At 39.9% G+C, this 144,179-nt stretch overlaps 2 protein-coding genes across 2 annotated transcripts; one reads left to right on the top strand and one right to left on the bottom strand.

The window, feature by feature from the left end:
* The first annotated feature begins 71,379 nt into the window (after positions 1-71,379).
* On the top strand, positions 71,380-111,713 carry Zdhhc9 (zinc finger DHHC-type palmitoyltransferase 9). Its single transcript, XM_003462236.5, has 9 exons — positions 71,380-71,615; positions 84,267-84,427; positions 88,781-88,939; positions 102,673-102,810; positions 103,687-103,735; positions 104,489-104,591; positions 105,898-106,001; positions 106,599-106,695; positions 110,081-111,713. The coding sequence occupies exons 1-9, from the start codon at positions 71,449-71,451 to the stop codon at positions 110,195-110,197; spliced, it is 1,095 nt and encodes a 364-aa protein (XP_003462284.1). The 5' UTR covers positions 71,380-71,448; the 3' UTR covers positions 110,198-111,713.
* Positions 111,714-121,069: 9,356 nt separating this feature from the next.
* Sash3 (SAM and SH3 domain containing 3) lies at positions 121,070-135,224 on the bottom strand. The gene is made up of 8 exons (XM_003462237.5): positions 134,965-135,224; positions 127,407-127,502; positions 126,890-127,036; positions 124,890-125,031; positions 123,641-123,789; positions 123,293-123,502; positions 123,013-123,163; positions 121,070-122,479 (listed from the first exon to the last, which is right to left on the bottom strand). The coding sequence occupies exons 1-8, from the start codon at positions 135,019-135,021 to the stop codon at positions 122,289-122,291; spliced, it is 1,143 nt and encodes a 380-aa protein (XP_003462285.1). The 5' UTR covers positions 135,022-135,224; the 3' UTR covers positions 121,070-122,288.
* Positions 135,225-144,179: the final 8,955 nt, after the last annotated feature.

The raw sequence follows: 144,179 nt of genomic DNA, 5'->3' as shown, positions 1-144,179 counted from the left end.
CATTTGACAAAGCGGTGAAACATGTTCACTGGAAGAAGGATAGCCTCTTCAATAAATGGTGTTGGAAAAATTGGCTCTCCACATGCTGAAGACTGAATCTCGATCCATGCCTATCACCATGCACCAAACTAGAGTCTAAATGGATCAAAAACATAAATATTAATATAGAAACATTAACTCTACTGGAAGACAAGGTAGGTAGAAGTCGAGGAAACATAGGATGTCGGCAGAGAATTCATGAGCAAAATGCAATGTGCTTGGGAAACTCTTCAAAGAATCAACAGCTGGGATCTCATATTATTAAAAAGTTTCTGCACTTCAAAAGAAATCACCAATAGAGTGAAAAGAAAATCCACAGAATGGGAAAGAATATTAGCCAGCCACCCCTCAGACAAAGCACTTATATGCTAAACATATAAAGGATTGAAAAACATCAAGCCCTCCAAATTCAAAGACCCTATTCAAAAATGGGCATCTGAGATGAAAACAAAGTTCTCAAATGAAGATATACAAATGGAAAATAAATACATGAAGAAATGTTCACCATCACTGCTCATTTGAGAAATGCAAATTAAAACAGCATTAAGATTTCATCTCACTCCGGAAAAAATAGCTCCCATCAAGAAATCAACTGATAACAAATGGTGGTGAGGCTGCGGGAAAAAGGAACACTGCTGTACTGTTGGTGGGAATGTAGACTGGTGCAACCACTGTGGAAATCAGTATGGAGAATTCTCAGACTAGGATTGGAAGTTCCATTCAATCCAGCTATTCCTCTCCTGGTTATTTTCCCAGAAATACTGAAAAGGCCATTTCACAGTGATATATGTGTACCCATGTTCATAGTAGCACAATTTATAATAGCTAAAATCTTGGAAACAACCAAAATGCTCATCAATCACAGAGTGGATGAAAAAGATGTGGTATTTTTATTCAATGGAATATTGCTTATCTATTAAAAGGATGATTTTGAGGCTTTCATAGGTAAATGGAGACAACTTGAGACTATCCTCATTAGTGAAATAAAAAAGAATCATTTATAAATCTCATATTGTGTCTCTAGTGTAAACATTAATAAGAAAAGTAGGAGTAATAAAACCCAAAATGTGTAATTGCTATTGTAAGAAAGAGAGGAAAAGAAGGTGCTCTAAAAATAAAACTGAGTGTATATTTAAGTGTGTAGAATTGAGAATCATATTACTAAGTTTTTGTTGAATTGTTGAGCAGAACTCTGAAATCTCGCTGTTTGAATGTTCACTTTGTATGCTTTACGTTTGGAACTTGAACATCTATTTCTAAGAGGACAATATGTAATTTATCAACTAGTGATTTCTCACTGTTTGTTGTTAGAAATTAAGTATTATTTCTACCATTGCTCTGTTCCATTTTTTGGTCTTTATATAACTTTTTTAAAAAATGTGAACTCTGCAAGAAGATGAAAATATTGATTAGCATGGATGTTGTATGTTAACCATTAAGAACTTCCATTTTTCTGAGGGAGCATAGGATGTATCTGTTTAGTCAAATTTGTGTGAGATATATAGATCATTTCACAGCTCAAAAAGATTTCAAGCCATTTCTTGAAGCAACAGTGTTGACAAATGCTAAGTAGGCTGCGAGTGGAAGATACTCTAACTGGTACCTACAATGTTTCAAAGCATCATGTTGTGTAGGCTAAGTATGTTGCATTTTACTTGTCAACTATACCTCAATCAAACTGGAAAAATGTTCATCGCTATGCAATACATTGGAAAAAGAAGCTATCTCTTTCCCCTCAATTGCTACCATCTCACCCTGAGTTCCTCTAAATCAGCCAATTGCTTGGACTGGGTGGCAGTGATGCTTCTCTGGTCTCCCAGCCCACACAGCTCTCTGGCCATCTCACAGGAAGTTGTGGTTCAGCCTCCTCTTCTTCTGTCTCTTCTTCCTCTTCTTCTTCTTAGTGGAGATCAAACTCATGACCTCACACTTGCAAGGCAGGTACTTGTGCCTCTAAGATATGTCCTCAGCTTTTTAAAAAACACCTTGAAATATGATTCACATGCCTTACAATTCACTCATTTAAAATGTGCAATTTGAAAGGGTTTTGTGTAATCACAAACTGCATTGCTGTCATCAGAGTCAATGTTAGGACATTTTCATCATCTCCACCAGATGAAATGCTAGACATATTAGCTATCTCTTCCATTTCCTCATTCTCTTTCCCCAAACTCATGACAGTTTGAAGCAAAATTTAAATTACTGGGGCTGGGGATTTAGCTCAGCAGCATAAGCGCCTGCCTTGCAAGCAGGCAGTCATGAGTTCGATCCCCAGTACCGATAAAAAAAAAATTTAAATTACTCTGTCTCTATGGATTCACTATTCTGCATATATATGAAGGTAAGTATATATGTGGTCTTTTGTGACTGGTTTTTTCACATAGCATGTTTTATTCAAGGCTTGTTCATGTGGCAGTATTTATCGGCGTTTCACTTCTTTTGAGGACCGAATAATATTGTGTGGTTTGGATATAATACAATTAAGGATTTTGGTCTTTTTGAGACAAGGTCTCACTATGCAGTTTGGGCTGGACTAAAACTCACTTTGTAGCCTAGGCTGGTGTCAAACTCACAACAATCCTCCTGCCTCAGCTTCCCGAGTGCGGGAATTACAGGCATTCACTACCATGTTCAGTTCCACAATTAATTTTTCTATGCATCGATGGAAGTTTTGGATTGTTTCTACCTTTTGGACATTATGAATAATAGTGATGAGACCATTTATGTACGAGCATATTTTTTAGTTTTTTCAAATGTTTTCAGTATTGCTGGGCCATAAGGTCATCCTTTTGAGGACCTGCCAGACTGTTTTCCAAAGAAGCTTTACCATTTTATATTCTCACCAGCAGTGTTGAAAAGTTATGATTGCCTTTGTTTTGCAATATTTTCTCAAAAGGAAGAATTCTGCATTGATCTTTTCTCCAACAACTTGAAATTATAATCCATCAACTTTGACATCTACAGCTTTTATTTTATTGTGACAAAATATGCAAAATTTCCCATATTACATATTTTTGGATGTACAGTTCTGTGGCATTAAGAAATATCACCATTGTCCTCAGAACTGTTTCATTTTCTAAAATTCAATGATTTGTATAGTTCCTTTTGAGAGTGCCTATTATATGCAAGATGTCTTTTTTCTCTTAACATTTTAAAACTTTTCTCTTTATTCTTGGTATTCAGTAATTTGACTCCAGTGCACCTAAGCATTTTCTGTTCTGATGCAATTTCATTAATTTTTTTTGAGACAGGAATTCACCATGTTTATGCTTCACTTCCGCAGCCCAGGCTTCCTCTGAACTCATGGTGATCCTCTTGCCTCAACCTCCCAAGTGCTGGGATTGCAGGCATACACCAGAATGCCTGGCCAGTTTCGTTACTTCTTGACACTTAAATTTCACCAAATTTGGGAACTCATTTCCCTTTCTATTTTTTAAATTATCTACTCCATTGATTCTATTGAATTGGATTTAGAACTTTGTTGAATATCAATTACTCACAAAAGTATGGGTCTATTTGTGTACTTTTCATTTCCACTATTTGTTCATTATTACCACGTAACTATGCTGAATATTTTTTAGCAACAGCAAACAACTATGTTGTTTTGATATGTTTATATTTGTACCTTACACTAGATTTAGAAACCAGGTAGTGTATGTTCTTCAATTTTCTTTTTATTTTTCAAAAATTATTCTGGCTATTATAGGTAAATTTCTGCTCCACATAAATGTTAGAAACATGCTGTCAATTTCTTTTTCTTTTCTTTTCTATACTTTTCTATATTTTTCTTTCTTTCTTTCTTTTTCTCTCTATGTTTTTCTGTTCTCATATAGGGTCTTGTTATGCATTTTAGTTCAGACTTGTTTTGAACTCACTATGTATCTCAAAGTGGACTCAAACTCATGAAAACCCTCCTTCCTTAGCTTTCCAAGCACTGGGATTACAGGCGTGACCCACCCTGTCCAACTCAGCACTTTTTGTTTTTAGTTTTTTTGTTTTTGTTTTGTTTTTGTTTTTGTTTTTGTTTTTGTTTTTGCCACAGTGTATCCATATGTAGTTCTGGCTGGGCTTGAGCTCCCTGTGTAGTCTAGCCGGCCTTGAAGTTGTGGTAATCCTTCTACCCTCAGCCTCCTGAGTGCTGAGATTATAGGTGTATACCACCACCTCAGCTATCTGCTCTATTTTTGAGCAATTAAACATGCACAGTTTATTGAATGTTAGCTATACCTCAAGGAAGCTGTGATTTACTTATCTCGCTACCAGGAATCAAAATTATACCCTTGTGCTTACCAAGAGGGGCTGCATCACTGCCTATATCCCCAGTTCGGAGCCCATGGTTCTCTCTGCAGTAGGACGCAGCCCTGGGCAGACTGAACTGCCCAAATCCAGAGCGTTTGTCCAACTGCTGTCCAACAGCAGGCCAACCAACACCCACCAGTAATGAACCCATACCCAACCAATGCCCAACCAATGCCCAATCAATGCCCAATCAATAATGAACCAATCCCCACCCTCTGCAATACCAATGCCTAAGCAATGCTCAACTGTCCTTCAACCAGTAGCCAACTACACCCAATACCTGCCCAACCAACATCCAACCGTCACCCAACCATCCACTATTCCACGGCCTAACCACAGCAAAAACAATGCCAAAACCACCACCCACCACTGCCTGTCTATTCATCCACCACACACCCGCAGCCCAACCACCATCCAACCAAAACACAACCGTAGGCTCATCTGCAACCCAGCTGCAGCCCACATACTACCCAACGGCCACCCAAATGCCACCCAACTGCCACTCAACCCACTCCCAACTGCTACCCTAATGCCACTGAACCCAGGCCAAATCAGTGCCCAACTGCTGCTTAATCATTGCGCCTAGCCAATACCCAATTGCAGCCTAACCAATGCCCAACCGCTGCCCAAACACCATCTGTGTGCCTTGATGCTCTGTCCAGCCCTGTGTACACTGCCGCACTAAAAAATTTTTTTTCAGAGAGGAAAAAAAGTGCTCTAAAGAATATATCTGCAAGTGTGTTTAGCTGTGTTAAGATAGATGACCATATTAATCAATTGTTGTTGGGTCACTGAACACAACTGTTTGTAGTCTCACTGTTTGAATGTCCACTTTATATGCTTTAATCCTGTAACTTGAAAAATTATTTCTAAGATGACAATATGTAATCAATTAACTAGTGATTTCTTACTGTTTTGTTGAAATTCTGTACTACTTGTACCCTTATACTGTTTTTTCTCCTTTAAATAAAACTTAAAAAATTTTTTTCACTTCAGTCTGATTTATTTCAAAAAATAATATTTAGAAGAAAGGGGGTACATAATTTAATAGAAAAAATAGTACTAAAAATGGTATTATACTAAAGTAATATACTGAAAACCATTTTATATATACTGTCTGGGTTATTTGGTTATTTCAGGTAGGAACACAAATTCAGCGCTTTTTAATAATTTTTTTCCAGAAGGATAAACTATCATTTGATGAATTTTCTAGATATCTTCTTGCTTCAAATTTAATTCTATCATGTTATTAGAGAACATATTCGGTAATATTTTAAGTCTTGTAATTTTATTGCCGTGTTTTATGGCCCAGAATATTGTCTATATTGATTAATGTTCCATGTGTTCTAGAAACGAGTGTGTAATTTTCATTTGTTTGGTACAACAGTCTACAGCATGTCAATTAGGTCATATTAGTTGATATTATTGTACAAATTTTCCATATCTTTGCTGATTTTTGTTTGTATTTGTATGAAAACTGAGAGAAGGTTGTTAAAATCTCTGCCAATGATTTTATATTCATTTATCTCACTTGAAATTTTGCTCATGTATTTTAAACTTTGTAGTTAAGTTTGTGTTTGGATGTCCCTGCAAAGCTTCATGCAGTCATGGAGGCAGCTGAATCTAGTGTTTATGGTTTATTGATTGTTTAGTGCTGGTATTGGTGGTGTGAGTGCTGCACCCACCCAGGGGTGAGTAGCTGGCGTACTATATGAGAGGGAGAGCGGCTTGTTCCTTCCTTTTGTACTTATTGCTCTTGCTGCATTTGGTATCTACTACAGCCACAATGAATAACTGCCCCTCAGCCATGCCACCATGCCTTGGACCCAGCCGAGTATAGACCAAAACCTCCAAAAACCATAAGTTAAATAAACCTTTCCTCCTTCATTTTGGGTGTCACGTATTTTGTCTCAGCAGCAAGACAAAAGTAACCAAGACAATTTAATACTTTGAATTGTTGTCATTGTCTTCTTTTTCTTTCTTTCTCCTTTCGACTTCCTCTTCTTTTCCTTCTTCATTTTCCTCTTCCTCTTCCCTTTCTCCTTTACCTTCTCATTCTTTGTCTTTTTGAGACAGGGTGTCTCACTTTGTACCCCAGGCTGGTCTTGAACTTACAGCAACTCTCCTACCTCAGCCTCTCGAATGCAGGAATGTTGTTTCCTTGATAAGCTGACTCTTTCATCATTATGACATGATCCTCTTTATTTCTGGTCTAAGTAATACTCCTCATCCCGAAGTGCATTGTGCGCACGTCTTAAACTAATGTGGTTTATCATATTTGATATGCTTAAAGTTTACATGGAGTATAGTTTTACTCTTTTGCTTTCAACTTACATCTTTATTTTTATTTTGTATTTTGTGAGTCAATGTTTCACTGTGTAGTTCAGGCTGACCTTAAACTCACTATGTAACTCAATCTGGCTTTGTACTTGTGGCATTCTACCTGCCTCAACCTCCCAAGTGCTGGAATTACAGGTGTGTGCCACTAGGCCTAGTTTCTGTTTTTATATTTAAAGCATATTTTGGTGGTTGGTGTTGGGGACTGAACCCAACTAAGACCTTGTGCATGATAGACAAGTGCTCTACCACTGAACTACATCACTGCAGTCCTCAAACCTATCGCTTGTAAGCATGGTATACTTGAGCCTTATCTTTTTAATACAGCCATACAGTCTTAGCTTTTTTGGGGGGGGGTACTGGGTATTGAACTCGTGATCTTTTACTTACCAGGCAAGCTCTTAAGCCACTGAGATGAACCCCCACCCTCAGTCTTTGCGTTTTAATTGGTATTTATGTCAATTTAATTGTCAATATAGTTGGTTATGAGTTGGCCATCTCATTGTAGCTCAGGCTGGCCTTGAACTCACTACATAACCTAGGCTAGCCTCAAACTTGTGGAAATCCTCTGTCTTCAGCCTCCTGAATGCTGGAATTAGAGGCACGTTGCTTCATGGCCGACTCAGTTTCAATTCTTTACATCACATTTTTAGCAGCATTTATAGAGATTATATAGATATTCTTAATTTATCACACTTTACTAGAATTACAGTTACATAGTTTCATGTGTTACGTAGGAACATTATAACTGAATAGTTCTATTTCCACTCCTCCTAGTTCTTTGTGCTATTGTCATACATATTTATTTCTATATCATAAACCCCACCTCTCATGTTGTTTTGTTTTATGACTGGGTCTTGCTATGCATGCTAGGTTGGCTTTGTAAGTTCAAACTTCCTGCCTCAGCCTCTCAATTACAGGCACATGCCACCATCTCTGGTGCAATTTATAGTATTATTTTTGCTTTAAATACTCAATAGACTTTTAATTAATTATTGTATGGACGAAATAGGTTTTTAATGTTTACCTCTTTTCATTTTCATTATTCTTTTTTGCTTGCAGATTTGAATTTCATTTAGCATTTCTCATGCTGTGGATCTGTTTCTGACAAAGTTACTCAGGTGAAAATGAGTGATCTGAAAGTGGCTTTATTTTAGTATTTGTTTTCTTCTACTAGACATGTTGTGTGCCTCTTCTCTACCTACTTTTTTTTTCTTAATCTAGTTGTTTTCGAGGAATCAAGCTGTGTACAGGGATAAACTGATAGTAGTTATTGAAATTTTTGTCTCGATTTCCTCCCCAAAGCCTCATGCAGTTTTCAGTATGGCTTTTTTGAGGTGGCCGAATGTAGAGTGTGTGATTGATTCATAGTGCAATGTTAGGATTATTAAGGGTGCTGGGGTCAAGGGTGGGTGATTTCCAGATAACTGGCATTGCCCTACTCCCTACAGATTGGACATAATAAAAGGGATAGAAAAGGCTATCTTCCTCTCTCCTGTTTTTGCTGTGCTACCTTCTGAATACCATGAACTGGTTCGTTCTTGTTGCTTTTGCTGTCTCTGCCACCATGAATGGTGGCCCGTCTGCCATGTGCCATCCTAACTTGGAGCCAGCAGATTATGGGCTGACATTTCTATGACTGTAAGACAAATAAACCTTTCCTTCTTTTACTTTGGGTGTCAAGTAAGTCCCTAAAATAGAGGGGTACAGTAGATAAATAGGGCCAGTAGTAAAACTCGCTCCAACTAACTGTAACAACTTTGTGAGAATGGCAAGAGTGTGGGTGACCCCTTCCTGCACACAGAAAACATCAGGCAGGCTGAGGAGTATGCCAACAAGGACTCCCCTAACTTGGAGAAAATGAAAAGACCTTATGAGACACATGGTCACACAATAGTGTGACCTCAGCTGACACAAACACTATAGACAGGGAGATTTGGTGACCTGGAATAGCTTAAGATAGAGAAATAGCTGAAACTAAAAGGTGACGTACATAAATACCCCTAGCCTTGTGAACCCAGTAAGAATATAAGACTCACCCAACAGGCCCTGCAGGGGAAGTCACGTGACTGACCCACCTATTCATTGGGGGACCTAGAAATTGGACAAACATCAACCTTACATTAGGACCCCAAGATACATACTACACACAGTTGACACTAGTGGGGTTGAAGGAACAAATATCAGCTCTAAAGGGAAAATGGCAAATCAAAAAAAGCAAAATGCAATCTCAAGCATCTAGTTCAACAAGAGCAAGTACAGGAGACTTTGAAAGAGAGGACTTCACCAGTAACATACCAGAAATCTCTGAAAAGATAGCGAGTTAAATAAAAAAAAAATACAAATCCATTATGCTCTGGAGGAAATCAAATTAGAAGTACTCTCCCATGTAAAGACAGAAATAACAACCTTAGTAAAGGAGTTACTGTGCACAGTTAAAGAGAAAATAGAAAAAAATACATGAGTATGGGAAACTGATTGAAACTTAGAATGAACAATATAGAAAACAAGCAGAATTCATGAAACAAACTAAAAGAGACATTCAGAAAACAAAAAAAATTCTATCCAAAGCTGGCAAAACCAGTTAAATAAGCTTAGCACAGAATTTTGGACCTTATGGACAGTATTTCAATTAGTGAACATCAAAGGATAGAATGTTTAAAAATAAACAAAGGAGCATGAAATGACAATCCTGCAGCTTCAAGATGACACCAAGAGTACAACATAAGATCAATAAGCATGAGTGAAGATGCAGGAGTAAATGCAAATGACATAATAAAAATATTCACAGAAGTAGTAGTGGAAAATTTCCCAAAAATGGAGAAAAATCTGATATGCAGATAAGTGTGGAATACAGAATCCCAAACAGTCACAACCAACATATATCTACACCCAGACATATCATAATTAAGATCTCAGACATACTGCATAAAAACACAAAACTAAAAGCTGTTAGAGAAAAGACATAACTCACATAGCAAGGAAAGTCCATTAGAATCACAGAAGACATTTCAGCACAAACCCTCAAGTCAAGACAAGCTTGCAGTGAAGTATTTCAAGCCCTGAAAACTTGAACCCAAAGAAAACTTTGAACCCAGATTGATTTACCCAGAAAAACCTTCATTCAAATTTAATGGAGAAACAAGATATTTCCATGACAAAGACAAACTGAAGAAATTCACATCTACCAAACCAACCCTAGAAAGAGTACTGAAAGACATTCTAGATAGAGATAAAAATGACCACAATCCTCAGAACAACAACACAAAGAAACCACCAGGTAGGACAAGCAATTAAACAAGGAGAAAAAGCAGAAAGCAAACAACTGGAACATAACATGGCAAAGTTGAGCCAGTACATACCAGTGATATCCATAAATTTAAAGGTCCTCAATTCACCTATCAAAGAAATAGGTTGACAGAATGGATCAAGAAACAGGATCCCACAATATGCTGTATACAAGAAACATATATGACCCAAAAGGAAACTCAGAGATTAAAAGTTAAAGGATGGAAAATAGTACTCTATGCAACAGGAACCCAGAAAAAGGCAGGGGTAATTTTCTATTTGCAGGCAATGTGAACTTAAAACATAAAATGATTGAAAGAGATAAACAAGGTTGCTACGTACTCATTAGTGGATAAATTCAAGAGGAAGGAAAACAATTACAAATATGTATGCACCAAATAAAGGATCACCCAACTGTATAAGATAGATGTTAATGGACATGAAACACCAAATACACAAGAAAACAATTATAGCAAGGACCTTAACAGCCCATTGTCACAAAGAGGTAGATCAACTAGACAGAAAGACAGTGAAAAAATAATAGAACTAAATCTTACCTGTGAGCAATTGCAGTTAGTATACGTTTACAGAGTGTTTTACCCAACCACATCAGAATACACATTCTTCTCAGCTATGCATGGGACATTATCCAAAGTAGACCATATATTATTCCATAAAATAGTCTTAAGTTACTGCAAAGCTATTGAAATTATCCCATGCATAATATCTGACCATAGCGCATTGAAATTGGAAATTAATGACAAAAAATAACAACCTTTTTAACAACCAGTGGGCTCCAGATGAAATCAAAGAAAAAATAAAATAATACATACAATTCAATGAAAATGTGGAAACAACATACTGTAATGTGTAGGATGCAATGAAAGCCGTACTAAGACTGAAATATTGAAAGGGTTTTGGCCCAGACCGGACACTGTAGCCAGAAAAAGCCTCAGCCATAAACAGGGAGCTCCTACCTCCCCCGCCCCTAGAGATTTACCTGTAACTCTATCTCCCCCCCACCCTTCGGAATCTGCCCCTGGCGCCAAATGTCTGCCAATAAAATACCTGTACATCCCTACTGGCCCTAGGACACTACCCTAAGCTTAGGCTACTTATATACCTGCCACGGCACTTGTCTGCTGGAGAGATCACCAGACTCCAGCAGCCAGGGATGTGGTCGGTTATCTTTCTCCCTGTTCTCAGAATAAAGGCCTCTTTTGTTTCATACTTCATATCTTTTGGAAATAATCCTATCAAATATGAAGCAATAAAATGTCATATCAAGAAAACAAAATGAATAAACAACCTAATCCTTCATCTCAAAATTCTAGAACAAGAAGAGCAAGTTAAACTCAAAGCCACAGAAGAAAGGAAATTTGAATGATTAGAGCAGAAATCAATGCAATTAAAACACAAAGAATTAATGAATAAAAAACTTTTAAGAGAATAAACAAAATTGAGAAACCTTTAGCTAATCTTATAAAGTAAAAGAAAGAAAAACCCCAAATTTATGCAATCAGGACTGAAAAGGGAGAAATTACTACAGATCCCATGGAAATTGAAAGCATCATGAATACCTATTTCAAAAATCTCTACTCACATAGAGTGGAAAAAACAGAGGAAATGGACAATTTTCAAGAAACATATGAACTACCAAAACTCAGCCAAGAAGATATACCAATTTTGAATACCCTAATATCAGATATACCTGTGAGCACTTGCAGTTAGTAGACGTTTACAGAGTGTTTTACCAATATATACCAATTTTGAATAACCTTTAAATATACCAATTTTGAATAACCTTTAAATTGAAAATGTAATTAAAAACTTACCAACAAAGAAAATCCCAGGTTCGTATGTATTTATGGCTCAATTGTTCAGAAATTTAGAGATTTGATGCCAATAATCCTTACACCCTTCAATGAACTTGAAAAGGAATCAATCCTCCCTAAATCATTCCTGGAGGTAAGTATGACTTTCACATCATCACCAGAGAAAGACCCAACCATGAAAGAGAAATATAGGCTAATCTCACTAATGAAGAATGATGCAAAGTTTCCCCATAAAATATTAGCAAATGGAATGCAGCAAATCATCAAGAAGATTATACATCATGAACAAGTGGGATTCATTCTGGGAGTGCAGGGATGGTTTAACACATGCAAATCAATAAATGTAATACACCACATCAAAGGGGCCCAAAACAGATGCACATGGCTATCTCAATAGATGCAGAAAAAGCTTTCAATAAAGTCTAACACATATTCCTGATAAAAACCCTTCAGAAACTTGGAATAAACTGTGTCTACCTCAATCTCATAAGGGCCATCTATGACAAACCAGCAGCCAACCTTATACTAAATGTACAAATACTGAAAACTCTCATTTTAAAATCATAAATGAGACAAGGATGTCTACTATCACCACTCCTATTCGATATAGTTCTGGAAACACTACCCAGAGCAATCAGACAAGAGATAAAAATAAAAGAAATATAGATAGGAGAGGAAAAAGTTCAAATATCCCTATTTGTAGATTGCATGACACTCTATATTGAAGACACAAAAACCTTCATTCAAAGACTATTAGAGGTAGTAAATAGAGCAGTGTAGCTTGATACAAAGTCAGTGCACAAAAATTAATAGAATTCCTGTAAACAAATAAAATCTCATTGAGGGAGAAGTTATGAAAATACCACCCTTAACAATAGCATCTAAAAAACTGAAATACTCAGAGGTTAACGTAACTAATAATATAAAGACCTATATGCCAAAAATTATGCTATGCAAAAAAGGAGATTGAAGAGGATATTTTTAAAAGGAAGGACATTCCCTTCTCTTGGCTAGGGACAACCCACATTATGAAAATAGTCATACTCCCAAAACTGTTATAGAGATTTAATGCAATCCCAATCAAGATAACATTAACATACCCCATACACCTAGAAAAAACATTCCTAAACTTCATTTGGAAACAGAAGTAACCTAGAATAGCAAGGCAATTTTGGGGAACAAAGGCAAGGCAGGAGGCATCTCAATTCCTGACTTTAAACTATATTACAAAACCACAGTGGTAAAATCAGCATGGCACTGGCAAAGAAATAGACCTGAGGATCAATGGAACAGATTAGAAGTTACAAGCACAACTACAAAGACACTCAGCCACCTGATATTTGACAAAGGGGTTAAACACGTTCACTGGAAGAAGGATACCCTCTTTAATAAATGGTGTTGGAAAAATTGGCTCTCCACACACTGAAGACTGAAACTAGATACATGGCTATCACCATGCAAAAAACTAAAGTCTAAATGGATCAAAGACCTAAATATTAAAACAGAAACACTAAATCTACTGGAAGACAAGTAGGTAGAGTCTGGGAGACATAGGGGTAGGCAGAGAATTCATGAACAAAATGCAAACTGCATGGAAACACTTCAAAGAATCATCAACTGGGATCTCATATTATTGAAAAGTTTCTGCAGTTCAAAAGAAATCACCAACAGAGTAAAAAGAATGGGAAAGAATTTTTATCCAGCAACCCCTCAGACAACGCACTTATGTCCTAAATATACAAAATGCTGAAAAACAACAAGACCTCAAAATTCAAAAACCTTATCCAAAAATGGGCATCTGAGATGCAAACACAGTTCTCAGATGATGATATATGAATGGCAAATAAATACTGTCGGGCGCAGGCGCTCAACATACTCCGCCCAGGACCAAGAGCCATGTCAGCTTCCGCAATGTGTTATGTCCCTCTCCAAATAAACTTCTCCGCGGCAACTAGTGATGTTTACTCCACGGCAGCTTGTGATTGGCCACAGTCAGATAGGCAGCTTGTGATTGGCCACAGTCAGATAGGCAGCTTGTGATTGGCCACAGTCAGATATATAAGCCAGAACCTGCCTCAATAAAGCGGCAGTTACCTGTTACCCACAAGAGCATCCTCTGTCTCATTGGGGGGCTGCGCCGGTCAACTGGTGGCCCGTACGGGGACCCTCTCTCTCTCTCCGACGGAACAGAGACGTTAACAGGTAAAACCGTCAAGCGCCGATAGCAGGGGCTACGCGGCGGGCGGGGGCTGACAGGTTAAACTGCTCAACGTTGGTAGCGGGGGCTACGCAACAGACAGCTGGTGCTGCCGAGCCGTATAGCGGGGGCTATCGGGCAACCTTGGGTGGACGCGTCGCAAGGGTCGAGGAACTCATAAAGAGAGTTCCGGGGGCCCTAAAGAGGCCGGTTTTGGGGGCACCGTAAAGGGGCACGGGGACTAAGCTGTCCCTGTTACAAAAAAAAAAAAAAAAGGAAACAAAAAGAAATAAAAAGAAACTCTTGAATTCCCGTTAACATGGGTAACACCGCTACTCAGCTGCTGTCAGTCGCTTTAAGCGACTTACTGAGAGAAAAGGGATTACAAATGAAACAAAAACAAATTCAAAACTTCCTCGATCAGGTCGATAAGGTAGCACTTTGGTTTGGTCCCACGGGGTCCATTACCATCCCCAGCTGGGATAAATTAGGGAGAGATCTTGATTTTACAGCAAAAAATGGCCTCCTGGAGCCAGGAGTCAGACTCCTTGGAGCAGTAGTGAGGAGCTGCCTCGCAGACGCCTCTTGTCGTGACCATATAAGGGCTGGCGCCATGGCGCTTGGTTACCATCAGGCAGAATCCTCCCGCGAGCAATCTCGTGAGCCCAGTGTCACAGGCGAGGTGACCGCACCCAACCCAGAAACAAAGGACTCGTCAGATAATGAGGGGGAGGAAGAAGAAGTATACAAAATGGCGGATGCAGACACCACCGAAAGAGGGGAAGTCACACACACGCAGTCGAGAGGGCCTTACTCTGAGGCCATAAATGAGCTGCAACGCATGATTTCTCAGACTAAATGGGTCAATGAAAGTGAGTACGGGATCCCAGGGCCGCCCCGTATAAGACCTACGGCTCTACCTCCCGACCCGCCAGATTATCATGCTTACCCGAAACCCTGCCATCAGCTATGTAGCTGCCCGCAACGGGTCCAGACATCCCCTGGGACATTCCAGGAAGACCTTTGGCATCAAGTCAAAAGAGAGGACCCAGGAGACCTGGGCCGTATTCTCCAGGATTTTCCGGTTGCTGTAGATGCTCAGGGAAACACAGCCCACCTGCCTATAGATATAAAGGCAATAAAGCACCTTAAGGAGGCCAGCACCATATACGGTGTTAACGGGGCGTATACCCTGTCCCTAGTAGAAGCCCTGGCAGGAAACGCCATGACACCTGCTGATTGGGCCAGTTTGTGCAAGGCGGTGCTCAGCCCAGGCCAATATCTTGATTGGAAAGCCTGGAATGTTGAACTTTGCCACAGAACAGGCCCAAGCTAATGCCAGGAACAATCAGGCCGCCTGGAATGCGGATATGTTATTAGGACAAGGGCAGTATCTCAATAACCAGCTGATATTTCCATAAGAGGTGTATGCACAGATAAATAGAATAGCCATACAAACATGGAAATGGGTCTTGGCTAGGGGAGAAGTCTCAGGCCACTTGACAAAAATTTTGCAGGGCCCGAGCGAGCCTTTTTCAGATTTTGTGGCCCGCATGATGGAGTCGGCAGGGAGAATTTTTGGGGACGCTGAGACAGCCATGCCGCTCATTAAGCAGCTCATTTTTGAGCAATGTACTAAAGAATGTTGCTCTGCCATTAGTCCATACAAAAATAGGCCTCTTGAGGCATGGATGAAACTCTGTCGGGAGATCGGGGGGCCATTAACCAACTCAGGTTTGGTGGCCATGTTAATGAAGCTAACTAAAGAAGGTCAGGGAGGCAGAGCGGTGCCACAAAATGGCGCCCGCCCGAAAGAAGGCTGCTTCAAATGCGGCAGACAGGGACACATAAAAAGAGACTGCCCATCTTGGGGACCCGGAAGAGAACAACCCCCCCCTCCTGAAGACCGAAAGTGCCCCAGATGTAAAAAGGGAAATCACTCCACCGCGGATTGCCGCTCCACTTTTGATGTAAATGGGCTGCCCCTCACGGGTAAGGGCCGTAACCCAGAGAGGCCAAAAAACGGGATTGGGGGGCCTCCCCGGGGGGTGGGCCCCCACTTCTACCCAGCCAGAGAATATATGGTAGACTAGACACTGCCAATGACGCCAACATGGGCAGGTCAGAACCGAGGAGAGCCTCTCCGGGTTCAGGGGGACTTGACCTCTGTGCCACCACTGGACTCGTATTAACCCTGAAAATGGGGATACAGGCCATAGAGACAGATATGTCTGGCCCCTTACCGGAAGGCACAGTATGGTTGATAATTGGTCAATCATCCCTCTCCATGAAAGGAATACAGGTCTTACCGGGTGTTGTAGATTCTGATTACACAGGAAAAATAAAGGTGATGATGCAGGCTCCTAAAGGCCCAGTAGCCTTAGGGGCAGGAGACCGCATCACTCAGATGCTAGTTTTACCCAGCCGTCATGGGGACTATCCATCATTGTCTGGTATTAGAGGAGACGGAGGATTTGGATCATCAGACCCAGCCTTTGCTGCCCTCGTTCTTAGATTGGATGAGCGCCCCATGCTAACGTTGTCACTCAATGGGCGAAAAATATCCGGACTGCTAGACACAGGAGCAGACCGCTCTATTACAGCTGAAAAGGACTGGCCACTAACCTGGCCGACCCAGACGGCACAACAAACACTGCAAGGCTTGGGATCAGTTCATGCACCGAAAATTAGTAGTCAGATAATTAAATGGGAAGACAATGAGGGACACTCAGGAGAATTCATACCCTATGTTCTCCAGCTTCCAGTTACCCTATGGGGGAGAGAAGTGCTCTCTGCCCTAGACTTGACCTTGTGCAATGACCCTCGAAGGCTTAGTTCCCGGTAGCGAGGCCTCAGACTCTCAAAATAATATTTCAGAAAGTAACCCTGCTCGGAGGCCCTGGGGATCCTTCTGCACCCCTATCTGGGTAAGGGTCCTCCAGTTTACCGCCTGTGACCCCCTGAATGGATACTCCCAGGAGATATTATAGGGATTCTCCCTGGCCACCATAAACACCACAAATATGACTTTTCTAAATTGCTCCACCGCAACCTGTTATATGTTACAATGTTGGGATAACAGTACACTTTCAGCTGTCATTATGCAGGTACCGCAGTTCGCACCGGTTCCAGTTATGGCGGACCCAGACGAGTTTCCTGTGATCCAGCTCATGCGCAATAAAAGAAATAGGCAGGAATAGGGGCTCTGGCTGCCATGGCTACACTTGTCGCATTCGGCAGTCTACTTCTGCTCTGTCGGATTCGCAGACAAAGGAATAGGGACAAAGTATCAAACAAGCATTGCTGGCCGTGGAATCTGATCAAAGCCCGGCAGCATGGCTCACCATGCTGTGACTCAGGTGTGGAGCAAAGCATCGCAGGGGGTGTCGTCCTTGGCCAGGAGACACCCCGGTCTCCAAGTCGATGAGCATGCGAGTTGGGCTCATAAAACAATACTCCCGCCCCCTCCAAAAGAGTACCAACGAGTAGTGAGGCACTGTCATGACTGCAGCGTGACACCTCACGAGGGGCACCGACCCCTGGAGACCCTGCGTCAGTTATAAAGAAAGGGGGAGATGTCGGGCGCAGGAGCTCAACATACTCCGCCCAGGACCAAGAGCCACGTCAGCTTCCGCAATGCGTATGTCCCTCTCCAAATAAACTTCTCCGCGGCAACTAGTGATGTTTACTCCATGGCAGCTTGTGATTGGCCACAGTCAGATAGGCAGCTTGTGATTGGCCACAGTCAGATAGGCAGCTTGTGATTGGCCACAGTCAGATAGGCAGCTTGTGATTGGCCACAGTCAGATATATAAGCCAGAACCCGCCTCAATAAAGCGGCAGTTACCTGTTACCCACAAGAACGTCCTCTGTCTCATTGGGGGGCTGCGCCGGTCAAAATACAAAAAGAAACGTTCACCATCCCTGCTCATTTGAGAAATGCAAAGTAAATAGCACAGAGATTTCATCTCACTCGGAAAAATAGGGGCCATTGAGAAATCAACAATAACAAATATTGGCAGGCCTGCAGCAGAAAGGAACACTGCTCTACTGTTGGTGGGAGTGTAGACTGCTGCAAACACTATGGAAATCAGTATGGAGAATTTTCAGACTAGGATTGGAAGTTCCATTCAATTCAGCTATTCCCCTCCTGGGTATTTTCCCAGAAAAACTGAAAAGGTCATTTCACAGTGATATATGTGTACCCATATTCATAACAGCACTATTTTTAATAGCTAAATCTTGCAAACAATCAAAATGCTCATTAACTGCAGAGTGGATGAAAGAGATGTTGTATTTTTATACAATGGACTATTACTCAGCTATAAAAACATGATCTAGAGGCTCTCATAGGTAAATGGAGACAACTTGAGACTATCATCAGTGAAATAAATAAGAATCATATTTATAAATATCACATTGTATTTTTAGGAGTAATAAAACCGAAAATGTGTAATTACTATTGTAAAAAAGAGAGGAAGGAAAGTGCTTTAAAGGATATAAATAGGTGTATAGTTAAGTGTGTAGGACTGATAACCATATTACTAAGTTTTTGTTGGATCTTTGAACAGAACTTTTCGCAGTCTTGCTGTTTGAATGTTTAATTTGTATGTTTTATTTTGTAAATTGAACAACAGTTTCTAAGACGACAATATGTAATTCAGCAACTAGTGATTTCTTACCATTTTTTAAAATATGTATTATTTCTATCCTTTACCTACTTTGTTTTTTTCTCCTGAAGTAAATTTTTTTAAAAAATGGTAACTCTGTGAGGAGATGCAGACATTGATTGGCTTAAATGGTGTAAGTTAACCATGATGAACTTCCATTTTTCTCAGGGAGCATAGGATGTATCTGTTTAGGCAAATATGTGTGAGTTACATAGATCATTTCACAGCACAAAAAGCCTTCAAAGGCATTTCTTGAAGCAACGGTTTTGGCAAACGCTAAGTGGCTGGCAGTGAGAGATGCTGTAGCTGGTACATACAATGTTTGAAAACATCACGTTGTGTAAGTTAAGTATGTTGCATTTTGCTTGTCAATTATATCTCAATAAAACTGGACAAAAATGTTCAACCTTATGCAATACATTGAAAAAAAGCTATTGCTTTCACCTCAGTTGCTATCATCTCACCCTGAGTTCCTCTAAATCACCAGTTGCCTGGTCTGTGTGAGGGAGATGCTTCTCTGGTCTCCCAGCCCATGCAGCACCGGCTGTCTCACGGGAAGGTGTGGTTTAGCCTCCTCTTCTTCTTTTGTTTCTAATTCCTCCTCTTCTTCTTAATGGAGATCAAACTCATGACATCACACTTGCCAGGCAGGTACTTGTGGCTCTAAGCTATATCCTCAGCTTTTTAATAAACAGCTTGAAATGTGATTCACATGCCTTATAATTCACTCATTTAAAATGTACAATTAGAAAGGGTTTTGTGTAATCACAAACTGCATAGCTATCATCACAGTCAATGTTAGAACATTTTCAGCATCTCTTCCAGATGAAATCCTAGACACATTAGCCATCTCTGCCATTTGCTCATTCCCTGTCCCCAAACTCATGACAGTTTGAAGCAAAATTTAATTTACTTTGTCTCTATAGGTTTCCCTTTTCTGAATATATACTAGTGAAATTATATACGTGGTCTTTTGTGACTTGTTTATTTCGGTTAGCGTGTTGTATTCAAGGCTTGTCCATGTGGCAGGAGGTATCGGAACTACACTTCTTTTTAACACCAAATAATACTCTGTGGTTTGGATATACCAGAACTAATTTTTTTTGTCTTTATGAGACAGGGTCTCACTATGCAGTTTGTGCTGGACTAAAACTCACTTTGTAGCCTAGGCTAGTGTCAAACTCACAACAATCCTCCTGCCTCAGCTTCCTGAGTGCTGGGATTACAGGCCTCCACTACCATGCCCAGCTCTACAATTAATTTTTCTATGCATTGATGAAAGTTTTGGATTGTTTCCACCTTTTGGACATTATGAATAATAGTGATAAGAACATTTATGCATGAGCATCTTTTTTAGTCTTTTCAAATACTTTGAGTATTGCTGGGTCATAGCATTATTCATTTGAGGTCCTGCCAGACTGTTTTCCAAACCAGCTTTCCATTTTATATTCTCACCAGCAGTGTTGGAAAGTTATTATTGCCTTTATTTTGCAATATTTTCTCAAGAGGAAGAATTCCAAACTGATCTTATATTCTTCAACACGTGAAATTATACTCCACCATCTTTGACATCCATATCTTTTATTTTATTGTGACAAAATATGCAAAATTTACCATTTCACCTATTTTTGGATGTACAATTCTGTAGCATTAAGAAATATCACCATTGTCTTCAGAACTTTGTCATTTTATAAAATTCAATGATTTGTATAATTTCTTTTGAGAACTCTTATATGGAAGATGTCATTTTTCTCTTGATATTTTAAAAATTTTCTCTTTATTGTTGGTATTCAGTAATTTGACTCCAGTGTACCTAAGCATTTTGTGTTCTGGTGCAGATTGAATACTTGTTTCTTTAGATAGGAACTCACTATATATAGCAGGCTTGACTTCAACACAGTTATATATCCCAGGCTTCCTTTGAACATATGGTGATCCTCCTGCCTCAGCCTCCCTAGTGCTGGGTTTGCAGGCAGGCCCCACAAATGCCTGGCCAGGTTTGTTACTTCTTGACCTTTGTCTTTCACCAAATTTGGGAAATCATTTCCCATTCTTTTTTAAAAATTATATCTGCTCCATCAATTCCATTAAAGTGGCTTTAGATCGTTGTTGAACATCAATTAAGCACAAATGTATGGGTCTCTTTGTGTACTTTTCATTTTCAGTATTTGTTCATTATTCACATAACTATGTTGAAAATTTTTTTAGCAACAGGAAACAACTATGCTGTTTTAATATCTTTGTATTTGTAGCTTATAACTAGACATTGAAATAAGATAGTGTATGTTTGTAAATTATTTTTTATTTTTGAAAAATTATTCTGGCCATTATACATAAAATTCTGCTCCACATAAATGTTAGAACCATGCTGTGAATTTCTTTTTCTTTTCTTTTTTTTTTTCCTTCTTCCTTGCTTGCTTGCTTTCCTTTTCTCTCTCTGTTTTTGTGTTTTCAGATAGGGTCTTATGCATTTTAGTTCAGACTTGTTTTGAAATCATTATGTAGCTCAAAGTGGCCTCAAACTCATGAAAATCTTCCTTCCTTAGCCTCCCAAGCACTGGGATTACAGGCGTGCCCCACCCTGGCCGACTCTCCACGTTTTATTTTGGTTTTGGTTTTTTGGGGGACAAGGTATTGACATGCAGTTCAGGCTGGCCTTAAACTCCCTTTGTAGTCTAGTCTGGCCTTGAAGTTGTGGTAATCCTTCTGCGTTCAGCCTCCTGAGTGCTGGGATTACTGATGTATACCACCACCTCAGGTATCTGTTCTATTTTTGAACCATTAGACATGCACAGTTTATTGAGTGTCAGGTATACCTCCAGGAAGCTGTGATTTACTTATCTGTCTACTAGGAATCAAAATTATACCCTTGTGCTTACCAGGAGGGGCTGCGTCACTGAGCTATATCCCCACTTAGGAGCCCACGGTTCTCTCTGCTGTAGGATGCAGCCCTGCGCAGACCGAACTGCTCAAATCCAAACCATTTGCCCAACTGCTGCCCAACAGCAGCCCAACCAACACGCAGCCAATGCCCAACCGATGCCCAATCCATAACCAACCAGTAACCAACCACTACAAAGCCGACGCCCAACCAGTGCTCAACTGTCACTCAACCAATAGCCAACTACACCCAATACGCGCCCAACCAACATCCAAGCACCGCCCAACCATCCGCTAAACCACCGCCCAACCGCAGCCCAACTGCCACCCATCCCCCGCCCAACTGCCTGCTCATCCACTGCACAGCTGGCTAAGTGTCTCCCATTGGCCGCCCAACTGCCTGCTCATCAACTGCCCAACCACAGCCCAGCCACCATCCAACCAAAGCTCAACCGCCTGCTCATCCACTGCCCAACTGCAGCCCAACTGCCTGCCAAGGGCCACCCAACTGCCACTCAACCCACGCCCAACAGCCCCAACTGACAATCAACCCATGCTCAGTCTCCACCCAACTGCCACCCAACCGCCACCCAATCGCCATGCAACCCGTGCCCAACCGCTGCCCAACTGCTGATTAACTGTTGCACCTAGCCAATAGCCAATTGCAGCATACCCAACTGACAACCGCTGCCCAACCGCCACCTGTGTGCCTTGCTGCCCTGTCCAGCCCTGCCCCCATTGCTGCATTAAAAACAACTTTTTTCACACAGGAGTCTGACTTACTTCGTAAAATAATATTTAGAAGAAAAGAGGTACAAAATTTTATAGAAAAATTAGTATTAAACTAAAGTAATATACTGCAAAGATAATAGATATATCTAAAATTCTGTTTTCCTGATTCTGGACATTTTTATTGCACAAAAACTCAACACTACTTTAATGTTCTTGTAGGAACCAAAGGAAAAGTGCCTTATTATGAAAGACTTTTTTGGTAGCAGAAACTGAACTCAGAGCCTTGTGTTTGCCAGGCAGGCTCTGCACTACTAAGCTACATCCCCAGCCAGATTTGCTCCAGATTTGGTCTTGAATTTCAACAGCTGTGCTGAAATATAATTCACATACTATACAATACACTAGGCTTCCCATTAAGGACAGTTCATAAGAATGGAAAAGAAGAAGGGTATTTTTGTGACTGATTTTTTTCAGTTAGTTTAATGTTTTCAGGTTCATCTATCTTGTAGCATGGATCATTACTGAATATAGGTTTAATTCAGCCTAATGTTCTACTGTATAGCTATACTACATTGTGTTTATCTACTATTAGAGGATTTGTGTTGTTTCCACTTTTTTACTATATACATGCATTATGCTTTAATGGTATTCTTTTTGATATGCATAATGAACATATATGTATGTATATAATGAACATTTTTGTACAAATTTTGGGTGGTTGATTATTGTTTTTTGTTTTTCAGGAACAGTCTTGTAGTTCAGATTGGCCTCAAACTCACTATGCCATTCAGGCTGATGTTGAATTTGTGGGGAATCTTCTTGCATCAGCCTCCTGGGTGCTGGGATTACAGGTGTGTGACGGCATATCAGGCACTACTAGTACTATTAAGGAAAGGTTAATTGAACATTTTCCATCCAAGTTCACAGAATCACTAGATCTACTGGTAGACCCCTGCTGGGTGTCCTGTACCCCATGGTAAAGCTTCCTGGTCCAGCCCTCCTGAGTCCCTACTCCATTCTTCGATGTTCTTTCACTTGCTAACCCTGCCCCAGTCTCATGGAGGTGCCTCTGTGAACCTAAGACAGGGTTTTCATCATTGTTGTCTCTTTGGCCTGCGATGTGCTTTCAGCCCTTTACCTGGTCTCTCAACCTTCATGTCTCAGTCCACTTCCCCTGAGTAGCCTTCCCTGTATCCTGGGCTCAATGTGATTTTGCTTGTTTTTCTTGCTAAGAACTTAGTGCTTTGTTTTGGTGCTACTCATTAAAATCTATACCTGGATATCCAATGTATAAACGCACAAATTAATATCTATTCATCCATGAAGACTAGATCCATACGTGTAGTACCATATCTGGTTTGCTTTTTGCTATGAACCCAGAGCTGCCAATATCAGTTACCTAGTAGAGACCAGTACATGGTTGTGGAATAGGCAAAGAATAAGGGAAAGGTTGAAGCATTATCTAATTCATCACTGTAGCTTCAGTGCTTCGCCACATGCTTGACATATGATAGGTGTTCTTTAATGATAGCCGAATCTATTAGAATTTGCCACCTGGACAGATATTTTAAGGTTGGAGATGAGCAATCACAGATTTGCCAATACCTAGACTTTGCCAAGACAGTGCCCAGCTCTTAGCCTGCCTTCCTGGACCCAACTGTTAGATTTGCTTTAAGATCCTTGAGTTCTAATTGTATTTCTTTTCTGATTCTGGTTTGAAAGTGGCTGGTTCTGAGGATAAGTTTTAAGCACTCTGCCAGTTGCTATAGGACATCTGTTAACCCATTATGTCTTCAAACATTATTTTTTATGTTGCCTATCCTTTCTCAGACTCCTGTTACACATGTGTGGTACATTTGATGTTGTCTCACCGATTTTTAAGAGTTTTTTATTTCTCCTTCATTTCTTTTTGGGGTTTTTGACACTGGGAATGGAACGCAGGACCAACCCTCCTCCTTTTTCTTTTTTAGAGAGAGCTTTCACTATATAGTTCAGGCTGGACATGAAATCACCTTGTAGCTGAGGCTGGCCTCGACTTACAGCAGTCCTCCTGCCTCAGCCCCCCATGTGCTGGGATTATAAGCATGCACCACTATGTCTGGATCTTCTCTATTTTTCATTTTGTTGTTTGTTGAGACAGGATCTTGACTGAACACCATGTGTAGTCCAAGCTAGCCTGGAACTCGAGGATTTCTCTTGCCTCAGCCTCCCAAGTAGTTGAATGCCACACTGTGTTTGATCATGACTGGCTCTGCTCCATTTTTTAACACTTAGATGTGCACATTTTATTGAATATTAATTATAACTCAGTAAAAAAGTTTTAAGCCCATAATCTAAGGCTGGGCTCTTCCAGATTTCTCGTGAGAAGTAAGAATACTCGTAGCAATAGCCCTGAGCTTCTAACTATCCACATATGTGATAGGAACTTCCTGTCCTTTCATATCACCACTAGTCTTGGGGCAGATCAGATAAAGGGTTCCCCTATTTCTTCAAGTTTCCTTCATAGGAAATAATGTTACCATTACAAAAAAAATTGCAAAAGCCCAATGTGATCCTTTTTTATGACACAGTCCCAGATGAAACCTCTATAGAAAAGTGGTCCCAGGCCACCAGGATACTAGTTCAGGGATCAGGTTGGCTTCAACCAATTCAGACTTCACGTTCCAGAAGGGTTAAGTTCCCATTTGCACCTGTACCTGATATATCTTGGTTATTTTTTTTCCTATTCCCCTTCCCTCCCTCCAACCCCTCTTCCTCTCCTTACTTACGAAAGCTTATTTCCATATTTTCTATTATGATATCTCTTTTTCCTGTCTCTTCTTTGCCCCCCCCCACTTGCTTCCCTTCTCATTTGATCATTTTCTTCCAATTTACCAAAATCTAGTATGCAATTTGGTTCTTATTATTACTTTTGGTTTTCCACACTAGAGAATGCAGTATTTAAACAAGTGTTTACTAATTATTTCACTTAAGAGTATGTTCCCAATTTGCAGTAGTGCTGAAACTGTTAGGAATTTGGGAACTCTTAGAGAAGGACTAAATGCTTTTGCATAAGGGAATGCATGTGATTATTTGGGGGGGCCTAGGTGAAATGTTACAGTTTGTCTAGATGTCCACTCTAGGCTCACATAGTCTTGGGTGGCAGGCTTTTCAGAGATGGCTAAATCTAGAGTTTGTGCCTGACTCATGGTCTTATTCTAGGACAAAGTGTATGAGTGTTGCATCTGTCCTACGTTGGGTGGTAGCCTACATGTAATGTAAGTGACAGCAAGAGGCTTGCTCTTTCTGTCTCTCTCTGTCTCTGTCTCCCTCTCTCTCTGTCTCTTGGTCTCTGTGTCTATCTCTGTCTCTTTCTCTCTATCTCTCTCTGTCTCTCTCTAACTCTCTGTCTCTCTCTGTCTCAGTCTCTCTCTGTCTGTCTCTCTGTCTCTCTGTCTCTCTCTCTCTCTCTCTCTCTCTCTCTCTCTCTCTCTCTCTTGCTGCTTTTGCTGTCTTCTTCCACCCATTCTCCATGAAATGTTGCCCCTTTGCTATGTGCCACCCTGCTTTGGAGCCAGTCAATTATGGACTGAAACATTTAGAAACTGTCCCATAAATAAACTTTTGTCAAGGTACAGTAATTTATCTTAAAAAAAAAACCTCAAGCCTATCCTTCTTTAAGGCAGAGTAATACTGTACTGCAAAAAAATCCACATCTTGGTTATCCATTCACTGGTTGATGGGCATTTGAGCTGTTTCCAAGATGTAGTTATTACAGACTTAGTTACTATAACATGGGTGTGGATATACTGCTGTGGTATGATGCTTTTAATGTTTTCATGAATCAAAGATACCTGCCGAGGAGTACCTCGGTAGAATGGACTCTCTAGTCTTAGCTTATTGAGGATTTTCCACACTAATTTCCTCAGTGGTTGCATCACTCAACATTTCCACCAACAGTGGAGAAGAGTTGCTTTTTCCTTATAGCTCTATCAGAATTATATGGATTGATTTCTTGATAGTAGCCATTCTTTCTGGAGTGAACTAGAGTCTCAGGCTTGGTTTCATTTGCATCTCTTGAGTGATCAGTGATGTTGAGCATTTTTTGATGTATTTATTTACTGTTTATGCTTCTTCATCTGACAAATGGCTATTCATTTCACATGTCTCCTTTTTCACTAATTCTTTAATTTTGAGGAATCTAACCTGGGCAACGTGATCTGTGCTTGTAATCTCAGCACTAGAAAACCTGAGAGAGGAGGATCGCTTTGAGGTTGAAGCCATTTTGGATTAGTGAGCCTGAACTACACAGTGAGAACCTGACTCAAAACAAAACAAAACAAAAACAAATTCAAAACTCAAAAGACAAAACACTAAATTTTTTGAGTTCTTTATATATTCTGGATACCAAGCCTTTGTCATTTTTGTTTATTTGTTTGACTTTTTGAGACAGGGTTTCACTATGCAATTCACACTGGTCTTGAATTCACTTTGTAGCATTAGTTGGGCCTCAAACTCACAGTGATCCTCCTGCATCAGCCTCCCAAACACTGGGATTATAAGCATGCACCATCACACTTTGCTGCCTTCTTTGTCTAAGAAATAGCTGTCAAAATAGTTTGACCACACTGTAGGTTGTCTCTTCACTCTACTGGTTTCTTTTCTGTGAAAACCTTTCTAATAAGATGAGATCTTAGTTTTGTGATAGTCCTGTGTGATAAGGGTTTTTTCATAAATTCTTTCCATATACCTTTGTCTTCAGAAATTCTATTTGTTCTATTTTCCAACAGATTTAGTGTTTTTGTTTTAATGTTTATATACTTCATCAATTTCAATTTTAGTTTAGTGCATGGTGAAGGATATGGGGCTAGTTATAATCTTCACCCTATGGAAAACCAGCTTTTCCAGCACCAGTTATTAAAGAGGTTATCTTTTCTAGTGACGTCATTTAGCTGTTTTGTCAAAGATAATGTGGCTGAGTGTGTTTAGAGTTGTTTCTGTACTTTTTAATATGTTCCATTGATCCTCTGCTAGTACTATGCTATTTTTGTAAGAATAGCTTTTCGGTACTGAAAGGATAATAGATATATCTAAAATTCTGCTTTCGTGATTCTGGAAATTATCATTGCTCAAGAACTCAATACTACTTTAATGTTCTTGTAGGGACCTAAGGAAAAGTGCCTTACTATGAAAGTCTCTTTTGGTACGAGAAACTGAAACTCAGAGCCTTGTGTTTGCCAGGCAGGCTCCACACTACTAAGCTACATGCCCAGCCAGATTTGCTCTGCAATTGTCTTGAATATTAACAGCTGTGTTGAAATATAATTCACATACTACACAATACACTAGGCTTCCCATTAAGGACAGTCCACAAGAATGGAACATGAGAAGTGGTACTTTTGTGACTGATTTTTTTCAGTCAGTTTAATGTTTTCAGGTTCATCTATGTTGTAGCATGTACCAGTACTGAATATAGGTTTTATTTCAGCATAAAGTTCTATTTTACAGCTATACCACATTGTATTTATCTATTATTAGAAGATTTGTGTTGCTTCCACTTTTTTACTATTATACATGTCCTATACTGTAGTGCTATACTTTTAGGAATACATAATGAACATATATGTATCTATATAATAAACATTTATGTATATATATATATATATATAATAAACATTTGTGTACAAATTTTGGGTGGGTTTATTGTTATTTTTTGTTTGTTTTTTCAGGAACAGTCTTGCTATGGAATTCATTTTGGCTTCAAACTCACTATGCCATTGAGGCTGGCATTGAGTTTGTGGGGATCTTCTTACATCAGCCTCCTGAGTGCTGGGATTACAGGTGGGTGATGTCATGTTCGACTGTGTATGGAATCATAACTGTGTCTTCTCTAGACAGCATTTTTTAATTTTATAATTTAATTTTATTTTTTCAAATCCATATTATTCAAGGATAAAAAGGAAGGAAGGAAGGAAGGAAGGCGAACAAGAAGAGGAAGAAGAATAAATAGAAGAAGAGGAAGAAGAAGAAATGAAGAAGAAGAAGAAGAAGAAGAAGAAGAAGAAGAAGAAGAAGAAGAAGAAGAAAAAGAAGAAGAAAAAGAAGAAGAAGAAGAAGAAACTACAACAAAGTTTCAAATCACACCATTCAGGGGGCCACAATGTTGTTTTTTTTTAAAACTGAGTGTGATAATCCCTTACTTAATTCATTTACACTTAATATAGATTGTTATATAAGTATTTATTACTGTCATTTTTCTACTTGTTTTGTATATGTCTCATATAATACTTTGTTTCCCCTTTCCTGCCTATTCACTAAATAGATATTTTCACACTAAAGGGAGAAAAGGTGCTCTAAATAGTATAACTGTATGTTTGTTTAACTGTGCAAAATAAATAACCATACTACAAAGTTTTTATTAGTTCATCAAACAGAATAGTTTGTAGTCATTTATTGTCCATTTTTTGTGCTTTGATTTTGTAACTTGAACAACTACTTCTAAGATAGCAATACATAATTTATCAACTAGTGATTTCTCACTGTTATTTTTTTGACGAGTAATTTCTTACTGTTATTTTTTGAAATTCTGCATTATTTCTACCCTTTTTTCTGTTTTGCTTTTTTTCCTCTAAATAAAAAAATAGATATTTTCTAGAATACTATTTAAATTGTATTCTAAAAATCATTTTCTTAGTGGTTGCTCTGGTATTATATATGTGTGTGTGTATATATATTAAACAATTTACTTGACATTTATACTCATGCTGACTTATTTCTATGGTCTGCAAGAACTATGCTATAATATAGCTCCATTTTGTTTAATCTCTATGCACTATTGTCATTTAAATCTGTTTCTGGTGTATTCTAATCCTGAAAATATTTTAATAATTATTGTTTCCTCAGACATCTTTAAAATCAGTCATGAGAAAATTATTTTACCAGATTACTTTTCTGAGTGCTTGGGAAGATACCAACGGGTTTGAGCATGCAACATATGTTAGATGAGAGCTATACCACTGAGCTATATACACAGCCTTTATAAAAATTTCATTTTAAGATAGAGTCTCACAGATTTGTCCTTGAGCTGCTTCAGTCTTTCCAGTAGGTGGCATTACAGATGTGCATCGCATCTGGTTACTGCCTTCTTGGCTCCATTGTTTTGCATGAAAATCAATGATCTGTTCTCAAAGACTTGCTTTCTTCTGATGTTTTCAAGATTTTCTCTTTTGAGTTTGATTTTCAGCAGTTTGATTGTGACTTGTTTGGGTTTAAATATCTCAAAGTTTCTTCTACTGTAAGTTCATTGAGATTCTTGGATGTGTATATCAATATTTTTCATCAAATTTCAGATGTTTTAACCCATTCTTTTTCAACAAAGAAAATGAAATGTGTTGGAATATAATTTTCAACATTCTAAAATATAAGATAGCAATAGATGTATTCTCTATTAATACATCATAACAGTTGGTCTGATGGGCATTATCGCTTCAAATTAGTGTTCAGTGTGCATATCTCCTGCAACTGCTACAGTATGCAAACATCCATGGCATCTCTGTTACTTTGTCATCGCTGGGACACAATAGCTGACACAACTCAAAGGAGATGAGATTTATTTTCCTCACATTTTTGGCCAATAATCAGTCATGGCTCCAAGGCAGGAGCAGCATGGTAGAAGGGGCTGCACATAAGAAATCTTTCCAGGCCTTGGTGGACAGGAAACAGAAAGAGGGTAGGAGCCAGGCATGGAGACCTGCTTCTAAGCAGGCTTCACCTCCTAACAGCAAGTCAGCTCTAGCACCCCATGATGCAATCAGCTTCCAACAGCTCTACCTCCTAACTCAGAGGCTTTGGGTGCACATTCCAGAGCTAAACCATGCATTCGATTTTATATGGATGACAAAGGCATAGGCTCTACTAATACTATTAAGGAAGTATTGAATTTCAGTTAAAGTTCAGTTGAACACAAGAGTGCTTTTTCCATCCAAGTTCACAGAATCACTAGATCTACTGGTAGACCCCTGCTGGGTGTCCTGTACCCCACCATAAGCATCCTGGTCCAGCCCTCCTGAGTCCCTACTCCATCCTTCACTGTTCTTTCACATGCTAACCCTGCCCCAGTCTTCTGGCCTTCTGGCGGTGCCTCCTTGATTCTAAGACAGGGTTTTCATCATCGTTGTCTCTTTGACCTGTGATGTGCTTTCAACCCTTCTCCTGTTCTCTCAGCCTTCACATCTCAGTCCACTTCCCCTAAGTAGCCTTCCCTGTATCCTGGGCTCCATGTGATTTTGCTTGTTTTTCTTGCTAAGAGTATAGTGCTTGTTTTTGGTCTTGCTCATTATAATTTATCCCTGATTATCCAATGTATGAACACACAGATTAGTATGTATTCATCCATGAAGACCAGATCCATGTGTGGAGTACTATATCTGGTTTGCTTTTTGCTATAAACCCAGAGCTGCCAATGTCAGTTACCTAGTAGAGACCAGTACATGCTTGTGGAATAGGCAAATGACTAAGTGAAAGGTTGAAGCATTATCTAATTCACCACTGTAGCTTCAGTGCTTCGCCACATGCTTGACCTATGATAGGTGTTCTATTTTTTATTTAAAAAATTTTTAAAAAGAAGCAGATTAGGATAATGAAGACATAACAACATAACAACACAGGTCAGAACAGAACAATTTAAGCAACATAGTGTTTCACCACAAGATAACCTGACATAAGTGTAGTTACCATAATGTCTCTTTCCTTGAAATATTTGAGTATAACTTCATATACTATAGCATGAAACGTAACATGAGAGTGTGAAACCGTTCAAGAGAATGAAAGTATTACAGGGTATTTAGAATCAACTAACAGAAAATGAACAATGGTTTCTATATTATCTCCTTGTCTATAAAACATTTTGTTTATACTATCACATATAATAAAGTCCAATAAGATGCAGCATGATAAACCAGTGGAAACAGAAGAACAAAAGCTTGATGGGACTTCAAAACAAGATGATATTAAATCAGCACTAATATTATATTGTCTTGTTTTCTTCAAAATAACTATTCATACCATCACGGACAATAAAATCAAACAACCATTCCAGCTATAAAACCATTCCAATTATATGGTTTTTTTGTTTGCTTCTGTTTACGTAATGTATTATTTTTATTGACGTACATTGAACCATCCTTGTATCCTTGGAATGAAGTCTAATTAGTTGTAGTGGATGATATTTTTCATGATTTGTTTCACTTTATATACCATCTTTTTTCCTTCTTTCTAACTACATTTTTTGTACAGTTCTTTCTGACTTTGCGTCTCTTTTTGTACAGTCTTTACAGCAGTTTGTACTGACAGTTGCCTTTTAGTCCCTGTAGCCCCCTCTCCATGTCTCCTTCTTTCCTCTCACTCCCTCCTCTTGCTTCCTTCCTTCATCCATCACACACCAGTTTTCTTATGCGTCTACGTACATTTTTTCTTTCTCTTTTCCAGACCTGATACTCTTCTCTAATCTTTCCTTCTTTATGATCCTGTCATCTTCTTTATTTTTCTGACTGTTTAAAAATTATTTCCTCTACTTCGAAAGTCTTTGTCTATCTGCTCACATATCTACCTCTCTATCAAGTACCTCTTTTTCTATTTGTTATGCTTTTGTCCACTAATTTCTTTTTGTATCCCTCTGCCTTTTTCCCATATTGTATTTGATTTTTTTTCACTGGCTCCTTTTCAATTGCTTCTCTTGGGGCTGGGAGTATAGCTTAGCAGTACAGTGCCTGTCTGGCAAGTGCAAGGTCCTAAGTTAAATTTTTGGTACCAAAAATTCAAACCAAACCAAAACAAACCATAACAAAACTGTTATCCTTATCTCTTTTTTCCCTCCTTTCCATCCCCTCCTTTCATTGTCTTTGTTTCCTTTATTTTCTACTTACTTATAACATTTAAACTTCTTTGCTTTGTCTCCTCTCTTGATTCTCTTTCTTTCATACTATTTCTTGCAGCATTCCTTACTTACATGTCTACCTGCATCCCATTCTTTCTTCCATGCTTATTTTACATTGTTTTGACAAGCTTCCATTTTCATTTTCTCCTTTTAAGCCTATCATTTTCTAAATATGTTTAGTGAAAGACTTTTTTGTGTCTGATGTCTTCTGTTTATTTTTGTTTTTCTTTTGTAATCATGTCTACCCTCTAAGTTTCCTTTACCTCTACACTTGCACTTGGTTTTTATACTGTGCCATCTTTTCAAGCTCCTCTCTCACTCAAAAATTCTCATATTTTATCTTAACTTAGTGATTCATCCTATGTTTAAAAATCATTTTGGATTTGTTTTAAATTTAAGTTTATAGGCACAATTTAGGTATAAATAATGCTCACATTCACTATAGGGAATTTGTACCTATATATGATATATCTTGAATCCCTTTTTTTCCTCCTTCCCATCCCCTCTATTGTAATCCCAAATATCGAGTTCAGTTGTCCAAGTATGATAATCCTCTTCTTAGTTTTCCCCACATCTTTCCATTTCTTGTTTTATAGCTCCAGTAGGGCTAATTGTGGTTGTATGGCCGGCCTCTAGTCATCTTTGGGTAGTGGATCCTCTATGGCAGGCTTTAAAGAGAAAAATTATAAAGAATAAAATGAATACACCAATTCCAATATAAAACCAAAAGTGAGCCTTGAGTTATGTAAATGGATTTAACTTTTTCTATGGCATCAGCAAACTTATCTCAATCCTTAATTTGGGTATCAAACGTAGCTGTCTACTGTGACATGGCCCTCACTAGTCTCTGAAGAGTGTCTGTATCCATAGTAATAGTGTGATGAATCGTTCCTTATATATGCTTTTTGATCATTTCCCAAGGATGTAGGCTTTTGTTATATGGCAATGGGGTGATATAAAAATGTGTCATATTATAATGATGCTTTAAGCCTAGATGTAACTGTAAGCTTTTAATCTGACTTCCCATCTATAGGACCAAAGTCTCTAGAATGCTCACTTGGGTTTTATATCAAATTTTTAAAATTGTGTTTAGCTCTCATCAGCAGTTTCTGTCTAATCATCTACAAAGTGAGCAGTTTGTATTGAATGTGCTGCTGTAGAGCCAATAGCTGCACTGGCTATCAAAAGAACTAGTAAATTAATCCCTTCAATAATCAATCCAAGCATCCTCTTGGTTTCATTGTTAAATCTTTTGATCAAGGTTTCTACCAAGAGGGTAGTAGGTGAGTGATACCAAGGCTCTATTAGATTGACTGAAAGCCAAACTCCAGGTATCCTGCCCATGATTATTATCATAGAGTCCTTAGAAAGAAACTCAGGTATAAAACAATGGGTTAGATAACAATTAGTACATGAGAATGTATTTTGTTGTCACTCTACTTTTCCTATCAACAGTACATAGGGATAATAAATACCTATGTTTATTCTTTTATATCTATCACTCTGTAATACTAATTTGACCTTTCCTCCATTAACTGACTACAGATGTCCAGTCTGCAGCTGTCCTGCATGAAAAGGCAGGGCTAGCTTCCATAAAGTATGCTGTATGGGTCCAGCCCTGTCATTGATAATAAGTCTAGGAATAGCAGAATTGAGGACTCTACCTGATCATGTAATATTAGAGCAGGCTTCTAAGGTCACTGTATTGTTAGGAGAGCCTGAAAAGGAAATCTCATGCCAATCCTGACTTTTTCCAATAAGTAAACCTCTGGGACACCAGTCTATAATGGAATAACTGAATTTGCGTATAATCTACCCATGGTATGGATCTCTGCAAGATTGTCAAGGGCCCAAATCACCTTCCTCAAAATGAGGGGCCATGAACTACTGGAATACAGATAAGAATTTTAGGTTTGAATTCCCTAACAGGGTTACCATTTGAGGGTGTAGAAGTCAAGGTCAGTAAGGCAAGGCATTTTTTTGACAGCTGTATCTTCCAAACCTGATTTACAGCATACACACAAGGGTTAGAGTCTTGCTGTCATTGAGTTACACATAAGGGAGGATGTACAAAATTAGAGGTAATATTTACTTTAGTTTGTTCTTATAAATATATGAATATATGAGGGCCTGGCAGAACAGTAAATGCAGGATTTTTGCTTTCTACAGAATGGAAGATTTCTGGTGGCTTGGCCATCCAAGTTAACGGTCTGAGCAGAGGTGGATTAGGTATGTAAGCCAAATACTCTTCTCCCTGAACCATAGAAAAACATACTGTAGCTGCTAGGAGAGCAAGCATTGCAAGAAAAAGATTCTCAGGAGATCGAACCAAACCCTGCTGTTCACTAAACCGCAAGCCTCACGGACTGTCCATTATAGGCCTTCCCAGGATAATGGGTGATGCATGGTCATGTTGTACACTTGAAGTCTTGGTAGAGGATTTGATGTGCTATACATGTGGGTTGGACTCTCTTCATGGTGTTGTCTTAACAGGTGATGGCAAGTCTTCCTCTTCCTCCTCTGTCAAGTGAGAGGAGGACTCTTGATGTTTAGACACTGAAAGGCTCAAATTAGAGGGTTGGAAACTCTCTGTGACCTGGAGTGGTGCTGAGGGTTTTTTGTGGAGGTGGTCGGTCCATGGACATATGCATCAGAATGGAATCCATATGGTGTTTTTAGTTTCTATGAAAATAGAAGCATGTCCTCTTCTCCAAGTTGAGTGATGTCATTTTAAACACCTGCCATGCTATAGGGGGCAGGGATTTAGGGGAATGGTCTGATTCTTCTCCTCAGTGTAACATGGCCGGTGGTAAATCAGAATCAGGTACTGGGTTTTGAAAATTTAGAACATAGGTAGCAAAATTTAAATACATGTAAGGTAAATTTTGACTCTGTATTTTGTTTTGTTTTTGTCTGAGCAGTTGATTTTTTTAGACTAAGATGAATGCGCTCAATTATTGTTTGACCTTGTGGATTATAGAGTATCCCAGTATTATATTGTATATTCCAACCTTTAAGAAAGCTTTGAAAGAATTTGCTAGTATAAGCAGGGCCATTATCAGTTTTTATCTTTCGTGGGACTCCTAGTGTAGCAAAGGCCAATATACAATGTTGCATGACATGTCGACTCTATTCACCTGAATGGCCAAGTGGCGTGGATCATGTGTGAGAAAGTATCTATGGAGACATGAATATACTTAAGTCTACTAAAGGAGGCCATATGGGTAATACCCATCGGCCATAATTGATTAGTTTTAAGACCTCTGGGATTATATCCCTGTTGAGGAATGGGTCTAGGAATGAGCTGACAAGAAGGACATGATAGCACGATTTGTCTAGCTTGTGCTCTGGAAATGTTTAATTCCCTTTTTAAAGATTTAGAATTTTGATGAAAGAATTCATGGGATTGTCTTGCCTTATCAAAAATGGAAATTACACTGCCTAGAGGATCTGTGTTAGAATTTCCTAATGATAATGGACCTGGGAGATGGGAGTGGGCTCTGATATGATAAGTAAAGAATGGAGCAGTTCTGCTTATAGTAACTTTTTGTAGTTTTACAAATACCTACAATAAAGTGGGTTTAACGTGGAGCGAATAGAGGCAGTCTCAATCTTTTGAGTAAGATAAACTGCATAAGAAGAGTCACTCAGTATATTAAGGGGTTGATTTGTAAACTGTTTTAAGACATATAGGGTAGCCTTAATTTCTGAGCAATGTGTTGATTCTCCCTGTTTGGAGAAGGAATGTTGGAAGGAGAAGCTCTAGATCACTGCTTTTCCTTCTGAAGAGCCATCCAAAAGTAAGAAGGAGCTCAAGCTAAAGGTTTTACTTGAGTAAACTTTGGGAGTATAACGGAAGTGTGTAGGACGAATTGTAAGAGAGGGTCACTCGGGAAATGAGCAAATGTGACCTACCAGAATAAGGCTGTTCGAATTAAGGCCTGTCTTTGTTGAATATCTAAAGGAACCACAATAATATCTGTCCAAGGAGCTGGCATGCTCTGTTTCTCCCTTTAGTCACAATTCTAGCTATTTATTTTACATACACCTGGAGAGATTTTATTAGGTGATTGGATAAAAACACCCACTCCGTGGGTGAAAGATTTTTATTATCCCACTGACCTAGCATTCCTGTGGGAGAATGAGGAGTTTGTAGTACAAACAGATAAAGAGGCAAGTTGATGTCAATTTTAAAACACTGCCTAGAATGAAAAAAATTTTAAACTAACTTTAATTCCTGTTTACCTTTGTCAGTAGTTGGGGAGAATTTAAATCTGTATAACCTTGAAGAACACTATATAAATTTTGTAACTGATAAGTTGCAATGCCTAACTTAGGTCTGAGCCAATTAATATCTCCTAGCAGTTTTTGAAAGTCATTTAAAGTTTGTAGTTTGTCCGATCTTATTTGAATCTTTTGTGGTTTAATTGCTCTTTTAGAAATAATAATGTCCAAATAATTGTAAGGACTTATCATTTATACTTTGTCAGGAGCTAGCTGGAGGCCAAAAACAGTTAAATCTTTTTTGACTTCCTTAAAGATGTAAGCAGGTTAGACTTAGAGGACATAGAAATTAAAATGTTGTCCATATATTTGACTATATATGCTTGAGGAAAGTGAGTCCTATATCTTTTGAAGTCTTGTGCTACAATAACTGGCATAGGGTAGCACTATTTGCCATTCTTTGAGGAAGTCCTATCCACTGAAAACATCTCTCTGGCTCTCGAAAATTAATATTAGGTACTGAAAACATGAAAAAAGGGTCTATCCTGAGGGAGAGGGGAATATTAAAGAAACAGTCTTTCAGATCAATAATGATCATGGGCCAATCTTATGCGATAGCAGTATCACTAGGTAGACGGGTTGTAGTGCCCCCATTGGCAGCATGCAAGCATTTACAGTTCTTAAGTCCAATATTAGTCTCCATTTGCCTGATTGTTTTGGAATGAAAAACATTGGGATATTCCATGGGCTAACAGAGGGTTTGAGGTGTCCTAGCAGTATCTATTCTTCTAACACTGTTAAGATTCTTAACTTCTCCTGTATCAGGGGCCATTAAGAAACCCATTTTGGTTCTGTTGTTTTCCATTGAATTGGGAGAGCTAAAATAGTAGGAGAACAATTAATGGCCCCTACTATAAATTTGAATCATATCTAATCCTTGATTTATCTAGTTTTACTAAGGGCTCCATTGGAAGAATGTGGCCTTGTAGGTTTTTACCAAGCCCTTTGTCTTTTTGGTACCTCATTTTAGCCATTATTTTGTTGGTGGACGACATATACTTCTGAGAAGTAGAAGTAATTAAAACAGTATCCCACCTTATAGGTCTCTCCCCCATAAATTGACTGGAACGGGTCCAATAAAAGGTATTATGATGCCGGTCTGTCTATCAGGGCCAACGTATGGAAGTGGCAGTGCACTCTGTGAGACAGATTGAGGAGAGCCTAGGCCTCTTAGGGCTGTGGAGGGCAGGCTTAGTTGGCCAAGCAGATGGCCAGAATTGGCTACTGACTATTGTGACATCATAGTCTGTGTCCAACAAACTGGCAAAAGGTATTCCTTTCCATTTAACGGTATAGGTAGGTCTACTAGCTGAGATACTTTGAGAAAAGTAAATTTTCTTACTCAGTGGCTTTTCTAAATCAGGCTTAGGTAAAGGGTAGAGAGCATATGACAGCTGGATAGCTGGGAAGAGTTGGAACTAAGGTAAGACTTTTAGAAATTAAGCTTTATTTTCCTGTAATAAGCCCCACAAATCCTTCTGGTAGAGGCCTATATATGCCTGGGGGAATTAAGGTAGGATTTTGCTCCCTAATAAATGAATGTGAGAGGCTGCTGGCAAATCTAATCCTGCACTCTGGTTGGTTTTTCATATGAGGGAAGTAATGTTTCGCTGTGCACCCATCCTGGTGATGGGGGAGTTGTCATCTGTCTGGACTGGATACAGTTGGTTTAACTGTGTCTGGGACAGTAGGACACTGCTTGATTCTTTCCCCTGTGTTTGTGCCTGGCCCCAGGGATGGGCCGATTCTATTTCCCTGAAATAAGGGTGTCCCATGTTTATGAAATTTAGACTTACAATCTTTTGCCCAATGAAGTCCTTTCATAAAATGTGGACATGGGGTATGTGGTAAATCAGGGTTTGGTTTATGACTGGCCTGTGTATCTGTGGGTGCTACTGTCTTTAGAATCTCAAGGCAATGCCTGTGGGTATGACCCTGTTTGCCACAATTAAAACATATAATAACATTTAATCTATCAGGGAGATGTTGGGATATAGCCTGTGCTATAAGCACTGAAGTATGAGTGGAAGATCCAACATTTTGGCATGTTTGAATATAAGTGGGCAAGTCTTTAGTGTGTAGGACTGATGCCAATGCTCTCTTACAGTCTTCATTAGCATTGTCATATGCTAATTGATGAAAAATAACTTTAGCGGCCTGTCTTTGTTACTTTTTACTTGTTGCTGAGACAAAATACCTGAACCCCAAGTTGGGAAACGAAAGGTTTATTTCTTACAGTTTTTGGAGGTTTCAGTCCACACTCAGTTGGCTCCAAGGCAGGTGGGCATGGCTGGTCTGCAATTCATGGCAGCTGCAAACAGCAAACAGGAACCAGCTAAGAGCAAGACACACCTTCTTCCTGCCATTACATCACATCCTGGCTCCACCCCTTTGTGGGTGGAGCACTGACACCATCAATACAAGCACTAGACAATGAACGAATAACAAAGGCACAATTCAAAGGCCTGGAGGACACAGACATAAACCATGACAAGGCCTCTTCATGAGAGACTTGTCTATGCATTGTTTCTTGAGGTCTAGCTACAAACTGTGTGTAAATTTCTGTAGGGCCTTGCAAAATCTGGGTAAATGATTTATTAGGCATACCATTCTCTGGGATGGAAATCCATGTGTGATATAGCAGTTCTTTACACTGCATGAAAAGAAGAGCTGGGGCACGCGCTTGAGCCTTTACATCAGCATATTTGCCTATACCAGACAGCATTTCTAGTGTTATAGCCTGAACTTTTTCATCTTCACTATTTTGGTTACTTTCTACTTGTTCTGAAATCAGTGTCCTTAATTGTAATTTGAAATGTAGAAATTGTGCGGGTGAAAGACATGTGCAAGCTAGGTGGGTCATGTCACCTGGCACCATTTGAAAACCTTGTATTATGTTGACTAAACAACCTAAAGTATAAGGACCTTGAACCCCATTATTGAAGACACTCTGTCTGAGTTCTTTGAGGAGCAGGAAATTAAAAGCAGTGTGTGTCCCACATTTTCTTGTGTGATTATCTGGATCATTTTCCTCAGATACTGGGAAACACAACCAGAACACAGGTCATGCCAGGGTACCTGAGTTGTTTTGTTGAGTGGGGAAGCGGGAGGTGTGCTGTGATGTGTCTGTGGTAAGGGAGGGGGTGGAGCCGTAGGAACCACAGTGGCAGCCCCTGAGTTGGGTGTGGCGAGTGAAGTCACATATGCAAATACATTGGAAAGATTTTGTATTTCTTGATGAATATCTTTATGAATATCTTGTAACAATGAACTCACTTGATTCACTGCATTTTAAAAATGGGCTTCATTTATTTCTCTCAACTCATTTGGAGGGATATTACTGTTATTTGCTGTTGTTTCTTTAGGGCTATTTTCTAATTTAATCACCTTAGCCATTAGTTTGTCTTTTGTAGTGGAAATTTGATGGTGGTCTGTGTCTTTTTTTAAGTTAATTTGTAAGTACCTGAGAGCTACTTTTACTAAATTAAAGGTAGCTATAGTTTCAGGGTGGAGTTGTTTATTTATTGTTTTTGTGGCTTCTTGAAAGGTTTTATCTGTGTTATCTCAAACTCTCATATCAAGTGTACCAGCTTGGGGAAGGAAGGGTAGAATATAGGTATTTGTTGGAGCAGTCTAAAAACTTTTTTAGGTGGTATTGTAATGTTTGCATCTTTCAATAAGTTTATAATCAGTAAACTGAAGTCTTTTTCTTCTGTAGATAATATTTTTGGCCCATAGTTACCATTGGCGATTTAAATTACTACTTGCATCTGAGCAATATAATTAGGAAAATGCTCTGCTTACCTTAAAATTCATCATGCAAGGTCTAGTGGGTTGTCTCCTGAATGATGGTCAGTTTTTGTGCTGTGAAGGTTGTGTGTTCATCCCATTTGGGGCATCAAATATTGTAATCCCAAATAACTGAGTTCAGTTGTCCAAGTATGATAATCTTCTTTTTAGTTTTCCTCACAATCCAAAAAGTTATATTTATAATCCCATTGAGACATTATTGGGATACCGGCAAGGTAATTTTAATCTACTGCCACCAATGCAATCCACGGCAAGTGTAAAGGTACCAAGACATGTTTCAAGTTAAGGGCAGCCAAGGGGTCCTAAATTCAATCCCCATGAGGACATGTGGACAAAGGCCTTGATCCTAGGCCTCGCCCAAAATTTATTATCTTATAAAGAAGGTGGGTGGTGGCTCAGGGATGATTGACAGGATGGCTGGAACTACATGAATAACTTGAGCTGGCTGGCCAGGTGGAAAAAAAGCATCTCTATAAATTGCAGAGATAAAGATATGTAGAAGGATCAATTCACATAATCTAATTAAGGAAGCAACTGAATTGTTTTGGGAGGCTGTCCCTTTGGTTTTTGATATGTAAACTCTTGTGCTCTGGGGGAGTCATAGCTTCTTTATTTTGAGGCTCCTACCCAGTTGACATTCCCAGAGCTATTAGCTCTAACATCCTGCTGTGTTCACATCCTTTACATGGAGAACACTATGCGACTGTCTGTTGGTTTGAGAGATTACATACCACCACCTTGGCTAGCCTTAATTACAATACTTAGAGCCAATTAAAGAGAAAAAATACCATAGCCAGATCTCCACATATCAGTATAATAAAATAAGTCTCCAAATAATCAGAGGTACAGTAATTGTTTTGCATTCAAGGGGAGTCACTAGAGTTGTCTCCCACACCCTCCTTTCAAACTCCCTTCTCTCATGTTGATATACGTGAATGGTGAATCTTGCCATCCTTTTCCTACTTGGCCTGGTCAGTTAATTTTATCTACCCTATTACCAGGATTTGGGGTGCTAAAGTCTCCTTCTATAGATGGTTTCTAGGTTCTTTCTGCCCTGAATAAAGAACTTGTGAAAACAAGTGCAAACTGTAGCAAGGTTTTACATTTATTAAAGATAGGAAAAGAGGCATTCTCTGCAGAGAGAGTTTGGGCCCAGTAAAAATAAGAAAAAAGTACACTCTATAGAGTGAGAGTAGACTGCAGTGAAAGAACACAGTAGCAGAGAGCTCAGTGTCCTTTTTGTCCCCCACACCTCAGGCTGTCACGTCTAGGCCATCTTATTGAAAACCTGTTTGAGTTCCTGAGAGAAGTCCACACTGAAGGACTTTGGGAACTGTTCTGTGCATGTGTCCTGGGATTTTGTAATTAACAGGTCACAACTACTTCTCCAGCCAGTTTTACCATGTCCTAGTCTCCCACCCCACATCCTGAGGGTATGCTTACTCCAGCCACTCTGTTTCCATGTTCCTCAGTTTGCTCCAAGTCACAGCTTTCTCTGCCTAGCTTTAGGACCTCTGAGTTTGTAAGGGTCCCCCCACCCCAGCTCCTCTCAGAGGTCTCTCTCTCCATACAACGCAGACTGTGGTAACCATCCCTGATCACATAGGTGGCTGGGGAAAACAAACAGACCAGTGGACTCTGTGTTGAATGTAGGCATCAGGATCAGGTAGGGAAAGGGATCAAGCAGTCTGCTGGACTTGACTTTCAAACTCAGCCTCCTCCTAAAGCTGCCCATGACCAACCAGGCTGGCTGTCAATTCAGAAGTCAGGATCCCATGTCCTTCCTAGCCTTATCTTAAACTTCTAAAGGAATCTGTGTCTAGCCCAGGTTCTCTCTGCAACTGTCTCTTGTGGCCTTCTCCCTATCACTATGATAGGGAAACAGTTAATGTTATACTAAGTAAGCTTCTGGTTTTATGAAAATCAAAGAATAAAGTGTGAACCAAATGTAGGAAGTTAAGAGAATTTTTATTGGAAGAGAAGAAAAAAAGCTCCTAGTTTCTTCAGGAGAGGAACCTGAAAAGTGGAACTTCCATATAACTTGCCCATCTAGAACCTTTTTATGGATAAGCAGAGCACAGGAAGTGCTCAGTTGTCTAGGGGCCACCAATCACATGTGGCTGTGACTTCAATATAACTGTTTGAAACTCAGTCTCTCTAACCCAATTACTTAGCCCGTAACATTTTTTAAAAAACTGAGATTTTAAAGAAAAATTGGTTATTTTGCATTTTAAGTTCGTGGAAACTCAGAAAATTAGTGGGGAGTAGCTGCTACTTCTTTTAGTATGGACTAGCTGCAGCCTCCTTTAGTAGAGAGGGATATGCATTCCATATTGCCCGAGGACTTCATTCTTTGTCAGAAGTCCTAGTTCACTGTCCATTCTTGTTTTTCTTATCAATATGACTGATCACCCAACTTTATCTTAGTACCTTTCTCTAGCTAGCTGTCTTACTCATAAGATAACTAAATAAACGTTTTTTATTTAGATTCACCTTAGGAGTCCTGGAGTGAATTTGTTCTGTTAGCTTAGTCTTAAACAATAACCCCTTGCCAAAATGGCTCCTGTTTATTCATTTTTATTTTTTATTTTTTGTCTTTTTTTTGAGACAGGTTCTCACTATGCAATTCAGGCTGGCCTTGAGCTCGCATTGTAACCCAGGCTGGTCTCAACCTCACAGTGATCCTCCCACCTCAACCTCTAGAGTGCTGGGACTAGAGGCATGCACCACCATGCCTGGCTTGATGGCTCCTGTTTAAACACTCTCAAATACCGTAGGCATTGCACAGACTTTTTTTCTGAATCTATCTGACATGGTGAAGGAGTCACTTTCAGAGTGAAATATCACACTGTTTTTTATAGTTACAATAATCATGGGCTTCCCTTGGGCATGATGATGTATACCTGTAGTCCCAGTACTTGAGAAACTGAGGCAGGAGGATCCCTGTCAGTTTGAAGCCAGCTTGTCCTACATAGTGAATTCAAGATCAGCCTGAACTACATAGTGAGACTTCGTCTCAAAACAAAATCAGAAGCAAAATACCATGGGCTTTTCTTGGGGCTAGTGCTACTGGCCCAGTTCCATAGCTTTTCCTTGGAGCTCCTGCACCTCTCTGGGCTTACCTTGTATCTGTGCAGACAGGTCCCCAGGAACTACTCCATCTTTTTTTCTGTGTTGTGATCCATTTCTTTGTTTTGCGTGTATGTGTATGTTTAGACAGGGTTTCACAGTGTAGTTCAGGCTGGTTTCGAACGCACTATTTAGTCCAGGCTGATCTCAAATTCATAGTGGTCCTCCTACCTCAGCACTGAGATTACAGGCGTGTGCCATCATGTCTGGCCAGTTTTTCTGGCTTCTCTGTAGTTGCTAGTTTTTCTGTTAGTTCCCTCCTAATTCCAGGTCTACTTTTTATTTTCTTCACCAATTTTTTTCTCAATTCTAGATCCCAGAGAAGCTGATTTTGCTGCCTGTCTTATTCTGTCATATGCTTAATCTGAACCTCATGTTTTAAAAACCCCACAACACATTTAAAAACTCCTTAAAACAATCTCAATCCTATAGGAGAGTTCTAAATACAGCACGAAAATCTTTTGTCCAAAAACCCTTTGTGAATAAGTCACTGCTGTGGTGTCTTATTGAGGTAGGAGATTATGGTGTGACAAACCAACTGAGCAAGAGGAAATGACTTGTTAGTAATGGAAATTCAGGAAATATGAGGAAAACAGTTCCCAAAGCCCTGCACCTGGGACCAATCAGTGAATGATTTCTTTAGTTCTCCTGAGAACTCAAACAGGTTTTCTATAGAACGGCCTAGATCTGACATCAGCTGGAGGAGAGAGAGATAGCAAAGATGGCCACCGTTAAGCTCTTGACCACTGCACTCTTTCACACTGGTTTGCTCTCATCCTGTGGAATGTACTTCTGTTTCTGCTTTTAATTGGTCTATGCTCGCTCTGTAGAGCATGTTTCTTTTCATACCTTTAGGATATGTAAGATCTTGCTACCTTTTTGTGCCTGTTTTATCCTGTCCTTTGTTCAGGACAAGAAGAACCTAGAGACAATCTCTAGAAATCCCTAGAGTCATAAAACCTGGTAACACTATCATTTTTGGATATTTCTTGCATATTTTTAAGAAATGGGTGTTAACTTACAAAATTATGATATAACCATCAACAACAAACTTTGACACATTGCTACTACCCAATTCTCATATCCCATTCAAATTTTGCCTATTTTCAGTAATGCCCTTTGTAGCCAAAGAATTCATTTCAGAACCAAGTATGCTTGGTTTGTCATGTCTATTTAGTGTCTTGTTTACAATTGTTCCCTGTCTTTCTTTGGCTTCCATAAGTTCCACACTTGAAGATTACAGTCAAATAATTTTGTAAAATGTCTCACAAGTTTGGTTAATCTGATAGCCTATCATGATTATATTCAGGTTTTAATTTCTGACAGGAACCCAAAAGAAGTGATGCTTGGTTCTTTCATTGCATCTCAGTAGGAAACACATGATTTGATATGTTTTATTTTGATGATTTTTTTCTTTTGATTTAGGTGATATCTTCATGACTTTCTCATTATAAAGTTATCCTTTATCTGATTAGGCATGGTGGCACATGACTATAATCTCAGCTCTTTGGGAAGCTGAGGCAGAAAAATCACAAGTTTAAGGCCAGTCTGGGCAACTTGGCAAATTTTTATTTTAGGATAAAAACAAAAAAGTCGAGTCGTAGCTCAGTGGTAGAGCACTACTGTGTTCAATCCCTTGTAACTATACATACACAAAAAAGGGCAAATAAATTAGCAGTTAAAAGCCATGCAGAGCTGGGCATGGTGGCATATGCCTGTAGTCCCAAGTACTTGGGAAGCTTAGGCAAGAGGATCTCAAGTTCAAGGCAGCTTAGGCAACCTAGGGAGACCCTATCTCAAACTAAAAAATAAGAAGGGCCGAGGTATAGCTCAGAGCTCACTGGTTCAATTTCTAGCAATGAAAATCAGTGTCTTGTGGAGGGAAAGTTTGAAATTTGACAAGGAAATGTGTATATATTTCCCTTAGAGACATTAGGCTTCTCATATTTATCAACTTTCTCATTCAAGTGCTTATATCGCTATTGACTTCTGCTTCCTACTTTATTCAGTGGGTTTAAATCTGTTATTTTGATGCTTGCATTTAGCCAGCAGGAGTCTCTTTAAGGTGGTTTTTGTGTCTTTTTGTCATTTTTCTCATCATTCTTTGAGCATTTATGTATTTGTAAGGAAAAAAACAAGCTTCAAGCTCATCTTATTCCTTCTTTATTCCAGTCCTTGGAAACAGCCTTTTCTTCTCTGTTCAGCTTCTTAGACCCCAAACCACTGTTTCTTGTGTTGTTGTTGTTGTTGTTGTTGTTGTGTGTGTGTGTGTGTGTGTGTGTGTGTTTAAGATGAGGTCTCACCTATGTAGTGCAGGCTGGCCTTGAATTCATTATGTAGCCCAGGCTGGGCTTAAACTCACAGAGATCCTACTGCCTCAGCCTACCAAATACTGGGACTACAGGCATACCTCTAAGCCTAGTTCTAAGGCACTGTTTTGCACACATTTTCTGCATAGATTCATAATGATTCAAACACAAATTTCAACTTTGCAAGTTCCTTAAAAGCAAAAATGCAATTAGGTGTCTGGCTCCCTTCTCTCTCTCTCTCTCTCTCTCTCTCTCTCTCTCTCTCTCTCTCTCTCTCTTCTTTCTCTCCCCCTCCCTCCTTCCATCCTTCCCTACTTTCCACACTCTTTTTCTCGATTTCCCTTCTTTCCTTTCTTTCTTGACCTCTCAATTCTTTGTTACCTTAGTAGCCTTCCAATGTGTTGCTCAGGTTTTAGTTGTTTTCTGTGGGATGGTTAATTTGAAACTACCCTACTATCGATACAAGATATTGGTTTAAAACCCAAAAGATTACTCTGACCTGGGCTTAGTGGCACATATCTGTAATTGCAACCCTGAAGGAGGACGAGTCAGAAGGGCAGCTTAATCAGACATGTCCCAAAAACTAAAACAATGATAGGGCTTGAGGATGGAGCTAAGTGATAGAGTGCCCACTACCAAAAACAAAACAAACAAACAAACAAAAGATTATTACTCTGGCTATTACATGTACAGTTAATGTAAAGCAGTGACAGGGAAACTTTTAGAGCTTTCAGTGACATTTGTGGCACGTGTACCATAGGTTTGCCACCACTGCTGTAGAGGGACAAGATGGGAGTAGAGACGAGCTGGGATGTTTGTTGAAATGGTGTCTCAGACGAGGATGAAAATAGAGATATGGAGGAATCAATATATGCTGAAATGTAGGGGTGAGGAAAAGTAGAGGAAACATACAACACTAGTGATTTCATTGTGCAAAATAAGCAATTAAAGGAGAGTATCTAGGGTTGATCAGACAGAAAATATTATTTAAAGTGAAAAACATAAATATTTGAAGAAATAAAAAATGTCATTAACTATTGGAAAGGACAGATAGGACCTGGTAGTGCTGGAAGTCAGCTTAATCATCTCTCATGGCATGATCATCATTATTATCACTATGATTATTATTATTAGCAATACTGGGAGATTGAGCTCAGAGTCTTCCCAATGAACTCAAGAGTCTTGCTAAGTCACTATCTATATATATCTATATCTATCTGTATCTATTCTATATCTAAATTTATATCTGTATCTACATCTTCTCTAGGGAACTTTGTATAACCTTGACTAATACAAATGCTAAATTAAGTTTTAATTGTATGTAAAACATTGTGATGACAGAGATGTATATTTACACAGAAATTGGCACAGACTGGGCTGGCACTTGTGATTCTCTGGCCTCAGCTTCCCAAAGTATGAGGTTTACAGGCTTAATGGCATAATTTAATACATAATATTTTAAAAGAAATATAGCAGAGGTGACAAATTCAAGGAACATTTTAGAAGGTAAGATGTTCAGGACTTGATTGATTTAACATAGTGAATAAGGCAGGGAGGAGATAGAGGTGATTTGCAGGTTTCTAGCTTGAGTGATTGTGTTATATGGTATCACAATTGAAGTAAAGAATATGAAATAGTACCCGTTTCAAAAGGAAAGGTGACATTATGGTCAATTTTATATGTGTGTCAACTTGACTGGGACATGGGGGTGCCAAGATATTGTGATAAACATTATTCTGGGTGCACCTTATGGTTTATATCTTGTTATATCCCCCTAAAGCCTCATGGGATCATTGGGACCTTTGGAAGGTGATCACGTGTAGAGGCATTCTAGCTGATTCACTGGGAGGAGGTGGGATATGTTTGGAAGAAACCAGGCACTGTTGCTCTTCACAAGAATGTTACGGCTCTCTTCCAAGCTACTTCCTTGCCTCTCCCCCTTCCTGTCTGCCACCCTGTGAGTAGTTCTCCTCTGCCATTCTCCTGTGCCATGTGGTCCTCTCTTGGAGCCAACCAACTAAGGACTGAAATGTGAAACAAAATAAACCTCTCCTCCTTTAAACTGTAGCTGTTGGGTATTGTGCCTCAGCAGTGAGGAAAGTGACTAAGACGGTGTTTTTGTGAAGATGTTCCCAGATGAGAACAGTTGATTTAGTAAAATAGATTGTGCTCAGTGAAGATGGGTCTCTTTCAAGCTATTTGAAGCCTTAATAGAAGAAAAGGCAATGTATAGGAGAATTCATTTTCTGTGCTTTTTTCAAGCTAAGACATTGATTTTCTTCTGCATTTGGACTGAAATTTACACTACTGGCTCCATTGGTTCTCAACCTTTGGACACTGACTGGAAATAGAGGTGTTGGATTTCTTGGGTCTCAAGCTTGAAGATAGATTATGATGGAATGGATCAGTCTCCATAATCATGTGAACCAATTCCTTATAATGAGTTTTAAAGTTTCAGATACCTATATGTATTTACATATATCTATATCTGTAATTATATGTATCTATATCTGTATTTATACTTATTATGTCAGTATCAATATGTATCTATACCTGTATCTATATATAGCTATATCTGTATCTATATGTAGCTATATCTATACCTACATCTGTATCTACATGTTTCTATATTCATATCTATATGTCTTTGTATGTGCATGTATATCTGTGTCTATAAGTAGTTATATTTGTATATTTATGTAGCTATATATATCTATTCCTGTATCTATATGTAGCTATACCGGTATATTTATGTGGCTATGCATATGTATCTGTATTTATATCTACATTACCTATAGCTGTATCTACATATATCTCTATCTGTATGTTTATGTATCTAGATGAATATCTACATATATATATATATCTGTATGTTTATGTAGGTATATGTATCTATTTTGCATCTATGTGTATCCATACGTGTACCTACATTTATCTATATCTCTATCTACATGTGTCTATACCTATATCTACATATATCTCTACCTGTATGTATATGTATCTATACCTGTGTCTATATGTGTTGGTTCCTGTATCTATGTGTATCTATATCTCTATCTATATGTATCTGTATCTATAGTTATATGTATCTATGTCTGTATCTATCTCTATCTATTTGTGTCTATATCTGTAGTTATATGTATCTCTAGCTGTATCTACATGTATCTATGCTTGTATCTACATGTATCTATATATGTGTCTGTATCTATATCTGTATCTATATCTCTATGTATCTGTATGTGTGTCTGTGTGTATGTAGATCTCTGTATGTAGAATACAGGTATGTATTCATACCTGTATGGACATATATCTATATCTGTTTCTATATGTATGTATATATATATATATATATATATAATATATATAATATATATATAATATATAACCTGTATATATCTATGCTGTATCTATATATCTATACCTGTATCTACATGTATCTATACTTGTATCTATATGCTTCTATATGTATCTACATGCTTCTATATGTATCTACATGTATGTATATCTGTATCTATATGTATTTATAGTTGTATATATGTGCCTATACCTATATCGACATTTTTGTGCCTATATATAGATATATCTCTATGTATCTACTTGTATCTAAATGTATCTATATATATATATCCATGTGTATTTATCTCTGTATCTATATGTATCTATAACTATATCTACATGTATCTATATCTGTACCTGTATGTATGTATACATACCTGTATTGATAGATATCTACAGGTGTACTTATGTATATCTATTCCTGTATCTATATGTACCTATATCTATATCTATATCTATATATATATATATAGCTATCTCTGTATCTATATGTAGTTATCTCTGCATCTATATCTGTATCTTTATGCGTCTATATCCTATATTCAAGTATCTGTATCTATATCTGTATCAGTATGTAGCTATGTATGTTTATGTCTGTATCTATATTATCTATATCTGCCATAATATGTAGCTGCATGCATATATGTGTCTGGTATACGTATCTGTATAATATGTAGCTATATGTATCTATATCTGTATCTATATGTAGCTATCTCTATATGTATATCTGTATCTATATTTATCTATACCTGTATCTACATTTATCTATAACTATCTATATGTATCTCAAACTGTATCTATCTGTATCTATATCTGTATCTATATGTAGCTGTAAATAGCTGCATATGTATCTATTCCTGTATCTATATATAGCTATTTCTGTATCTATATCTGTATCTTTATGCATCTATATCTGTATATTCAGGTATCTACATCTGTATCTACATGTAGCTATATATGTCTATATCTGTATCTATACTTATCTATATCTGTCTCTATATGTAGATGCATGCATCTATGTGTCTGGTATATGTATTTGTGCCTTTATCTATCTGTATCTATCTATATTTGTATCTGTATCTATATGTAGCTATGTTTGTATGTATACCTGTATCTACATGTACCTATATCTGCATCTATATGTATCTCAGACTCTATCTACCTGTATCTAAGTGTAGCTGTATGTAGCTATATATGTATCTATCTATGTATATACCTGTATGTACATGGATCTATATCTTTATCTATATGTATCTACATATATCTATAACTCTATATATGTATCCATTCTATTATCTATATGTATCTATACCTGTATCTATATTTGTATGTACATGTATCTATACTTCTATCTATATGTATACATACCTGTATTGATACGTATCTATACCTGTATTCATGTGTATCTATACCTGTGTCTACATGTGTGTATCTCTGCATATACATGTATCTATATATATTGGTATCTGTGTCTGTGTATCTAGATCTGTATATGTATCTATACTTGTATCTATGTGTATCTATATCTATATCTGTATATAGCTATATTTGTGTCTATTTTATCTATATATGTATCTATATGTGTCTACTTGTATCTATGTGTATCTATATCTGTACCTATGTGTATCTATACCTGTATCTACATGGATCTATATCTGCATCTATATGTATCTCAAACTGTATATATATCTGTAGCTCTATTTAGCTATATATGTATCTATATCTATATAGATACCTGTATGTACATGTATCTATCTTTTTCTATATGTATCTATACCTGTATCTACATGTATCTATACTTGTGTGCATTTATTCTTGTATCTACATGTGTTTATATCTATATCTATATGCATCTATATCTGAATATATATGTATCTATATCTGTATATCTTCTCTAAGATACTTTGTAGAATCTTGACTAATACAAGATCATAAATTCAGTTTTAATTTTATGTAAAACACTGTGAGGACAGTTGTGTCCATATAGAAAGTACCTACACAGAAGTAGGCAATGTTCTGATGTTGAAATACATATTCAGGAAAGTTCTACATATGGGTGATAGTTGAAATCAGGCAAGTGATAAAGTTTTCTAGGATTCTCATGCATTCTAATAGGAGGAAAAGCAGAAAGAATAGGCACAGATACTTATAGCTCCATTAATTTCATGGTTGGAATTTGGACTTAATGGTTGATGTGTTAAGTGTGTGTATTGTATTCACTGATGATACAAATCAGTTGTTCAGGACTGTGCTCAGCCCATGTTATGGTTCAGTCACTCTTAACTAATATTTAAAACTGTTCTAAAGTTCCGAGTTGAAAGAACCCATGATGGTGGTATACATAAATATTTTTACTTGGTAGGAAAATGTTTAGTAACAACAGCCAGGACTCTGGTGTACAGAGTGGGTAGGTGAACTCTAAGCTTTTTCTGGTGCTGTATGAATAAAGCCTATATTTGTCTGGCAGTGCCATGCCTTTTTCTTCCCATATTGCATTTATCTGAAACCCTCAGCAACAACTGCCTCCCACAATACCTTGATATAAATTGCCTTCATACTCTAATAGAACATGGGAATGTTGATATGTTCAAAGTATGGTATCTTGATGTTTCCATAGTAACTAATGCACACCAAAGGGGAAAAGATGGAGAATGAATGAGAATAGCATTTTAACAAGATAAGTGAGGGGCAAAGAGGCTTTAGACATGTGATTACCTCTTGTTTAGGAATATGAAGATATTCATCTCCTTAATAATGGGGTTATAAAAGTTGTTACAATGAAACTTGTCAGAAGCCTTTATATTCCACTTTTCCCTATAATCACCATCATCAAAAGCGTTTAAATTGTTCTCTGCCAATAACACTGTAGAGAGTGAGTTAAATGGACATGGTTGCCATTCCTTATGAGCCTATGATCAGAATAGGACAGGTTAAGCAATGATCATATTCCAGTCTGTCAGACAGTTTTGACCCAGTGGATACTGGGAAAAGTGGGGAGTCAAAGCCTACTTAATCCTGTGACATTTATTTGCTTTGGCATGAAACCACACTAGCATCTCACCACTACCTTGATTAAAAACTGCAAGTACAGGAATGCTATTGCTCTGCTCGCTCTTTATGTGTCCCTCTTTATGAGTTCCTCTATTCCTTTCTAACATCCTTCATCCTTCTTCCCCAAATGCATTCTCTGTACCTTCCAGTTGAGCAACCTGCTTGCTTCTCCTCTTGGTCAGTTCTAAATTTTTGCATATATGTAGATAGATACATGCTCTTCACATATATCTCACATAACCTGCTAATTTAGTAAAAACAAAGTTCTGTTTTCCTGTTAACTCAGCTGTTGTGGATGAATTGTACTACCACAGTCATAATATTTAAATCCTAACTCCCAGTGTGATTATATTTGGAGATACAGTGTATAAAGAGGTAACAAAGGTTAAGTGAAGTAATAAAGCTGGGATCCTCATTGGTCAGGACTCTGGAAACAGCAAGAAACTCCAGAGATCTCTCTCTTTCAGTGTACCATAACTGAGATGTTATTAGCCACTTAGGTCTAATTCTCAGATTCCTCAGATTCCTTTGCTCACAACTGACCAAACCAAAAGAGGCTACTTATTTATCTTTGTGAGACAGAGTTTCATTATGCAGTTTAGACTGGCCTTGAACTCACTTTGTAGCTCAGACTGGCCTTGACAGTGCAGCACTCCTCCTGCCTCAGCCTTCTCAGTGCTGTAATCACAGTCATGCATCACCATACCCAGATACAAAAGGCCACTTTTTTGATGAAAAAGAAAGAATTTATTCAAAGCTAGGTCCAAAGAAGTGGAGAGGCTTCAGCACCCGAATCACCATCTCCTATGTCCAGGTGTGCATGGGTGTTATATAGTAAGGAACAGAGAATAGAAGGAATACTAGGAGATAATAAACAATTTCAAGGTCACTTTGTCTCTCCTCCAGCCTCTTTCTTCTCTTTCCCTTCCCCATGGAAAAGAAATTTGACTTTTATATCTTGGAGCCAGAATCTCTATAGCCTGTCCATTCATCTGGGCAGAGGAGAAAGAGTCATGGTAGTTTGTATCCTAGGCCTGAGGAGGCTTGGACAAGCAGCTTCTCTGTAAAGGAAGAAATTCTAACTTAAATAATAATTTCATTTTGTTGTGCTTGTTAAAGAAAGACCATGTGAGGACTCAGCAAGTAGGCGGCTATCTTCAAGTTGGCAAGGGAGCTCCCACTAGGAACTAAAGTGGCCAGAGCCTTGGCCTGGGAGTCTACCCTCTAAAACTATGACAAAATAAATTCTGGTTGTTTAAATTCCCTGGTATATGCTATTTTATTATATGACAGCCTGAATTAACTCATATACCAGTGTGCATGCACAATCAACTGCACTTGTTATCAGAGAGGAATAGACTTCATATGGGTGAAGAAATAATTCTTAAATATTAGAATAATGGAGATTGAATTTCCAAAGATAAATATGATGACTGTTAGAATATTTATTTAATCTAGAACAGAAACAGAGAGCAGAGGGAAATAGAGGATACTGAATAGCCCCACTAAATAGATGGCTTTGCTGGGATTTGGCTTGGCCAGATTCTTCAACCATTTACAAGACAGGCCTTAAGAAACAGACTTTTGAAAAAGTATATCATCTTTGAAAATTAATCTTTATCTTAGCTTCTGTGCAAACGAATTCAGATATTAGGAGCAAGATGTGGGCTAGGCACATTGGCACACACCAGTAATCCCTGGTACTCAGAAAAGGCTTATGCAAGATTATGAGGTTTTGTTTTTGTATTTGTTTTTGGTACTGGGGATCAAACTCACAACCTCACGCTTGCCAGGCAGGCACTTAAGTCACTGAGCTAGGGCCCCGGCCCTAGGATTATGAGTTTGAGGCCAGACTGGACTCTCTAGTGAGACCCTGTTCCCCACCACCCCAAGGTGCTATGAATGTAGCTCAGTTATGGAGTGTTTTCCTAACATACATGAGTCCTAAATTCAACCCCAGTACTGAGTGAATGATGAATGAACAAATGAGTGAAAGAATGAATGAAAGCAAGATGTGATGGGAGGTGCCAGTAGGGTGAACCTCATCTCTTCAATGGGAATGAAAGTCAACTTCTGGGGACACCTGGAGAATATACAGCAAAATGACAACCATTTCCCTTGATTGGACAAAGGTTTGGTAGACATCTTGAAATTTAGGAAGGCCTGAGAGGTCAGATGAAAAAGGAGTATATCTTCATATTAAAGGCTCTGTTTAGATAAGGGAAACTTGAATTTACAAAATGTGACATTTAGTATTATAGTCACTGGGAAAGGTGGAAATGTTGAGGAAGAGGAATTATATTTTTAAAATAAATTAAATTTATTTTAACTGATTCAAAACAAAATTGTGCATATTAACAGGGTAACATGTAATATTACAGTGCATATATACACTGTCTAATGTTTAAATCAAGTTGAACATATCTATGTCCTCAAACACTTATGATTGCTTTATGGTAAAATTTCCAAAAAGTTTCTTCTAAAGTTTTGGAGTATGAAGTTCATTATTTCTTAATAAAGCATTCTTTTGCCTCAAGGGATTTAGTCCCTATCATTATTTGTCCAAATTTAAAAAGGCAGAGAGATATTTATTCCTGGATAGATGATTTTGAGAGTTAAAACTTCTGTTCAATCAGTTATATATTGTGCATTAAAATGTAATTAAATTTTTGTCATCGCATTTTTTCAGACCTCCCATTATCCTTAAATTTGACACTTTAGTGATGTATGTGGACATTATAATTTAGGCCACTTTACTTCTGCCTATTTCCATGCTGTTTAACAAAAGTCTTAACAACAAGGAGCATATCATTGTGGATATTAATTTCCTTTAAATGTTTTCTCGATTTGGGTTTCAGAGTCTAACAGACTATCAAATTGTATACTTAATACCTTTTATAAGGAATATTTTATACAGAAATGAATGTGTATATATGTATATGTAGATAGATAGATAGATAGATAGATAGATAGATAGATAGATAGATATGAAGGGGAGGGAGAAGGCGAGAGAGAGAGAGAGAGAGAGAGAGAGAGAGAGAGAGAGAGAGAGAGAGAGAAAATATCCTGCTGTATTGCCCAGGCTGGCCTCAAAATTGTGGGCTCCAAGAATCTTCTTGCTTCAGCCTCTCAAATAGCTGGGCCTACTGGCTTGAGCAGTTGGATAGAGATTTGCTTCAAGACACCAATGTATCGTTTTGTACAGTATGATGATATAAAAATCATTATTTTTGTGTAGTTAATATATGCACATGGAGCAAAATCTTAAAGTTACAAAAAGATACACGCTGAAAATCAGGTTTGTCTTTCTCCTTCCACTCTCAGGTCTCCAGTTTCTTCCTCTGAATCTGACCACTGTTACCAAGTTATGTGTTTCCTTCTTCACATATTTCATGGTGTACTATTCTGGCAGGGTGTATTTTCTCTTCCCTAGCAAGGTCCCAGTATCTGGCAGCACAACAATGTTGCCCTTTGAGGTGAAAACTAATATTCTGAGTAGTAGTGTGGAACAGTGACTGCCCTTCTTCTTTTGCTCCCCACCTCCTGGAAACCGCATTCCCAGATCAAATCACTAGATATTTGTCTCAAGTACTTCTAGTTGGACAAAACTGTAACACAGACACATATATCATGAGCACACAGCAGTCAGCGCACTTAACAGATCTGGAGGTTTAGTAATTTCTTAGTGTGTAGGTAAAAAAAAATTAATGCTACTCGTAGGTCACTGAATAAAGGAGAGGGTCATGTTTTATGCAAGATGGAACTGGTGAAAATTGTTTACTCTTTTCTGAGGAATCGGAGAGATTTCATCAGAGAGGTACTGTATAGGTTAGATAAGAGTATGAACTTTGACTCAGAAATGCGGAGAACACATTCCAGCATGAGTTGTGATCTGGGAGTTTTGTGGTTGGGGTTTAAAATAAAGAAAAGAAGGTAGTGTTCGATGTTGATTTATGAGAGGGGGTGAATTAGATCAGTTGAAAGAGGCAGTGAAATGAGTGAGGCAATATGGGGTGAATGGCTCATTGCATTTGTGGGTAGTGAAGGTTTGTATAAGGATCAGAAGCTAGTAGGTCTCGCTACATTTAATATGGCTCCTACAGTCCTAGTCCTACCACTGAAACTATCACTCAGTTCAGGACTTTTCTGTAACCTCAAAGAATGGATTGTGGGGTAGAATGGTTTTCTACATTATGTTTGTAGCATAGGTTGACCCTATTTACCATTTGTTTCCTTAATATTTTTCCTTAACTTATGGATCTATCATCTACATTTTTATATAAAACAAAGTTCCTCAATGTTACCCTTATTGACATTCTGAACTAAATAATTCTCTGTTTCAAGGAGCTGTCCTGTATCATGTAAGATGTTTACCAGTGTCACTGGTGTCAATATCACACCCTCACAATTGTGTCAACCAAAAATGATTTTAGACATTGGCAAATATCTCCTAGAAGGATGAAAAACTCCATTCATGGAGATCCATTAATATAAAACTTCACAAACTCATCTTTTTGTTGTTGTTCTGTAAAACATTTTTAAAAATTTACATTAGAACTCTGCCATGGTAGCACACACCTAAAATTCCAGAATTCAGAAGGCTGAGGTGGGAGGATCCTAGTGAATTTGAGACCAGTCTGGGTTGCATAGTGAACTCAAGGCCAGACTAAATTGCAGAATTAGACCCTGTCTCAAAAAACAAACAAGCAATCCCCCAAAATTAACATTAAAATGTTGATCAAAAAGATGCATTCATGTAGATAAAACTTAAACAGCGCCAAATGGCTTACAATGAAAAGCAGCTATTTCTTGCCCTATCCCTATTTACCTATAGTCCATTCTGTCTTGGATTTTTCAAATAGTTCCTGCTATATCTCACTTGTGTTGAGGTTTGGATGTAGTTTGTTCCCCAAAGTTTCACGTGCTAGGAGCTTTTTCCCCAATGTGGTGATGTTGAGGTGGCAGAAACTTTAAGACATGGGGCCTAGCAGAAGGTGACTTGATCACTGGGGGCAGTACACTAGAAAGAGGTTAAGTAGGAGCTGGCAAGGTAGCTCAGTGGTAGAGGGCTTGACTTGCATGTGTGAAACCTTGGGTTTGATTCCAAGCACTGAATGGTGGGGGAGAGAAAGAGGGGAGAAGAGAAAGGGAGAGACAGAGACAGAGACAGAGACAGACAGAGCTCAGCAGACTCTAGTTAGTTCCAACAAGAGTGTGTTGTTATAAAAAGAGTAAGTCTGACACCTGAAGCTTCTTGTCTTGCCATGTGATCCTGCTCTTACTTGTGCTCCTATTATGCTACATTGTGATGTAGCCAGAAGGTCCCCACTAGAGCCAAGTAGGGGCCAGTACCACGCAGTTGAATCTCCAGAATTGTGAGCTGAATTAACCTTTTTCTGTGTAAAGGACCCAACTTCAGGTGTTCTGTTACAGCAACTAATAATCAGCTGATATAACCTGTTTATTCATTCATTCAAACAAAATACTTATTGAACACTGTTTTTCTTTTTTGCTAAGACTGTCATAACAAAAAACACAGACTAGGTGGCATAAATAACAGAAATATAGTTTCTCATAGTTCTGGAGATCCAAGACTAAGGTGCCAGCAGGGTGATTTCCTCTGAAGGCCATCAGGATACCTGTTTCAGGCCTCTGTCCTTGACTTGCAGATAGCTGCTCTCTTGCTGCCTCTTTATATGGCTGGCTCTCTATGTGGTGCATTCCTGGTATCTCCTGGTGCTTTTCTAAGGACAGCAGTTATTCTGGACTATGGATTCACCTCAGTGGCCTCATAGTAATTTAGTCATCACAGTAATGACATCTCCAAACACAGTTACATTCTCAGGTATGGGCAGCTAGAACTTTAACATATGGATTTTTAGCTCATTAGAAGTAACAACTGTGTTCCAGTCATTGGTCCAAGCACTGGGAACAGAGTGGTGAACCAAACAGCAAAACCCATCTTACTGAGTTTATCTTCCATCAGGGAAGAGCAACAATAAACATGATAAGTAATTGAAATATGCAGCACATTAAAACACAGTAAGTGCTATGGGGAGAACTAATGCTGGAATAGAAGACAGGGAGTTCTTGATCAATGGATTACAATTTCAAGCAGGGTAGCCAGGGAAAACCTCTCTAAAAATAGACAATTCTAGGCAGGAAGAATAATTCTTACTAAGCCCCTGAAGTGGGAACTTTCCAGCCTGTTCAGACAACAGCAAGGAGCTATGGGCCTGGGACAGAATAGCAGGAGATGCAGGGGCCAGGATGGTGAGGCAGATGACTGTAGGCCTAGTAAGTCATTATAATGATTTTAGCTTTTCTTTTTTTCAGAAAAGATCTTGCTATGTATTCCAGGTTGGCCTTGAACTTGTCATCTTTCTGTCTCAGCCTGCTAACTGCTAGGATCACAGGAGTGCACCATAAACGTCCATCTGACTTTAGCTTTTGTTCCAAGAAACAGAAAGCCATTGGCCAAACCTGGGTGACAAAGTCTGAGTTAAGGTTTAAAAGAATCTCTCTGCTGTGATAACAATAGATAGAAAGGGGACAAGGGTAGAAGGAAGAAAGAAATTAAGAGGCATATTGCAATAATCCATTCTATCTGAATCTTTCTTTGGTTTATCAGCTCTAGATATTATCTATCAGCTTCTCTTCCTGCTGCCTGTCTTCCTCCAATACATCACTATTTTAGTTTTTCTGTTTAGCTCCCCTCCTCATAGACATCTGTTCTAATGTGCATTTTTTTTCTTTGTATGTCTTTTTGGTTATTTTCATGCCTTTACATAAAACACATAAACCTCTATTTCTTGTTCATTTATGTATAATACCTCTGGATTCCAAAATTCCTCAAAGTATTAGTGTATGTATACATCCTTCCCCTCGTCTATTTTCTGACTTCTACAAGCTACACTTTTACATTTGTTAACATTTACCTTATGCTTTATAATTATAATTAAATTTCCTGTGATTATTCTCTAGGTTGGATTTCAAAAGTTGGGAACCAATAAAAATAGTATTTACATCATTATGATTATAAAAACATTTTCAAGTATTAAGCCAAAGATTTGTGCCCTGATTACATTTTCTTTATAGTTCTAATGCCACAACCTCTATCAATTGCTCTATATCATTCTGTGTTCTAGCTGCCTTCATTATTGGAAAATGGCACTTTGGGACAGTTTGGTATATTTTTAAAATCTCTAATTGCCTTCTTTATTTGCTAGGTAGACAAAATTTATGCCTTCATTACCATATCTCTGCTATATCCCAGATTTTCTTCCATTTTATTTATTGCCCAGAATAAATTCTGTTCTTAAAGCCCACTTCCCTTGTTAACTTGATGTAATTAACATATGATCTATGAACTTCTTGTAAATGTTTGTTTTTCCTCTTATTTCTATATTGCCGTCTTTTTTGTTTGTTTCTTATATTTTGTGCTTTTATTGTTTCTTTAGTATTCCTGGCTTATAATCATACCGTTTGTTTTGCTGACATGCTTTCTTCCTGGAGTTCTCCTTCTATGTTTTCTATAGAGGTGTTTTTGGACTGGTTAACTCCAAAATCTGCCTTAGTCCCTAAATAGCCTGTGGTACCCTTCCATCCAGTTTGTATATATTGTCATTTGTTATCAATCTTTTCTTCTTTGTTCTTTTTAATATCCATCTTATAATTCTCATAGCATCTCAGAAGTGAGGAGATAAATGGATATAGTTATTCTTCCATAATGAATGAAAGGTATACAATCATAAAAGCTTTATCAAGTCCTACAACTAATATACACCACTTGTAAATAATTCAGACATTAAAAAGTACCTGTGGGTATGGTTTAGTGGTGAAGTGTTTATCTAGGCATGTGGGCCTTGGTTCTATCCACAGGATGGGAAAAAATCCTGGCATAATCCATGCCTGTAATCTTAGCACTCCAGGAGGTTGAGGCAGGAGGATCACAAGTTTGAGCCAAGCCTGGTAACTTAGTGACTTAGCAAGAACCTGTCTCAAAATAAAAAATAAAAAAGGACTAGGAATTTCACTCAGTATGAAGACTCTGGCTTTAAACCCCAGTACTGAAAAAAAAAAAGCATATAAACTGAAACAAAGGTTTTCCTCTATCTCTTTCTCCATTCTCCAGAGGTAGCCCTTTTTGGTAAACATCCTTCCAGACTCTTAAAATATACATATATAAAAATTATATGCACAGAGAAAAATTGTTATTTTTTATTTTAGTACAGTTGGATTTTATAAATATTTAGATAATTTTTAAACTTAGTTCATGTTGGAAATAATTGCACATTAGCACACAGATATTCAACTTTTAAAGAAAACAGTTTTAATGTAAAATCTTTTTTGAAATTTATTTTGAAAAGAATAAAACCAATTGAGACAAAACAAAATTGGGTCAGTCAAAACAAAAGGATGGACATAGTTCATGACTTAAAACCAAAATACAAGGTGATCAACAATGGTTACTGTAATGTCTCTTGTTATCTTCAACAGAATTGCTCATATCTTCGTACATAATAAAATTGAACATAATAGTACAGAACAAAATCAATAAAAACAAAACATTGGAGACATTATAAGACTTCAAAAGAAGATAATAATCAAACCAGAATGGGTATCATAGTGAATCTTATTGTCTTCAAGGTAGTTGCCTATACCCTTAAGCTTGATACTATCAAACAAAACAGATGTGAATAAAAGCAGTCAAAACATGACAGTGATCAAATAAAACAGATTCAAATAAAATCAGTCAAAACAAGACAGTGAAAGCAATACAGGGTTTCAAATTACATTAACAGGAAATAAAAAATGGTTATCATAGTATATCCTGCTATCTTTGGAATAGCTGTCCATGCCATCAAATCTAGTACAAGTAGACAAACTGGAACAGAATATAACCAAACTAAACAGAGCAATGAAAACAATATAGATTTCAAATCATTATACAAGATTAACAATGGTCACTGCCTTCCCTTTTTAGACAATTTCTCCCCTTTCACTTTCACAGGATGCATTGTACGTTTTGTATCCCACTAACTCCTTTAGTTATTAGATTAGGGAGACAATCCACTATTTACCTAAGTGATTCTGAACCTTATTACCCCTGAAAATGATCTCAAATTGTATCCATTTACCTACAAGAGCCTCACAGTTTTCCTTCCTTATAGCTGAGCAGTTCTCCATTGTATAAAAGTGTTATGTCTTTCCAACCAATCTGCAGCTGATGAGCCAGCTACGCCTACTTTTTTCTGCTTCCCTGTCACATAGAGGATTATTTTCTCATCTTTGACTTTCAGTCCATAAACCCTCTTTCAGGTTAATTATATTTCTTATATAGAGCATCTTGATGGACCCTATCTCCTGACCCACTCTACTTGTGTTTCTTTTTATGTGTATTGAGGCCATCTATGTTAGTGATTATGGCCAGCCTTCTCTGCCTCATGCCTGTCATGCTATTTTTCTGCCATTGGTTGTCTACTTTTCCCCTTTACTCCACTGTCTTCCCCAGTCAGTGAGCCCCCTCTGCCACTATTCCTGAAACCATGGTCTTTTTTTTCCTCTGTCTAGAATGCCCTTCAGAATTTTTTTGTAGGGTTGGATTGGTGGTCACAAACTCCTACTGTTCCTCTTTGTCATGGAAGCATCTTGTTTCTCCATTAATTTTGAGAGATAATTTTGCAGGAGACATCAATCTGGGTTGGAGGTTATTTTCTTTCAGGGCTTGGAATACTTCACTCCCAGCTCTTCTTTGATTTGATCCTTGGTTTGTGTTGAGAAGTCTGTCATGATTCTGATGTGTTTTCCTTTATAGGTGATTTTTTTTGTTTTCTCTGGCAGGTTTTAATATTCTGTTTTTGTGTTGAATTTCTGGGATCTTGATTATTATATGTCTGGGTATAGATCTGTTTTGTTTATAGCTGGCTGAAGTTCTGTATGCCTCATATATCTGAATATCATTTTCTTTTCCTATGCTTGGGAAGTTTTCTTTAATTAGTTTTGTAAATAGCCTTTGCATTTCATTTGTGTTTACCCCTGCTTCTTCACTCACATTTTTATTCTTAAGTTATAGATCCTCTTGTCATCTTCTAGCCTTTGTATTGTTACTTCCTGGTTCCTTGTTATTTTTAAGAGATCTTTTCTTTCACAATCACAAGTTGCAAACCTGTCTTCAAGGTTTGATAGTCTATCTTTAGTTTCTGTCAAGCAGTTTTTCCAGCTTTCAATGGAGTTTTTAATTTCCTGGTAATCTCTTTGAATCTGTTTCATGTGTTCTAAATTTTTGTATATTCTTCATTGAAGGTTTCCCTCCTTTTTCTATGCTCCTCTATTCTTCCATCTGTGTCTTCTTGAGAGATCCTTAGCATTTCTTGTTATTTTTCTTATATCTTCCTTTATTTGTATTAATATTTCTGTTTTAAATTCTTTTATGTTTCATGAAGCTGTTTCTTATGTCAGGTGCTCTGGCTTCAGAAACTGCAGGTGTGTGACTCCTGATCTCTTTTGTGTTTACCTCTTCTGGGCCAGCACTGCTTGAGTTGGAGGCTGGAGACTGCCTTTTGTTTTTTTGTCTTGTCATGCTCCTGGCTTCTTCCCAAAATGTGGGTAGTGGGGTTGCCAGCACTGCCTGTGTTAGTTATAATTACTCTGAAGTGTGCTGGCTAGGGATTGCTGCTTTCCCCAATCTGCTAGTGACTACTGGAGTATAATCAGGGGAAGGGCAGGCTGGCCCCTCCCTTCTGAGCTGGTTAACCACAGGGAGTTTTCGCCACGTTAGTGTGTGCAGTGTTGGTGTGGTTGTTTAGGGATAGCTTCGGGGAAACCTCAGCCTTGGATATTGGATCATGCACAAGGGTGGGATTCAGTCCAAGAAATTTTCACCAATCTGTTCTGCATTAGGAGTGGCTGAATGAAGCCAGCTGCAGTTTTGGTTCTGGGTTTATCCTACCCAACTCCAAAATGGCACCCAGCCAATCGCCATCTTCCCTCAGGAAGACTGAGTCCCCCACACTCACTGTGAGCCAGTGCAGTTATCCAGTCTACTGCTCCCCTTTGTGATTGTGTCTTCCCACCAAGGCCTTCAGTGTAACCATGAGTCTCGGGATTCCAGTGGCACTTCACACACAGTGGGACCTGCTCCAGTGAAAGCACATCTGGCTACTGCCTTCTGTTTAACTTTTTCTTTTCTTTTCTTTTTTTCTTCACTTTAGTTTCTTCCTGGGTTGAGAGGATCAATTTCTTTCTTTCTGGTCTTCTCCAGAATGCTATATTCCAGCACCTGGGATTTTTTTTTCAGAGAGAATTTTTACTTTGCTGTTTACTGTTTCTTCATCTCCCCAGGATCCATTCTAATGTAAAAACTTATTGGAATATATAAACATATAAAAAAGTGATGGGGCTGGGGATATAGCTCAGTAATACAGCACCTGCCTGGCAAGCACAAGGTCCTGAGTTCAATTCCCTGTTAAAAAAAAAAAGTGATGGTCTACTCTTTTCTATATGTATGTTATCACATTACTAGAATCATCAATATTATTTTGTAGCTATGCAGATTAACATAGATTGCACTGAACTGTACCCTGACTCATTTTTATTTTTCTTTTGAGATGGTCTGCTAAATTGCTAAGTTGTCCAGGCTAGGTTTGAACTTGTGATCCTCCTGATTCAGCCTCCTGGAGTGCTAGAATTACTGGTGTACACTGCCATCATTATTTTTAAGTTAACATCTTGCTAAATTGTGCAGGCTGACTTTGAACTTGTGATCCTCTTGCCTCAGCATTCGAATAGCTGGATAATCTCATTATTTTTAATAGCTACACAGTATTCCACAATATGGATGTGCAATAGTTAATGGACTTACTGTTTTTTGATTTTTTGGACTTGCAGACAATGAAATAGTGACCATCTTTAAGCATATGTATTTGAACATTTGTGTATTTCTAGATAAAAGATTGTTGGGTCAATGGTTATGTAATATAAAAATATTTAGGGATATAGCCAAATGGACCTGCTAATAGATTTTTAAAAAAACAAATGCATTCTTCTACCAACAGTACTTGGGAGGGTAGAAGTATTTTTTTTTATTTGCAATGCTGAGGATCAAACCCAGGGCCTCATGCATAGTGGGAAAGCTAAATACATCTGTAGGCTAAGAGGATGTAACTTTTTGAGGTAAGCTCTCCTTAAGGGGTTGGAGACTTTGCTATGTGGAGTTGAGAATTTGGCTCCACACTGTTTTGTATTTATCTTTAATGACTGCAAAGGTGCTACTCTTTTCTCCCTTAGACTATTTAAAATTCTTTGGAGACTGAGATCAAGTCATATACTTCTTTGGTATTTCCTATAGTACCTAGTAAATGCGGAACAAACCATGGGTGCTGAATACATACTTGATAATTGACAGATAAACCTGTTTGTATTTTTGGGCTACAGGATGTTTTGAGTTCAGCTTCTGGAATGAGAGGCCTGGGGTGAGTCACAGACTACGGATGTGCCAAGTCAGTATCAGATGGTCTCACTTGGACATCAAGTTTAGACTATAATCTGGGAACCCTACCTGTAAAAAGCATCTAGCACAGTTCTTGGCTCAGAGGATGTCCTCAAAAAATGGTGTCAGCTATTAGTATTATTCTTGTTTAATGAGAGAATGGTGTTAGGGCTAGTATTGAAAGTTCAAGAATAACACCCAAAACCATTCCTTATAAAGTCAGAAATTCACAGTCCAGAGATGAAATCAAACCCAGAAGCAGTAGGAGCAGCCAGGCATTAGAGGCAGAAGTGGGGGTCTGTGTTATGAAACCTGAAGCAGAGGGGCAATTTTATTGTGATGAATACTTTCCCTACCACTCCAGGAAGTTTATTGAGTTTTCATATGCTGAAATTTCACCCTAGGATGTTCCCAATGTGCTGCTTAGTCCAGAGAGAGCGCCAACAATCCTAACATTGTGCTATGAACACAGAAGGTGCTTAATAAAAGCAGTTCTACTTATCTCTCACACGTTGAAACAATGTGACAGAAATGTTGAAGGTTCACTTAGTGCGAAAGAACTTTTACTTAGAACAAGATTACTGCTTGAGATTTCCCCAGTCAGGGGATGAAGTAAGGGATGGGGAAACCAAGGAGTCAGTCAAGTAAGGGTTAAATTCAGGGGTGAATTTAGATGCCACAAAAACGCAGTGACACATGCATGGTGTGGGCTCTACAAAGTACAGAATGGGTCTTATTCTACCTCTTTAGTCCATTCTGTGTTCTAGAGTGGTCTGAAGGAGGATGTTGCTATTGTAAGATTTGGCATTGATTGTGTTCTTCTTACTTAACATACATTTAATACATATTATGTCTAACCTCTTTTATAACTATATGAAGTAGATATAATTGTCCCTCAATATATGCAGGAGATTGGACCCAGGACTCCCTTGGATACAACAGATCGTGGAATGTTCAAGTCATTTATATACAGTGACATAAATACAGTGACAAAGCATTTTCATGTTACCTACGTAATCTTTCCATATACTTTAAATCATCTCTAGATGATTTACAATTACAAATACAACATAAATAGTTGTTATGTTATATTGTTTGGAGAGTGATGGTAAGAAGAAATAGTCTATATATGTCCAGCACAGGTGCAAGTTTTCCTTGAGTACTTTTAATCCAAAATTAGTCACTATTGAGGGCTGTCTGTATTTTAAAAATAAGAAAATAGGCTTAGAAAGAGTAAACTGGGGCCAGGGATATAGTTCATCAACACAGGGCCTGCCTGGTAAGTGCAAGGTCCTGAGTTCCATTCCAGGTACAAAAAACAAAACAAACAAACAAACAAAAAAACTGAAGAAGTTCAAGGCCATCCTGACCTGCATAGTGAAACCTTGTCTCAAAAAGACAAATAAAACTAGAGGTGGGGGGGGACTCTTTAAAAAAAGAAAGAATAAAATGTTTCCAAAAGATTAGATGAGTAGCAGAGCCAGGATTCAAACCTCGGTCTGTCTGGTGTAGGATTTTTGGTCTTTCTTTATTACATACCACCTTATCTATGTCAGAAATAGCATCCCTGGCCTCAGAGAAACAGTTGTTGCTTAAGAATGCTAGCTGGCCACGTGTGGTCTGGCATTCTGTGGTTCTAAGTTCTGTTACTCATCAATTAATTCTACAGATATATACTTTATTTACAGTTGAAAAGTAGGGAAAGGAGGTGCGTCAAGCAGGTGGGGTGGGAAGGGGAACACAGTATATGGAAGAATTGAGATAAAGAGAGACAAGAGTAGTAGCTATCATCAGCTCAAACACATGAGAACTGATTTTGTGTCTATTGTTGGCTGTGGCGCTGCACAGTCTCTGAGGCAACACTAATAGGCAAGTTCCAAACCTGTGGTGGCACTGCTGATATGGGGCCCTTTAATACCATCTTGTACCTAAACACCACACACACACACATACGCACACACGCACATACACACACACACCATAAATTTGGCGACAGATTTTAAACAAGCACATCAGAATGTATTCCACTACCCCAGGAGCTATCTTATTTTCATAAGAAAGGCTATACCTTGATTCTAGAGGTCTTTCTAGTGTTTCTCACATGACGACAACTACCCTTCAAAAAAAAAAAAAAAAACTATCGCTGTTGGGTATGTTGGGACATGCCTATAATCTCAGAAATCTTGGAGGCTGAGACAGGAGGATCACAAGGTCCAGCCCAGCCTGAGTAACTTAGTGAGTTAGTGAGACCCTGAGTCAACATAAAAAATTTTTTAAAAAGTTGGAAATGAGCTCAGTATGAAGGCCCTGGGTTCGATTCTCAGAACAACAAACAAAACAAAACAGATGGACACACAGACACAAACACACACACACACACACACACACACACTCACACACACGTTGATTTGGGTATATACAGTGGGAAGTTTGTTGAAAACAGAAAGGAGCTGGCTGTGGTGCACACCTGTGGTTCCTGCACTTGGGAGGATGAGGCAGAAGAACTGAGTTTGAGACATGAGTTTGAGACCAGCCTGGGTTACATAAAAGAGTTTAAGGCAAGCCTGTATTACATAGCAAGGATCTGCCTAAACAAAGAAAAGAGAAAAATCTCAGGTTTATAGTTACAATACAGTTATGTGTCTATTAAGACTTGAAGAGGCTACAAAAATGATGTAATTATACCTAAGGAAGTGCTATGGAATGTTTGTCCATATAAAATTTCCTCAATTTTCTTTTTTTAGTGAGCACAATTGATACTAAATTGGAATAAAATAAGCCCAACTTACACAGTCCCAAAGAGAATGTGTTAATCCCAAAGAGAATGTGTTCCAGAGCAGGGAGCGGCAATGCTCAGCAATGCATTGCTGTGATACATCAACCACAGGACTTCCCAGGCTCTACCTGCACCTGAGCTATGGACAAAGTATGTTTGGGTGCTGTGGAGGCTTATTTTTGATGACTCCTCTATCAGAAGGATGGCAGCTGGCCTGACCATGCTCTTTCTAAGGCCATCTGATATACACAGGCTTGGGAATCCAGAGAGTTGATGGGGCTAAGGGAAGTTCTTCTCTTACATACAAGTGTGCAAATACCAGCGCCCTCCAGAATTCAATGGGGATGGAATTGGAGGCAATAAAACCAATCACACACTTCATAAGGAATACACCAATGATTATAATCAGCATGAGTGCTCAGGAACATTAGAAGCTTTATAAAGACATACTATTCTCTACAAATCAATTCTAACACATCTCTCTTGTAAAAGAATTATCCAGTGAGTTTTAAATTCTTTCAAATTTTTGCTTGAAAGGTGCCATGACACTGTCAAATAGTTACTGTTCTGCGGCTTTTTGGTTATGTATTTTGTAGGACCCAAATACTGCAGAGGAAAAATAGTTCTTGAACATGTGTCTTGGTTACCTTTTTCTCATTGCTGAGACAAAATATCCAACACCTAAAATTAAGGAAGGAAAGGTTTATTTAGCTTACAGTATGTAGACATTTCAGTTTATGGCTCCAAGGCAGGGTGCCATGGCAAGGGCAACCCTTCAAAGCAGCAGAGGGCAGCACAAACAGCCAGAGCAAAAGTCGGTAGAGCAAGCCTCTTTTCCTCCCTTATATTATAAGTGAGCTACCCCCTCCTCCAGGGCAGATGTACAATTCACACCATCTCCCTGCCTTCCTCTTGCACAGGATGAAAGGATGTTTACAAAGTGAGGACCCTAGTCCCTTGCTGAGTAGCTTAGTTTAGAAGTTTACTTCTAAACTTCTCAAGTTAACACAGTGTATCAACCATTACATCCTGTGTGATCCTTCACTAAAACTAACAAAAGATAGCCTCAAAAAGACTTTGGCAGTCTCTTCTGTACTATTCCCAAATACCTTCACCTTAAAGAAGCGTTTGTCAAGCTCAGGAAAACCTAGGCTGGTAATGTAGGCATTCTCTCCCAACAGTGCCCAGAGTTCACTTTCAATCTTTTTTGTATTTCCTTTTACATTTGGAGGGCAAGAGTCATCCTGGTGGAAGCAGACTTAGTGCCTTCACCCTGTGATATATACCATGGTTCTTAAGTGTGTTCTACACTCCAACTTCAGACTCCAAAATGATGTGACTCACGAGAGTTGGTAGCAACGCCTCAAGGCAGTAACTCCAAAGAAGGGTGGCAGAATCAAAAAATCAGTCTGGTTGGTGGGCAGAAATTCTGCCTTGAATCTGCCTTTAATTACTATAAGCTTTCCAAATCTAGTAGAAATTTACAATCTTTTTGGCAATCTTTATTTCATTGTCTATCTGGAAGAATTTACGGAGTTTCTCTGACTCCCTTAATGTTGATGTGTTGTTTTTGATACCACAAAATAACACTATGTTGTTGGGAACAGTTATCCTTTTAAATTTCCTTTACTATGTTTGTTTTATTCTTAAAGCCTTAAACATGTAGGCTAGGGTGACTGGAATAGAATTGAGGTCTCTTATTACTGAATGGAACTTCAGAGGCATAGGACTTGTACTTATGCCAATAAAAACCCGAGTTATGGTTGATTTTAATGTAACTCGGATTGGAGAGGCCGAGGGCGGACCTAGTTCTGGATAAGCATCCGGATGTATGTGCAGCTTCAGCATCTCACCATGTGTGTACAGTATGTGGCAGGGGCGGGGAGAGGCTGATTCCTGTCCCTCTCTGTCCCATAGGTATTGCCTTTCGCCCCTGTCTTCGCCTAAGTATATTAATAAAAGGCATCACTTCACATACTAGTGCTCAGTTCCAAAGAGAGGAAGGCAGCAGCTTGGCAGGTGGGCAAGTAACAGGGAGATGGGTGGGGGTGTAGGCGGAGGTATCGTCGAGTGGCGTTCAGAGTAACCAATCACAGCTCAAGGTATGGGCGGTAGGGGTGGAGGCGCTGAGGCTGTTTAGCCAATAGGGGGCGAGCAACTACTGGAGCGACCTGATGACGTGAAGAGCGTTCCATTCGGCCAGCGGTGGGCGTTTGCCACAGCTGGTTTAGGGCCCGGACTACTGGGGCTCCTTGTCAGGAGGAGGCAGCTTCCCGGCTGGGAAGAACTCGCTGCCTCCTTTGGTGGCCGACGCTGTCCTCTGGGACGGTCCACTTCCTTCCCTCCGTAGCGGGCCGAGTTAGGTCTCCCACGTTCAGGTAACAAGGGGTGGGGGTGGGGGTCTCGGGCTCGGCTGCGTGGTGGGCTGCCTCCCCTCAGCCGCGCGGGTACTCGGGGACGTTGGCACCGCCCTTCTCAACTCGCCAGCTGCCGAGCCCCAAGGCCCGGGGTGACTACACGTGGCGGGGCGTGTGTGAGCGTGTACGAGCGTGTGGGTGCGTGTGCGTGTGGATGTGGCGCGCGTCCCGATCTGCCTGGGGCGGTGGTCCGCGGCGTGGCGAAGGCTGGGCGGTCTCCAGAGGCCGCGGCCGCGGCCCAGCGCGGGGCTCAGGCCGCGGGTACCTGGTCAGGGGGCCGGTCGCCGCAGCTGGACAGATTGTGATCTTTGTTTTCCCAGGCCGGGTTCCCCTTCCTGGTCAGTCTTCTCCCGCTGAGCTGGGTTTTGAGAAGGAGATTGGTTTTCAGGTTAGTTTTACACAAAGGCAGTGTTCTCTGCACCTCTGTTTCTCTTTCCCTTTCCCCAATCTTTCTACCTTCTCTTTTCTCTGCTCGAAGTCGTCCTTTGGACCTTTGCTCTTTCCTCCCAGGGGAATGATCTCCACTTGGGTGTTTCTCTCGCAGTCAGCCAGGCTGCTAGCTTCCGCCCTGGGGCTTGTGGTGTCTGTAAATAGAGGCCACAGCCCCACACCTGAGAGGAGAAAGAAGGCAGCGGCTGAGAAAGGATAGGCCTGGGAATTCAGGATGCCCAGTAGAGGTGGTACTTATAAAATGTCCCAGAAAGCACCCTTGTGACTTATCTTAGCTGCTGCTCCCCACCCCCTACCCATCCATTACCTGTCACCAGCCATTCCAGAATGTCTCCTGCTTAAGTGAGCCTTTCACCTACAGGTCCCCATGTGGTTTTATTAAGATTCCCACAAATGTTAGGCTAAACCAACAAAGATTGTTTCATTTCCTAGACTCAGGAAGTTATAGACAGTTGGATTAGGGGAAATGCGTTGTGTGTAAATATGATACGGGTACATATAGAGTGCCAGACCTCCTAATCCTGCCAGAGAGTGACTCGTTCCTTGGTGTGATTCATATTTGAGTGGCTAATTGAAGGTGAAGAAGTGGAGGAGGGCAAGGAACAGCTCCTTAAGAACAGAGACTTCCCTATTATTTTTAGAGCCTTTTTAATGAAGATTAAAGAATGTTTTGCTATAGTGGAAAATACCCTGACTGGAAGGCAGCAGGTGTGTTTTCTTGTGTCAGCTTTGCTTCTCCATGACCCTGGAGAAATTATTTTCTCTGATTCTCAGTTTACTCATTTACAAATAAAGTAATTAGGATAATCACTGTAAAATCTATTCTAGTTTCAAGGGTCCAAGACTCAAATCATCGGTATTAGTTTGGAAGCATAGAATTTAAGAAGTACTAGCCTCCTTTTTTGGAGAACCTTTAATGGTTTCTTCTTTTAGAGGACAAACAGATTGGAAATAAACTTTTCCCGCTTCTCCATCTCTACTCCTTCAAGCAGCGTTCATCTTTATGGTTCTAGCAAAGGAGGTTTGAACTGCATCTTGTCTCATTTTTCCCTCTTTTGTGCTTTCTCTTAGGACTAGAAATTGGACTTTTGATGATGTTTGACCCAGCAGCGGCAGCAGTAGGCAACGTGATTTTGAAGCTGGTCTCAGCCACTGTTTCTTCTCTCTTGTAATCACAAAGCCCATTTTGGACTAGGAATTCCAATCATGTCTGTGATGGTGGTGAGAAAGAAGGTAACACGGAAATGGGAGAAACTCCCAGGAAGGAACACTTTCTGCTGCGATGGCCGTGTCATGATGGCCCGGCAAAAGGGCATCTTCTACTTGACCCTCTTCCTCATCCTGGGGACGTGTACACTCTTCTTTGCCTTTGAGTAAGTTTTCTGATTATTGATTAAGTATTTTTGGCATTCAATTTGAAGCCGATGCAGAGAAAATGAGAGAGATAAGGAGACAAAGGAGGAGGGCTTTAATGTGGGCATGGGAGAGCTTCATGGGGCAGGGGATACAGAGGCTCTCAAATGAGAACAAAGAAGTGGGACTATTTTTATCAGTTTTGCCTGGGGGAGGAGTTTGGGAGGTGGGCAGAATGACACATTAGCTGCTGATTTGAAGGCGCATCTGCCTGTATAAAACTGGAGACAGAAAGATTTACTGGGGGCTGGAGGTGGAGGTTTGGGTGGTTGTGGAGTCTTGGGATTAGAAAGGGCTCAGCACACACACAAAGAAGGAGCGGGAGGTTTATCTCCGGAATGAGAAGAACGTAGAAGGTACACTTGGAGAGATAAGTTGTTTCTCTGGTCTGGTACCAAGTTGGGAGGATGTAGCTAAACCCCAGGCTAGCAGGACCTATCAATTATGAGTAGAGTTGTCTGATTATGGTTACTTTGGGTCAGGGAAAAGAACCTTCTTTCTTGAGGAATTTGTGGCCAGTCTTTGGATGACGTTTACTGTCCTCTTGAACAATGAATGTCTATAGATAATATCAACTGAGCTCATTGTTATGTGGTTATAGCAAAGTGTGAGATAACTACAAAGACCAAGGTTTTGATACTAATTTTATAGTACTGATTTGGGATTACCCCTGACAAACTTGGAAAATAAGGGAGTTTGTTGTAATTACTCACCTCCCCCTTCCAATGACAGGAGCTTAGTCACAAACTGCCTCCTCTCTACTCCTCCCAAGTCTCAGGGTACCACTTAACAAACAATACTCTGTTATTCTGGGTCCTGTATTCTTAAGCTGCTAGCTGGCTATTAAGTTGAAAAACCAAGTAAATTGGGAATCTGAAGATTCATTCTAGCCTCAGCTGTACCATAAAGGAGCTGGGAGCACAGCACATAGGTGCTTTTTAACAGTGAGTTGATCTTTCCCTCGAAGTCATTCAGTATAAACAGCTCTCCATTCTGTGTATGCCTAATGTCATCCTTGAAGTTATGTTTTTTGTGTGTGTGTGACATAATAGCTAGTACTGGAGCCACTGTTTGAAGTTTGTGTAGGTCATTGCTCTAGGGAGGTGGCCAGTTGGATTCTAGGGCAGTGTGGCATGATGACGGGGTATGCTGAGAATGCTCTACACTCTAGGGATGAGAACAGTGCTAATTGTTTTGGGATTACTATAAGCATGCCTTCCTGTAAGAGGTGGAAGCCACGCCTGATATGATCCTGTCATGGTTCAGGTACATTGGTGACCTGGAAATGGAGCTTTCATGCTGGGGCATGGCCAGAGGAGGTAGGAGGGGATCTTTGGCCTTACTTTATGGGTAATTAAAATGGACTCCAGTCCCTTGGGGCCCATTTTTTTGTATTTTGAGGGCTGCAGGCTTTCCCAGAGCATCCAGAGTGATTTTCAGGCTGCTTTGCCAGACTTTTTGATGGTTTTAGCTGGCTTGAGTAACAGCAGGGGAAAGAGGGGTTTATAACAGGGCTGGCTAAGTAAGGTCAGAGGAGCTCTTTGTTAAAGGCCTTTTTGCCATTGCTGCTATTATTGCTGACTTTGTGAAGTATTTGGTGAAGTTGAGCAGATTGCTGAAAGCTTGTTAGCTGCTTTTCTATATGAGTCTCATGGCTGAGTGTGTGTGCACTCGTGTGCATGCACCAAATAATTGTGTGTGGTATATATGAGTATGTGCAGTCAGGCAGGCATAGTGTCATGTAAAACAATTTGTTTCCCTTTTCCTCACCCTTTTCCCCGAATTTTTCTCCTCAGATTTCCTTTGCTTTATTCCTGTCTTATTAGAAAGACAAAGCTGAACTCTACTCCTCTCTCTCCCCTCTTTTCTCCCTCTTCTCTCTCCTCTCTTCTCTCTTTCCTCTTCTCTCTCCTCCCTCTCTTCTTTCTCATGCTAGGGCTTGAACTCAGGGTTTTGTGCATGCAAGGCAAGAGCTTTACCACCGAGCCATATCCCTAGCCCTCTACTATTATTCTTTTTCACTTTTTTTTATTCCCCCTACCTCTGTAGTTAAATTTTTATGATTGGGATCATTCATGATACAGATGGAATTTGGTTCCAGGTTGTCAATGAGTTGGTAGCCTTTGGCCCAGGAAACCTCTGGCTTGACTGGCCAGGACAACCTGTAATTTGGAGTAATTGTTATTTGGCCTTTTTTTGTATCTGGGAGTCAGTGAGAGATCACTCATGATAGAAATGGAATTTGGTTCCAGATTATCAATGAGTTGGTAGCTTTTGGCCCAGAAAACCTCTGGTTGACTGGCCAGCACAACTTGTAATTTGGAGTAATTGTTATTTGGCCTTTTTTTTTGTATCTGGGAGTCAGTGAGAGATCATTCATGATAGAGATGGAATTTGGTTTCAGGTTGTCAATGAGTTGGTAGCTTTTGGCCCGGGAAACCTCTGGTTTGACTGGTCAGGACAACTTGTAATTTGGAGTAATTGTTATTTGGCCTTTTTTTTGTTTCTGGGAGTCAGTGAGAGACTCTGCCTTGGATCTGTTCCACTTAGGCCCCTGAAGGCCTCTGAAGAAAGCTGCCCATGGGATGAAACTTATAATTAGTCAGGTTATTATTTGATAGAGTCAGGTTGAGTATTTTCTGAGACAACTCCCTGTTCTAACTGATTCCTTGTGTTTTGCCTGTAGCTACAAAAGGTGAGATTGTTTGTGAAACTGCCTTTAGTTACAGCTATTTGTGTGAATGGGTAAATATTTTGAAGGTATGGCTGAGAAAGAAAGAAGAGAAGGAGGCAAATAGATTGGTTGAGGAATGGAATGGGAAAATATAAAACTTACCAAAAAGGGGAGAACTCTGCTGATAAACCCTTTTTACTGACAGTGGTAGAATCTGTCTGTCTTTCTCTTTCTCTGTATATCAGTCCTATATAGCCAGATGGGTATTCTAGCTGGTGGCTGCCTTGTGCCTAGCCAATGACAGGCTGTATAAAGCATACCAACATGCCTCTGAGGAATTAAATATCATTCTGATGGGTCTTTTTTTGAGTCTATAATTTACTTTCAGCCAGATAGTGGAGGGTAGGGCTTGAGGGGCTGAATATGGGCTCCATTCTTAATATTAGAACCTAATGAGACATCAGTAAATTAGCTGATCTAGCCTCCTGCCTTCAAGCAAGTAGGGTAAAATTTTCTAGGAACATAGACTTGCAATCTTCTGGCTGCTGCCATTTTGCCTTGTGGGAAGATAGTGCAACTCTTTTTTTCTTTTTGAGACAGTCTTACTTTGCAGTTCAGGCTGGCTTTGAACTCACCTATATAGCCCAGGCTGGCCTTGAACTCATAGTGATGTTGTTGCCTCAGTCCCCTGAGTGCTGGGATTATAGGCATGTGCCACCCCAGCTGGCTCTTGTTTTTTGGTGTTGTGAGACAGGGTCTCACTATGTTGTCCAGGCTGAACTTGAACTTACTGTAGCCCAAGCTGTCCTAGAACTTGCAACAGTTGTATGTCTTAGCCTTCTAAGTGCTGGGATTATAGACGTGTGCCATCATTCTTGGCTTAGGTAGTCCAAATCTTGAGACACATATAGATCTGTGTTTCAGTGACAGGGTCCTGCTTGAAGCAGGTGCTTAGGAACCAGTGTAAGTTGATTTACAAGTACCTGTGACACAGCTCTGGGTCAGCCAGATGGCTTGAGAAGTCTAGGCAGGCATGTGGGTACCCATAATGAAAAACTTGCAGTGTTAGTGCCAATAGAAACCTTGTAGTTTGAGATTTTGCCTGTGTAAATTTTGATTTTTTTAGCTCTATAATTTTTAGTGAATAGACAGTAGGTTGAATACAAAACAAAAAAGGTTGCTCACCCAGAAACTAGTGAGCTGTGAATTGTTACAAGTGTTTTGGAAGAAGCTGGGTGGCCATTCTTCAGAGCTGCTGTCACTGAGCTATACAATCACTAAACTATTTGCAACTCTAAGAATCTGAAATTCCATATAACTCTGTGTGTGGAAGATTCAAATACATACAAAAGGAGAGTATAGATTACCAGTAGATAACTGTATTTAGATGTAATTATATTCATGGGGGATATATTTAAATTCAGAAGCATTGTGAAAGTTGTATAATGCTTAAAGAAAAAGGATTTCCTAATTAATTCTGAGGGTAGGGTATTTAGGAAATGTGATTGTGTATGCCAGTGTCAGCTTTGAGTATAGGGACCATTCTCAATTTTTTTCTGCTAAAACTCTGTCCAGCTTGTGTGGTAAACATGTAGCCATCAGTTTAGCCTACAGTGTTATGGCACTACAGTAGAATGATACTGACAACCTGTGAGCTGTCTAGCTACTGAAAGACTGTTGCGATATTTGATCAAAGTCCTGGTAAAGCTTGGTGCTCAGGGAAAGGATCAAATGCACTGTCTTCTGGAATTGGCTTCTGAGCAGGCTTTTCTTGTGGTAAGAATGGTGTGACTTGACTGCTGAAATGCAAGCAGCTTGTTGCTAATTGTCAGTGTTTATGCTTTTACTGTACTGTATATGGAAGAAATCATGTCAAGGTGCTGTCACACCAGTTTATCTCAGGCTTGGCCTCGTAGGTACTTTTTATTTTTGTTTTTGACAATACTGGGGATTGAACCTAGGCCTTCACACTGAGCTACCCTTTTTTCACATTTTATTTTGAGTCAGGGTCTCATTAAGTTGTCCGAGTTGAACTTGAACTTGTGTCTTCCTGCCTTAACCTCTTAGAGGGCTGGGATTACAGGCATGTGCCACTATAGCCATCTTTAGGTGCTTCTGATGTAATATATTGTCAGAGGAGTCATTGAATTGGAAGAACCAAAAACAGGCTTTGTAGCACTGCTTGATAATTGTCCCACTTCTAGTCCATTCAAATTCTATTTCTCTTTCAAGTTGTGTTAATTGTACATTCCACTCATTGTAACAAAACATGTCGCATTTCTTACATTTCTGAATTTTACAGTGATTACTCTTCACTTGTCCCTCACAGCTACAGGGAACCCTTTCCGGTGCGGGGATTATTTTCTATATCTGTGTTGTCCCTGTAGTGCCCTCCTCCCAATTTTCCATACAGTATGTGGTTAATTATATTGAATGAATATGTTCTAGGTGTACTTAAAATTTGGGGGGCTGGAGATATACCTCAGTAGCATAGTGCCTCCCTGGCAAGCATGAGGTCTTGAGTTTTATTCCTGATACCAAAAAAAAAAAAACAGTTTTTTTGTTTTGCAGTGAGTGGGGTGGAACGCATGGTCTCTTGAATGCTAGGCAAGTACTCTACCACACCTATTCCCTCAGCATTTAGCATTTAATAGTCTGACTCATGGACTCATGGGATGTTAGAATTGGACAGGACTTTGGAGACTGTTTCTCTATGGGTGAGGAAACAAGGCCCATAGAAGTGAGTTTACTTCAAGTTCAGTTGGACAAATAGGATACTACTTTTCATTTTGTTTTTACCTTTTGGCTGTGGAATTCTGAAGACATTCAAGTTACTAAAACTGTGTATAATGTCAAATTCTAGAAGGATAGCATATTCTGGGTTTTTGCTAGCTAATATATATATATTACATAGATTATTTAGTTCTCCCAAGCATATGTTCCTGGAAAATGAAGGCATCATTGTATAAAAATGACAACACTATGGCAAGGCATTCTGGTAGCAAGAACAAGGTGGGCTATCTCTAAATGAGAACTTATAAGGAACTTTGTGAATCAACAAGGGATCATCACTTCTGTGGCCACTTCTAGACCCCAATAACTTGGAGAAAAATTGAGCAATGTGTGATCCATACCTTGTTATTCTGTGGATTATCCTGATGAAAAGGGGCACCTTGTCCTTTGAAACAGATGCAACTGGAAAAGCATATTAGATAATACAGAGTTACCAGGTTTGAGGAAATGCAGCATGGAGTAGACCAAAGACAAACTCTGATATAATAAAATACTAGTGCCTATAATGATAAGGTCCAGGTTTCTGATGAGTATTCTTAGAAAGTGAGATTGGCAAGAAAAAGATAACTTTATCATGATCTTTAACCACAACAGCATTCTCTGGAAAATTACTCAGAGGTCAGTTTTGTGGTTTATCAAGCCTAGGATTCTATCTGTGAGTTGGCTAACCGAATGATACTTTTAGAAAGATATAGTGCCCTCTTTGATATCAATATGTTACAGAACTTAGCTAGACTTAATTCCTGATAAAGCATGTTCCTGAGGAAGGGTTGGGTTATGTGTCCTGAACCAATTGTCTTCTTTAACAATTTATAGTTTTGACATTCAGATTTCCTGTGTGTATTTTCAGCCTCTGCTACCTTTTGTCAATCGCTGATCTTTTGAGAATGAGTCTTAATAATTGAGTATAATGTTGCTCTATTTTAGGAAAAGCAAGCATAAAGGACAGAGATATCCCCCAGCATGCTGACATCAGTTGAGATGTTTATTAGGGAGCGAAGAGATCTAAATCTTCCTCCTCAGAGATGCCAGAGCTGGTATTGTGTTTAAGAACAGAGGAGGCACCATATGCATCTTGCAATAGCAAGAAGCTAGCTAATTCAAGGTAATTAGTGGGATGTTTCTGGAATGGAGAAATGAGAAGACAGGAGCCTTATAATGATGATTAGATTAGATAAGGCCAATTAATGGAAGATCTTGGAATACTGGCTTGTGGAGTTTGGGGCTTAATATAGTTGGCATCAGGGAACTGTTCTAAGTTCTTAAGCAGGGGTATACTACAATTGAAATTTGTTATTATAATTGAAATTTGGCAACTACTGAGTAGATTTGTTTGGTTACAGACTGAACATCCTCTGTTAAATAATGGCTTGTCACATGAGAAGCGAAAATGCCCCAGTTCAGTTAATATTCTACATTGTTACTGGAACAAAAGGTTATACATTTTCCTATATCCTTTACAGAGTAGCATATCTGTTGGATGATTTTAAATTATGTTTTTAGTGTTAAAGGAAACCTTTTACTTCCCAGAAGTCTCTGTAGCATCAAAAGAATCTTGAAACTCTCTTATGGGTGGTTCTACATGTTTATTGTGCTTTGAGGTAGAGTCAGTTTGTTTTGGGCTGTTACACAAACTATCGTAGACTGTATGCTTTGTAAATAGTGGAAATCTGTCATATTTCTGAAAGCTGCAGAGTCCTAGATCAAAGCACTGGCAGATTCAGTGTCTGGTAAGGGAGCACTTTCTGGTTCATAGATGGATGTCTTGTTGAGGTGTTCTCACATCACAGAAAAGGCAAAGGGACTATCCATGGTCTATTATAAAGGGCATTAGTCCCATTCATGGTAGTGGAGCCTTAGGTGATACAATTATCAAACACTCTATCTAAATACTATCATTGGAAATTGAGATCTTTCTTTCTTTCTTTCTTTCTTTCTTTCTTTCTTCTTTCTTGAGATAAAAGTCTCACTATGTAGTTCATGCTGGCCTTGAACTCACTTTGTAGCCCAGGCTGGCCTTAAACTCATGGATTTTCCTGCCTCCGCCTGCTAAGTGCTGAGATTACAGGCATAAGCCACCATGCCCAGCTGGAAATTGAGAGTTTAACATAATTTTGTTGTGGGACACAAATGTTCCATATATAGCAGGCAGGTAGTTAGAAAGTAGCCATCCATATGAGAGGGTACATATAGCAAAGGCTTGTTCCTAACATATCAGACCAAAGGGGACAATGGGCTCTGATCCTTGGACCCTTTTTGCTGTTTCAAACACATCTATTCTTTAAAGCCATCTTTAACAACTGCTTTTGGAGTAGTTGTGGGCAGCCACCAGCTCCCCAAGTAAATTGTTTTCTGACCTCTTACACTACTTAGAGTCTGAGTCACTGTTGGTTAAGACTGATATTTGGTTTTCAGTCTTACCTTATTCTTTAGCTGTTTCATTTTAGTTATTGTCTTGATTACTTTTCGCTCATTGCTGAGACAATTTTCCCAATACCAAAATGAAGAAGAGTTTATTTAGCTCACTGTTTGTGGAGGTTTCAGTCCATAATCAAGGCTGGGTGGCATGGCACTGCGGTAACACTAGAAGGCAGCAGCCAGAACAAAAGGAAGAAAATAAGCCTCTTCTCATGGCTAATATTGTATACCAGCCCTCCCCACCCGGGTGGGTTTAGCACTCACAAAATCTCTTTGCCCTGGTTTGGACAGGATGAGGATGAGAACCCTGGCTCCCTGATGAGTCTCTAGGTTAAACTTCCAAACTGCTCAAGTTGACACAATGTATCCACCGTAACAGTTATGTTTTCTCCAACAAAATTAACTCCTATTTGTGTTGTTCTTCATCTGTTAGACTAATAAATATTTGTGGCTCATTGATTACACTGATAAAAGGACAAATAAAACATAAAAAATAGCAAGAAAGCTATTAGGGAGAATTAGAAGCAGAGAATTGATTGTATAGATCACCAGTTCAAACTGCCAGTCTGTGAAGCATAGTCCTGCCATGGGGTCAGTTCTCTCATCAGTTCCATTTATGAGTCTCTTTCCAGCTTTTCCTTCATGTGAATTGAAATCTATATCGTCATCAGCCCTCCAATGAGCTAGCATGCTGGGAAAGAGTATGAGACATGTTGCACAAGCCCAGCCTGGCATTGCTGCTTACTGATATTAGCAGCATCATGTGGCCCATAGGGATATATGAGAGGTCTGTCCTCTTGCCCAGCTATGGAAACCTAAGGCCAGTCAAAAAGTTGATAGAGGAATAGCTTAAAATGATGATTTCTTTTTCACGTGGCAGAAGTGCAGAGTTAGTAGGATCATGTTTGCATTTTTAAAATTCCAAGGACTTCTAACCCCCTGGAAGAAGGAAGGCCTCTTTGGTACTTCGAAGACAAAGGGGAGTTCTGTTTCCAGAAGTGTATGGATATTATTATTCTGAGGAGTGATATAGATGGAAAGTACTAGGATGTTTCAAAACAATTAGGTTATTTTCATGGATGACAGATCTAGTCTTTCTCTAAGACAAATTCTTGATGTTTGAGGGTACCCTGACTTTTGGGAATTCCCACCGAATCATCACATATGTTATTCCTGTCAGAGATAGATGTCCAGCTTACTGCAATTATGGGAATAACCCGGGGAAGGTAGTTAATTTTTTTTTAAATTGACAAATACAAATTATAATAGATAAAATGATACTTTGATATATGTATATATTGTGCTATTTAGTATGTGTTATCTCACATATTTATCTTTTTATGGTGAGAACATTTAAAATCTACTCCCAGCAATTTTCAAGTAAATAGTGCATTGTTATTAACTATAGTCTCTTTGATGTGCAATGGATTTCTTGAATTTATTCTAGCTTATTGAAATTTTGCATCCTTTGACCAAAATACCCCCATGCCCTCCCCCTAGAAGAGTATTTTTATTTTTTGAGATGAGATCTTGCTATGTTGCATAAGCCAGTTCCAAATTCCTGGGCTCAAGTGATTTTTTCTGCCTCAGCCTCCAAGGTAACTAGGACAATAGCCACATGCTTCCACCCCTGGCTTGGGGTTTATTTTTTAATTTTTAAGTACAGGCACTATCAATTGTAATTCACAATAGTCTTAGCCGCTGGATCTTGAAGTTTTCTCTTTCTCTGAGTAGAAAGGCCTGCTGGTCCCACATCTGCCTTCCCAACCACACCCACTCACTGGAGACAACTGGCTGCCAATAGCCTCATCTCTGGAGAACAATACAATGGGCCTGTTGTATACTTGTTGACATACAGAGTGGATTGTTTTAGCAGGTGCAGGAGATAGTCTGTGTGGAGATTACAGAGACTTTTATCCTTGACGGCATAGTATAATTCAAATCTAAGTTGTCCATTGTCTGGTCTGCAAGCAAGTGTTGGAACTGGACTTCGTTAGGTTCAGGTCCTTCTGTGTGGGGTGGGAGAACAGCATTAATTCTGAATTTTTTTTGATGGTGATTCTCCTCACACTGTATCTTTACACTTTAGTAAAGAGAAATAAACTTGGTTTGGTGGCTAATCATATATTTCTGATATTTTTAAGGCTTTTGATTGGAGACTGTGTAGTCAGGCCAGTTGAGTCCTAGAGACATTACTTCTTTGTTTCAAGAGTGATTTTAGGGATAGCCAATGATTGTTTTCTGTTACTGTGATGATTTCATTTGGCTTGTTCAAGAAACAAAGCCTCGTGCTTTCCTGTGTCCTTAGTGTCCATGATAAGTAGCAGTGGTATTTATTTCTGCATTTATTTTGACTACGTGTTCTCATGAAGGGATACAACAAACAGAAGAATAATCCATAAGCTAGTGATATACATAAATCTAATTTTTTTTGTCTTTTTCCTTTTTTATTGGTACCAGGGATCAAACTCACGACTGCCTGCTTGCAAGGCAGGTGCTTATGCCGCTGAGCTAAATCCCCAGCCCCATATACATGAATCTTAATCAGCCTGAACTCAACTTCCAGATCCTTTAGTTCATATTTTTCCCCTATCTATGACTTGTAGGAGAAGGGAGTAAATTAGAAAGGAATTTAAGACCGAAAACTGTATTTAAAAACAAGCAAGGAAACAAGATTTAATACATGAGTTCATCTTCATCACAAACCTCTCAGCTTAATGTAACAGTTGCTTTGCACCCCCTGCAGTTAGTTCTGTGTGTGGCAGGGAGGGAAGAGAGGCTCTCACTGGGGTTGTTCCAAAACTGCAGTGACCATACAACCTTCTTTGAATGGGCTTCAGCTTGCTTACTTAACCCTGTGTTGATGAGGCAGGTTTTTTCCTTAGCTTACCGTCTTCACTCTCCCCATGCTCCTTGCTCATCCACTTATTATAATCTGCCTCCAGTGAAAATTCCCATTTTTAAAGGAGAAATGTGCCTGGGGCGAAGGAGGACAAAAATAGGTTAGTGGATTACTCCTCATACATTTTCACTCACTTGGTTTAACATTCAGCTCAGATCAACAAGTATTTATTGATAGCTTCTTTTACTTGTACTAAGGGCTGGGAAATATGGAATCATGATCGTGTTAATAGCTTGACATTTATTTAGCATTTACTGTGTGTCAAATGCTATTCTAAGTATTTTGTATTAGTGCATTTTATTCACACGATGACCCCACAAAGTACATATTATTCTTATTTTACACATAAGGAGACTAAAGTTAAGTGAGTCACTCAACTAGGAGCTGGTAGCCGTAATTTAAACTCAATAGTTTTTGGTCTAGTAACACTAGTTTCTTTCTCTTATGAAGTCCGTTTGAGAAAGATGTAGTCAACCTACTAAGAAACAACTAGAAGGTATTACAGGGCTTTGGCAGTATAGGAGGGAGAGATTAGTGTAGTTTAGCATAGGTCTTTTGGAGGAGGTGAGACTTCTTTAAGTCCTAGATTGTTCATCAAATTGGTGTAAAGAAAGCCACCTCATACATTTAATGTGAGAATTGGATGAGAAAATGCATTTACAGAGCTTAGTACAGTGCTTGGTATATGATGAACACTGTGTAAATTATAGTTACAGAGATAACAGTGCTGTTGCCAGGACCTAAAGGATGACTATATTTGAGATAGACAGGAAGAGGTACATTATGAGGAAAAAGGAGAGTGAACGTGATATTGGGTACAAATGAGATTCTATTTATTTATTTATTTGTTTGTTTATTTTTTGAGACTCACTGTGTAATTCAAACTGGTTTTGAACTCAATATATAGCCCAGTTCAAACTGGTTTTGAACTCAATATTTGGCCATCCTCCTATGTCTACCTCCTGAGTGCTGGGATGACAGATGTGTACCATTACACTTGGCTAAGAATACAATTTTCTTATGCCGTTGCTGATGATTGTTAGTCACCTCCTAGTTGAGCTAATTGAGGAAAGAAGAAAAATGGATGTTGGAGAATCATTCAGCACTCCTGAGGTTTTTCACTGGTCTTGAAGCATGTGGAAATACCTTCTGTCTGATCCTGTGAGCATGCTTCCTGACTGGTCCTCTTTTTTTTTCCTGTCTTCATCAAACTCAGCCCTAATGTAAGGTGAATGGGAGTGAAAAGTCCTGCTCAATCCTAGAGGGAGATCAACCTGTGGTGCTTGTAAATCCAGGCTCAGCTGCTTCCTGATCTTTCGCATAGCCGATAAGCCTTTCCTGAAGCAGAGGAAGGGTGACTTCCAGCAGGTTGATAGGAAGCCTGGGGAAATAAGGGAGGTCCCTTGAGACTATTTTTCTGTATTATAGATAGCATCAATCAATTACTTGTTGAATTTATACAATGTACAAAACCATGTGTCAGATGTTTGGGGTAATTCAAGAGAGGTAAGTAGCATGGTTCTTGCTCTTGGGGTACCACTGATTTTATTGTAGAACCAGATAAAGACACCTGTAACAGTTGGAGACCAATACAGGGTAAATATAATTCAGTGGTGATGAATCATTTAGAGATGAGTAGCCAGACTACAACTCCCAACCCACTTATTTATCACAAAGTACCAACACTGCAGTTAAACTCAAATACTGAGGTTTTAATTCAGAAAAAAACAACTCATACATTTAATCTTTTGTCTTAAAAGAAAAACAACATGCATTCGGTAGGTTCACCACTGGTATAATTGATGAATTACTTGCTTTTTATAGGTGTCGCTACCTGGCTGTTCAGCTGTCACCTGCTATCCCTGTGTTTGCTGCTATGCTTTTCCTTTTCTCCATGGCCACGCTGTTGAGAACCAGTTTCAGTGACCCTGGAGTGATTCCTCGGGCTCTACCAGATGAAGCAGCTTTCATAGAAATGGAGATAGGTGAGTCTTCTAGTTGACAAAATACTGTGTCGTGAGTTAGCCCTTTTCAGTAAGGATATGGAATCATAATAATAGTTGCAGATTCACAATCTACTGGTCTAGCCTTTTCTCTCTGAGATCCTGAATTTGAAATTAGGACCATGCTGTGAATTTGATTAAGGCAGGTATAATAAGATTTTAAAGTCATATGCTTTGTTTTTCCTAGTGTTCACTTGCCTTATAGGACAGATTTGTTACCAAGGTCTGGCTATATTGTCTTGATGACAGAGGTTTTTTTTTGTTTTTTTTAATGGGCTCACCAACACATTTGTTTTTGGACAAAAACTATAAACCTACCCCCAAATACAGAGTCTGCCAAAAAGAATGTCTATATACTTCAGGAAGAGAAAAACTTCTATAAATATTTTAAAACTAAATTTATCAACGTATAAGGCCAATAGAGGTTACTTTTGGGCTCTAACAAGAGGTGCTAAAAGAGGTGGCTATCAGCACCCAGACATTTATTAGTGGGGCAAAATGCTGCTTGGGTAACCTTGGTCATTGAGATTGCTGCACATGCATTTACAATTTCTTTTCTAAAGGCTAGCAGCATAGTGGATTTTCTGAGATACATGACATCATCTAGGGTCCTCCATATGCAGGTAACACCATCTATTGAAAAAACATCATACTGTTTTTTTTTTCCTGAAGTAGGTGTACATTTTTTGGCAGACTTTGTATTTTTATACCCATACACATACATACAACTTTGGGTGTAAATTTAGGGATTTATAGATTTTCTGAAGCATATTCATGGGCTCCTTGATCAAGAATTCCTGCTTTAGAGGTATATACAAATTGAGAAGGGCAGCTCTGGTTCCAGGAACCATAAAAATTCTAGCTCATTTCAGTTGATCTCAGGAGAAACTGGTTAGTGAGCCAAAACGACAGTGGTGGGCTGAGGGTGAGAATAGTAGAGAAAAGCAGAGGTGAAGGTGTTTGGGACAGCTGGAGTTCTGAGGAGACCTGAGACTAGAACTGGGAACAGTTAAGATTAAGATAGTGAGGGAGAGTTGTGAGTGCTATTTTTAGCTGCATCTGGGTTATTTTTTTATAGTTCACTTTCCATTCACATATGGAGGATCAAAGACAGTACCTTGACTTGTCTCTTACATTTCACAGCAGATTGTCACCAAGGATAGCTCTTCTCTGCCCCATCATTGGATGTGGGGCCCAGACTCAAGTTGTCAAGTTGTAACCTCTACATTTGGCATGTTTATTCTATTAGAAGAGTGCATTCTTGAGTTGATATATTTGTTTATGTTAGCAACTTTCATCAGCTTATATTTAGCTCGGTACTGGATATGCTTTGGAGGAGAGATAGAGAGAGAAGTCATGTGATTGCCTTGTCTCATAGCACCTCCAAAGAAGCCTGAGCCCTGAACTCTGTCTCCCAGGTGCCTTCCTGTGAAGCATATGCAAAGGAACAAAAGGTGGCATGTTGGTGCTTACTTAATTGTGTATCACCCTTTAGTGAATAGCTGTCCTCATGCTTTTAACACTTGTGACACTCTGTTACTGTTTGATTTCTCAGCACCTACTCCACTCTGCAGAAACAGGAAAAGTGTTCCATATGAAAGATATTTTTATAATCAAAGTGAATTGAAAAATATTCTTTTTTGGAATTATACTGCGTGGTAAGGGTGCAGTGAGGCAGGCACTCCCATATACTGTGGATGGGTAGGCATGTGAATTCATATAATCTGTCTAGCAAGAAGTGATACAAGTTTTAAGGGTTCATACCCTTTGCTCTAGTCATTAATGGTTCTTTACAGGCTTAGCTAAAGGAAATAATGAGATATTTTAAATAAATTATTGTATAATTTTTCATGTATCATTTTTATTTTTCCTTTTGTTTTTAATATAAATATAGATTTTTTTTTGGCTTTTTTTCCCTTGGCTTTTTGACACAGGGTCTCACAGTGCATTCAAACTGGTCTTGGGCTTATTTTGTAGGCCAGGCTGGTCTCAAAATTACAATAGTCCTCCTGCTTCAACCTCCTAGAATGCTAGGATTACAGGTGTGTGCTGCCACGCCTGGCTTTGAACATAGCTATTTTAATGCTAGAAGCTTCATATATTACTGCTCAGACTTCAACATGCTTTTCTTTCCATTTTAGAAATTAATTTTAACACATGAATATATTCTTGGGGAAGGGAGGTGGGGACTGGGATTGAGTTATCAAAAGGAATTTAAGCTTTTGTTTGTAATGTTTTAAAGTTTTGCATGCATTTGAATAGCAAAAAACCTGAGATAATTTAAATACCAAATGATACAAGATGATTAAATAAATGACACTATGTACATGTCATAGAATATTGCTAATAATGATATTTTAGAAAAAATTATCAATCATGCATAAATGTTTACAGTGTAATGTTAAGTAAATAATTCACAGTACAAAATTGCACTTCTGTGACCTGAAATTTTTAAATGTCATGAATATTTATCTATTAAAAGAAGAAAAGATCAAATGTATGACTGTCTCTGAGTTGACAGATTCTTAGTGATTTTTATGTTTCATTATTTATATTTTATGTTTTTTTCTAACTTTTTAAATAATAAACAGTGATTGTTTTTCTAATTATTAGTAATTGTTTTTCTGATTATCACTATCTTTCATGCAACTACTTCACTTTTGCTATATAGGGCCTGCTTATATGTATTGATCTTTAGCATACATATTTATTTTGCAATACATTATATTTTCCTGTGTCACCATTTATGTTTATATAATTTTAAATGGCCATATATATTCGTTAAACAACTGTATCATATCTGTCATAATTTTCCTTAACCAACTTCCTATTGTGATGTTGTTTTAGTTTTTTATTGTTAAAAGGGACTCTGTGACAAATACACTGTATAAGTAGCTGCATTTTTTTGTAATTTTGAAAAGTCCCTGTCAGTTATAGAATTGCTAGACAAAAGAGTACACATGTTTAAAATTGAGGTAGTTTTTACATCTTTGACTGGTAAGGTATAAGAGTGCCCTTTTCAGTTCCAGCACTGTGGGGGCCTGAGGCACAAGTTTGAGCCCAGCCTGGCAACTTAGTGAGACCCTGTTGCAAAAAAAAAAAAAAAGAAAAGAGCTGGTAGCATTACTCAGCATGAAAGTTTTGGGTTCAGTCCTCAGTATCACACATATGTTAAAAAACCAAAAATCAAAATTTAGAGATAAACTCTAAACTAATGATTACATGTCTAAACGTATTTATCAAAATTTACAGAATTATTCATTAAAGTTTTTTTAAATTTTATTTAAGGAGAAAAAGAAAAAACAGAAAAAGGGTACAAGTTATACAGAATTTCAAACAAAAGTAAACCCTAAGTAAACACTAGAAAATCACTTGTTAATAGATTATATATTGTCATCTTAGAAATAGTTGTTCAAGTTACAAAATTAAAGCATATAAAGTGGACATTCAAACAGTGATACTGCAAACAGTTCTGTTCAATGATCCAGCAAAAACTCAGTAATATGGTTACCTATATTATACACTTAAATATCCATGCAGTTATATCCTTTAGAGCACTTTCTTTTCCCCTCTTTTTTACAATGACAATTACACATTTTGGGTTTTATTACTCATATAGTTCTTATTACTTTTTTTAAAGAGAATGAAACCAAATGTGACATAACAAAACAGAGTCAGTCAAATCAAAAGGATGGACATAGTACATAATGTAAAAACAGAATCAAGGTGATCGACAATGGTTACCATAATGCCTCTTGCTATCTTAAAAAGAATTGCCTATATCATAAGTTATAATAAAATTATTCATTTAAGTTTTAATTTTGCTGTATGTAAAAAAGAAAAAGTGACCTTTTCCCACCCTTGCCTACATTGAATATTTTTATTCTTTTTATTATTTGTTAACATAATAGGTGGAAATAGTATCTTTGTGTTTTAATTTTTATATCTCTCATTAGTGAAGTTGGATTTTTCACTTCTTTTGTTTTTTATGAAATTTTTTTCTTTGTAACTAGATGAAAAACTTTGAGGACACGCTTTTCCCACATGTACATGACAGTAGAATTTTGGAGGGATGGTATGTGATGTGGAAATTCTAGTCTAGAAAGTCTTGCCTAGAGAAGACAGTAGGCCTAGGTAACCTTTGATGACACTTATTGCTTTTTATATATTTTTTGGTGCTGGGCATTGAACCCAGCACCTTGTACATAGTAGAGAAGTGCTCTACCACTGAACTACATCCCCAGCCCTACCCCCACTGCCTTTGGAGAGGTGGCCAGACTTTGGGGCTTAAATAATGACTTAGCAGTGAATTAAACTGTCCTTACTAATTTACAGAAGCTACCAATGGTGCAGTGCCCCAGGGTCAGCGACCACCCCCTCGAATCAAGAATTTTCAGATAAACAACCAGATTGTGAAACTGAAATACTGCTATACATGCAAGATCTTCCGGCCTCCCCGGGCCTCCCATTGCAGCATCTGTGACAACTGTGTGGGTGAGTAAAACCAAAGGGCTGTTGCCCAGGGGAAAGGCTGAGCTGAGTGAAGTAATCAGGGTGATCAGCAATTCTTTGGGAAAGTCAGTGGAGGTGAGAAGATACATTCTGATGGGAGACTAGGTAGATTTAGATAGGAAAGAAACCTCTGAACAAAAGCAAATCACCTGCACTTGTGTGGACCAAATCATAACTTAAATTTCATCTAGTCCAAAATCAAAACAAAACCTAACCTTTTTGATAAACGGGAAAATCAACTTTACCAGTTTTTTTTTTAAAGCAGAAAAAGTAAAAATAACAGTAAAGGAGTCCCAAAACAGGCTAGTAGGAATGTAATTAATATATTACATATTGTTATATTCATAGAAGTTATTCAAGTACAAGATATAAGCATAAAATATTGTCCAAAAAAGTTGAAATCTAAAATTTTTGCCTTGTGGAGCTCACCTTTACATGGGGGAAGACTATCCTTGTCCACTGGAGGGCAGTATTGAGGAATGAATGCCTGTGTAGGCAGCGTTCCTAAGAGGAAAGGTGTTAGCATTGTTTCTACTACAACCTGAATGTGATACTAAGTCCTTTCCTTGCTATCATTTAAGACTTGTGAAAACATCCTGAAATCACTATTATACCCATTTTACAGACGAAATAATGAAGCACCTCTGTATAAGTTTATGTAGTTAACGAGATAAAGCTAAAAGAGTTTGAATGTCAAAGTCCTTATTTTCTCTTTCTTTACTGCTATGTGAGCATGGCTAGTATAGGTGTTCATAATATAGGAGTCTGTGTTTTTGACTTCACATAATGTGTCTTGATTGTGAGTTTTGCCCACTATATGCTGAAACATGACAAAGATCAGGAATAGGTAGTAAATGTGCTTTTTAAGATGCACTTGTGTTATATTGTTGATATCCATGGATGTGATTCTAACATTCGGTGTGCCATGTAGCATGTTTAAGGACCCTGCTTTCCTCCTGCTAACCTATGCTTAGTCAAAGTTTGGGAACAAGTATCTTGCTTTAGATAGCAAAAATTGATATGTAGATTGGAATTTATAAGTCACAACTCATTCTAAATGGACTAAGATGAAAGTCTGAAGTGAAAGTTTCATAAAGAATTCTCTGTGTTAATATTCTTTAACATAAAAAATTCATGCAAACTGTTTTTATTTTTGATTTATTTTTTAAAAGTAGCAGTCTAGGATAAATACAGACAATTCAGAAAGCAGGAAGTACAATTGTGTGGTAAATTTGAAAAAGTATTCATTTTTATTAATGATCAAAAAAATAACTAATAAAATAGGATGATTTTTCAGTCTAGGAAATGAGCAAGGACAACCCAATAAATGATTCATGTTATACTAGTAGGAATATAAATTGGAACAAACTTTTGGGAAGGCAATATAATGAGGTTCATCAAAAGCCTTAAAACATGTAAACCTTTTGATGCTGGCAACTCCTTTCCTAGAGAACCTAACCCAAGAAATTGGAGATACGCTAAAAGATTTAGGTGTCAGACTTTTTCTTTGGGACTATTATGAAAATGAAAATTTGGAAAGAACCCAATAATCCACCAATATATGAGTGAACAAATAAATTGTGGGTATTCATACTATAGACAATGGGAGAAATTCATACTAGAAAGCTAAATGATGTAAAACAGGAGCTATGCTACATTTACAGTGTGAGCTTAGTTATATATTTTTAAAATAAAATATATAAAGAAATATGCAAGGAGACATACCAGAGTACTTGCACTTTGTAACTTATAGGTTATGGGGTTATCAGTGATTTTTGTTTCCCTCATTTTTCATTTTTGAAAATTTTCTACAAAGAGGATATATCACTTCTGTCATTGTAAAGAATGTGATTCAACATATGTAAAAAGCATGTATCAGTATAATTCTACATTTTTCCAATGATTTTATAGGCAGATATGCTTAAAATGAGGCTCTATGGGTAATTCTGGATCTAGATATTATCTTAGCCATGGGATGATACTCTTCTCTATACTTTCCTATTCTGAAAAGATATATTATAGCCCTTTAACCTGAAGATATATCATTCTTTTTTTAATTTTAAAGAGAATAAAACAAAACAAAGCAAATCAGAGCAAAACAATGCAAATAACACAGGATTTTAGAACAAGACAACAGGAAATCAATAGTGGCTACCATAATATCTCTTGTTTTCTTTAAAATAGTTGTCCATGCGTTCACATACAGTAAGTTAATACAAAACAAAATATTATAGAAGCAATCAAAACAAAAGAATCAGAGCCTTTCGGGCCTTCAAAACCCGACACCAGGAAATCAGTAATGGCTACCATTAATGTCTCTTGTTTTCTTCAAAATAGCTATCCATACCTTCAAACATATTGAAATCAAATCATTGAAAACAGACTAAAACCAGTCAAAACCAAGAATAAAAGCATTATTGCACATCAAAGCAAAATGATAGGAAATCAGCAATGGCTACCATGATGTCTCATTTTCTTCAGTGTAGCTGTTCATACCATCACACATAATAAAATCAACTCTTGTGAACTCTTTTAGGTGACATTCTAGGCATATGTAAGCCTATACATGTACATCTATCTTTTCTATATTAGAGGGAAAAGCAAACCAAAACAAAACAAAGTATAAGAAAAACGAGAAACGAGAGTCAAATAAATAAGTATAACAAGAGCCCAAAACAATAACATGTAGTAGGCTTTCAAACCAAGGTGGTAGAAACGTAACAATTTTGTTGTTTTGCATAGTTATCTTCAAAAGTCTTAACTGAATTACCAGAGATAGTCATACAAAATTGATCTAATCCTACAGATGTTAACTGTTTTGTTCCAAGAATTAATAGAATTAGTAGTACAATCATCTTAATAATCTCAAGTGTATATATACAAATTTAACTTTTTTATTTTCCTTCTTTTCTCCTTTTCCTTGAATTATTTTTTTCCTCTTTGAGCAGTTTCTTACCCTTTCACAATATTTATTGAAGATTTTGTATCTTATTTACTCTTTCAGTTTCTTACAATAGGGAGATATATAGTATTTTCACATGTAAGGTTTTTTTTTTGTTTTGTTTTGTTTTGGTAAGGGTACAAGTAATACAGAACTACAGAAAAAAAAAAAAAACACAGTAAGAAATCACCAGTTAATAGATTACACATTATCATCTTAGAGATAGTTGCTCAAGTCACAGTATCAAAGCATACAAAGTGGACATTAAAACAGCAAGACCGCAAACAGTTGTGTTCAATGATCCAACCAAAAACATTAATATGGTCATCTATTAACACCTCTAAACACACTTGCAGTTGTATCCTCTAGAGCACTTTTTTTCCCTCTCTTTTTTACAACACAATTTACACACTTTGGGTTTTATTACTCCTTAGTTCTTATTACTTTTTTTTGGAAGAGAATAAAGTCAAATATGGCAAAACAAAGCTGTCAGTCAAAACCAAGGATAGACATAGCACATGATGTAAAAACAGAGTACAGGGTTATCAACAATGGTTGCCATATGCCTCTTGCTTCCTTAAAAAGAGTTGTCTGTCTCATTAGGTATTATAAAGTTGAACAAAACAGTAGAGAATAAGACCAATAAAACCTAAACCTTGTAAACATTACAGGACTTCCAAAGAAGATAATAGTCAAAATAGAATGGGCATCATAGTGAATCTTATTGCCTTCAAAGTAGTTGCCTATACCCTACATGTAAGTTTGATTTATTTCATTTATGAGTATGGTCTCCAGTCATATCCATTTACCTGTAAAAGGCTCAATGTGATCCTTCTTTGTAGCTGAGTAGTATTCCATTGTATAAAATACCACATTTTTTTTTTTAGCCATTCCTCAGTTGATGCACATTTGGGTTGTTTCCAAGATTTGGCTATTACAAATTTTGCTGCTATAAACATGGGTGCACATATATCACTGTGGTATGTTTTCAGTTCTTCTGGGAATATGCTATTCTAGGTCTCTTCTGGTTCCAGATGAATTTTAGGAATGATTCTCTAGATCAGTGAGGTATGTTAATGGTTTTTTGATTGGAATTTCATTAAATCTGTATAACAATTTTGAGAGAATGGCCATTTTCACAATGTTTGTTCTTTCTATCCATGAACAAGGAGTGTCTTTCCATTTTCTGAGAGCCTCTTCAATTCCTTTTTCCAAATTACTGTAATTTTCACTGAATAAATCTTTTACTTCCTTTGTAGATTGATTCCTAAATATTTCATTGTTTTGGATGCTATTGTAAAGGGTGTGGTTTCTCTTGTTTCTCTTGCAGTGAGTTTTTTGTTTGTGTACAGGAATGCTATTGATTTTTGAGTGTTGATTTTTTATCCAGTTTACATTACTGAATTTGGTTATTACGTCTAGAAGTCTTTCAGTGGAGTTTTGGGGTTCTTCTATGTAGAGTATCATGTCATCTGCAAATAATGATAATTTAATTTCTTCCTTTCTTATCCTTATTCTGTTTATTTCTCGCTCTTGTCTAATTGCTCTGGCTAATGTTTCCAGAACTATTTTGAATAGAAGTCGTGATAGTGGACAGCCTTATCTTGATCCTGATTTTATAGTGAATGCTTTCAGTTTTTGACCATTTAATATGATACTGGATGTTGGTTTGTCATAGATGGCTTTTATCACATTGAGGTAGAGACAATCTATTCCAATTTTCTGTAGGGTTCTTATCATGAATGAGTGTTAGACTTTATCAAAAGCTTTTTCTGGCCTCTATTGAAATGATTAGGTGTTTCTTATCTTTGGCTCTATTGATATGATGTGTTATGCTTATTGACTTCTTTTTTTGTTTGTTTGTTTTTTTGTGTGTGGTACCAGGGATTGAACTCACGATCTTGCACTTGCTAGGAAGGTGCTTATGCTGCTGAGCTAAATCCCCAGCCCCTACTTGTGTATGTTGAACCATTCCTGTATAACTGGGATGAATCCTACTTGGTCGTGATGTATAAACTTCTTGATGACTTGCTGCATTCTGTTTGCCAGTATTTTATTGAAGATTATGTTTGTTAGGGAGATTGTCCTATAGGTCTCTTTTTTGGTTGGGTCTTTCTCTGGTTTTGGTATTAGGGTAATACTTGCTTCCAGGAATGAGTTAGGGAGAATTGCTTCCCTTTCAATTTCATTGAAGATTTTGAAGTGTGTTGGCATTTAGTCTTCTTTGAATTTCTTGTAGAATTTGGCCATGACTCCATCTGGAAATGGACTTTTCTTTGTGGGTAAGTTTCTTACATTTTCACTTTCATTAACTAAAATTGGGTTATGCAGCAGTTTTACATCTTCTTGATTTAGCTTTGGTAATTCATATGTTTCTAGAAATCTGTCAATTTCTTCTGTGTTATCAAACCTATGAGAGTAAAGCTTTTCGAAGTAGGCACTGAAGATCTTCTGTATTTCTACAGGGTCTGTAATGATTTCACCCTTTTCATTCTTCATTGCATGGATTTGAGTTTTTCTTTCCTCTTTAAACTAAGTGGCTTATCAATTTTATTTATTTATTTTTCAAAGAACCAACTCTTTGATTTGTTAATTTTTCGTATTGTTTCCTTGGTCTCTATTGTGTAGATTTTTGCTCTGATCTTTGTAGTTTCCTCCCTTCTTATGGCTTTGGTCTTGACTTGCTCTTCTTTTTCTAGATGTTTGAGGTTTAGCATCAGTTTGTTTATTTGTGTTTGTTTTCTTGATGTGGTAATTCACCACAATAAATTTTCCTCTGAGGACTGCTTTCATTGCATCCCACAGGTTCCAGTAAATTGTTTATTTTCATTTGCTTGTAGATATTGTTTAATTTATTCTTTAATTTCCTCTGTGACACATTGATTGTTCAAGAGTATATTATTTAATTTCCGTGTGTTTATGGATTTTTTCAGTTTCTTTTGTCACTAATTTCCAGTTTTATATTACTATGATTAGATAATAGGCATGGGATAATTTCAATTATTTGCATTTACTTAAGCATGTTCTGTGGGCTACTATATGATCTATTTTAGAGAATGTCCCATGTGAAGCTGAGAAGAATGTATACTCTGTTGTTGTTGGGTAGAACACTGATCACATCTATTAAATCCATTTGTCCACAAGTTTGATTCAGTTCTTTTATTTCTTTGCTGATTTTCTGCCTCATTGATCTGTCTCTTTGTGTCAGTGTGTTAAGATCCCCTGTTATACTTGTGTTATTGCTTTTTGATTTTTCATTTCTATTAATATTTGTTTTATATAGCTGGGTGTTCCTATATTTGGTGCATATATATTTAAGATTGTTATCTCTTCCTCTTGAAGTTTTTCCCTAACCAATACATAGTGACCTTCATTATCTCTTTTGATCATTCTTGGTTTGAAGTTCACATTGTCTGCAAACAGAATAGCTACCCTTGCTTTTTTTTTTGGGGGGGGGGGTCCTGTTCAATGAAGTATTGTTTTTCACCCTTTGACTTTCCACCTATGAATTTCCTTTTGGATTAGATGGGTTTCTTGTATACAGCATATGGTTGGATGTTGTTTCTTGATCCATTCAGCCAGTCTGTTTCTTAAAATGGTGAATTGTGGCCATTTACATTAAGGGTTATAACTGATATATATTGACTTATTTTTGTCATGTTATCTTTCTGTTGTTTGTACTTTACCTTTCCCCTCTGTTTAATTGTTTACCCTCCTTGGTGCTTTTTTTTCTGTTGTGTTCTTGGAGTTGTAGTTATTTTTATGTCTATCTAGATTATCTTTCAGTCTTCTTTGTAGGGTTGGTTTGGTGGTCACAAAGTTCTTTAGCTGTTCTTTGTCTTGGAAGTATTTTTTTTATTTCTCCGTTGATTTTGAAGAATAGTTTTACAGGGTACATCAATCTGTGTTGGAAGTCGTTTTCTTTTAATATTTGAAATATTTCACTGCATGCTCTTTTTTATTTTATTGTTTGTATTGAGAAGTCTGCTGTGATTCTGGTAAGTTTTCCTTTATAGGTGATTTGTTTTGTTTTTCTAACATTTTTTATATTGTGTACTTATGTTGAATTTCTGGAATGTTGATTATTATATGTCTGGGTGTAAATTTATTTTGTTTATGGCTAATTGGAGTTCTGTATGCTTCACTAATCTTTATGTCAGTTTCCTTTCCCATATTTGGAAAATTTTCAGCTGTTACTTCTGTAAAATATCATTTGTGTTGTCACCTTTTTCATTTACATCTATTAATCTTATATTGTTTTTCTTTGCATCATCTTGCAACCGTTGAATTGTTATTTCCTGATTCCTTGTTATTTTTAAAAGATCTTTCCTGTTCACTACTGCATGCAGTCTTATCTTCGAGCTTTTAAATTCTCTCTTCACATTCATTGAGGCAGTTTTGCCAGCTTTCAATGGAAATTTTGATTTCCTGGATATCTCTTTGAATCTGTTTCATGCATTCTTGTTCTTTCTTATATTGTTCATTCAGGTTTCAATTGTTTTACCATGTTACTCTTCTTAAACTATGTCTTCTTTAAATGTGTTCATCATTTCTTTCATTATATTTATCATTTCTTGTTTTACCTGGGAGATTATTTCTGATCTGATTTACTTTTTGCTTTATGGAGTCGTTTCCTTACTTCAGTTGCTATCATTTCATAAGTTTCAGATTTATGGCTTACGTTTTCTTCTTAGTCCATGTCTCCTAGGCCTGTTTGGGATAGGGTGGGGGTTTGTGATTGCATTTTGCTCTTTCATTTTATCATTTTCCTGTATTGCCCTGGGGCAGTTGAATGCAAAGTTGGTTATTTCTTGCATTGAGGATGGCTATCTATATTGCAAGGAGTTTCCCTAGTTGAGTGGGGGACGTTAAGCAGTGGGGAGGTGTGCACTGGGTGGGGTTTCCACACCCCCCACAAAGCTCACTGATGCTCCCTAGCTGCTTGAGGTCACTAGACAGGGCCCTAATGAGTTCTGAGTGACGTACTGAGGCTGAATAGTATGTGGAGTACACTTAGCAGGCATTCAGCTCATGCCACGTGGCACATTAAGCTCCCCAGCTTCTTGAGGTCTCTGAATCGAGACCAGCCAGGTTCCAGGCAACATACTAAGGCTGCCTGTCTAGGTGGAGTTTGCTGTGGAGGCCTTCAGCTCACACCACTCAATACGAGGTGGCTCCTGGCTACCTGGGGGTTACTGGGGGGGGGGGGTCCAACTAGGACCCAAGTGATGACCCAAAGGTCCCGGACTGTTTGGGGATGGTAGGCAGGGCCCTACCAGGTTCTGAGCAAGGTCCTGTGGCTGCACAGCTAGGTAGAGTTCACTGTGGAGGCCTCAGCTCATATGTGGTGGCTCCTAGCTACCTGGGGATCTCTGGGCAGGGCCCAGCCAGGACCCAAGTGATGAACCAGAGGTCCTGAACTGTTTGAGCATTGTGGGTAGGGCCCTTCCAGGTTCCGTGCAAGGTCCTGTGCTGCCCAGCTAGTTAGAGTTCATTGTGGAGGCCTTCAGCTCTCATGCGGCAGCTCCTGGCTAACTCAAGATGTATCATTCTTATAGCCTTATAGTTTAGCATTATTCAACTCACTGTTCTTTAAAAGTAATTTATTTTTTACTCATTAAAATACTGTTTTATTTTATTTATTTGTTTATTTTTGGTACCTGGGATTGAAGTAATGACCTCACTCTTGTTAGATAGGTGCTTATGCCACTCAGCTAAACACTTGGCCCAATATTAGTTTTTGAAAATAAATAGAACTTAATCCTAAATTCATTATCCATATTTTCCACATTTTCTTCCAATTCTTCATTGGTGAAATGGTACCATACATGGTAACTTTTAATCTTGCTTTTGTAGCTTAGAATTCTGAGCTTTTTTCTACATCTTTAATATTTTTGAAGATATTATTTTAATGACTGTGTATTCATAGTTATATTCTAGTTTATGTAGCACTCTTCTATCATTAGACATTACTCACTATTCCATTTTAGTCATTATTTTAACCCTGTAATCATAATTATTAACCTTAAGGAAGCAGAGAAATTGGAACCTTCTTATTTCTGGTGCAGCCACTGTGGAAAATAGTTTTTTGGTTTCTCAAAAGTTAAACATAGAATTGTTACCAGCTACGTAGGTCCATATCCTCAAGTTCATTTGCTTGCTACTGACCAAAGGAGGCCATTTATTTTGGTGAAAAGGAAAAAAGGATTTATGACAGTTAGCTCTGAGGAGACAGAGGGGCCTTATTATCCAAATCACCATTTTGTTGTGTCCAAGTGCACAAGAACCTTTTATAGTAAGGAACAGAAGGGAGAAAGAATATGGTACGACAATAGGTAACATCTTCTGGCCAGTCTTTTCCACCTCTGTGGAAACAAAATTGAAATTTGACTTAATGGGGCCAGCATCTGAAGAGAAGCGGGTGGTGATCAGACTGATGTAGGCCTGAGTAAGCTTGAAGAAACTGTATGTCTCTAGAAAAAAAAACCTTAACATTTCTTTTTAAATTTTTTTTAGTTTTTGGTACCAGAGATCAAACTTATGACCTCATGCTTTTTAAAAATTTTAAATGGAATAAAACAAAACAATAAAACAGAACAAAACAAAATGGTGAGAACAATGTTGGATTTCAAAAACAAGACAGAAGGAAATTCCCCTGCTATATTGTATATTGTTATCCTCTAAATAGATGCTTAGACTATTAGCTTTAGGCCTGCAAGGTCAATCAAACAATACAGTCATTAAGGTTTGTTTTTTTTTTTTTTTTACTTTAGTTGCTATCATCTCAGCCTGTGTTCCTCGGAATCAGCTGGTTGCTTACTTCGGGGTGTGGTACTCTTCTTGTCTCCCAGCCCGCACACTGGCTGGCTCATATGAGAGCATGGCTTGTCTTTTTGGTTTTCCTCCTGGCTCATATGGCTACCACTGGCTCATGGAAGGGTATGGGTTGGCTTCTTGGTTCTCCTCCTGGCCCACAACTGCTGCTGGGTCACGAGAAGGCACAGGTTTGCTTCTTGGTTCTCCTCCTGGCCCACAAATGCTACTGGCTCACAGAGGGATGTGGATTACCTTCTTGGCTTTTCTCCTGGCCTGCATGGCTGCTCCTGGCCAAGAAATCTAACTTGTAAATGTTGCATTTTGCCCGCTGGTTACAGAATTGCCATTTGATAGCCATTCTACTCTTGAGTATATATACCAGTATTAATCTGCTTAGGCTACTGTAATAAAATACCATAAGCCAGGTGATTTTAAACAGCAGAAATTTATCGTCTCACAGTTCTGCAGTCTAGAAATTTCAAGATCAAGGTTTTAGCAGGTTGGTTTCTGCTAAAACCTCTGTCTTTGGCTTATAGGAGGCTTCCTTCTTGCCATGTCTTCACCATGGTCTTTACTCTGTGCTCACACACTCTCAGTGTCATCTCTTATGAGGACACCAGTCCTGTTGGATCACAGCTTCACTCTTATGACTTCATTTAACCTAATTGTCTCCGTAAAGTGCCTACATCCAGATAACACCTATGTTGGAAGTTAGGGCTTCGGGTGTATGAATTAGCCAGGGGACATGATTTACTCTATAACAATACTCAAAAAAAATTGAAAACAGTGATTCAAAACATATTTATATACAGATGTTATAGCCTTATTTTTTTCTTCCATTAGATTTTACTGGTACATTTTAGCTATACATAATGATCACATTCATCAAAAAGAATTTATAACTGTACATGATATAACTTGGTTCTTTTTTCTCATTCCCCTACCTTCCCTTCAACCCTTCTCCATCTCATTATTCATAATAGCCAGAAGTAGAAACAAACCAAGATGGTTAGATAAACAAAATGAGGTATATCTATATCCATAAGGTGGAATATAATTCAGTCATAAAAAAGAATTAAGTACTTATGTATGTTACAACGTGGGCACATCTTGAAAACATGCTATGTGAAAGAAGCCACATACAAAAGAACAAATATCAAGGCCGGGAATATAGTTCAGTGGCATAAGCACTAGCCTGGCAAGCACAAGGTCCTGAGTTTGATTGCTGGTACCAAAAACATTTAAAAAAATGAAAACAGAAGGACAAATATTTTTTGACTATATGGTGGTACCCTGGTTCATGAACTTGATTCTTTCTATGATTATGGTCACAAAACAAGTTGGAGAAGAACTGAATCAATTTCAATGGTTAGGATCAATGTTGTCCTTGTGGAAAAATTTGATTCAGTTTTTGTCCAGTTTAGTTTGGACTGGAATCATGGAGAAAATTGAGGTTATGAACTAAGGTATCACTGTACTTAAATGAAATGTCTAGGGGCTGGGGATTTAGCTCAGCGGTATAAGCGCCTGCCTTGCAAGCAGGCAGTCGTGAGTTCGATCTCTGGTACTGATTAAAAAAAAATGAAAAAGACAAAAAGAAAAGAAATATCTACAATAGGTTAATTCATATAAACAAATTGCTGGGGGGTAGGGGAAGGGGAAAATGGAAAATTATTGCTTAATGGGTATAATACTTCTATTTTGGATAATGAAAAGTTTGTGAATATAGCAATGTGGTTGTGTAATATTGTGAAAGTAATACCACTGAGTTGTGCAATTAAAATGTTTAAAATGGCAAATTATTTTATTTATATTTCATCACAATATAATTTTCAATAAAAACTAGTGAACTTAAATTTCTGAGTATATCTCTATGTTCTTATGAGAAATTCCTGAAAATGAATTTATTCTGCTAAAAGTGTATCAGTTTTATTAAGGCTCTTAATATGTACTGCCATATTGCTTTGTGGAAGGGCTTTCTCAGTTTATGCTCCCATTAGCAGTAGAGTGTCCATTTTACCCTATTCTTGCTAGCATTGATTATGATTATTTATATTCTGATTTTGATGGACAACAGATATCTTATTGTTTGATTAATATTGCATTGAATTATTATTAAATCTGAAAAATACTTGTTTATATGATATTTCTTTTTTTGTATATAAACTTAATTTAATTTAATTTAATTTTTTTCCAGTCCTTTTGAGACAGGGTTTCACTATGTAGTTCAGGCTGGCCTTGAACTTATTATATAGCTCAGGCTGGCCTCGAACTCACAGTGGTCCTCCTGCCATGACCTCCCAAGTGCTGAGATGACAGGCGTGTGCCACCACACTTGGCCTTGTATTTTATTTTTATTTCCAGCTTTAGTGAGGTATGATTGACAGAAATTTTATATATTTAAGGACTACTGTGTGATGATTTGATTACCACAATAAAATTAGTCACATACTACACATATAACCAATGTGTGTGAATATCTGATGTAGACACTTAAAACCTATCCTCAGTAAATTTCAGGTAAACTTTGACAATTTTCTTGAAGAAGTATATGTATTTTCTTTCTGCTTCGTAAGGTTTTTTTCCTGTAGTTAGGTACAAATTTGTGTGCATTGTCATTATTTTTCCTCCTTAATTTTCTTTCTTTCTTTTTTTTTTTCTTTGAGACAGGGATTCTCTATGCAGTTTAGGCTGGCCTTGAGCTCACTTTGTAGCACAGACAGCCCAGACTGGTTTTGAACTTGCAACGTTCCTCCTGCCTCAGCCTCCTGAGTGCTGGAATTACAGGCATGAGCCACCATGCACAGCTCCTTAATTTTCTTTAAAGTATTTTATGCCACATGTAAAATCATTTTTTAAGGATCATGGAGTCAAATCCACTTTTCTTTGTCTTCTGTTTTCCTCCATTACATTTGTGTGTAAAAATTCCTTCTTTATACAGAGAATAAATGTGTATCTATTCCTTACATCTTTTGGTTTCATTTTGTCTTTACTTACAACTCTTAACTCATGTAGAATTGATTTTGACAAATAGCATGAGAAAAAAAGTGACTTGACTTCCCACCAGTTAGGCAATTGTTGCAGAATTGCTTATGGAATTATACTTCCTTTTGCAACGCTGTGTTTATTACATACTAAATTATTTTATGTTCTAAAGTGTGCTTTGGGGCTCTATTTCCCTGCATTAGGCCATACATTTTAAGTATATTATAGTTTTTATTTTTAATTATTGGAGGTCAAGAAAAACCACATTATTTTTCAAAGTTGTCTTGACTGTCTTTACCTATTTATTTTTCTTGAACTTTGTAGGTTCACCTACTAAGGATTTTATTTGGAAAAGTAATTTCTCTGCTCTTAAGTAGTGAAGTGAGGCAGGTCACTTGGAGCCTTAGTTTCTTTATCTGTAAAATAAGGGGAAGGGTATCTTTTTAGCTGGATATAGTTAGTGGTGCATGCCTGTAATTCCAGCACTCAGAGGCTGAGGCAGGCAGATCACTTCAAGGCCAGCCTGGGCTACGTAATGAGTTAAGGTCCAGATCAAGACCCTGTGTCAAAAGCAAACCAATCAACCAACCACAAACAAAGAAAGAAGCATTTTTTTGCTTAACTTCCAGGGTGGGTCATTATGGGCGTCAAATAAGGTGGCTGAGAAACATTTTGAAAAAGAATAAAAGCCCATTTTTTTGTCTTTTTGAGACAAGATTTTACTGTACAGTTCAGGCTGGCCTTGAACTCACTTTGTAGACCAGGCTGGCCTTGAACTCACAGTGATCCTCCTCTGTCAGCCTCTTGAGTGCTGGGATTACAAACATGTAGCGCCATAACAGGAAGAAACGTATATTATTTTTTACAACCAAAGTAGGTGCTGACCCTGGGATTTTTGGATTAGGATTATGTGGTTGGTGGGTTTGTCTTGTTCTGGAGGCTTTGGCGTTGGACTCTTTCGTTCTCCCCACAGAGCGTTTCGACCATCACTGTCCCTGGGTGGGGAACTGTGTTGGAAAGAGGAACTACCGATACTTCTACCTCTTCATCCTTTCTCTCTCCCTCCTCACAATTTATGTGTTTGCCTTCAACATCGTCTATGTGGCCCTCAGTGAGTATGCAGGGCAGTGTCTGTTACTGGGGTGGGGTGGTATGGGATGGGGGAGGGCTTGGGGGGTTGGGCTTCTAGTGGAACTTAAGCCCACTTGTGAAGGCACCTTAAGAAGGTTAGAAGCACTACTGTTTGCTCTTGAGCTGGGCTGCAGACTTCATCTCGTAGGTATTTACTGAGTGTGTTGGTCTTTTCTCTACCTTCTGATGAGGGCATGAGAGCCATCATTACTGGTGTTGGGCCTTTCTGAAGTGATCCTAAATGTTGGACATGTATTTTGGCTCTGTGCCACCTCTCCTCTTCTGCCTGGCAGACCTACTTTTTGCTAGGTAATGTAAGAGATTTTACCAACGAATGTAGAATATTATATGTAGAAGCTATGGTCTACTTGGGAGGTAGAAAATACACACCCCCATATGTGCCTGTGCACACACCACACAGCACACACACACATACACTCTAACAGTCAAAGGGCAAGTTGCATGCATTGTTAAGGGGTGGTCTTGATCAAGACAAAGAGAGAAGCTTTGAGCTGAATTTTGCATAAGGGAGGGACACAGATATGTGAGGAGAGAGGATTTTCTTGACCATGTCTTATTTCTTTCCTCTATTAATATCCCCTTCATGCCTATATCTGAGGATGGGAAAATGGAAGAGTGCCCGGTGCTTGGCTCTGCTTGGTATTGGAAATGTGAATTCCTCCATCACTAGCTTTCCAAATTGGGGGTGAGACTTTTCACCCTTGCCTGAATGACAGCTTTGGTCCTGCCAATGTGTAAAACAGGATAGTGAGGAAAATGAAGCGAGTAGGCAGCAGGACACTTTGTAGTTTTAACTAAAGTCACTAATTTTTCTCTACTCCTCCCAATTTCACAGAATCCTTGAAAATTGGCTTCCTGGAGACGTTGAAAGAAACTCCTGGAACATATCCTCCCCTGGCAGTATGTCCCTGTGAAGTCTTCGTAAACTACTTTCCAGCATGTTTTCCCCCTACAGTTCTCTCACCATCTAGTTTTTCAGACATTAGAGTATGCCAAAGCCTAAAATTAAAAAGTCTAGTCTTGGTGATGGCAACCAGAATGAAGGTGACCAGGGCTTAAAGGGAGGTCTTTTTCTTACCCACTTCTCAGTTGCCTCTCTCCAAAATCTTTCTTCCAGGCTCGTGTCTATCTCCTGTGGTGGAGGGCTATCCTTTGCCTCACTATACTTCGTGTATCATTTACTAGAAGCCCCTTCTTCCTGTTGCACCTAAGGCTTATCTTGTATAGTGGCTGAATTTCCAAAAAGGAGATTTAGGAAAGATTTCTATAAATCATATCCTTATTTTGCCACTAACTCTTCATTTATAAACTTTAGTTTTTATGAAATTTCCATTGCTAGTGATGGCTGACATTGTTTAACTTTGCCCCCTTTTAAATGTCACCTTCAAAGAGCTAATAATGAATAGATACTTAAATATACTAGAGATACTAGATATTTATTCATACTGAATAAACAAAAATCCTTTACCTTTCATAAAGGATCTACCTTAGGGTTCATCTATTGTTCTATATGTATATTTGGCTTTTTATAACATTCTTTCCAAGAAGTAAAGATGGCTTGACTGGAGATATGAGTGTGAACTGAGACATCAAGTCCCCTGGTGTGGTTTCTTCAACATTCCTTAACTTACCCTCACTGTTCTAGAAGTCCTCATTTGCTTTTTCACGCTCTGGTCCGTCGTGGGACTGACTGGATTTCACACTTTCCTCGTGGCTCTCAACCAGACAACCAATGAAGATGTGAGTCCACTTTGTCTTCTCACTACATATTCTCCCCAAAGCCTTTTCTCTCTTGGGGCTGGGGATTTAGCTCAGCGACATAAGGGCCTGCTTTGTAAGCGCGCAGTGGTGAGTTCAATCCCTGGTACCGATAAAAAAAAAAAAAAAGAAGCAAAAAAGCCCCTTGATCTCCAGAGCCCAGAAGGTTCAGATAAGAAGCAACTTAGTGTAGCAGATTGTTGAAAACTCTGCGTGGGGCAGACTGCTTTTTACTGGAGCTAAATGCCTATAGGGCATTAGGAAGTTGAGAAGTTGGGTGAATATAAGGTGTTTAATTCTTCATAGGTCCTTAAAGGCTACCTGATAAGTCTACTTGTAGACTAGAGAGAGAAACTTAGTAGCCCTGAGTAAATCTTTGCTTTAAAAAAGTTACCAGTTACTAGGCATTCACTGTAGAAAATCAGAAAATACAGATCAGCAAAAAACAGAACAAATCCCTGTAATTTTACCTTTAGGTATCACCTTTGTTATTATATGATTTGTAGTTGTCTGTACTGGTTTAGACTTATTCCCATGTATGTTTATGTATATATTATATATTTTGGGAGAAGCTTTCAATCTCTTTCAAGTTAAAAAAAAGTTCATAAATGTATATAACATATTTTGTTCATAACCATCCTCCCATTTTTCTCCATCACAATCTTATTTCCTCCCTGTTGTCTAATAATTAGTACCCCTTCTTTCATACCATATTTATTTTTCATTTTTAGATTTCACATGTTAGGAAAAACATGCAGTACCTGTCTTTTTGAGTCTAGCTTATTTTGCATAGTATTTCTATCCATTTTCTTGTAAACTATGTGATTTTATTCTCTTCAGATAAATAATACTTCCATGGTATATGTACATATGCAACATATTTAGCCATTCATTTGTTGTTGCCACATAGGCTGGCTCAACTTGTGGCTATTATGAATTGTACCGTAATAAACTTGTTTATACAGGTGTTTTTATAGTATGCTATAAAATTCTTTGGAAAACCTCCATGCTATGCTATATATTTTTAAATCAAGATAATCTATATCACTAATTAACCTACTTTTCTGTCTTTTGTGAATATTTTTATGTCTATATATTTTATTGTGATAATATACTTTATACATGACATAAGGTTTGGCATTTATCCATCTTTAAATGTAGTATTTAATATATTCATGCTGTTGTACATCTATTGCCCCCATCTACCTCCTGAAATTTCTCATTATCCTATGCTGCATGTGTTTCTTCAGCATAGTTATTAATGTAAGCTTTGACTTTTATCTTTCAGATCAAAGGATCATGGACAGGGAAGAATCGCATTCAAAATCCTTACAGCCATGGCAACATTGTGAAGAACTGCTGTGAAGTGCTATGTGGCCCTCTGCCCCCCAGGTACTCAAGGGACTAACAACAGGTCCTGAAACTTGGGATGAATGATTCAACCTTGTCCTGTTACCTGGTCTGGTGCATTTTTCTGAATGTGGTTCCTTGGAGTCAAATAGGTCTTTTTAAGGGTTGTCATGGGGTATTACTTATATACAAGCCATAGACCATGGGCTGATTTTTTGCGGGGAGGAGGAGCTGGCTGTTTTGAAGGGATGAACTTTCATTCTTATTTCAAGTGTTCATTCCTAGATTAATGTGGCATTCACTGGTTTGTGGAAGAAAAACTGAATAGGAGATAGGCTTGTACTAGGATCAGGCTAGATTGCCAAAAGACAAGTTTATGTTTTCTTTCTCTCTCTCTTTTTTTGTCTTTTTGAGACAGGGTCTCACAATACTGTACAAGCTGACATTGAACTCACTTTGTAGCCCAGGGTGGCCTCCAACTCCTAGTGATCTTTCTACCTCAGCCTCCCGAGTGCTAAGGTTATAGGTGTGCACCACCATACTTAGCTATGTTTTCTGATGTACACAGCAAGGTTCAGTGGGCCAGGTGGGTGGAGTGATGAATGCTACGTCTTTGATGGTCTTTCCTGTGTTTTTCAGTGTGCTGGATCGAAGGGGTATTTTGCCACTGGAAGAAAGTGGAAGTCGACCTCCCAGTACTCAAGAGACCAGTAGTAGCCTCTTGCCACATAGCCCGGTAAGTGTTCCTGACCTATGGCTGAGTTGTTGCTAGGCAGTGTATAAACTACCTTTATAGTTTAGCAATATAATTAGCTAATTTTATATCCTAATCTTCCTAGCTTTCCTGTCTCTGCTTTTACTCTGACATTGCCTTCAATTCTTTGTACCATTGAGGTAGACTAAGTTTTACTAATTTTTTGACTTTTTTTTTTGAGCAGCTACTCTGTACCAGCCACAGTGCTGGGTGCTGGGATTATACCAGTGAACAAGGCATATAATGTCTCTTACCCTTAAGGAGCTCATTGTCTGGTGTGGGTGATGGATAAGAAAACAGGCCATTGTTCAGCGTTGTGAAAAGTGCCTTAATAAGGGGTGCATAAAATGTTACAGAAGCAAATATGGAGCCAGCGGGCCATGTTCTACCTTGGTAGAAGGAGCTTATTCACTGGAATATGTAGATTTAGAAACTCTCCCAGCTGTCTTATTCAAGATATAGTTTATAAAATATGCCCCAAAATTACTGTTTGAAACTCTCTTTTTAAAGAATGTTGCTGAAATACGATTCACATACCATAGAATCCATATTTAAAATGTATAATTCCTTTTTTATGCTTAAACATGAAACATTTAATTTATTTAAAGTACTTCAGTGAGGGAGTAAAAATGGTACATACGTTGTACATTGTCATCCCCAAGTAAATGTACAGTTCCTTGGTGTAGTATATTCACAGAGTTGTACAATCATCACAACAATTAATTTGAAAGCATTTTATCACCCTCCCCCTCAAGAAACCTTGTACCCATTGGCAGTCGCTCTTTCTTTCTCCCTGATTACTTTAGCCTCATTCCTAGACAACCATTAATCTACTTTTGTTTGTTATAGATTTTCATCTTTTATATATTTCATATAAATGGAATTATATAATATGTGGTACCTTATGATTGATTTCTTTCACTTAGCATATTTTAAATGCTCATCTACATTATAGCATTTAGTCATACTTCATTCCTTTATATGACTATGTAATATTCCATTATATGACTATGTACCATATTTATTTATCAGTTGATGGACATTTGGTTCTTTCCAGTCTTTGGTTATTATTTGGTTACTAAGCAGTGGTGCTATGAGCATTCATGTACAAGTTTGTTCATGGATATATACTTTCATTTCTCTTGGGTATATATATATGGGAATGAAATTACTAGGTAATATGGTAATTCCTATGTTTAATTTTTTGAGGAACTACTCTTCCAAAGTAAAACACCCCCACTAACAGTGTATAAGTGTTTCAGCTTTTTTACATCCTTGGCAACATTTACTATGTGACATTTTGATTTTATCTATGTTGGTGTGAAGTAGTATCTCATTGTGGTTCTGATTTGCATTTCCCTGATGACTGATGATTTTGGGCATCTTTCCATGTCTGTATTGGCCCTTTGTATATCTTCTCTGGAGGAATGTTTATTCAATTCCTTTGTCCATTTTTTAAAATGGAGTTATTTATGTTTTTCATTGTTGAGTTTTATGGATTCTTTATGTGATTTGTATACAAGGCACTTACCATATACATGATTTGGAAACATTTTCTCCCATTCTTTGGGTTGTCTTTTCACTTTCTAGGTGGTATCCTTTGCAGCCTAAAAGTTTATATTTTGATGTAGTCTGATTTATCTGATTTTTTCTTTTGTGGCCTTTGCTTCTGGTATCACATCTAAGAAAACCTTGCTGAATCCAAGGTCATGAAGATCTAGTGCCTCTGTTTTCTGTTAAGAGTTTTATAATTTCACCTCTTGTATTTATATTTTGGTTCATTTTGAATTCATTTTTATATATGTTGTGAAGTAGGGTGTCCATATTCTTCCCTTTGTTTGTGGTTATCCAGTTGCCTTTATACCATTGGTTGAACAGACTTTTTTTCCATAGAATTGTCTTGACATCTTTGTTGAAAATCGATTGACTATACATGTGACAATTTATTTACTGACTGTCAGTTCTTTTGTGTTTATCAGTATATTTGTACTTATATCTATACCACACTACCTTGTTTACTTCAGCATTGTAGTAAATTTTAAAATTATGAAGAGTCCTTTAACTTTATTCTTTTTTGCATGATTGTTTTGGCTATTATAGGTCCTTTAAATTTTCATATGAATACTGGGATCATATTATCAGTTTCTGCAATGAGACTAGCTAGAATTTTGATAGAGGTGTACATTGGATTTATAGATCAATTCAGGAACTTTTACTCTCCTGACGAGATTAGTTATAAGATTAAAATTTTTGAGTAATTAACACAAGCAATATTTTTACTTACTCAGGTCTTTTACTTTTTCATGAATATTTTGTTGTTTTTAAAGTATGTTTTGTACTTTTGTGTTATATTTATTCATAAGCATTTTAGTATTCTTAAAATTTAAAAAATTTTTTGAGATAGGATCTTGTTATGTAGTTCATGCTGGACTTGAACTCAATATGCAGCCCAAGCTGGCCTCAAACTCACAGTGATCCTCTTGCCTCAGCTTTCTAAATGCTGGAATTACAGGCATGTGCCACTATGCCCGGCTAGCATTTTATTATTTTTAATTTTACTGTGAATGAAATTATTTTCTTAATTTCATTTGTGGATTGTTTTTTGGTAGGAGTATATAGAAACACAATTGATATTTGTATACTAATCTTATATCCTGAAACCTTGGTGAACTTCTTTATTGGTTCATTAGACATGTGCCATTATGTCTGGCTCTAATAGATTTGTACTAGGTTTAAACTTATTTTGTAATAGAATCTTATTTTATGTGAATACTTTTTGTTGTTTTCTACTAGTCTTTCCTAAATTTTGAAGTTTCTTTTTCAAGTACACCAAACTTACATTTCTACATTATTGTCATCATTTTCAATATCATTTTTCCAATGAATCTGGTCCCAAATCACAACAATGTAGGTAAGTGATTCTTAGTTAAATATGGGAAAGAATGGAATTTTTGAATCACTTAGGGAACACTGTTAAAGCATGTGTAACCATTTGATACCCTACCTTCTTTGGTATTCTAGATAGTTAGGGCAAAAATAGGGTTGAGAACCATTAGACAAGTATGTTATAGCATTCTGTTGTAAAGGGAGGAGTGTGTGTAATTATTTGTGGTCCCTGCTATTATTACCATGAATAATAATGGAAGCATCTGTCTACAACAGACATTTAGAGGTAGCACTAAATGTTCGAGTTGTATTCTGTTGAGAAGATGGTAGAGACTGGTCTTGGGTCTGAGTTTGGTGATGGTAGGCAGATTTAGCATCGGTGTTGTCAAGGGTTTTAGAGGAAGAATTCAGTATCTGTGGGTTATCTGAATTTAATTTTAGAGAGAGCTTTGTGTTGGATCTGGTATCTTTTCTTTCTCAGGTCCCAACAGAACAGCTGAACTCCAATGAGATGCCTGAGGACACCAGCACTCCGGAAGAGATGCCACCTCCAGAGCCCCCAGAGCCACCACAGGAGGCAGCGGAAGCTGAGAAGTAGCTTATCTATGGAAGAGACTTTTGTGTTTAATTAAGGCTATGTGAGATTCCAGGGGAGAAGATAAATTTGAGACAGAGAGCAAGTAAGCTGTCCCTTTTGCTGTTTTTCTTTCGTCTTAGTCACCCAATTGCTCATTGGCATTTTCTTGCTGCAATCTTTTTTAAAATTTCTGGACTCAAGAAAGTATCAGAAGACACCGGTCACCTCTGGCAACTGGATAAATGGGTCTCTTGGACTGTGGCACTGGTTTCCCATGGCCTTAGCCACAGGGTCTCTGGATTCTCCTCTTCTCTCTCCAGATCCCAGCTCTTAAGCTTGGGGTCATTGGTCTCATTCTGGAGCTAAATATTCTTGAGGCTGGCTTAAGTCCTCTCAAGCTGCTCTATATCCTGAGTCCAGAGATAGCCACAGACACCTCTGGCCAGGGGATCCTTACTGGGTTCTTGCCTCCTTCAGAACTAATGAGGAGGGGGAGTGAGGTGGAGGAGTCTCCTAGCTACCAAGTGCCAGCATTGCCAGCCAGTCCTTTTAGGAATAGGGCAGGTACCACTTGTATTTATTCGTGTAGCTTCTCCTTTGTTTCCTGCCTACTATGTAATACCCAAGTCCCACTCTTTCCTCACTAGATATATGTAAGTAGTCATAGTAGAAATAACAATTTACATTTCTTGTAGAGTCTCCAGAAACTTTAATACCTGTGCTATTCTCAGTAAGAATTGATGAGATGCCAACAGCATAGCCCCATACACTCTCTGCCTCATCTAGCCTCCTTTCTCATTAGCCCCTTTTACTTTTTTTTTTTTTTCTTTTCGCTTTTGCTCCCTTTAGGAGCACGAATGGCAGTAATAAAAGTTGGCACTTTGGTGGTTCCTTTTCCTCAGAGGAAGCCTGAGTGCTCACTTAAACACTATCCCCTCAGACTCCCTGTGTGAGGCCTGCAAAGGCCCTGAATGCACAAATGGGGAAACCAAGGCACAGAGAGGCTGTCCTCTCCTCCTCTCTTCTCCTCTCCTCTCCTCTCCTCTCCTTTCCTTTTTTTCTCCTCTCCCCTCCTCTCCATCTCCTAAAAAAAAACCAAAAAAAATTAGAAAAAGAAAAAGAAAAGAAAACAAAAAAGGCTAACCAGTACTTCCATTAAGCCTCGGCTGAGTGAGGGAAAGCCCAGCACTGCTGCCCTTTTGGGTAACCCACTCCAAGGCCTCGGCCCACCTTGGGCATTGGTAACCACACTAGGGGTTTCCTCCAAGCCCCACTCTTCCAGCACTTCCACCGGCAGAGTCCCAGAGCCACTTTTCCTGGGATTGGGCTGTAGCCCCCAGTCAGCTCTGCTCAGGACCTGCACTATTTCAGGGAAGAAGATTTATGTATTATATGTGGCTATATTTCCTAGAGCACCTGTGTTTTTCTCTTTCTAAGCCAGGGTCCTGTCTGGATGACTTATGGGGATTGGGGGCAGGGGAGTGTAAACCGGAACTTTTAATCTATTTGAAGGTGATTAAACTGTGTGTAATGCAAACTGCCTGCCTCCTCCTTCCCCTTACATTTCTAGAACCATCTGGGGATGTGAATGTGTTTGTGTCTTGGGTGGGGGGTGGGAGGTGGAAGGGGTTGTTTATTACCCATACATCCATTTTCCAGGGTTCCCTTGGGTTGGAGAGATAGCTTCCAAACTCAAATTCTCTATTGATCTATATTATATTCTGGACCAAAGTTTGTCTTATTCTGGTCCATGAAGAAAGAAAGGACCTTTAAGCAATAAACAGTGTTAAGATCAAAAGGGTAGAGAGGTTTACTTAAGGGAGTAAGTTCTTTATTAGGATATTGTTTTTAAGCAGACACTGTTAATTGCAAATGGGTCTTGGTTATTCAAGCAGGCTTACCAGGGCCTCTCCTTGGAAAAATGTCATTAGTAATCTTTTACAAGTGATGATACACATTTCTTTCTGAATATCTGTAAGCAAGACTCGTTTCCAGTTCTTATCTCACTGTTTCCAGTTAATTAGAGTTGGTGAAATTTGGCTGCTCCCAGAGTTTTCTGTATGTCTTACTCTTTCCTTGTCATAAGAGTTGAGTTTTGTGAGGAGTAGAGGATTAGGAGACAGATGGACTCACATTCCTCTCATATCTGCTTCTACTTTCCCATTCATCTTCCATTTCTCTCACTTTGGTACTTATTATAGTTAGATTTTAGTTAGTTTGAAATAAGGCCAACCCTGGAGAGTTTAGAAGTTACTGAGTTTTCCCAGTCAACCTGTCACTCGTGTGAACCCCTTTCTAATCAGTATTCAGCCCATCCTGCCTTAGCACATTTCCTCACTTTGGCCCATTGTGGAACTCTCCTCCCTCAACTTGCTGCAGCAACTCTCCTGCTGACCCTTAGGAGTGGGAGAAACTTTCACTTTTATCTCTAGTTCAAACTAATTGTTGTTTTAGTTTCTGCTTTCTCATACTCCCTTCCCTCTTTCTTTTCCATTATAAATATGCTGTGTTTAATACCTTGACCTGAACATCTGTTCTATTCATACCCTGTACCAGCCAGAACTGTCCCTAGTCTGAGCTCTCATCAGAGGTGAGCTTTAATGATTGATCTTCCCTAGGGAAAAGGGTCTTATATATGTTGATCTTTTCCAATAACTGATTCTCTCTCCAGCTCCTCCCTCTCTCCCTATTCCTCATGTTTCCTATATACCCCATTTCCCCATGCCAGGAAGGCTGGCAGTGATCCAAAACACCTGAGGGCAGGTAGGATTTGTTTCCTTTTGGCTCTGGAGCCCTGCTGGTCCCAGTTGAGATCACTGTCTCCCACTTTGCACTTTTCCCCAGGAGTAGGGCTGGATTAGAGGTGGGTTCGAATTCTGTAGCAGCTAAATTGTATTCTTACTGTCCTGACCATCCTGCCTTTATCCTTAAGGCCCCTTTTCCTATTCACCAAATCTGTTTACCTTGTTGGGGGAAAGAAGTATTTTGTTTTTAAATCTATTTTCTAACTTAAATACAGTTTAATATGTGAATCTCTGCACTTTTGTGTGAGCCTAAAAATGTGTATGTGTTGGGGGTTTTTTCACTCTGGTATTTCTTAATAAAGAAATCTTTTCTTTTGGGGGGAAGCCAATTAATGAAGGAGACTTGAATGGTTTTAGAAATACAGGGCTGTCTGTTCCTTTGTGCTTGTGCCTCATTCTTTACTTGTGCCTAGTGTGAGTGATTGGAATCCCTCCCCCACCTTTTGATCCCCTTCCTTTGAGAGGACCCTCAACTTGGTAGGCCAGAGAGGGACCTGTCCTGTATCTGCTGCCCCTCTGGAACTATTTGGATTGGCTCAAGTGGTAACCTAGCAACCTAGCGCCCTTTCTGTCCCTTTGGCCTGGCCCTATTAGTCCTTTTCTTCTAGCTCAGTTTATTTTTTACTGCTGAGGCTGGGGCCAGGCTAGGGAAAATCACCAAGGGATCACAGAAAATGTGTTTTTAAAAAATGATATTTTCTTTTTATGCCACAGTGATACTAAAGAGCTATGTACCCAATAATTCAAAAGGCATTTGTGTCACTTGGGAGAATATGTTCTAGGAATCTCTGGCCATTCTTAGGCAATAGGTTTTAGAAATAGCCTCAAAGCCTCAAACTCTGAATATCACTAATTTTAAAGGATGCAAGCCTAACTCACAAAAAGTCTGTGTATTTCATGTTTTGAATAAATATAAAAGGGGAATGGGAGGTATAAATTTGCACTTGTGAAACTTTCAGATGTTCTACATAGTACAAATGTGAGTGGAAAAAGCTGGCATCATTAGCTGGCCCTAAATATTTCACAAATAAACACAAAATGCTTTTATAATATTAATATATACATTGAATTTCCAGGAATGTAAAAACTATATAAATTGAGGAAAGATTTTATTTTATTTTTTTCACAACTTTGCTGAGTTATTCATAACTTTTACAAAGCATGTCTCTATCAATAGTGTTGTTCATGGGTATTTAAGTTGCCAACATAATCCACCTATATGAGTTGATATTTGTGTTGATTGCTTTCAGCAGCAATTCTGTGGATAGGTGAGAACATCTCATGTCTTACATGTTTAAGTATAATCTTGTTTAGGTATTTGTATATTGAAATATATATATTGCCTTATTATAAATTATAAATTTTTTTACAGTATTGTTAGTATAGTTGGTTGTCCATATTTGTGGGTTCCACATACACAGAGTCGATAGCCTTGGGTGGGAAATAATCAGGAAAAAACTTGTTTCCATATTGAGCATTTACATTTGTCTTGTCATAATTCCCTAAAATATACAGTTTAACAATTACTTACAGGGTATCAGGTATGAGGAATCTAGAAATGATTTAAAGCATAAATGATACAATAAGGTCCTATGCAAATATTGTAACATTTCATCTAAGAAACTTCAACACTTGCAGATTTTAGTAGCCTTGAGGGTATGGGGACAGTGGAACCAATCCCCCATGGATACTGAGGGACAAGTATATATCAAATTGCTATTCTTGAAATTAAAAGTATAAGCAGTTTATATTGACTGAAATTCATCTCGGGGTGGTGAAGGTTGCATCACAAAATATCTTGTATAGCAAAGGAGTAATGGAGCTTCTAGGCCTGCAAACCCCTGGACCAGATTATCTCAGAGGTTCTTCTCTCAAAATATTTTGAAAGCTTAGAGAGAAAGTAAATGAACATCTCTTTCCCCACATGCCTTTAATGTGCTTTTAAACTATGTTTTAAAAGTAATACATGCTCACTGTTGAACATTGGATGAGCAAGATTTTTAAAAACACCCACAAACTCTCATCACCATGATATAATAATCACTGTTAATGCTTTGGTATGTTTCTTTCTAGTCTTTTTTCTGTGTATGTATATGTTTAAACATAATAGGAGTTCAACTAAATATAGTTTTGTAAAGTTGTTTTTAACTTAGTATTTTCTGTATCATTAGAAGTTATTTAAAAAGACTTCCTAATGACTCCACATCATGTACTCCTGGAGTCAGACATTTGGGCTTTTCCTAATTTTTCATTATTATTAATGATGTAATGATAAACTTCCTTATATATGGGCTCGTCTCTGATTTTTTCCTCAGAGTGGATTCCTAGGAGTGGAATTATGGAGTCAAAAAGGAATGCCCTTTTAAAACCTCTCAATAAATATGGCCATGGTGCTTTACAGAAAGACTGTCCCATTTTGCTCTGTCAGTTATATCTCAGAGAGCATTCTTCTTTGTGTTTCTTTAAAAGACAGGTTATGTATTTTCTGCATATCTCCTCTGCCCTATGTTTATTGCCATTTGTGTTCATTCTTTTTGTCCAAGTCCTTTGTCTGTGTTTGTTCTGGTATTAGATGGATTTCTAAATGAGTAATAAATTAGAGCTTAGAATTCACACCCCACCATCGACCAGCAAATGAGAGAACCCTTGATTTAGAAGTGGTTTTACTACTCTACAACATGGAGTGGAATTATACCCTTGACATTTGGTGCCCCTTTGCTTTCTTCAAGCCCTCCTTCCTACTGTCTTCCTTGCTATCTACTGCCCATCTGTTTGGCTGTGTATCAGCAATTATTTGATTGTCCCAACTTGGCTAAAAGAATTGGGGTTTTATATCTAAGTGAGAGACATGGTGATATATTTGCCATAAAAAAGAAGCTTTGTTGGGGCTGGGGATTTAGCTCAGCGGCATAAGCTCCTGCCTTACAAGCAGGCAGTCGTGAGTTTGATCCCTGGTACCGATGAAAAGGAAAAAGACAAAAAAAAAAAAAGAAGCTTTGTTGACCAACATGACTGAAGGGAACAAATTGATCATATATGTAGTTCATACCAAACCCTTGTGCTGTCACATCCCCTCTGTCCCCTTATGTACAGTAGCTTACCCAGGGCTTGCAAAGAATTACTGACAGAGACAAGACCTGACCAAAACACACTAACTTTCATTCCAGAGAACTTTCTAGAATAACCTACTGCCCCTGTCCAGCAGGTATAGACAGTAAAAGGAGTTTGAATAACCATAAATGTCATTTGAATGAAATGAGCCTTTCATTTGTTTCACAGTCAATAAATCCTTGTTGGCTCTTGACCATGCATTAACTTTAAGAGAAATAACATTGTTGAACCTATTTTCTTGTAAGTAAATTGAGAAGCAGCAATGATTTTAGAGTTATTTGCCATTTTGTATTAATATTACTGACATTCTCTCCATTTTAGATATATAGTGGGTTGACTATATTTAGTCATGATGACATGGGGCAGTTGGTTTTTTTGTTTTAAACTTGAATATAGGTTGAACTGATGGTGGGGTTTCTTTAGTACAGAAAGTCAGGAAGTTGCTTTGCCAGGTTCCCACAGTCAAGTTGGCTGTCCTTTTGTGAGAGCCATTACCCTGGGTTCTTTCTGACGCTATCCCAGGCAAGTCCCAGAGGCAATGGTATACAAATGCTATATTGGTCACTGTGAAATTATAGGAAAAGGTGAAGCCTACATATTAAGTACTATAGAATTCCATTTATTTAGGTCCTTCCTGGAGGAGAGGTCTCGGCTGGGTCTAGGAGGGAGGCAGTTCCTTCCCACTTGATTGTGTTGTGGGTTGAATACTATGTACAGTGGCTACCGTTGTGTGAGAAGTTAAGGTGGCTTCTATTGTGAAGGAGGGCCGGGAGAGCTGCTTCTTTTCCCAGCTGGGAAACCTCATACCTCATCCTGAATTTCCTGGCTTGGGAGAAGGAAAGGTATTAGGCCCTATTTGGGCTATGGAGGTCAGTGTGCTTTTTTCCCTTACAAAAAAAAAAAACCTTTATTTAGCATTTGTTTTAATGCCTTTAGTCTCTATTGGCCCAACTGCAGCCTCCACTTCTATGAAAAGCCTGAGAGGGGAGCTCAATGAGTGATATGTTGGAAGGCAACTGGCAGAAGCTAGGGATTCACTGCCACAGGGATTAGGGGTAGTAGAGAGACTGTAGAGACCTATGGGGACCTGATCAGAATCTGATTGGGGTGGTCTCGTGTAGGGTTATTAAGTGTAGAAGCAGCAAGTGAGGAGAGAGAGTTGGGTTAGGATTGCCCAGTGCCTTCGTTGCTTCCCCTGATGGGAAGGATAAAGGGAAAGTGGCTCTCCTTGTGAACTAAAAGGAACTGGCTGGGCCCTTTCTTCTTGAATTTGGCCATGATCCTCTTCTTTCTTTTGGACAGCCCATGCAAGTCCAAAGAGTTGCCTAACAAAAATCAAATGCTTATAGCTGATCCTCCTATGAACTGGGCAGAGCCTGGGCTGCCCCGAATGTCTCAGGTGGGCTTCATTTATCTCCATCACCAGCTTCTCAGCATCAGAGCCAGCACCCTCATCAACCCTTGAAGCCCATCGTCTCCTGGGTGCTTGGATATCAGTTTGTGTCTGAGTCATGGCAGTGCTGAATGTCAGTCTGCAGACAAGCACTCATTGATGTGCTCTTTGTGCCTGGAGGTTATGTAAAGGTCAAATAGCTGCAATTTATTGTCACTGTATGCCAGGAATTTAATATATATTACCTCATTTATTTCTCTAAAGTCCAGGAAGTAGGTGTTATTAGATGATTATTCGTGCCTTGCAGTAAAGACATGCATATATTTGTAACTTCCCTGGAGTCATGTAGCTACTAAGTGGTGGAGCTAGAATTTGGAAGCACTTGAACTCTGAAACCTTCATTCCTGGTCACTGTACTAGCTAGAAGTCAGAGGTGAGACGGGCCTTGAAGGGAGTGAAATGGAAGTTGCAGTGTGATACAGACTGAAGAAATCAGACATGCTCTTCACTGGGCCTTTATTTTGTGCTAGACACTGTGCTAAGTATGTATACTAGTTCATTAAACCTTCATAATTGCTCTATAGGGTTAATACTATTACCTCTAATTTGATATAAAAACTGAGGTTTAAGCTTAAATGTCTTGTCTAAGGTGGCCCAACTAGTGAGTCCTAAATGCCAAGCCTCACCTACCCTAGAGGAGATTGTGCTCACTATCCCCAGGCCCAGGAGGAAAGGATTCAAGGGCAGAAGTCTTCCCTCTGAGACCAACACATCCCTAGCCTTCCAGTGGGAGTTGGAGGCTGAAGATCCCTGGGCCTCTGACATCCCAGGCCAGGGTGAGAGTATAGGCTCTCCAGCTGTAAAGAGTCAGCTTGTTAGGCCCCAGACCTCAATTTTCTGAAGTCAGGGCACTCCTTGGCATCTAGTTTCCAGTCTAGACAAGAGGTTCTGGAGGCTCAGCCTGGAGGAGGTGCTTCAGGCTGACCCACGGCTCTGCTCAGTTCTACCTTTTCACTCACTCCTCAGGTTCTGGCCGGTTGTCTGCATTTCCTTCATGCCCTCTTCACCTGCCTCTCCAAAACTTCTGTGGTCACTGGAGCCTTTTTGTGCTCCCTCCTTGCATCCTGTAATCACCTTACTGGCCAAACAGCCAATAGCTCTGAGACATCCTCCCACTCCCCATCTCCAGGATAGGGAGAATTTCAAACCATCATTTTCCTAGGCATTTCTCTTTTCTGATTTTTTTTTTCTTTAGCATTGAACTAGTAGCTGTTAGTAGGATATTTTTGTTTGTTGGGGTGCCGGGGATGGAAACTAGAGCCTTGTGTATGCTAAGCAGGTGTTCTGCCACTAGCTACACTCCTAGGCTCCCTAGGGGTTTTTAAAGGTTTAGCAGTATCCACTAACAGAGCCCTGGAATGAAGGAATTTTTTAAAGCGTTTTGGGCATTATTTGTTCCAAAGCCTGATCTTTCCAGATGCCTTCGTTGCTATTTTATTAGAGACCAGAGGGTTAGGCCCTATTTATTAGTTTTATTTTTCAAAAAATTGAAACATTGTTCCTTTTTTCATTGATATAAAAGTAACAGGTACTTTTGAAAGTCAAATGAAACAAGAATGTAGGAAGTGAACACTTCTAACCCTTTGCTCCCCCAGTCCCACCCCGTGTCTCTCACAAGACGATCACGGGTAACCTGTTGTTGCACATCTTTTCAGTCTTTTATTCTGTGTGTGTTTTTCTTTTCTTAGATAAAAATAGAATCACCCTATAAATAATCTTAAGTATTTGGCTTTCCCTTGATATAACACCAACTTCTTTTACAACAAAAATATTGGTATATTATTTATACACTTTTTAAATTTAAGAGTAAAAATTCCAGGAAGAGTCCCCCCATGTCATAAGTTTCTACAGTATCATGTTAAATGGCCACATTGTATTGTATGAGCACACATAATAGCCTTGCTTGAGCCACACTGATTGAAGAGGAATTGCTGTGGGCCACATATAAAATATGTAAGTATACCAGCTCTCTGGCAGGCTGAGGCAGGAGGATTACAAATTCAAGTCTAGTCTGGCTGACCTAGTGAGATGCTGTCTCAAAATTTTATGAAAGGGCTAGGGATGTAGCTTAGTGTAATGGCTGTGAGTTTAGTCCCCATTACTGTAAAAATAAAACAGAACAAAACAAAACACATTCAATGTATATAAGTAACAAAAACCTCCTGTATTTTCAAATATTATTCATTATAGCAACTTTGGTGTGTCCAACCATGAGCTGAAGGTTGGACACACATGGATTCTACCTAATTTGCGATTTTTTTTTTTTTTTGTGGGACAGGGGCAGTTACTGGGGATAGAACTGTGGCTTTTGCACTGAGCCACCTCCACAGCCCTTTTATATTTTTTTATTTTGAGACAGAGACTCACTAAGTTGTCCAGGCTGGGCTTGAACTTGCAGTCCTCCTGTCTCAGCCTCCCAGAGTAGTGGGATGCAGAAATGCGTCACATCCCGGCTCCAGGTTTTTAATATTACAGACAGACTGGTCTGGTCTATGTGTCTTTGTACATTTGTGTGGCTCTTTTTGTAGACCACATCTTGGGAGGGGAAAGGCTGAGTCAGATGGTCAGATTACCCTCCAGAGTGCCTACAGCCTCTGACAAGCTCATTGAAAGAAGCCTTTTGAGAAGCACTGTATAGGTACTTTAGAACATGGGTTTGAGAGTCGGGCAGACTTCTGGCTCTGAAACTTCATAATCAACTACTTTGAGCCTCAGTTTCCTTCTCTGCAAGTTGGGATGTTGATGGTACCTAGCTCATGGGTTCACTGAGGACTACATGGTATAATATAGGTAAAGTTCTCGGTGTCTGTGCTCACTAAGGGCACTGAACAATTATTCATTCCTCTTGTGGCTTTGAGGCTATTAGGACTCTTGCTTCTTGGATAAGTTTCCTGATGCCCACAGTCATTACAGGCATTGGGAGGAGCATGGCTGAGAAGGCAGCCTGGGAACAAAGTGGCCTTGTTTTAACTGTGGTGACAGCTGTCACTCCAATCTGCTCTCTCTAATGTAGTGAATGCAGCATAAACAGAGGAAGTCAGGATCTCCATCTCCATCCTGTTTGATGCAGCTTTGGTAGATGCAGGGCAGGCCCCCAGAAAAGGGCTTCAGGGAAAAGTCCATGCTGTGTGTAACTTCCCCTTGTGCACTTTGGACAGCTTTCCAGTGTTTGCCCTTCTTCATACAGAGAAGAATCTTCAAGGCTCTTGTTAAAATGAACTTAGTGGGAAATTTCCCTTTCTTGTTGAAATGAACTGTTAAAGTAATTTCCCTTCTGTCCACTCTTGGACTCCAGGAAAGCCATGGGAGAGCCAGAGCTCTGTTCTCAGAAGGCCTGCATAGAGCCAGCCAAAGATTCAGATAGAGCTTGAGGTAAACAGAACCAAGGGCAGTGGGTATCATCAAGGAGGGGGTGGATGGCGCTGAAAGATCAGTGGAGGAACATTTTGCTGAGACCAGCCTTGGACAACTATCTGCCCCTTCCCACAACCCTCACTCCACAGGAAAGAAAACTGAAGACAGTGATTTCATTCTACCTGTATTTTATTTCTTCTGATTTGTCTCCCCCCCCCTTCATATTTATACCTAGCCCCTTCCGCAAAGCTAGTTTTCCCCAAGTTCCTGATAGCAGATCAAGAAGTGTGACTACGAAGTAGGCAGTCCTAGAGGTAGTGGACAATTGTTTGTCCCATACCAGGGAAGGGTTTGTCTGGGAGATTCATGGCAAAGATTGGCTACTGGAGTCAAGAGAGGTCTTTATCACCAGATACCCTCCACAGTTTCTGGAGCTCAGGGTACACCAAAACATTAGCAAAGCTGTGTTGGCCAGTGATCGTCTCAATGTCAAGCTTAGTGCTTTCTTTGCTTGAGGGCCTGCACGTGTGGCCAAGTCTGGACCTAGACCTACAACTAGCATTTGAGGCATTTGTGTCCTTGAGAGCGAGGTATGACCACCTGCTATTAGTCTTGTGGGAAGCCTAATTTGCGGGGGCCAGGGACGGAAGAGGGTGCACATTGTCTGAGGTATAGGCATTGTTTTAAACTAGAGGAAGTTGCATCTCAGCTTGAGTCACATGGAAGGTGTGAAATGGATAGGCAGGAAGAGCCATTTCACTTGAAAGCCTGAGGCCCCTCCAGCCTCCTCAATACTTCCCACTGGTGCCCCAGGCCACAGGTAGCAGGAGAGCACACGTTTAAAATCATACAGTGTTGGCCAGGAGTTTAGCTCAGGGGTGTAAGTGTGGCTTAGCAAATGGCGGTCATGAGTTCCATCCCCGGCACCAAAAAAGACCAAAAACCAGAACAAAAAAATCATACAGTGTCAGAGTTGGCCAGGAAGTCCTCAATAACTACCCATTATATCTGGTAGGTACAAAGCCCAGAGAGGGGAAAGCACTTGGTTCAAGTCTCATAGTAATTGGGTAGCCAAACCCCTAAGAAAGTTAAAAAGAAAGTGGGGTACACTCAGCTTTCTTCCCTTGATGCCCCATCTGCTATGGCTGTGGCCTGGGGGTGTGGATGGTGCCAGGAGGGCTGTGCTGTCAGTCATTGGAAAAGAAAGGGGTCTGGAGGAGGGATGTGCCTTTGTCCACTCCAGCTGAGCCTATAGGGCTCTGGCCAGGCCTGTGGCCCTAACTGACCCTGGGAAAACAGGGCCAAGCTTGGCACTGTCCTCTGGGCCCAGGCTTTTCATTCCTGTGGCCTCTGCAGCTCAGGCCCAACCTTGGCCTGTGCTGCCTCTACCTCAAGGTGCCCCAGCTAGAGAGAGGCCCTGCAGCTGCTCCTCAGTGCCTGCCAGCTCCACTTCATCACGCCCGCTCTCTGAGCCCTCGAAGCATCCGGAGTCACGTGGGATGTCCACCTTGTGTTCCGACACTGTGTGCACCACTGGCTCATGGCCACTCTCAGCGCCCTCTTCAGCTTCCTCACTGCCAGCTGCCAGGGCGGGGGAGGAAAGCACAATACAGTACTGGTCCCACACTGAGGGGCCAGAAGCCCTGGGTAACACCTGGGTAGGGTTAGGAGCCCGGGAAGTCTGGAGGCAGTTGGTCCCTCTGACACTTCCACCAACCCCCACCTACTATTCTCACCACTTTCAGTTTAGAAACAGGTGAACGTTTGCAGGCTACTCCGAGGTGGCCCAGGAGCTTAAACTTCAGCACTGAGCTTGAATCCTGTCAACCTGGCTTAAACCCTGGCTGCATCACACAGCTTTGAGACTTCACATAAATGCCTACCTTCTCAGGCCTTAAGTCTCCCCTTTGATCCAAAATGAGGTGGGGTCTGATCACCCCTACAACTCCTTACCCCAACCTACTTTCTTTGAGACTCAAAATCAAGTGTGCAAAGAGTACCTTCCTACTGCAGAGATGCCCCAGAGTAGTGTGGTCAGAGGGCAGGGCAAGGCAATCATTTGTTCTCTTGAATGCCGACTGTATGACCATCCCACTGTTCCTAAGGCCACTCACTGTCATAGTCCAGCAGCAGCTCTGCAGCTGTGAGCAGCTTGGCCCGGTGTTGTGGGTCCATGATGTTCAGCTCATTGAGGTGTGTTTCCCGTAGTTCTTTGAAGTCTTCCAGTGTCTGGTAGCCATTGAGAAGCAGGGTAGATGTGTGTTCCTGGAGGTAGAGGCAAGTCACTGACACCCCTGCCTACAGTCTATCCCCATAGCTGTCATTCCCCAACCCCCATCTCGGGCAAGTGTGCCTCCCTTGATCCGAGACACAAATGTAGGTCCAAGCTCAAACCTCCAGGCCAATGCGCTCCAGCAGCTCATGCAGAGTCTTGGGCTTGGGCCTTTTGCCTTTGCTCTGTCGGCGGCTGGGGCGGGTAGGGCCCACAGCCTCCTCAGGCAGCACATCCACGTAGATGAATTTGAAAGAGCCCAGCTTGCCATTGAGCAGGCCCAGCCATGTGCCCACAGGTGGCTTTTCAATGATCTGGATCACATCTCCTTTCTGTGGGGGTAAAGGAGAGGACAAGAGAGCAGAGCAGGGGGTTATTTGGCCCCTGCTAATTCTGTTTCACTCTGGCTCAGTCCAGTCTCTATGGCTGCAGCCTGCCGGGCTCTGGAGGATCCTGGATGCAAACCTTACCTGCAGTTTCAGCGAGTCATGGTCATAGGGGCTGGGAGTGAAGTCGGTGTGGACCCTAGCTCGGCCACAGAAGGGTCCTATGTACAGTGGAGTAGATGATTCCTCCCCAAAGCTGCCAGAGCCTGTGCTGGGGCTGTAGAGCTCACTACCTGCAGGAAATTGGGCAGGGAGAAGACAGCTTTGTTCCAATGCCCAGCAGATGCCTTCCAGGGGGACCTGCTAAAAGTCCCAAGAGTACACGCTGGAGAGGAAAGCTGAACTTTGGTGGCCAAGTGTTTTGGACCCATCCCCTCAGCCACACTGGAGAAGGACAGCTTCACCTCTGAGACTTAAGATAATGAAGAGTTAACAGGACAGACAGTTCACAGACCAAAGAATGGCAAATTGTGTGGCGGTGGGAGGGTGCCAAATGGGCCAGCCATCCCATGAACAGATGAGGAAACTGAAGGCTGGTCATGCTAGGTGATCCGCTTGAGGCCTCTTACATCAGTGCCCCCAGCAAGCCACACCTTGCATTAACTTTCTCCACTTAATAAGATTCAGTGTTTGGTTACAATGTCCCACACAAACTCAGGTGAGCTCTTTCTTCCTGCGTGGGAGTGGCAGGATGATCGATGTTTTAAGTGGCTTTGGGAGGGGCAGTGAGGTGTCTGTAGAGCCAGAGTGAGAAACTTGGAGGGACTAGAAAAGCAGTGCCTCTTTAGGGCTGCAGGCTGGTAACCAAGCCCCGCCAGGCAAGGTACCTCTTGTGTAGTCCCTGGACTTCTACAAGATGTCATATGGTGCTCTGGAGCCCAGCCAACCAAAGAAGGTCTGGGGTCCAAAAAGGTGACTTCACAGGTGGAGAACCTATAATCCCACCCTGGTCTTCCATGTCAGAGGTCCAAGGGGCTGTTTCTACTTGCCCTCAGGGTGGGGCCATGCTGGTCTAAGAGTGAGGATCTTCCTCTGCTGTGGTCCCCTCCAGGGCCTGGGGACAGCACGTGTAAGCTGCTCTAGGACAAATCTGAGTTCAAGATCTAGGCACTTATCTCCCTATGCCTCAGTTCCTACATCAGTGAAGTGAAGGTAATAGTATGGATCCCATGAGCTTATTGGGAAGATTTAATGTGAAGAGGTCTGGGAAAGCTTCTAGCAGGCAGACAGGAAACATTTTTCTTACCACCCCCTCCCAAACAGCCCACTGGCATGTGGCTACCCCATCTTTCCCTCCAGATTCAGCAGGTGTCTTCCCACCTACTCTACTCACCCGTTGATGCCTGGCGGCTGAGCACTGGATGTGAATGCTCTTCCTGATCAGCAAAGGCCAGGGCCATTTTCTCAGGGCCAGGGCTATCCAGGCTGCAATCTGGAGATGTTGGAGAAGCTGAGCCCTCCTCCAGCGTGTCTCCCTGTAGGGAGGCAGGCAAGAAGCCCTGAGCAGCCTCGCCAAGGTAGCAATGGAATTGAGCCTGGGCTTGGCCCAAACTTCAGCTGTGCTACCTACAAGCTCAGTGACACTCTCTGAGCCCTAATTGACAGTCTTTGTCCTGCCTCTCTCCTGGAACGAGGCTCACCAGGGTGCCAGGTGAATATGCCTCATCATTCTCAAGTGCTGAGGGACACAGAGGAAAGGCCATAGTGGCTGAGCTTGGGCTGAGGGCCACTGGTACAGCCCGGTCAAGCAGACATTGGTGCTGAGAGCAAACTACTTTTGCCTGTGCTCCTATGTGCCAGGCTTGCCTACCATTTCACTTAATCCTCAGGGTGATCCTTGGAGATAAGTGATATATTGGCTTAAGTTTGCAGATGAAGAATTACCCTGCCAAGGCTTGCAGGAACCCACAAACACCTCATTCTGACTCCAGAGCTCTGCCCAACTCACCCTGTCTCAGGGAGATGCTATCAGCTGGCTCTTCAAGAATAAAAGCTTCAAGGATTTGCCTGTTCTTGTGTTGTATTTATTCCCCACCATGGCCAAAATCAAGCTACCACTGCAATGTCTCCACACAAGTGAGAGGAGGAGATTGCTAAGTTATTTCCACTACACAGATACTATAGATGCAAATGTCTTCAATGACTGATAGGAGTAACAGGTGTGATGAATTCTGAAGATTTCTGGGATCACACTTATTTTTAATAGAATTTATTTGTATATTTATATAATTTTTAAAATAATGGTTGGATTTAACAACCAGCTTGCAAAGTTCCTGTCAATTTAACCAACCGCTCTCACAAGCTGAGTCCAGCATACCATGAATTGGTTTCTTTTGTAAGAGATACAAGCACACCAGATTCACTCTGTGCCTTAAGCTACTGTGGTTACTTGTCACCTTCCTCTTGAGCTAAAGCCAGCCTTCTCAATTTTGTCTGTGGTCTCTCAACTTAACTATGGTTCAACTTAGAATCTTTTGACTGTACGATGGTGTGAAATTGATACACATTCAGTAGAAACCACACTTCCAGTTTTGAATTTGGATCTTTTCCCAGACTGGCACCATGGGGTCTGATCCTCTCCTGTACTGGGTAAACTACAGCTCCTAGTCAGCACCAGGTTCATGAGGAGAAGCAACCAACACTCTACAGAGGGCTGTGTTGCTATAGGCTCTGATGTTCAGTAAATTAGGAGTATTCATTGCTTTTCTTCTTTTTATTTTTCATTATAACACTGGAGATTAAACCCAGGGCTATAGCTCTGAGGTACATCCCAAACCTCTTCCTAATTTTTTTTTTTTTTTGAGATAGGTTTTTGCTAAGTCATTGGGCTGATCTTGAACTTTGTGGTCTTTATGCCTCAGCCTCCCAGAATGCTAGGATAGTCAATGCACTTTTCACCTACAGCATTTTCAACTTATGACTGGTTTATCAAAAAAACCCACCATAAATGCAGGAGTATGTATGTTTTTATCTGTATCCTCCAATAATTAGGCCTTCCCAGTCCCAGAGGCTAGCTCCAAGCAGAGCTCTGAGGTGAATGGGTTTGCCTCAGGCAAATCCATCTCATCCCTCCCCTTCAGCTGCACCCCCCTACCCTATTTTTATTGGAAGCTTCTGTTGCCCAAATTTCCATCCCTCCTCAAAGACTTTGCTTTTCCCAGTCAGTCTCCTTAACCCTCAGCCTTGTTATACTCATGGTTGATGGTGTGCTTTCTCCTGTGTGACCTTTCTGCTTAAACTGAATAGGACTTTCAGGCCTGAGCACTGGCCATTCAGGTGATCATCCTCACCCTTACACCTGCCAGAGTGCCCCTGCAGATTTCCAGGCCTCACCATCTCCTCTGACAGGGCCTTCACCATCATCTTGCCCATCTTCCTGTTCATGGTTCGGGAAATCACTGCTCTCCACTTCTTCCCCAGCTTTTTGCCACTTTTCCCAGCATCCTCTGGGGTGGGAACACTTGAGTCATCTTCTGGAATCTGTGGCAAAAAAGAGGAGGTCCAGGGACCCAAGTGACCTTGCTTGGACCCAGGACTTGGAGTAAAAACAGGCCTTTGGGTCATGGCAAAGGCTGGAAGGGGGTTAGAATTGGGACCCCTTCATCTTCTTCCTCAGCCTCAGCCCTGTCCTCAGCTCAATTAGTTTGTAATTAATTTGCTATTTAATTTGTAACTGAAAGGAATGCACGTGAGTGTTTGAGGCCCAGAACTTTGGCATGTGGTAGCCAGGCCTTCTGTTAAAGGAGACCTTGCCCCAACAATCCTAGTATTTCCTCTTCTCCCTCCTCCCTCCCTCCTACTCCCCACTGCTGCCTGCAGCCAGATCCCCCCAGGAGGTTCTGAAACTCACATTATCATCCAGATTAAATTCCTTTTCGCTCACCACGGGGGAGCTGGGTTTGGATTTGGCAAAATCCTTGAAGCTGCTGGAGCGCTGAAGAGAGAGCTGGAAGAAACAGTTGTGTTGCAATCAGTGGTGCAAAAATAGCTGCACGAGGGTGATCTGTTTTCTCCTCCCAATGTGCCCCTCCTATGTATGTACATGTACACACACACACACACACACACACACACACACACACACACACACGAGGGCCCAGGGCTAAAGAGGTGAAACGTCAAGATGTCTTCAAGCTGTGTGATTTTACCCTGTTCTTCACCTGGTCCCTAGCCACAGACCATGCTTCTGATTTCAGAAGCCTTAGACCTCAGTGAAGTCCTAAACTAAGCACAAATTTCCTCCAATATTTGAAGATTTGAAGTTTGGTCCCAAAAATACACAGTGAAGCCAGGCGCGGTAGTACATGCCTGTCATGCCTGCACTTGGGAGACTGAGGCAGCAAGATTTCTGGAGTTTAATAACATCCTGGTCTACAAAGTGAATTTGAGGCCAGCCTGAACTGCTTGGTGAGACCCTGTCTCAAAAAATACAGAAAAAAAAAAAGATGAAACAAAAACCCACAGTGAAAGATTGAATGAGACAGACTAAATTTGCACCTCAGCAGATGCAAGAACTTCATCGGAAGTTAACTGAGGGCAAATCCCTCCCAAACCCCATGCTTCTGGCCTGCATGATCTGGTTCTGCTCCGAGATTGCTCTGCAGTCACAGTTTGGTAGGAGCAAACACCGGGTCCTCCGGCCTGATGAAAACTTGTGTTCAGGAAGATCAAGGCAATCTCATCCAAAGCCAGTAAGACCTGGCTTACTTTTCTACTTTTTAGAAAGCCACAGTACAGGCTTACTCACAGAAGGTACTTAGAGATTTGTGCACAGATGATTGGAAATGAGATTTCTTAACTGTATGTGCATGCACATGGTAAGATAACAGCCAGAAACTAGAGCAAGGCAGGTAAGCAGGCAGCCTCTAGATGCAAGAAATTGAGGCAGAGCCTGTATCAAGATAAACAGTCAAGACCAGAAAACACACACAGGAACCAGGGTTCACAGATGGCCAGACAGATTGAGCGGGATAGACTGCAGACACCAAGATAAGAGCTTGGAGGAACCAAAGCCCCATACCCACACAAAGCTGAAGGTTTCACATCCTCTTTTCTACTCAAAGGGCGAGGTCCAGTGGCTAACCCCCAGGTCAGGGGCAGTATTACTGTCCCCCAACACACGCAGAATTGGTCCCATCCCTTGGGGACAGTAGTGCAACAGTCTAATACTTTTGCTGGGTCTTGGTCAAAGTCAAGTCAGTAATCAGGGGTCAGGAGCCACACATTCCTAGAGGTAGTTGACCAGAAACTAGGTCAGTGGTCAAGCCAAGCAGTGACCAGCATCACCAGGGCCACATGACTGGGGTGGCCAACAGCCTAGGTTGGAAAGTTTCCTCTATGCTATTTAGGGAACCTAGAAAGGGGACTGTGAGTGGGTATTCAGAGGCAAGTATGACCGTGGGCTGACCGCTGTGATTCCCATGCATCTTTTCCATCCTCCTTCCTCACTTTTCCCCTCCCATTATTCTTTCCTTCTTGTGGCCCTTTCTTTCCCCTCTATCCTCCACCTTCCATTTATTTCCTCCTCTTGTATGGTAGGATGCAGCTGCCTGGATAACTTCCTCCTCTAATTACATGGAAAAGAGGGAACAGAGATAGGGTGGGCACTGAGCTGGCCTGGGCCCAAGTGCAGGCTGTGGTGCTATTTATAGGCTGATGGGTCCTATTGTGGCCTTCCTTCTGCCACCTCCTAGCCTGCTCTGTAGACCAGGAGGCCAAGTTGCCCCTGAAGCCCCAGGGACTGGTAAGATTGGAAAGTGAGCAGGAGGCAGGCATGGGGCCAGAAGCAGGCTTTGTTAGGGAAGGATAAACTCATAGTTTGACTGCCCTCTAATTGCAGCTCTTTCCCTAGACCTTTTCCTGTCATTAATCTGTAGTCTGGGGACTGGGAGGAAGGGCTTTGGGCTTCTAGGGTCTGGTATGAAGGCCTTTCAGTCCCAGCTTTAGCCCAAACAGAAGGCAATTGAAAAGGACCACGGAGGTGGTGCTGGTCCTCGAGTCAAGCTGACTGCTTCTCCAGGGAGATGGAAAGAACACATATTCTTTGGGTGACTGAGGATGACAGCCCACCCAGACCCTCTTCCAACTTTAGGAACAGTCCCAATACCCCTGTTACCTTTTGGTGACCCTGGGGTGATCTCTACCCAGGAATAAGTTGAAACTTTTGACCCAGTTGAGTTTCTGCCTGGCCTTCCTTTGTGGCCAGAGCTTTTTGGCAGTCATGCATGCAGGCAAGTTAGTGTCACACACGTTGTCAGCCACTTTTTCAAGTCTCAGGAGAGCCTGTAGGCCTCATGGAAAAGGCTACATTTCTGGTATCAGGCATTGCTGAGTTCAAGTTTGGGCTGAGACCTTAGGTAACGCATTTAAACTTTGTGAATCTAAGCTTCATGTGCCATCAGATGACAAGGTTGCCTGTGGTGGATTCTGCTACTGTGTAGCTGTGTAAAGCTTAGATAAGTTACTTAACTTCTCTGCACTTCTATTTTCTCTTCAGTAAAATGGAGCCCAAAGCATCTACCTCACTGGGCTATGGTGAGGATGAAATGAGTAAATACACAGAGTGCTTAAAACATTGCCTGACCCAGCAATCCATCACCAGATGCAGGTTAATGCTCAGCCTTTCGTAAGACCCACCTGCACGCTTACTCTGGACATTTCTCCATCTGGGCTGTTCTACTCTCTCTCTGTCCACCATGGTTTCTCACCTTCAAATTCCAATTTAACCAAAAACAACCCAAATACTCATCAACTGTAGAATGACAAAATTGATTGTGGCAGTCATACAAGAAACAATACATGGCAAGAAACAGTACAAACTCTCCTCACGATATGGATGTACTGTTGAGCAAGAGGCCCCAAGAATGTAAGTGGCATGGTTCTGCCTCCAGAAATTTCCACACATAATAAAAACTCATTTATGCTGTTGGAAGTCAGGAAAGTGGTTACCCTTGGGGAAAGGGAAGTCCAGAGAAGCTTCTGGACTTCTGGAAATGTTTTGTTTCTTGAGCTGGATGCTGCCTGAATGAGGATTTCATTCTATAGAAGCTCATTGTGGGGTACACTGTTTTTTGTTTCTTTTTTTGAAACTCAAGGAACGGGGTAAGTCACTAAGTTGCCCAGGCTGGGCTTAAACTTTCCATTTTCCCATCTCAGCTTCCTGAGTAACTGGGATTACAAACCTGTGTTAGTATGCCTGGCCAAAAGGTTTTTTGATTCCAATTTAAAACACAACACTTTGGCAGAAATCTTCCCCTCCTGTGCCAGCTGCATCTTCTTCCCTGCTTCCCTAGCAGCCTTGGCTTCCCTAGGTGTCTCCTGCACCACCCTCTTAACGCCTTCAAGTGCACCCACCACACACGGAGCACCCTTGCTTCTCATGTCCTGGTGTGTGTGTGTGCACGTGTGTAAGGAGATTCTGCAATCAAAGCCCGAACACCCCCCATGTGCCTGCCCCCTCTCCCCTGTCAGGCACTTCGTGTGTGCCGATTTGCTTGAACTTTACCTGCCCCAGGTTATATCCACATCTCACAGAGAGAGAGAACAGGAGATGCAGAGAAATGAAGTGCTCTAGGCAGGGTCCTGCAGCTCACAGTGGGAAAAGAAGAGCAGGTGCTCAAATCTGGCTCTGTGGCTCTAGAAGCCTGTGCATGTGGTTATGCTTATGCCATCTCAGGGCTCGTGCAGGTACCTCCACCCAAAACAGAAGTGGATTCAGTGCAGTACTAATGCAGATGGAGTCTGGATGGAGCCACCAAGAGAGTAGGTGGGAACGCGGAGATGAAGCACTCTGGAAGGCTTTGTGGGAAAGGCACATTTGAGCTGGGCCAGCAGGGAGACAGACTTTCTCCAGGTGGGGCTGGGAAGGGTTTGAGCAAGTTAGAGGCAGGCATGTGACAAGTGAGGGGATGAAGCAGTGGCTATGCTGGTGGCTATGGTGGGAGATGCAGCACAACAAACCATGACAGGCCCTTGCCAGTCATGCCAAGGAGCTTGGGCATTATTTTGTAGTTAGCAAGGAGCTGTAGGTTGAACATCCTTTATCTGAAACACTTGAGACCAAAAAATGTGTCAGATTTTGAGTTTTTGGAATTTTGGAATAGTTGCACATGCATATAAGATACACCAGGGATGGGACCCAAGTCTGAACAGAGTTCATTTCTGTTTCATATGTACCTTATCCATAGCCTGAAGGTAACCTTATACAACACTGTGAGTGCATCTACATTTTGACTGTGGCCTGTACATCACATGAGGCCAGGTGTGGAATTTTCGACTTGTGCCATCATATCACCATGCATAAAGGTTTTACATTTTGGAGCATTTCAGATTCTGGATGTTCAGATTAAACATGCTTGCCCACCCTGTACTGAAGGTATGCAGTACTGTACTGATGAGGGTAGGTTACAGTTATGCTGTAGCAAGGAGGAGTCTCGAACTGAGGCTAGGGATTGGAGCAGGAAGAGACTGGGAGGAGGGAGCGAGCAAGCACTCTAACTGAAGGCTAATTCCTCTCCATTTCCCCTGGTGGGAGATTGAAGGTGTGTGGAAAATGGGAGTGTGGTGGAGAAGGAAGCAAATCTTGAGGGACTGGCCTTTGAGTGGAATCAGATCAAAGCCAGTGCAGAGTGAGAATCTGAAGGGAGTGAAAGTCACTTAAGATCAACTAAGGGACATATCTTCACTCTCCAGGGCCTACCCAGTCCTTCATGATCCATAGTTGATGCTGTGTCCTGCCTCTACCATCCTGGAGGCTTTGCTTCCTCTTCTGTTCTGCTGGCTGGAAGGTCACTCATTCTACAGCTATCTGGGCCTGCCCTGCAGAGCTCTTCTGCTGGTGGGCTGAGTCACTTATTCTTGTTATACTCTTCCGGTGTTTTTGAGATCAGTTGCGGGGACCAGTGAGTGGAGAGAAAAGGGGTTAAGACTCTGGAATCAGACAAATCTTGGCTTAGATCTCTGTTCTTCAGCTTCCTAGCTGTGTGGCCTTTGGCAAGTTTCTTCATTTCTGTGAGTCTGAGTATAAAACAGGGCTAAAGACAATATTTGTTCCCACCTCACAAGTTTGTTGTGAGGAGTTAGTGAGCTAAGAGATGATAGGTAAAGTGCACGGCACAGTGTTTGGCACCTGATGAGCTCTTTCTCAGTGATGGCTTTTAGTGCTATTAAGTCTTGTGTCTTCCACTTCAGGACTTATTTTTCTTTGCACTGTGCAACTTTTGTCCCTGCCTAAGCATGCATCGCTCATGGACATGTGCACACATATGACAGAGTACTCTCACAACCATCGTTCCAGGTGATCTGTATAATCTTCCAGAGTGGCCAGATTAGAAGTTATCTCTCTTTTCAGAGATAAGGAAACTGAGCCCCAAAGGACATCAATGAACTGTCCAAGGTACAGCTAGAGTGTAGCATAATTTCAACTCCATCTGGCAGACCTCACAGCAGAAGCAAGGGCAGGAGGGTGAGGAGAGAGAGAGAGAGAGAGAGAGAGAGAGAGAGAGAGAGAGAGAGAAGAGGAGAGAAGAGAGACTGAGACCTTCCTTGCCCTTTTGTCTTCATGTTTCCTCACTGTGCAAACCATGATGGTGCTGGGTCACAGCCTTCACTTTCTGTGTTTCTCTTCTGAAAGACTGGCTTTTCTAATAGAATTTTCCCAGGATGGGGTTTAGGATATGTAGGCAAGTTCATCTTGGCTCAGGAGGCTGAGACAGGCTCTGGCAAGGGTACAGTGGACTTTGCCTAACTACTGTTCTTTGAAGGATATGGACTATACACTGCCACATGGGTCTTGTTTTTCCTGGAAGAGCTCTGGGAAAATTTTTAGAGGGCCACCTGCCAAAAGCAGAATCTGGATATTTGAAGCTGAGGGAAAAGAAGAGAATTTCTGGTTTCTGTGTGGCCCTGAGCACCTTCATCTGAGGTGATGCAGGATCTCACTATCAAAGTGTCAGCTCTTTCTCAGACTCTTTCCTCCAGCTCAGCTCCCCTGTGGTTTGGGGCCTAGCAGTGTCTAAAAAGAAGTCTCTGTTTCCCACCCCCATGAGCCAGAGAGCAAGAGGAAATGGCCCCACTCATCAAGGAGCGACAGCCAATGGTAAGTCTGCTGGGCCTAACACCATGCAAGGTTTGGAGGAGGATGACAGGGCTTGTGTGAAGATTCATGAATCTCCTCCCTCCCCTGCTCACCACCACTGCAACCTTAAAGAAGCAGCTGGGAGGGGAGAGTACAACCGGAAGTGGCAGCCATCTAGGACCCGAGAGATGGGGCAGGATACACACCCCAGTGCCCTGAGTCTAAGTCTCTCAGCTGTCTCAGTGTTTGCCTGGGAGTTGTTTTTCTGACAAGGGGACTCTCCCATAGTACTCCTGGGCTGAGCTCCAGGGAAAAGTGGTAAGGCACAGTGAGGCCCTGGAGGCCTCAGATATGGGTCTGGGCCCAGGCCTTGGGGACCTAGCTCAGGCCTTCTGCTTGGGAATGGAACTACGGTCTCACTGGATGTGAACAATGTGCTTGTTGGTTGATGAGAGAATCTTATAATGCAATTAAATCTTCAGATCCAACCAGAAAAACCTAGATCTGGCAAAAGCCTTCAAGGAATCTTCCAGACTGGCCCAAGCCCTGAAGGATGAACACCTCAGCTACTTCCCTTCCTGGTTTCTGAACTTTTCCCCATTGAATTATTCCTCCTTGGCTCTCACTCCTACTCGCCATTTCCCAGCTTCATTTTTCGTTTCTCACAAATATTTTCTCCCCAACTGGGAAGAAGCTGTACCGCTACCTGCATCTCAGTGCAGTTTGGGGGACCCTTTTCCTGAGTCTGGACCTCACTTTAGACCCTATCACAGTGGCCTGGACAGCTGCAACAAAGCTGAGTCCAGTGGGCAGGATCTGGGTGCTGGCCAAAGGGTGGAGGCCCTGGAAGCATCTTGGCTGGGTGGCCCAGCGGGGATCTTTGAGTGAGATGGCTGAATTCAGAGAGGCTACACACCAGCAGAAGTGGTGGCAGGACCAATGCAGGAAAGAGAGAATTAAGTCTAAGCGTCCAAGCTGAGCATTGTATTTTGTAGTTCTTGAAGTCTAGTTTAGGATTCTGGCCCCTAATTTTAGTTCTTTATCACATCACAGTAGGGTTGAATTCTATAACTCCAGACCTCTAAGCGTCTATCCCATAGCTCAGTTACTTCAGAGATTTAAATTTTTCTTTTACCCTCCTGGTACTCTAAGAGTCCTGTACCATTGCCCTCTGGGAAAATAGCCCTAACTTACAGGCTCAACATATGGCCTTTGGCTCCTCCCGCTTCTAGGAGTCTTGGAGGGGATGGATAGAGAGAGCAGAGGACGGAAGGGAGAAGTGAGTTTCCAAAGGAAGGAAAGAAAAAGTGAGTTTCCCAAAGATGCCCCTCACCTTTTTCTTCTGAGTGGGCTCCTTCTCACTGGCATTGGAGGGCTTGCGGCGCAACATGGTCGTTTACTCCCGTGAGACTCTTTCCCTGCTCTCCTGGGTGTCGAAATGTGGAGGCCCTTTGCTCAGCCTCACCAGCACTGTCCGGAGGGCACAGCATGGACCAAGCCTCTGGCTGCCACTCTGACTGCTGCAGTGGCAGCTTGGGGGTGCGGGCCATGGACACCCGGCAGCAACAGCATACAGGAAGCCCTGACACGTGACCTGCTCTTACAGTAATCGCAGCCCCTGTGGCCCCTAGGGAGGAAGGAAGTCCCAGCTTCAGTCTCCAGAGATTCTGAGGCAGGCACCTCTTGGTTGAACAATCAGAGAAAAGTCCCTGTACTTCTGTCTCCAGTCAGTCATCGCCTTCTGCTCCATCTCCTCTGAGGTGGCAATCAACTTGACATTATGTGGCCTACCCAAGCCCTGTATTCACTGGTCAGAACCCAGAAACCAGAAGGGAGACTGTCTCTCTGCCAGTTGGGTCGATGCTTCTGGTCAACTTGTATCTCCGGAGTCATCACTGCCATTACCACCATTATCATCCCACAGTTACCACCTCTATGGCCATTGCCACTGCCACCATTGCTCCTATTGATAGCCATCAAAGCCACCACCACCGGCAAATGTTCTATTCAACACGTTTATCAAATGCTCATGCACTGTACTCACTTTTGGAATTATCTGTGGAAGATATTTTAATAACCTCAATGACTCATTTTTACTACAAAAGCAATCAGTATTTATCATATACTATTTAGCAAATACAAATGAACACACAAAAAATCAAAAAGTTCTCCATAATTATCTATCATACCAGTTATGATGACTGTCATCTGTTTTAAGCATTGTCTACCTCTCGGTCAACAATCTTTTCTTTATCTTACTAAAATCCAACTGCACTGAAGGCAGATCATAGGTTCGGGGAGATGAAAAGGATATTACCAAGGGTTCATGATATCTTTTGAGATGATTAATATATTCCCTATTTTGATTGTGGGGCTGCCTTCATGGCTGTCTAGGTACGTTAAATCTTACCAAATCATAAACTTTAAAATGTGCAGCTTATGAAGGTCGATTATATACTTCAAAAGAGCTGCTTTTAAATTTTTAAAAATGAAAAAAGTCATACTTTACAAAGTGTGTTAGTATCTGCTTTTCCACATGGAAGCCATTAAGATTTCCTCATGCTCCTAAATATTTTTCAACTATGGGAATTGTAAATGGCTGCTGAATATCCTGTTGTGTGATTATTTCACCAAGCTCCCACTGATGAACTTCAGTTGGTTCTGTTTTTTAGTATATATAAGTACTCATTGAGTGTCCTTTAGGTAATACTCATCCACATCCACAATTTCCTTCTCAGGATGAATGTCCAGGGGCCAGGAATTTAGCTCAGCCGCTTAAGTGCCTGCAAGTGTGAGGTCGTGAGTTTGATCCCTGGTACAAAAGAAAAAAAAGATAATGTCCAGAAGGGGAATTGCTACCATAAAAGATAACAGATTTTTTCCTAACATTCAAAGAAGACTTTGTTCAAATATAGAAGACAATTAAGGGAAATAAATTCATGGAGTAACATGAAGCCAAATATTCCCCTTCAATGAATCTACTAGAGGAACATCTTCCTACCTGATTCAAGACCTGCCTCCAAAGTGACAGAGATCATCTTTAATCTCTGACTTCTTGGGAGATCATAAATAACACCTGCACCTTTTAAAAAGCTTTTAAATGTGGCACTTGCGAAATCTCAAAGGGCCCGCCCATGTTCCCAAGATGGGCTTGTGACTTCCTCCTCCCAACTCTGCCCCGCATCCCCATCATCCATTGGTTGGTGTGAACGCAGGGGAAACAAAGTCTTTCTCCCCTAAATTGAACCCATATTTCTGGCCTACTCAGTGGACCTCAGAGACTCATGAAAAGAATGCACCATAGATCTTTCTCCACTGGCTTGCCTTTTCCATCCCCGAAGTCCCCTTCAGGCCGCTAAGGACAAGAGCTCGGTAACTAAGGCTTTATGGCAGGCATGCATGTGGAGGAGCCTGGCAGCCTTGTAGGGAACAAACTCAGGGTGCCATTAGGGACGGGGTGATCAGGTGTGAGAAAGTAGGCAGTCAAGGACCTGTACCAGGCTCTTTAACAGCCTGAAGCCCCAAGGGAGGCAGCAGTTCTCAGAACCTTCTGGGCCTGCGCAGAGGCAGCCTGTCTCCAAACAGGCGCGCAGGATGTGCCCGCTTCCTGTTTGCTCCGCCCCAGCAGAGCTGAGCTCACAGGGTAACCGCAGAGGCTTCACAGGCAGCTGCTAGCAAACCAGGGCGCTGGGCCACCGAGGCCTGGGAAAAGGCAGCCAGAGGGCAGTTGAGGGCACCTAGGAGCGAAATACAGAGATGTGACATGTCCGGGATTTTCAGCCCCATCCTTCTTTTTCCTTTCCAGATCATTATCCTCTGGTTCTCAGTTGGAGCTTTGCGGGTCCAGGGTGTCCTCCATGCGGTTTTGGCTTCTCCCAGCCTTTTCCTTCCAACAGATGACCCTGGCTGGAGTCCCAGCTGGTCAAGCCCCAGCACAAGCTAATGGGCCCTTAACACTTGTTTAATAGCGCCCCCCCCGCCCCCGTCCTCTAGCACTGCGCTTACATTTTATGGGTTCCATTCCTGGCACACAGAACCTTCAGTTAAAGGCCAAAGAAGTGATTTGTAGTGGTCAGTAGTTCAGTTAATAGGGCCACCTTCAACTTCATAATGTGCTGGCAGGCAAAGCTCAGCTTTGTGCTAGGCACTTTGAAGGGGTGTAAAATAGCTTTCAAAATCTATTGTATGAGGGAGCTGACCTTCGCCTAATGCATGTGCTTTGCCAAACACTACATTAGACATCTTATAAATGCCTTTTAATCCTGCCACAATCCTCTGAAATAGTTGAAAGTGGGATAAGTATGGTAAAGATGTGCCTAGAGGCATAGATGCCACGTAGGGGAACCTTGAGTTAACAGAAATATTGCAGTGTGTGTGCATGTGTCCATTTGTGTGTGTTTCCCACTGATAGCAAGATGAGTCTAAACTTTGGGAGGGTGGATGCAGGGGGGAATAGCAAGATCATGATAGCAGTCCCCATTAGCGTGCCACCAAGAGATTTGCTAGATGGTTGTGGGTAGGACATTTGGGACAAGTGTGATCCAGATACACCCGAAAGCATCCTTTCCTCACTCCCTGAATAAACACACACCTTGCCTTGAGATAGTAATAGTTTGGATACTGAGGGATACCTATGTTTGGGAAAACTTCCTGAAAGATTCTTACTCCCCTCGTCCTCCATCCACATTGCAGCTGAAAAACAGCTAGGCTGGTGGCACACTTTATAACAACCCACTAAGTCAGCTGCTGTTATCTTCATTTTCCAGGGAAGAAACCAAGGTACACAGGGGTTAAGCAAACTGCCAAAGACTGCACAGCTACTGTGTTACTCAGTTTTTCATTGCTATGGCCAAATGCTTGACATAAATCAACTTAAAAGAGGAAAGGTTTATTTCGGCTCACAGTTTCAGAAATTTCATTTCGTGGTTGACCAGATCCATTGCTGTGGACCTGAGGTGAGGCAGAAACATCATGGTGGGAGGGTGAAGCAGAGGAAATCTGTTCAACTGGTAGCATCCAAGATGCAGAGAAAGTAAGGAAAGAACTAGAGAGGAAGGAGCCAAGGCCAAGGGATAGCTCTCAAGTTTGTAACCTTATGCCTTTCCCCCACCTCCTATTTTCATCACTTCCCAATAGTCTCATCACAGAAGAAGGACAGGTGGCCAATAAATGCATGAAGAAATGCTCAACTTCAATGGCCATTAGAGAAATGCAAACTAAAACACTGATATTTCTTCCTACCCTGGAAAGAATGGCCACTAAGAAATCAAATAATAACAAATGCTGGTGAGGTTTTAGAGAAAAAAGAACCTTTCTATATTGTCAATGAAAATATAAACTAATACAACTACTGTGGAAATAAGTATGGAAATTCCTCAAAACAACAACAACAGCAACAGCAAGCCCCCAAAAACTAAAACTAGAAATTTCATTTGATCCAACTACTATATTCCCCCTCTAGGTATCTTTCTGAAAGAATTAAAGACATCATATGACAGTGATATATGCATGGCCATGTTTTTAGCAGCACAATTCATAATAGCTAAATCTTGGAAGTGCCTTATATATACATTAACAGATGAATGGATAGGGTAAATGTGGTATTTACACACAATGGAGTACTAGACCATAAAGAAGGATAAATGAGTCATTTGTAGGAAGATGGATGCATGTTGAGACAATATTGTTAAATGAAATAAATCAGACACACAAGGTTAAATATCGTATGGTTTCTTTTATATGAGAAACCTGAATTATAAGAGACAAAACTAAAAGATAATAGGAAGTTGGTAGTCAGATCTTTTTCAAATGGTAAAGGGATCAAGAGATGGAAGGACGAGCAAGAGGGTGAAGGAAAGGGAATAAATAAAGGAATTAATATGTGTTATGAACATATACCAACTCTGCACAAGAAGTGTAAACATTATGTACAGCAGACCTGTTGTCTTAGTTACTTTTTCTCACTGCTGAGACAGACTACCCAACACCCAAAGTTAAAGGAAGAAAGATTTTATTGTAACTCACAGTTTGTAGAGAGTTCAGTTCATAGTTGGCTGGGTCCAAGGCAAGGTGATATGGCAGATGAGCATCACAGAGGAGAAACAGTTCATGGTGGGCAGAAGCCAGCAAAGTAGCGAGGAAGCAGCAAGACCACCAGAGTAGCCCTTTTTCTGCCCCTTATATTCTATCCAGACTACATGCCCTATGGTTAGGTAGCACTCACACCCAGGAAGGGTCTTCCCATTATCTATACCCAGAACTATTCCAAACCAATCAGTGCACTGATTTAGTAATCATAGTTCCCTGATCCCAGCATCACACACTTAGTCCCAGAGTTACACACTCTAGATCCAGCCACCTCTGAAAAGCCCATCTGTGACCACATAAGGCTTTGCAGGGAGGAATACCTAGATGAAAGCCATAACACCTATACTAATAAAAATGAATTGATAAAAATTATAATCTCATTGTTGGATTAGTATCAATGATATTAGAACCCTCAAAATTTAATTGCCTTCTGAAAGTCCCACCGCTGAACGCATGAGATGTTTGGGAAACATTTTAGTTTAAATCATAAGGGCTAGTAAACAGCAGGAGGTGAACTCTAAATGCAGATCAGGCCTTGATCTAGGATCAGTGCTTTTGGCCATGGGGCTAAAGTGCCTCTTATACAGAGTTCCTGAACAGGGAGGTATGAGAATTGGTGGCCTGTTCACAGCCTTTTCTTGGTGTCCTAGGCTCTTTTGGGTGTCATACGAGGTATCACAGGCCCACTTTGTGTCAGATCCAATGGGAATGAACAGGATTAGGACAGCAGCTGGAAGTCACATCATAGGCACAGTGGCTGCGGGAGTCAGAGCTGATATACAAGGAGGCCCTTGTCAAAATGTGAGGTACTAAACACCTGTCATATTTAGCCTACAGAGTTGGGTAGGGGATTTTGAAGTAAGTTGAATTGCAACAGCTGTCACGTAGAGGATGGAGATGTGTCTATGTGGCTAGGGAACAATGAGGAATGGATACCTGAAAGTCTGGGTTTATTCCAAGGATATTCAGATGGTACTGGTTCAACCCTAGTGATGAGTAGCAATTATTCTGCTTCCAGAAGTAGCCCAGCAGGGACCACACAGTTTCCTGAAAATACTCAGATGAAGCCCACCTTTGCAGCCCAGCCAATTATCAAATTCCATGGTGGCCAACTTAGACAGGGAGGGTGGACAGGACAAACTTGCAGGGAAGAAGATGGACAGAGAAGATCAATGAAGACAAGGGACAGAGGCTCTAGTTTCCATTCCTGAGCCACGATGACTCCATACACAGAGCTTTCAGTCTGAGAACTCAGGGAGTCCCCTGGAGGGACAGATAGTCATCTCCAGAGCTCTGGACTCATGGTTTAAAAACAACAACAACAACAAAAAAAACCCTGCAGGTAGCTGTGGCAATTATCCTTAGAAGAGGATGCTGGACTTGGGTGCTTGGATCCAAATATGCTCACGACTCACTGGAGAGTCTTTCTATGGGGGAATAGCCTAGGATGGGTTGCTCTGCCTAGGACTCTTTCCCAAGATTACCAGAATACTAGCGTCTTACCAGTAGGCCCCTGGCCCCATGGACACAGTTGTCTAGGGTCTTAGGGAAGAGAGAGGAATGGAAGAATGCCTCCCAGAAAGGGAAGTGGTGGAACTGGATCCAAAGTGTCCAAGGATCACTGTTGGCTACATGGCCTTGGCCAAATGACATCACCTGTGTTTAACCTTTATAAAGGGGTAACAGAGATAATGTGGACCTTGTGTGCATTTGTGTGTGTGTGTGTGTATGTGTGTGTGTGTGTGTGTGTGTGTGTGTGTGTGTGTGTGTGAGAGAGAGAGAGAGAGAGAGAGAGAGAGAGAGAGAGAGAGAGAATGTGTGTTACTGGTCAGATGACACACATAGAGGAAATACTCCCAGTTGCAGTGTCTGGCTCACAGAAAATGGTTACCTGGTGGGTGACTCCACATCAAATCACTCCAGGCTCACACCCAGAGTCTCTCCTCTTGCCAAAGCCAAGAAGTCACCACTGGGAGCTGCCATCTTCTCTCAGAGGCATTCCCTTGGCGCATGCTTCTATGAGTCTCCTGGGCCCCATCTGAGTCTCGGTTCCATGACCCTGTGGCCCATATCCAGTGTGTTCCTACCTTGTCAAGAGCAAGATCCCTCAGTCCAAAGTATTCTAGAGCACAGGAAGTGTGACAAGCAGGCAAGCCTAAAGCTGCTTGGGGCCCTCTAGGAGGGAAACAAACTTTTCAGCCTTATGGCCTTGCCATGGCTCACTAGGGCTTTCTCAACCACCCATCCTACCCAACTTGAGCTGCTTGCTAAGTTCCTGTTTCACAAAGAAACAAGGAAGTGAAGAGACCGGCTGGCCTCACATCAAGGACTGGCTGGGCCTGGGTTGGGGAGCACCTCCCACTCCCAGCTGTGACGAGCCTTGTGGGGAGGGAAATAGTTATTACTGCATCTTTCATATTTATTTTTCTAGTATCAAGCATGTTCATATTGATTTGAGGAGGTACCCAGTGAGTTGGTAAAATGCATTGTTGACATGGGTTAGCTGGATGAAGAGTAGGCAGCTCAGCCTCCAGCTGAGGTCCCAGTTCTCCAACAGCTGGAGCCAGCTGGCTGGCAAGTGAGCAAGGATTTATTTATCTTTTAAAAATGAGCTATTTAAGTTTGGATTAGATTACTGAACACATCTGCTTGCAGTCTCACTGTTTGAATGTTCGCTTTGTGTGCTTTGATCCTGTGACCTGAAACACCGTTTCTAAGATGATAGCGAGTAATCTATTAACTGGTGATAGCATACTGTTTTTTGTTTTTTTGCTTTTCTGTAGTTCTGAATTACTTGTACCCTTACACTGTTTTGTTTTGTTCTGCTTTTTTTCTCTTTTTCCTTTTAAATAAAATATTTTTTAAAAATGAGCTATTTAAATACTTTGTGTATATAAGTGTATGTGCATATATCTATCATCTCATCTATTCTCTTTCCTTTTTCAGAAAGCATTTGAAACATCAAGAAATGTAGCACAATACCATTGTCATTGTGGTTGGCACAGATATGTGGTCTCAAACAGGTCTCCCTAGGCCTCAGTTTGTTCATTAGAGAAATACAGGGCAGAGAGAGCTGCATACTAAAAATGACAGGGGTGGGTGGAGCTAGCAAAGAGCAGAATTAGGATCTTCACCGTGGCCCCAAAGGGCTGTTATCTTGTGCAAATCCCTTCCTTTTTCTGAGCTGCTGTAGTTTTCCAATTTGTGCATTGAAGAGATTGAACTAGACATTTGGTCTTGTAGCTCCTATTCAGGACAAGATACGGACTTTGTGGAACTTGGCACAAAATATGGGATCCTTTTTTAAAAATAATAAGAATTACAAGACTTGTGAGAGCATTATATTCCCCTCCCCCAAGAGAAGCCCCTCAGAGACTTCACAGGTCACATACTCTGAAGCAGACCCTCTGACTACTTCGAGCACCATCTTTTGTGAAGCTCATAAAGGCTGCTTTTTGTTGGAACCCTGTTTATTGTTATAACCCATGGGGGCATTTCTGAGGAACCTCAGGCTCTAGGCTGCATAGTTGGGATTTGAAAAACAAAAACAAAAAAACCCACAAAAAAACTCCCAAAGAACAAAAACCTACAAACTAGATGTTTGCTCCAAAACATTTTTAGTTTTGGCTGTTTATATATAAAAGTGGGGTCCTGAACCTTTTTCTTATCTACCTCCAAAGGTGAAACAAGAGTTGAACTTGTGTGAATAACCACATTATCCTCTCTTGTCTGTGTCGTTTGCTGGCTTAGACAGTACTGCCACATCCGGGTCTTGTGGGCTGTTCTCCATCACCTCACCAGGACGGCAGTATGGGCAATTTAGAGAAGGGATACCTAAAGATCAGAGAGAGGAAGTGACTTGCCGAAGGCCACACAGCTAGTACAACCGGGACCACAACCCGAGAATGCAAACTCTTCAGAAAAGGGGTTTTTCCATGTGGTCTGCTCCATGGCTGCAATGAACAGGAAAGAGAAGTTTGATAAACTCCATCCTCTAACTTAAAAATTAAGGACCAGAACTCAAGGGGTAGGGAGAGCTGTTAGTTATATTTAATTCCTAGTGATGTCACAAGAACCCTCACATATTTCAATCCAGCTGTGTGTGTCCTGAATGTCTCCCTGCCTGACGTGGAGTAAAGCCCCCAAAGCATGCAGTCAGTACTGCTCTCTGGACCCCAGCGAAGGACAGAGCTGCATTGACAGCATCTTCTCCTGCAGCCTTGTTTCAGAGCTGTGCTTTTCAATTCCAACGTGGAAGGCCAGAGGGATGCTTAAGTTGTGAGGAGATGAGGTGGAGGCCTGAGTGTTGGGCTAAAGAGAGAAGAGGGGAACACTGAGCTGCCATTGGCTTGAAAGGCCTGAAAGTGGGTCTTCATCAATGCTTATGACAGGCCAGAATCCCAGGAGCAAGTGATAGAGATGGTCTGTCCAGGTGGGCCTTGAGGAACCAGTACGGTGTGG

The sequence above is a fragment of the Cavia porcellus genome, unplaced genomic scaffold (assembly GCF_034190915.1).
Source record: "Cavia porcellus strain 051 isolate PalLab524CR breed Dunkin Hartley unplaced genomic scaffold, mCavPor4.1 scaffold_3, whole genome shotgun sequence".
NCBI lineage: Eukaryota > Metazoa > Chordata > Mammalia > Rodentia > Caviidae > Cavia > Cavia porcellus.
The sequence above is the reverse complement of the archived record's forward strand: the minus strand, read 5'-3'. Positions and strand labels throughout refer to the sequence as shown.

What these genes read in the sequence shown, in the direction of transcription:
- Zdhhc9 (XM_003462236.5), top strand. Translation starts at nt 71,449, where the DNA reads ATGTCTGTGATGGTGGTGAGAAAGAAGGTAACACGGAAATGGGAGAAA. An exon ending in TTTCATAGAAATGGAGATAG is followed by an intron (nt 84,428 to 88,780) that starts GTGAGTCTTCTA and finishes ACTAATTTACAG; the next exon opens with AAGCTACCAATGGTGCAGTG. An exon ending in TTGAAAGAAACTCCTGGAAC is followed by an intron (nt 103,736 to 104,488) that starts ATATCCTCCCCT and finishes ACTTACCCTCAC; the next exon opens with TGTTCTAGAAGTCCTCATTT.
- Sash3 (XM_003462237.5), bottom strand. Translation starts at nt 135,021, where the DNA reads ATGTTGCGCCGCAAGCCCTCCAATGCCAGTGAGAAGGAGCCCACTCAG. An exon ending in AGCCCACTCAGAAGAAAAAG is followed by an intron (nt 127,503 to 134,964) that starts GTGAGGGGCATC and finishes TGTTTCTTCCAG; the next exon opens with CTCTCTCTTCAGCGCTCCAG. An exon ending in AATTTAATCTGGATGATAAT is followed by an intron (nt 127,037 to 127,406) that starts GTGAGTTTCAGA and finishes TTTTTGCCACAG; the next exon opens with ATTCCAGAAGATGACTCAAG.